General features: G+C 43.8%; 2 protein-coding genes and 2 long non-coding RNA genes across 7 annotated transcripts; 3 read left to right on the forward strand and 1 right to left on the reverse strand.

Annotated features, from left to right (window-relative positions):
* Nucleotides 1–21,993: 21,993 nt before the first annotated feature.
* Nucleotides 21,994–87,339, forward strand: FBXW8 (F-box and WD repeat domain containing 8). Of its 2 annotated transcripts, XM_038373657.2 has the most exons (11): nucleotides 21,994–22,363; nucleotides 26,351–26,455; nucleotides 32,651–32,815; nucleotides 33,482–33,570; nucleotides 49,078–49,235; nucleotides 57,929–58,125; nucleotides 60,846–61,055; nucleotides 75,842–75,969; nucleotides 81,645–81,818; nucleotides 84,674–84,790; nucleotides 85,513–87,339. In XM_038373657.2, exons 1-11 carry the CDS (start codon nucleotides 22,022–22,024, stop codon nucleotides 85,664–85,666), a joined length of 1,839 nt encoding a protein of 612 aa, XP_038229585.1. In that variant the 5' UTR covers nucleotides 21,994–22,021; the 3' UTR covers nucleotides 85,667–87,339. The 2 variants fall into 2 exon arrangements, with proteins under 2 accessions (XP_038229585.1, XP_043353723.1); XM_043497788.1 differs by lacking the exon at nucleotides 81,645–81,818.
* On the forward strand, nucleotides 51,364–53,138 carry LOC122456756. Its single transcript, XR_006275793.1, has 2 exons — nucleotides 51,364–52,288; nucleotides 52,538–53,138. It is a non-coding gene; the product is annotated as an uncharacterized LOC122456756 (long non-coding RNA).
* On the forward strand, nucleotides 82,855–84,261 carry LOC122456755. The gene is made up of 2 exons (XR_006275792.1): nucleotides 82,855–83,929; nucleotides 84,158–84,261. It is a non-coding gene; the product is annotated as an uncharacterized LOC122456755 (long non-coding RNA).
* A 3,804-nt stretch (nucleotides 87,340–91,143) lies between the features above and the next one.
* TESC (tescalcin) lies at nucleotides 91,144–121,100 on the reverse strand. Of its 3 annotated transcripts, none has more exons than XM_038373979.2 (8): nucleotides 120,282–121,100; nucleotides 101,080–101,149; nucleotides 94,734–94,814; nucleotides 93,827–93,966; nucleotides 93,563–93,624; nucleotides 93,366–93,473; nucleotides 92,264–92,311; nucleotides 91,144–91,473 (listed from the first exon to the last, which is right to left on the reverse strand). In XM_038373979.2, exons 1-8 carry the CDS (start codon nucleotides 120,337–120,339, stop codon nucleotides 91,396–91,398), a joined length of 645 nt encoding a protein of 214 aa, XP_038229907.1. In that variant the 5' UTR covers nucleotides 120,340–121,100; the 3' UTR covers nucleotides 91,144–91,395. The 3 variants fall into 3 exon arrangements, with proteins under 3 accessions (XP_038229907.1, XP_043353725.1, XP_043353724.1); XM_043497790.1 differs by lacking the exon at nucleotides 120,282–121,100 and adding an exon at nucleotides 98,567–98,670; XM_043497789.1 differs by lacking the exon at nucleotides 91,144–91,473 and adding an exon at nucleotides 91,480–91,933 and having other exon boundaries at nucleotides 120,282–121,038.
* Between the last annotated feature and the right edge of the window lie 21,953 nt (nucleotides 121,101–143,053).

The raw sequence follows: 143,053 nt of genomic DNA on the forward strand, positions 1-143,053 counted from the left end.
CCATCCATGGCTTCTGCTGTCAGACTAAAGTATCTAAAGCAACCGTGAACAAAGCTAGAAGAACTAAGTCCAAATTAGAAAAGGAGTACTTGTGGCACCTTAGAGACTAACTAATTTATTCGAGCATAAGCTTTCGTGAGCTACAGCTCACTTCATCGGATGCATTTGGTCAAAGTCCAAATTGAATCAGCCAGGACTAAAACATCAGTCAAATGGTTAGGCCACCCACAGGAAGCAATACAAGTTGCCTGACCTATGATACCTGCGTGTGCGCGCATGCACACACACACACACACACACACATATATGGAGGTGTCTGAACCTTCACCTTTTTTGCAGATCTGCTTATGCTGTTGCAACTTTTTTCTGGTGGGGAAAAGGGGGAAAGGTGTTTAGTGCTCAAGGGAATGGGAGCATGATACTACTGACTTAGGGTATGTCTACACTGCGGTTAGACACCTGCGGCTGGCCTGGGCCAGCTGATTCGAGCTAAGGAGCTCTTGCTAAGGGGTTGTTTAATTGCAGGTGTGAAAACACAGCTCACTTCAATGCTTCTGACCTTGTGAGGGACACAACTTTTACTCCGGCCTGGGGTTCCTACACATACTGTCAATGCACCTCAGCCCTGGCTTGTAGAACTCCTGTCAATTTTATTTCTAGGTTTCTGCTGATCAAAGACTAGCCACTATGCACGGGCTTTTTGTGTGTGTGTGAACAATCACCGTGGATTAGCCTGAGACCACCTCGACCACTTGCACTGTGATTTAAAACACATTTGAACCCAACTCTTCAAAAGTCAAAGGGTGAACTTCATAAGGGTGAGGAAAAAAATCAAGGAAAAAATCTTGGAGGAGATGAGATTCAGAGAAATGTCTATGCAGGATTAAATCAACTGAAGTGGGATCTTTGCCTGAGTAAAATCCAAATAAGGGTGTTAGGATTTTACTGAAGTTTTACAAAAGGACTTTACTTGTGCTCTTGTAGCACTTACAGACCACAACCAAGGATCATTGCCCCACTATGCTAGATGCTGTACAAACATATAGCATGAGACAGCCCATCCCCTGAAGAGGTTACATTCCACAAACATTTTTTCTCTTTCCCCTACACAGCAGAAAACATTCACAAAGTTTTAAAGGTTTTTGAATTCAAAAATTTATTAAGCTCCAAGGGAGAAATTTACCCCGTGCAGACAAAGAATCAGCACAATGCTTGTTCACCACGTAAGCCCTGTTTTGAGGGCTTAAGTGCAACTTAAGTTTTGCATAGGCTTCTTGCTGGCTTTCTACATAGGGGTGAATTTCACCCAAAGAGTAAAGGAGAGCCCCAGAATCCTGGCCTAAATCCCATCTCTCAATAAAACAACTTTGAATATCAAAGGCTGTGTTAAAGCCATTACTTTGTGCATATTGGCTGCATTGCCAGTATCTGACTCATTAATGGAATATGCTTTGAGCCAAATTCTGATCTCATTTGCAGCACAATAAATACAGGGCAACTCAAATTGACTTCAGTTGAGTTACTCCAATTTTGCCACAATAGCACTTAGCAGATTGGAATTTAGACCTTTGAGTATGAAAGGGACTGTATAAAGCCAAACTCCACCCCATATGTAATATTGGCGTGGTTACCAGGAGGGAGTGTCAGCATGTCCTCTCTGTAGAGAGGGTCAAAAAATGTTCATAGCAATTTTTTAAAAATGAAAACTGGCTTTTTTTGAAATTTTGTCAAATGTTTTCAGGTTTTTAATCGGAAAACCAAAATTTTCTTGGGTTTCCAAAAACTGAAATATCTTTTGTTTTCAACAAAAAACCCCAAAATTGTGTGAAAAAAATTATGGAAATTAAAAATTTTCATTTCCTTTGATATTTTTCATAGAAACTAAAATGCATTTTTGACTTGTACCTCCCCGTCTAGCCACTTAGGGATGCTTGAATTCTCTTCAGAACCTAGAGTCATAGAAATGTATGGCTGGAAGTGACCTCAAGAAGGCATCCAGTCCAGCCCCCTGCAGTGAGGCAAGACTGAGTAAACCTAGACCATCCCTGACAGGTGTTTGTCCAACCTGTTCTTAAAAACCTCCAATGACAGAGACTCCACAACCTCCCTTGGAAGCCTGCTCCAGAGTTCAACTATCTTTCTAGTTAGAAAGTGTTTCCTAGCATCTAACTTAAATCTCCCGTGCTGCAGATTAAGCCCATTCTTGTCCTATCTTCAGCGGACATGAAGAACAATTGATCCCTGTCCTCTTTATAACAGCCCTTAACTTAGCTGAAGACTGTTATCGGATCCCGCTAGCCTTCTTTTCTCCAGACTAAACATGCCCAGTTTTTTTAACCTTTCCTCATAGGTCAGTTTTTCTAAACCTTTTCTCATTTTTGTTGCTCTCCTCTGGACACTCTAGTTTGTCCAAACTTTTCTAAAGTGTAGTGCCCAGAACTGGACACAATACTCCAGCTAAGGCCTCACCAGTGCTAAGTGGAGTGGGACAATTTGCAATTTACCTTCCATGTCTTACATACAATGGTCCTATTAATACACCCCAGAACATTAGCCTTTTCCCCAGCTGCATCTCATTGTTGACATTCAACCTGTGATCCACTCTAACCCCAGAGCCTTTTCAGTAGTAGTACCAGCTAGCCAATTATTCCACATTTTGTAGTTGTGCATTTGATTTTTCCTTCCTAAGTGAAGTACTTTGCACTTGTCTTTATTGAATTTAGTTCAGACCAATTCTCCAATTTGTGAAGATTGTTTGGAATTATAATCCTGTGCTCCAAAGTGCTCGCAACACCTTCCAGCTTGATGTCATCCTTAAACTTTATAAGTATACTCTCCACTCCATTATCCAAGTCATTAATGAAAATATTAAATTGTACTGGACCAAGACTGACCCCTTTGAGACCCCACTAGATTCGCCCTCCCAGTTTGACAATGAATCATTGATACCTACTCTTTCAGCCAGCTGTGCACCAACCTTACAGTAATTTCATTTAGACTGCATTTTCTTAGTTTGCTTATGAGAATGTCATGGGACTGTGTCAAAAGTCCTACTAAAATCAAGATGTATCACATCTACCACTTTCCCCATATACGCTAGGCCAATAACCCTGTCAAAGAAGGAAATTAGGTTGGTTTAGTATGATTTGTTCTTGACAACTCCATGCTGGCTATTCCTTGTAACCCTATTATCCTCTAGATGCTTACAAACTGATTGTTTAATAAGTTGTTCCAATATCTTTCTAGGTATCAAGTAAAGCAGACTGACCTGTAATTCCCAGGTCCTCTTTGTTCCCCTTTTTAAAGATAGGTACTATGTTTGGTCTTTTCCAGTCCTCTGGGATCTCAGATGTCCTCCATGAGTTCTTGAAGATAATTGCTAACGGTTCTGAGATTGCTTCAGCTAGTTCCTTAAGTATATTGGGATGAATTCATCAGGCCATGCCAACTTGAATACAGCTAATTTATCTAAATATTCTTTGACCTGTTCTTTCCCATTCCTTCCTCCTTGTTGTTAATACTGTGTTGAGTATTTGGAAACCATTAACCTTTTTAATGAGGGCTGAAACAAAATAGACATTAAACACCTCAGCCTTCTTGATATCATCAGTTATTAGCTCTCCTTCCCCACTCAGTAGATGACCTTTACTTTCCTTCATCTTTCTCTTGTTCCTAATGTATTTGACAAACCTCTTCTTATTGCCTTTTATGTCCCTTGGTAGGTGAAACTCATTTTGTCCCTTAGCCTTTCTGATTTTGTCCCTACTTGTACTTCTCTTTTGTACTCCTTAGCAGTTCATCCACTTTTCGTCGGATTCCTTTTTGATTTTCAGGTCATTGAATTGGTCCCCTTTAATTTCGCATGATAAACAAGAGAGCCAAAGACACAATGAAAAGCATTTAGACTGAGATTTTCAAAGCCAGTGAGATTTTCAAAGGTAGTGGACTGGACAATCAATTCCCATTGATTTTAATGGGATTTGGGCATCCAAACCCCTAGCTGCCTTTGAAAATCTCACTCATAAATCCTTCAGTCTTATCCACAGCATCACTCCACTCTGGGCATTGCTTGGCTAGATGGCGTTTCTATCAGATAGGAAAATTGCTCTGCTGAAGGAGCTAGCCTCATAGTAAAGGGATTCAATCGCTCAGATAGGATGTCCCTCACCCTTATTCAGCACTTCTTTGGCTTGTCTTTATTCAGAGACACAGAATCAAGCCAGAGCTGGGTACTCAGTTCTAGTACTGATGAAGTCATGGAAGAAGTTGACTTTTTACTTATCTTGCAAAGCACTGTGTAAGTGGAGCCCAATTCACTGCTAACATGGAATTACACCTGCTTATACCAGTGATTAATTTTGCATGTAGTCAGTGCTTAATACTGTACATAAAATCATAACTATAAATAATACATGTCAAAGGAAAATATTGTGGCGGTTGGATTGTCTGGGGTAAAGGACGGTGACAGGGGCAGAATGATGCAGAACACCTGGGATTCCAGCCTGATGCAGCAATGAGCTAGTGAGAAACCAAAGGTCTTACTGAGCCCTGGCATAAGGGAGTGAGACTTCCATTGCATTCTATGGGAGATGTATCCCCTTACATCAGGGCTTTTTGAATTTGCTTGTGCTGGAGGTGGAAGGGATAGTTGGGAAAGGAAGATCAAGGAGTAGGGTGGAGGGTGGTGGCAAGAGGAAAGAAGCGTGGATCGTTGGAGAGAGGCTCAGAGGAACAGCTGATCAGGGAGGTTTGGAGATGGCAAGAGGCCAAAGGGGAAAGTTGTTGGGGTGACTCCGAAGTCCCAGAGGACATATCCTGTTTAGCCTTAATCCACCCCTAGAAAGAGGTATTGTGTGGCTGCTCTTTATTTCTTCAACAATAATATGCTTCTTTGCTACTGGCTTATTGGGGGCTTAGTGATGAGGATTTTCTCTTGTGCGGGTTTAGCAGTGAGGGGCTTTGGGGTTTATGAATGGGGAGCATAAGATGGAGGATTTCTCCATCCTTAGTTTTTCAGGAAAATAAGCAGTAAAGTTTTCTTCCTTGTGTCAGACTCAGGAAAGCACATAGAATACACAGGATGTAACAGGTTGAATATTTGGTTTGTTGTTCATGATACAAAACTGTAGCCTAGTGCTGCATCAGCCAGCCTTGTCCCAAATGCAGTACTACCTCTGGTCCTTACTCTTTTTTGGACTTCTGCTCAGCTCAGTGTGATATCTCCAAAAATCCTATCAACTCCATTTTAATACAACTAATTAACTACACTGAGACGTTTGACAGAGCAGCTCTGCGTGAACCTAGTGGCAGACAGTGGGGGAAATTATTGGCAACTCAATGAGCATAGAACCAGGCTGGTGTTGCTGGCAGGAAGAGAGAGGGTTTAATTTAATACACTGCCACTTCTAGACTAATAGAGCAAAATACAAATGACACTGCATGCCAAATTGGCACATGCAAACTACACTTCATGCCCTGGCTGGGTGTTGCAAGGTGATGTCAGATTATATATTACAAAGCTGCCACTTTCAGAGCACTTTTCATTCAAGAATCCCAAAGTGTCCAACAGACATTACAAACTGGTTCCACCCCTTGGGCCCAGTCCTGCTTCCATTGAAGATACTTGGGCCTAGATTTGTAGAAGTATTTAGGTGTTGCTCCGCTCAGTGCTGCAAGGTCTAAGTGATTTAGATGGTTAAGTGCCATTTTCAAAAGTGACTTAGGCACTTAGCATCCCAAGTCCCATTGAGACTTAGGACCCTAAATGCCTAAATCTTGCAATGCTGAGTGAGCCAATGCCTAAATACCCTTTAAAACTGATTCCTGGGAGAAATGGGAACAGGCCCCCAATACAGAGAGATCAGTTCCTAGTCTAAATTGCTTTATAACATTGCTGTGCATTATTAAACAGCTACCATGTTCCACTACAGGGATAGCTACACATCCTAGGATATAGATAGATACACACACATACACTTACTAGTGTGTAGCAAGAGAGTGAAGAATACCATGCCCATTTGAAACTCTAGTGGGGAATTTAGAGAGGCAGTAAGCAATTAGCCAAGCTGGAATTTGCCCTTGTTCTGACTACTGTTCCACTTCTCTAACCACTAGACCATAGACTAATAGTGACTCAGCTAGGGATTGGGCTGAGCAGTATTAAGTGGTGCAAGCTAATTCCCCTATTCTTATTAAGTGTGCTATGAAGTCCCTAATAAACATGAGTGGTCTGAACCTGGAGTTTACATCTTACTGTACAAGGCGTTTATCACTGCAGTGTTTCTCTGTAGATGTATGGGGGGAGGAGCAAATACATATTTTGTTCAAAACCAAACATTCTACACAGCTCATAAAGTACTACTCATCACATATCTCTTCTATTCTAAGGTCTAGAGCCATGCTCATCACTGCAACATCATAGAAGCATTGAAATCTAGGACTGGAAAGGAATTTGAGAGGTCATCTAGCCCAGTCCCCTGCACTAAAGCAGGACTAAGTATTATTTAGGCTGTCCCGGACAGGTGTTTATCTAACCTGTTCTTATAAACCTCCAATAATGGAGATTCCACAACATTTCTAGGTAATTTGTTTCAGTGCTTAAATACCCTTACAGTTAGGGCATCTTTCCTAATGTCTAACCTAAATCTCCATTGCTGCAATTTAAGCCCACTACTTCTTGTCCTGTCCCGTGTGGTTAAAGAGAACCCCTTCTCTTTATAACAACCTTTTACATATCTGAAGACTGTTATCATGCGTCCCCCCACCCCAAATCTTCTCTTCTCCAGACTAAACAAACTCATTTTTTTCTATCTTACTTTTAATCATTCTTGTTGCTCTCCTCTGGACTCTCTCCTGTTTGTCCACATCTTTCCCCAAGTGTGGTGCCCAGAACTGGATACCAGTTGAGGCCTTATCAGTGCTGAGTAGAGTGGAAGAATTACTTCTCATGTCGTGCTTACAACACTCCTGCTAATATGTCGAAGAATGATGTTAGGGTTTTTTGCAACAATATTACATTGTTTACTCATATTTAGTTTGTGATATGCTATAACCCCCAGATGCATTTCTGCAGTACTCCTTCCTAGCCATTCATTTCCCACTTTGTATTTGTATAATTGATTATTCCTTCCTACATGGAATACTTTGCATTTGTCCTTATTGAATTTCATCCTATTTATTTCAGACCATTTCTCGAGTTTGTCAACATCATTTTGAATTCTAATCCTGTCCTCCAAAGCACTTGCAACCCCTCCCAGCTAGGTTCTTCTCTGCAAACTTTATAAGTGTACTCTCTATGCCATTATCCAAACTATTTATGAATATATTGAATAGAATCGGATCCAGGACAGATCTCTGCAAGACCCCACTCGATATGCCCTTCCGCTTGACTGTGAACCACTGATAATTAGTCTCTGAGTACACTTTTCCAACCAGTTGTGCGCCCACCTTGTAGTAGGTTTGTCTCTGGTCTATATTTCCCTAGTTTATTAATGAGCAGGGTCATGTGAGGCAGTATCCATGTAGCTCTGAGATACATTTTTTCAGATATTGCATATAGCATATATTAGTGTAAGCAAAATGGTTTTCAACCAAAACTGAGAAAGAAAGAAAGAAAGAAAGAAAGAAAGAAAGAAAGAAAGAAAGAAAGAAAGAAAGAAAGAAAGAAAGAAAGAAAGACATGGAAGGTATGACAATAAAAGACAGTATACTAAAAAAAGGTATAAATTAAACCCTGAAAGTGAGCTGCTGGTGGTATATTTAATTATCCCTGTGTGTGGATGTGTTTGTGTCCACAGCTCATCACATGTGACTTGGAAGCTCACCAGGGAAGTTGGATGGCTCCCCTGTACGTGTGGCATCCAGGAGATTGTGTTATTAGCCAGGATGGCTCCTCACATCTGGACTCTCAACATCATCCCTGTTTTTATTTCAAAGCACAAAGAAAAGTCTTTTTTTCTAAGACCCACATTTGTATTTTTGTCCTTGAAGCCAGGGAAAGCTGTAGTGGGGAGTCCTGGGTTCAACTGCACCCACTGAAATCATGAAACCAAGGGTGGAAAATACCCCATTAGGGGAGGGAGGAGCGAGCTGCATTCACTCCTTTGAATGAGAACCTCATGTGGCTCCATAGTCCAGGCTCTGTGTCACACTGATGCTGCTCCCAGTCACATGGCTGTGCAATGATATCAGAATTGTGTGCGGCTATCAAACCCCAAAGGGCAAAATCTGCCAGAAGGTGCACTGGGGGATGGGGATGGGGATGAGGGACGGGGAGCAGGAGGGGCAATACCCCTGTGTGTCCCAGTCTCCAGGTAGCAGGGAGGCAGGGGCAGTATAGTTATACACTGAGGTTACCCACTTTTCATTTGGGCAATATGAAGTTTAGGTTAGGTTATTTTACCCACCTCTTTTTTTAACACCACTGTCAGGGCACTGGGCTCATGGCTGGGCCTCTCCCCACTATGAGTAGCTGGGTCCATATGTTGAGTGGAACAGCCTTCCCCATTGGGGTCTGGGGTCTGTCTCGCCATGGTGAGTAATCAGGACTGGCCCTAGAACAGCTGCACGGAGCGGACTGGGCTCTCACTGGAACACACATTCCCTCCCCTGGGTGCTCACTGTGTCATGCTTTCTTTGTATTTATTGTTCTGTTTTGTGTCATGCTGCGATTATACTAGAGTTTAGTATGGTGCACCCAATTGAAGCCGGAGGCTATATCTGCCCCTGCTTGCAGCGTAGGAGCACTTTGAGTGAGCACAGAACCTCTGGCCTTGTGAGCCTTAAGGAAGTGGAGAGTATAGAGAGGGAATGTGCACAATGAAGGTGGAGCTTGTATCCACTCAACTGAGAATAATACTTTGCATTTCTATAGCATGTTACCTCAGAGAATCTCAATGCACTTTACAAACAGTTAAGCTTCACAACACCCCATGGGTAGGCAAGTATCATTAGGTCCACTTTATAGATGGGGAAATTGAGGCCAGGATCACACAGGGTCAATGGCAGAGCCTAGTGGGAACAGAGTTCAGGTTGCCCAACTAAGCTATGCAAATATTTGCAATTCACTTCAAACTCAGTTGAACTGAGCCTTGGATCTGAGGTTTGGTGGGATTTGTGGACCTCAGCCTGGTGAGCTTGGACTGAGTGTGTTCACACAGCTGAGAGGCTGGTAAATATTCCCTATGTCCCAGCCAGCATCACCAGCTCCATCCCTTCCTATAGTTGCGTTCTCTACACACTAGTAATTCCCAGCACTTCCACACCCTAAGAAAAGAAGTGAGTTCTTACATCTTGTCAAAAAGGAAGGGGCAAATGAGAGGCTAACGTAAAGGGGCCAGTTGTAATGTTCCCCTTGCAAGTATGAGTTTGTTGAGCTCAAACCTACAAGTGAATATCAGATGGAAATTAATTTCCAAAAACTGTGAACCAAACCACACAGCTTGGTTCATGAATCTCTTCACAGATTGAATCCTGGAGGAGACAGTATCAGTAGTGGTTAGAGAAGGGAAATGGAAGTGAGGAGTAGAGCTGACTACAGTCTCATCCAGCAAACTTAGCTGCATCCAGTCACACACCATCCCAGCACCTCTCTGAGGGACACACTGCCATTGTGTAGAATATAAATTTTCAGTTAAAAAAACATTTTATAGTCCTGTTTGCCAAGAAAACTTTCTGAATGTGACCTGACTGAATCTGCAGACAGACAGAATAGCAGTATATCACTCACATAATCGATAATAATATGACACAAACACACACACAGTGTAAACACACATCTATCTGTCTAAAACCTTACTTTAAAACACTCTAGATGAATAGAGAGGTGTCCCAAGTAATCACATTTTTATTTATTATTTTTCAGACACCTAAAAATGTGCCAGGCACCTTGCAAACAAGTAAAGGTCTGATTCCTGCCTCAAAAATCAGTCTTGGTTTGACATGACACTGTAACGGAGGGTCACACACAAACAAGGGGATTAGGAGAAAGGAGGGAAAGGACAATCATATTTTCTTCTTCTTTGGACTTTCCTTCTGCTGCCTTTCTCTGTGTTGTCATCTCATCCTGTTTTGTCACTAAGGCAAGGCATTGTTTAGGAAAGCATTTAATCACATGCAAGTAACTTGAGGTCAATGGAATGTAAACACATGCATTTAAGTGCTTTCCTGAATATGGATAGAGTTAAATATTTGCTTAACTGTTCTCCTGAAACAAGGCCTTAGGTTTTAAACTCTGATGGGCAAGAAGTAAAATTTCCTCTTTACTGGAATTGTAAAACATCTATCGTATTTATGGTGCTATATAAATAACAATTCTAATACTATTAGCTCTGAGTGAGAATTGTTCCAGTCATCTCAATAGGAAGTTAACTCTGAAGAATAATTATGTGGATTTAAATGGCAAAGTTATTGACTATTTCACTGCTGATCATTTTAGCAGAACCATCCAGAATTTAGATAGTGCAAACTCACTAGTACAAATCAGGGGTTAAGAAACCAGCAGTTTAGCAGAGGGACTGGGAGGAACAGAAACTGGTTTCTTTTGTTTGATGGCGGGGGGGAATGTGGTATTAGTATTTTTAAAAAATAATTAGTTTATTTAATAAAGAAATAGGATATATCGATGAACATAAGAATTACAAAAATCAAGACCAGACTGATGAAGTTGTAGGGCTAGATTCACACAGGGACCCAGGCGTTGTGACTCTGACTTTTAGGTGCCTAGAAAATCCCAGGAACCAGGCTAGGATTCACAAAGTCTGAGTGAGGCGCCTTAGCTCCCTATGCAATGAATGGGGGGAGAGAGGTGCCTAAGAATGCAATCTACAAAAGCAGGCCTACTAGGCAGGGAGCCACTTAAGCTAACCAATGAGAGATGTCAACATCCTGGGATGTTCTAAGGCCCGCTCCTCTCAATGAGATAGGTGCCTAAGTCTGGGCTGCAGGGAGGCACCTATCTCTGCTAGCAATTCAGGAACTGGGAACCCTCTCCTGGAGTCCCGTGGATTAGAAGCCTGTGGTGTTTCTTGTGAGAATGTGCTAGACAGGTGCCTAACTCCACACACAACAAACCAGCCAGAGGAGGAAGAAGCAGTGATTGCGGTGGTACTCACTCTATAACTTTCAGCCCAGTGGTTAGAGCACTCACTTGAGATGCGGGACACACTGGTTCAATTCCCCCCCTCTGCCAGATCGAGAAAGGATTTGAACAGGCTCTCCCACCTCTCAGGAGAGAGCTCTAACCACGGTGCTAGAAGTTGTAAGGGGGGGCACCACCATTCCAGCCTCCTCCTCCAGCCAGGCTGGGAATGAGACCCAATCTGGTAGCCAGCCACTCAGCATGCCTACCTGATCGGGCCCACATGTGAGATGGGTAGCTGAACTCCTGTCTTCCCCCAGTTGGTGAATCACTGTAGGGATTAGGCCGGAGATAAGCATTCAGATGCCTAAAGGGAGGCAGCCGTGTGCTTGCTCAGAGGCAGAAACTAGGTGCCTAGGGAACTTTTATGGAAAAATAAATGAATAAATAAATTAGAAGCGGAGTGAGTTTAGGGTGGGGCTGGAGCTTGTGAATCACAGTGGAGCCTACAACTGGGACTGAGGCTCCTGAACCCCAGACTTAGATGCCCAAATCTGGGGTTTAGATGCCCAAGTACCTTTGTGAATCCCACTGGTAGTCGCTCAAGAAATAGATAAACTGAAGTGCTAGGACTGAGAGAGCTTTCTACACATCTGGCTTAGTCTACAGGGACAATCTATATGTTCTGGAGGGGGTGGGGAAAGAGAATATGGTTATCACAGAACTCTTCAGTGTGACCAACCGAGAAAGCAGCTTTCCACTGAATCCGTTTTAGGCATTTTCCCCAGTGAACACGCCAAAAATATTTCTCCTAAGAAAGCATCAGCCTTTGGGTGGGCATAGGAAGGAGTGGAGGGAAGAAACCTGGCAGCAACTTTCAGGGATTTACAGCCCTGACGCTGGTGGGGCTGGGACCTCTTGTGTACTCAGACTGGACAGGGCTCTGGAATCAGGAGACATCCTACACCCTAACCCCAGCCCCCGATTCCAGGTGGTGGATGTGAGAAACGAGAACCGTTCTAGAGACCACGCAGTCCCACTCCTGCCCTGCATGGCCCGAGGAAGCAGAGAACCTGAACTTGCACACGTGACATTCAGTTAAATTAGAGGTTCTCAAACTGTGGTCCGCAGACCCACCTCCATTCAGGTGTGCACCTGGGCGGCCACACATGAGAGAATGAAGGCCCACCCATCACCTGCATGGCTCCACTCATTAGGTGCCTGGACCCTGCAGTATATGCACATGTAAGGTGAAGCCTTGGGGGGAATGGGGGTAGGTGGCAGGGGGCAGTGAGGTGAGAAGAGGGGTGGGGGGAATTTGAGACATGCAGGACTGCAGCAGTCAGAGAAAGAGGTGACTTTCCTTAGCTCGGGGGCTGCTGCAGTGGGAGAGAGACCCCCCTCCTTCCCAGCCCCAGCTCAGGGGCTGCCACAGCAGGGGAGAGAGGGAGAGACCCCCCTCCTTCACAGCCACCCATGGCATTAGAAAGTAAGACTACTGATATTACAATATGAGTTGTGTGCTTTTATTTGTAGAACAAAAAAACATTAAATTCTTATTAAGGATTTTGTATATAGTGCTTTTATCCAAAGCACTTTACAATAGTTAGCTAGCAGTACAAAGAACATTTGGAAGGATCATTAAGTGGTCTGCCGAGACCCTCAGCAATTTTCAAGTGGTCCACACAAAAAAAGTTTGAGAACCACCGAGTTAAATCATTCCATGAAAACAAGCCCACAAGGTTATTATGGCTTGGCAGGTAAAGTGATCCTGACAGTGGCCGGGGACTAAACCCGCAGGTTTCAGCCCACAGACCTACTCTCGGCTGGGCAGGCAGCAGCGCTGCGTCCCACCCCCGGCTCCAGCTCTGGGCTTGGACCGCCTGGGAGGGCGATGAAGCCGGTGAAGTTTCCTCCCTAGCACAAGGGCCACAGACAGCGAGCTACTAACCTCCTGCTCGCTGCCGTTTTGTCGCTGTGACGGGAGTGGGGGCTTGCTTATCCTGCCCATCTCCAGGGGACTTCAGAGGAGCTGGGGCCACCTGAGGGCGTTGCGCGTGTGGGGCGCGCTTGGAAACGACCCTGGAGCCCTCTCGGTCCCTGATTCTGTTGAACGGACTCTACGCCGTGTCTGGGCTCTTAGCAGCAGCTTTGCCCCACTCACCACCCCCTTTCTAGGCTGTTGCAAAGACTGAAGCAAACTGTGAAAAAAAAAAAAACAGTGTGCAAACACCTTCCGTTTGGCAGAGCAGCTTCAATGAGTGGCCCGTCCCGTCCGCCTAACACGCACCCGCACCCACTTCAGAGTGAGCTGCCCTTTGCTTCCAGGCGTCTGTACCTGCGTTTTCAACCTGCCCTGGAGTTTACAGCTAACATACAACTCCTCACGCTGCATTTCCTGGGGGGAGGGTGGAAGCTTTCAAGCCCTAGACAGCCAAGGGTTTATAAAAAGGGAAGAGAAACTTTCGGACTACTAAAAACAGCAACAAGCTGGGAGTGCCGAGGCTTCTCCTAAAAACAAGGCCACCGCAGCTGGTGGGAAGCTGGATCTCCAAAGAGACCTCACCGAATCGCAGGTTGCCCTTGGGAACTTTCCAAGGCGAAGAGTTAAAGACTTTGAAAGAGGAAAGCGTATAGTGGGTGCATGTTTGGGGGGGGGGGGAGATGGGGACTTGCCGTCCTGGATCTGCGCGTAACAGACCCTTCTGGTTATTTGCTCAGTTACAAGGTTTGCTACATTACAAGCCAACCTCCCGCCCCCTCCACTATCCTACAAGAAAACTGATCAATAACTGATGAGACGCACCTGCGTGGGTCTCCCCGTGGGACCACACAGACCAAGCTGGAGAGTGGCAGAGGAGCAGCTGGATCCCTACCCGGGTGCAAAGGCCTGGGTACCCCAATCCATGCCCACCCCCGCCTTCCAGCTCCTGTCTACCAGCTGCAATTAACAGCGCAGAACGTGCCGTTGACCAAATCTGCTGGATCCCGTTGCTGGCTGCGGATCAGGCGGCCGGTGAGTTTTGCTGCCGTGCCAAGCGCTGACAGAGGGCCCCTTACATCAGCTTCATCAAACACTCCGCTCCGGATCGCGGCGCGCCCGGGACTCATTCCCAGCCCCGCCGGCTCCCAGACTGATAGACCGGGCGGGCTCAGGTTTCCAACCGGATTCTGCCCCGAGGCACGGTGTGGTTTGGGGCCGAGCCTCTGGCCCGATCTGTGCCTCAGGCTCCTCCTTCTGTACAATGGGGCTAAGGACCCTAAGGCGCGTGGAGCTCCGCGGCTAGTGCGTTCCTCTCTTGGCTCCCCTGCGCTGTCAAGCGCCCTGGCATCAGCACCCCCAAGCCAGGCGAGCGGCGCGGGTCTGTCCCGGACTAGACTCCCCCCCCGTCCAGCCCTGTGCGGCAGACGGGGATTGTGAAGGAGAAGCCGGCGGCAGCGGCTGCAGACTTCAGCCTTTGTCTCTGGACGTTTCACACTAAGCCCCCCCCCCCGCCCCCCAATATCTGTTACCGGCCCCGGTTACTTTGCAAAGCGCCCCGGTTGCTGACTGCGCGCGGGCTGGGTCCCTACCTGTTGCGCTTCCCGGTTGCTCTCAGCTCCTGCCCGAGCCCTTGTCCCTACCAGCTCCTCTTGCGGATCAGCCAGACCAGCGCGGCCACCTGCGTGGCGGCGCAGAGCAGACACAGGCAGGCGGCCAAGCTTCTCCCGGCCGCGGCCCGCCGGCTGCTCGCCCTCCGCCCCGCAGTGCGCTCCTGCAGCTCATCCCCGACCCGCTTCAGGCGGGCCGCGACCAGCTGCGCCCCGGAGACGCGCTCCCCGCGCCGGGCGGAGCGGCAGAGGCAAGCGGCGGGGGGCCCCCCGTGCAGCGCGCAGGGGCACATGGCTGCGCTGCGCTGCGCTGCGCTGCGCCCGGCCTGTCCGGCCCAGACCCCGGGAGCGGCCGGCGTGGCGGGAACGGGCGCTGTGCTGTTGTTGTGCGACGAGCGCGATTATTAATTGAAGTGTCACATGGTGAGGAGGGGGTTACATCATCCGGCCCCACCGGGGCTGCGGGCAGGAGACGGGAAAGGTAACTTTTAACTCTTGCCGCGCCGCGCAGCCGGCACAAACCCAGCTGTCCTGCCTCCCACTTCGGCCCAGGCGCCTGGGCAGAGCCGCGGGACAGCCACGGGCAGGTGGCGCGGGGATGTTTTATCCCCCCCCGGCTAGGGGATAATTTATAACCACCCCCGGCTTCGGGTGTTTTATCCCACCCCCCCCCGGCTAGGGGATAGTTTATACCCTCTGGCTTGGGCTGTTTTATTCCCCCCCCCCAGCTAGGGGATGTTTTATAACCCCCCTGGCTTGGGGTGTTTTATCCCGCCCCCCCCCCGGCTAGGGCATAGTTTATACCCTCTGGCTTGGGCTGTTTTATTTCCCCCCCCCAGCTAGGGGATGTTTTATAACCCCTGGCTTGGGGTGTTTTATCCCCCTCCCCGGCTAGGGGATAGTTTATACCCTCTGGCTTGGGCTGTTTTATTCCCCCCCCCCAGCTAGGGGATGTTTTATAACCCCCTGGCTTGGGGTGTTTTATCCCCCCCCCGGCTAGGGCATAGTTTATACCCTCTGGCTTGGGCTGTTTTATTTCCCCCCCCCAGCTAGGGGATGTTTTATAACCCCTGGCTTGGGGTGTTTTATCCCCCTCCCCGGCTAGGGGATAGTTTATACCCTCTGGCTTGGGCTGTTTTATTTCCCCCCCCCCCAGCTAGGGGATGTTTTATAACCCCCTGGCTTGGGGTGTTTTATCCCCCCCCGGCTAGGGGATAGTTTATACCCTCTGGCTTGGGCTGTTTTATTCCCCCCCCCCCAGCTACGGGATGTTTTATAACCCCCCTGGCTTGGGGTGTTTTATCCCGCCCCCCCCGGCTAGGGCATAGTTTATACCCACTGGCTTGGGCTGTTTTATTCCCCCCCCCCCCAGCTAGGGGATGTTTTATAACCCCTCTGGCTTGGGGTGTTTTATCCCACCACCCCCGGCTAGGGGATATTTTATAACCCCCCTTGGGGATATTTTATACCCTCTGGCTTGGGGTGTTTTATTCCTCCCCCCCCTCCGGCTAGGGCGAGGGGTATTTTATAACCTCCCCTGAAGATATTTTATCCCCCCCCCCAGCTTGGGGATATCTTATACCCGTTTTATGGAGGGTCGGGGATTTAAAAAAACCCTTCCTGTGACCTGATCTTTATTTCAGATTTTGCACCCTCTGGTTTCCCTCCCCCCTCCAAGCGCTGACTTTGTGCTTAAATAATAGGTTGTCTCTTGAAATCCCCGCGGCTCCCCGGAAAAGTCACGTTGGGCGGTATATTGTTTAGTTCTGTTCCGGGCTCCGTCTTTATCCTTGCTGGGATGGGAAGGAGAAGCGCAAAGTCCGGTGTTATACGGTGCGGATAAGGAGATGCGGAGGTCCCGCGTATGCCCGTTAGACTCAGAATCCGCGACGGAAACCAAGACGCGGGTGGAGTATTGCGAGCGGGATGAACATACCCCTGCTTTAAGCAGCAAGCAGGTGAGTTTAAACGAAGGAGAAAACGAAGCGTTTCCTCTTTTCTGCTTCTCCTTGAGGATCAGCTGAAGAGACGTGCCAACAAACAAAAACCCGAAATAGTTTCCCCAGAAATTACTGCTCTGAGCGAGAGGGGATTTTAAGGCATCCGAGCTCTAGTTTAAAAAAGAAACATATGTGAAAATCAGCCACAAACGTTGTTATCCTTGATTATGAAGCTTGTGTGTGTGTGTTTGGGGGGGCGAAAGGGGTGTCTCTCGGGATAGGAGCTGGGGATCCGGGAGCTGTTTAAAGAAGAGAGAAACCCGACTCTGTAGCAGGCCAGGTAAACTCTCTCGGACCAAGTCCCACTGGCTTGTGACACTGTGAACAAGTCACTTCTTTCAACACAGAGCAGTGAGCAGAGGCTGGGCTCGATCCATAGAGAGCCACGAGAAAACTTCCGCTGTCCTGGGTGCAGGATCGGGCCCATCAAGGGGGCCTAGAAACAGTTACTGGAGTTTTGTTGTTCTCTTGGGGAGATGGGTGGCCTGCTCCTACCATAGCTCGTACTTTGGGTATTACTCAAACTCTCACCCCCCTGGGTTCACTGTTATCCTAATCCGATCTGCCCCAGAAAACAAGCTCTCACTGGATGGCCAGCTCCTTAAAGGACCGAGGAAGTCTCTGCTTATTCTTGGGCAGCCTTAAAACCGGTGAGTAAGTGGATACTCTTTCCCCCACTGGATACACTCGATTGGGAGGTGTAACTTTTTTTGCTGGTTTTGATCCCGCTGTAAAATGCAGCTCTCTCCCTCACGCCTTCTTCGGAGACATCTCCTCTCGAAAGGGATCTGCTGCATTGCGAGTAGGAATAAAATACCAGGGGCTTTCCTTTACATTACCCCAAAGGGAACAATTTCCCCTACACCTGCCAGTTTGCAATGGGTTGTCTCGGTGGACGCGAATTGGAACCGGGCTAGCCGTGCCCTGTTTTGAAGAAAGCCCCTTAATGTAGCTCCAGCCTTTCTCGGGGACTTTTGAAAGAACAAACTGCTCCATTTCCCTGCAGCCTGAGGGCAGCTCCATCCCTGGTGTAAATCTATTGATTTCAGTGGGATTAGGCTGGGGTGAATTGGTGTTCTGGGCTGTTTCAGATGCAGAAGAATAATTCAGGCTCATCCTTAACTAAAATCACTTCTCAGTAACAATTTCTATTCTCTAGTAAAAGCATCCTCCTGTTACAGTGGCACCTTTATAATCCCAGAGGCTGTCCCCGTGGAAACGCTTCATTTGCGTGGGTTTGTAACTACAAGACACATTTTTTGTAGGCTGAAACTTGCCATAGTAGCTCTCAGCCTGAACATGGGGGCCACCAGGGTAAGTTCAATCGCTTGTGGGAATCCAAATGGCTTCTTCGGGGTTTGTTCATTCTCTTTTAATTGGGTTTTGTAAGAAGCCTAGAAAGGAGCCTGCTGCCGAGAAAAACGCAGCGAGTAATTGCTTAAACTGTCAGTCGAGCAGAATGAAGCAGGAGCCACTGCAGCTGACCAGTGGCAAACAAATGAAGGGAATATTGGAGTCTCCCACTCCACAGAGGGAGAGAATGTTGGTACCACCCCATCTATACTCCCTTTTAACACACAACTTTGCCAACAATTAGTCCTCAGTGAAGATCCATTATTTTACCAATTTAAACAAATATTATAATTTTGCTAAATTAAAAAAAAGATTATTTTGCTTTAAAAGTGAAAGGAAAGTGCACTTATGCTGTAATTTGAAATGGATCCAGAGTCAGATTTACTGAGGATTTTTTGTTGTTGTTTGATTTTGTTTTCACCTGGTTTCAGAGGACATGTGCAATGGCCAGATTTACACTAGTCCTCACAGCTGCAGGTCCTGAAGCAAACAGTAAGTGCCTGGGCCATATTTCAGTGCTAGTTTTCAGTCTGCAACTGAAGAATGTAATCTTTAAAAAGCAAATGAAATATGCAGTATTAATCACAACACAGAGCATTTTTTCCTTCCAAAAAACCCAATTGAAGATGTATTCAAGTTGGAGCTGGGAAGTTCCCAGGGTTCCCAGTGCAGAGTTGAGGCCCAGTGGGATTCTCTGATATTTCCACCCATCCTCAATTGGGTGGTGTGGGAGACATTTCCTGACTATAGGTCCATATCGTGGCCTGCAAAAGGAAAATCTGTTTTAGAGTCAGGGAACTCATTGATCACTCTGTGTCTTGTGTGGTATCTTTCTGACCAGCTGATCAGTTTAAAAATAAACCCTTTATTAAGACTGGAAACTATTGTACAGAAGTCAAGTAATGAAACTTCCTGCTATTCTCTGGCTGCAGCCTAGGACTGCCCTTTCCTGGGCTTCTTTGTTTCTGCTCCCAGCAGAAAGTTTGTCAAAAGAAACTCCAAGACTGCATGAAGAGCATCCAAGGTATTGTGGCATCTCTACACTTCCTGGAGGACCCACTCTAAACCACAGGGTGAAAAACTGTCTCCTCCAAAAACCTGCCGGCGATTTAGAATGCACAAGGAGATCTCAAGGATCTTGGTGAATCTGTGCGGGCCTTTGTGAAGAGTCACGGTGGCTCTGTACTGCTCCCAAGGCCACATCTTCCTTGGCTGAGGTGTCATCAGGGGAGTTCTGGATGTAGTGTTGTAGCAGGCATCTTCTTGCAAGCTGGAACCACGCCCCTCATGGCTAGTAAAATGAAGCAGGGAGGTACCAAATCTGATGCTGGTTGAGATAGTTAATATCAGTTTTCTTCAAAAGAGAATTACTTAGGACCCCGCTCAAGAAAATGTTTCCTGGAGTACAAAACATACACGACTGTGGTCCCATCAGTATGCAGATGACAGCAGCTCTATGTCTATTTTAATCAAACCCAGAGGATGCACTGTCTTTCCCGGGTGCCAGGCCATGACAGGAAGTGGATGAGAGGAAACTAGCTGACACCTCACCCAGGGAAGAGAGAGGTGATTGGGAAAAGCATCTACAGTGTATGCCATAGTTGGTTTCTGCTCCTGTGACTGAAAGGGTTTGCCCATCCCTTGTCAATCAAGTTTGAAGTTGAGGGATATTCCTGGATCCTCCATTGTTTCTGGAGCCTCAGTTCTGCTCAGTGACCGGCGATGCTCTTTTTAATGAGCTAGGGACAACAGCTGAAACTATTTCTCCTTGATGTTGCCCTTGGCAGTTATCCATACCTTTGTGAACTCCTGATTAGATTACTAGACTGTACTCTATGCACTGAAGACTAGTCCTCAAAATCGCTGCTGATGCAAATGGGGAAAAATTCCAATTAAGTCAATGCAGCAGCACCCATTTACACCAGCAGAGAATTTGTCCCCATTAGGGCAATGTGCAGGCTACCCCTGGAGATCATTTGGAAGAAATCTGAGGCCCGCTGCTTAGCAGGAATGCCACAAGGAGCACATTACATCACACTTTCAACTATTGCACGGGGTTCCAAGTGCAATTCAGCACACTAATATTCTATTTAGGTACTTATATAGCCCCAATCACTGAAGTATATCAGTGCTTCCCATGTATGTCAAAATATAATGAGTAACAATCTCTATCTATATTTGTTTACAGTTTTATGTTCACATGTGTAAGAGCGGATGTTGTGCTTGGGCCCCTGTGTGCGAGGGAGAAGAAAGTGCAGAAAAGCTAAGATGAAGAAACCAGGTTTACATTTAGTTCTGAAAGTGGCAAGACTGGTGGTCATTGTTATCTCTGGCAGCAGATAGGTTGTATCTGATTGTCCTCTCTCCTACATTGAGGAGTCTGCCCTGACTGGCCGATGGTTTTATTGTTCTGGTGGGACACAGCTGTCTTAGGATGTCACCATGGTCATTGAGGGAGAGGTGTTTCTCAGGTAGTTGGAGCCAATCCCATGCAGTGCTTTGAATATGAGGACAGAGAGTTTGAGCTGCACTCTATATTCAGTGGGGAACTAATTCAGAGGGCAGAACACTGAGGTAATGTGCTCCCCACATCCTGTGTTGCTAAACATGCAGGCTGCTGTTTGTACCATTTGGAGCTTTTTCAGGATGTGTGGCTTCATTCCTAGAGATAATGAGTTGTAATAATCAAGGCTGGAAATCATGAATACATCCATCACCATGGCCTCATCTGTGTCCAATAGGATGAAGAGCAATGTTTTGGCCAGTTGCATTTGGAGCTGGGTTTTCTTTGCCATCATGGCTATTTGGGCATGTAGCATCCTGAAAGACCCCACAGCTACAGACTGACACATCATCCTGGTGCACTGCTGTCAGCACTGGCTCCTCTTGTAAAAATCAGTATTATAGTTTTCAGAGTAGCAGCCGTGTTAGTCTGTATTCGCAAAAAGAAAAGGAGGACTTGTGGCACCTTAGAGACTAACAAATTTATTAGAGCATAAGCTTTCGTGAGCTACAGCTCACTTCATCGGATGCATCCGATGAAGTGAGCTGTAGCTCACGAAAGCTTATGCTCTAATAAATTTGTTAGTCTTATAGTTGGCTTATTTGAATATAGTGTATGACCCTTTGCCTGGTTATTGCTGAAATATGGGACAAAGAGCCTCTTGTATTAACTTGATACTGGATGGGGGAAATAAGGAACTGACTAAGGGTTGTCTCTTAAGACAAGGGACAGTAGTCAGCCTATTACAAGCAATTATTTATTTATATTTGTATTGTTTTTAGCACAGTAACCTGGCCTGGAATCAGGGTCAAGGCCTCCCGGTGGTGGGCCCAATAGGGAGATAAGAAATGCAGTCCCTACCCCCAAAGAGCTTGCAAGGTAGAGTCCTGATTCTTGCAAGTTGGTATCCTTGGGGCTTCCCAGGCCCACCTGTGGTGGGTCAAATTGCAGGATCAGGGCCGAAGGCTCCCAACCTACAGATCCTGCAAACACCTCCTCACTATACCTTTACTCAGCGGAGCGTGAGTGTACTCCCCGGAGCAAAGTACCCCGGTGTCCGAGAGTCTGCAGGACCAGGGCTATAACAACTCAATAAGGACACCCGGCGGGCGGCTCTTGCAGAATGTGGAACAAGAAACGCGCCGTGAATCCCGCGGGCAGCAGCTGAAGGCAGCCGATAGCCTGATGCCAGCCCCGGGGGGCGATTTGCCTGGCAGGGGCTGGGGCATGTCTTGGCGTTTGTAAGGGGGCTGCAGGGGCCACAGAAACGCGCTGTCAGTTTCCTTGGCGGCCGAGGGGGGAAATCCCGAGCTCCTGGCGGCACCAGCGGCCGCTCCGCGCCTCTCGGGACGAGCCCCTGGTCGCTGCCCTCCGGGCGGGGGCTGGGCGGCCCGGAGGCGGGGGCGGAACCTTTGTGCGGCGGAACGGAGTTGCAGCGGCCGCGGTGTCCTGCCCGGCCTGCAATCCCGCGTGCTCCGCGGCGGGCCCGGCTGCGCCATGGCCGCGGGGCCGAGCGAGCTGGAGCTGTTTCGCCGGCGCTGGCGGGCCGAGCTGGCCGGGGCCCGCCCGGGGAAGAAGCGGCGGCGGGCAGCCGAGCCCGGGGGGAGCCCGAGCTGCCGGGAGCCCGTGTCCGGCTGGAGCAGCTGCGGGGGGGTCCCGCGGGGCGGCGGCGAGGAGCGGCGGGAGGCCGGGTACTTCGCACTGGCCCGGAGCCTGCTGGGCGGGAAGGGCCCCGGGGCCCGCAGCCGCCGCCACCGTCAGCCCCGCCCGGGCCCCCCCGCCGCCGAGCCCGAGGGCGGCGGAGACAACGACCTGCTGGGGCAGCTCATCCGGGACCTGGTACGGGACCCTCCTGCCCGCTCCCCCCGCTTCTCTCCTGGGGTTTCACCGGGGCCTGGTCCCGCCCGGGACTCCCCGTGGGATGCCGGGGCCACTGGCGCCCTCGCTGCTCTGCCTTCTGCCGGAGCGGCCCAGGCTCCTGCCCTCTCATTTCTTCCCCCTCCTGCTGCCAGCCCAGACGCCTAGATCCTCTCGCCTCCAGGCGCTCCCAGGGCTGAGTGTGGGCCAGGCTGGTCCTGGGCAGACACGAGGCTTTTCTCTCTCTTTCGGTGCCAGAAACTTTCGTAAAATGTCAGGCGCTAGCACTTCATTTAAAAGCAGCTTGTGGGTTTGAGTCACCTCAGCTTTGCCCTCCGACTTTGGAAAAGGCCGGCTATGTACTGTACATTTGCCTCCTGTGTACAAAATAGCTCAATTCTGTACCTATCTTCAGAAATTAATAATTCGCAGGAAGTAGAACTATGCAATTCTGTCTTTCCCCTTATTGATTTGGTGTAGCTGGGGTGGGGGTTAGTTTATATCGGTCAAAAAATCTGTCCTTACAGAGGACCCCATAAACAGACTGGACTTGCTGTGTCTGGTGTTGCCTGTTGGCAATTTTGTTGTTGATAGCCTATGAAAGTTTATTTTAAAAAATTAATCTTTAACTTTAAAATATGTTCAGCTTCATGAAAGGGGTAAGGATATGGGATAGGATATGCTTACATGAAAAAAATCACCTGGAGTCACTGTCATGTAGTTGGAGCTGTGTAAGTGGACCCTTGTATCTTTTTTGATGTTCCATTGAGGTTAGTGGGACTGTGCACGAGTGCACTTATAAGATCAAGGCCTTGAATTAGGTCCTGAAATGATAACCCTCCTCACCATAATGTTGGATACATAGTCAGGGGGTGGGGAAAAGGAAGAACAATAACAAGAAATATTCTCTTCTGAACCCCTCGTCACTCCACTCAAAAGGATAAAAGATTACCTTTTGGTACAGAACTGACTTAATATCCCAGATCAAAATTCTGGTCACTTGGGTGTGTTCCTTTAAAACAGACACACCCACACTCTCTCTCTCCCTCCGAATCCTAGAAGCACTTGACAAATGACTAGGATCGATACTAAAACAAAACTGTATATGGCTACCCTCGAGGAATTACTGTTATTTACTTGCCTTTAATAACAACATTTGAAAAAGCATTATATTTGAACCATTTCTCTTTGGTAGGATTAGGAAGACTAGTGTGTAAATACTTTTGATTGTAACTTCTGAGTTTTTAGTTACTCTAAGCCTATTTTACCATGCCTTCGGAATACATGGTCTCCTTATAGCAGCTTTTCTTTAACACCAAAAAGTTTGCTCCTTAGTGTTATGATGACGTTGCAGTTTAACCTTTTTCTGTTAAATAAAATCTAATCTTTTCACTCAAGATAGTGGATGCTTAATTAGTTTGCCTACATTAAGTATCTTGCTAAACTGTATCTCAGTGGAGAAGATTTCCTGTCACCAAGAAACCAATATTAATTGTACAAATGAAGCAGTTAATTTGAAAGGAGTCCTAATTACAGCTCTGAAGAAGTTAAAAGCTATTTTGATAAATCCTTCTTGTGCTCTATCTGCATTAGAGATTTTATTTACAGTGTGGGAGAAATTAGGGAAAAAAGCCTTTGCTTCTTACTAACTTAGCTATGACTAATTATTCTTTAAAAAAATAAAAAGAGCAGATTATACTTCTGACGACTAGGCACAAATTAATCTATTTGCAGAATTAGTGCTCCATTAGCACACAGGAGTGCAAATCCCTCTCAGAGGGGATGGCAATATTAGAGTTTTGGATTCATTCCAGTAGATTTTTAGACGGACCAGTGCTGATTTAACATTACATTGCCCCTTCATGGGTTTTGTTTCATGTGCTATGTTGAGCTCTCTCCTAGTGACAGATTATTTGGGGATTTTGACCATATGTACTGTTGAACATGTACTCTGCTTGGCATCAGATATTAGGAGCTAACAGTTGTGCTATTTGTCACTGTAAAGGTGATTTCCCCCCTGCCCCCCTTGCATTGCAGTAATTAAGTCCCTGTCTGATCTCTGACCCTGATGTTACAATGTGACCATAAATACACACTTTAGACTTACAGTTTTTTTGGCTGTACTCAGTTTGACTTCATTGGGGTGGGAGGTGGGAAGCAGTACTCTAAGTAAGCCCAACAGTACCCATTTTACTATTTTTTTTGTTCTGTATTTCCTTTGTCAGGGCTGCAGAGGGCATGGACTTGAATGAGGAATTGGCAAGGATGGGGATCTAGTATGAAGTGGAGGTGGTGAGGCAAGCTGTGCACTGCAGCCGTACTGTAGAACAGATGTAGCTGAAGAATCAGAATATGCCTAACTTTGGCAGAGATGATGAATAAATGGGATGTATTTTGTTAGTTACATGTCAATAGTTATTTTAAGTGTGAGATGTTATGAAGATGTGTGAGAATCTTGAAGTGTTTGAGATGTAGGCATTATAGGAACTAAAAAAAACCATCAGATCAAAATTTCAGAAGGAGTAGGTTTTCTTGAATGCTACGAATGTGCAAAGTCTGCCATTATAACAACTTGAAACATATCTGGAAATTTCAGTTAGGATCTGCTTGTGTGTTAAGCATGAAGACTGAAGTTGAGAGTGGTGATTGGAAATAAGGCAATTTAATCTTGCTTTAGCCGCAAATCTCAGTGCGACCTTACATGTAGAATTATGCCTTCATAATACAGTAGCTGCAGCATGTAGAGGGATTTCTATTGTTTGCTTATACAGGAAGTAACTGATAAAGAAAAAAAGAGGATTTTTTTAGGTAAAAAGATCTGATTTGTGGTATTTATTCAAATTTAAAAGAATTATTGTTTTAACATTTCTTCTGATAGGAAATGGATACTTTCAGACATGCAGAAAACCATAGAGCAGCAGTTCTCAACCAGGGGTCTGAGTCCCCTCAGGGGGTCACCAGCAGGCTTCAGAGGGTCCGCCAGGCAGGGCTGACATTAGACTCACTGGGGCCCAGGGCAGAAAGCTGAAGCCCCGCTACCTAGGGCTGAAACCGGAGGTTGAGCAACTTAGTGGTGTGGGACGCTAGGCAATTGCCCAGCTTGCTACCCCCTAATGCCGGCCCTGTCTTTTTTATATGCAAAAAAACCAGTTGTAGCACAGGTGGGCCATGGAGTTTTTTATAGCATATTGAGGGTGGGGAGTCGGGCTCAAAAAGAAAAAGGTTGAGAATCCCTGCCATAGAGTATCATCTCATTTTGATCTATTAAGTGAATAAAGATGTTAGGACACTACATTTTTTGCACACTGTAGTTAAAACTCTTTAAGTGAATGAATGTGTAAAGGGTATATGCTTTTAAAGCGCATTCATTTTAGATTTGACAGTGAAGTTTTGAAGGTTGTTTTGTTAGAAACTTAAATATCCTGTCTTCAAGACCTCTCTGTTTTAAAACGAGTGTACATGAATGTCAGCTCTCTGTTATTTCATGGCTTTTATTATTCAACTATAAGCACACAAAAGACTGAAAAGCTCTAATTTCTGAGCATTAGCAAATGACAAGGAAAATGTGTCCTATTGGCCTGCTCACTGAAACCAGTATAATCAAATGAGTATGAAAAGGAAACATTGCTAGGGTAGACTAAGATTTGTGTTTTGTTAATGTTTATAACCCTTTCTTCTGACCAAAAACTCCCAGTGAATCATCTAGATAGCCCTTATTTCTCTCTTGCCTGAGAGAGACAGGATGAGAATAGCTCTGCACCTTCATGCAGGTGTGGCTACCCAACATTCTGGTATAGCAGGGTTGTAGGATGAAAGAGCAGAGGAGGTCGGTCTGATTTTAGTTACAACACCAACATATGATCTCTCCTTGATTTTACTATGAGGATATTACTGCCTTGCCACTAACAATGTGCAATTTATTCATGCATTAGAAAAAGTCTAACAGTTTATTTTCCTTTTTCTTCTCAGAATGAAATAAATGAGGTTCCTTTCTTTGATATCCAGCTGCCTTATGAACTGGCATTAAAAATTTTTCAGTACCTGGGAAGGACAGAGCTGGGCAGATGTGCTCAGGTAAGAGCTATCCAAGATTTGCTTGTCTCATCCCATGTAAGATCAGCATGGGTGCTCACCGTGATGCATTTCCGCTATTACACTGTGCAGTAGCCCTACATGAAATTTTCTTCCACCAGAGACTTAATTTATAATTCTTCACATATTAAGACATACTCCAAAAGCTGAAAATTAAAAGCAGTATTAAATGGACTTGATTCATAGTTTGCTTTAGTGTAGTTAATTGAAATGTCAAAGGTTTGATAACAGCTCTAAAGGGACAGCATGAAAACTTAAGACCAAAAGAAATGTTTGTTTGGATTTTCATTTCCAGTCAATATAGTTGTTATAAACAAATGAGCATTTTCTTGCAATGTTTGAAACACAAACAATGTAACACTGAGAGCCTGGAAATAAAACTGACTTAAAATTTATTTCCTTGTTGAAGCTGATATATAGAAAGTAAACAAACAGGATAGTGAAAAATGGAATCTTAACAATTCTGTCACTTTTAGTAATTAGTAACCTAACCTAGGGTGAAGATATTTGTTTTTTTGTTTTTTTTTTTTTTTAATTTATTCCCCCCCTGCAAATTTACCCTGTTCCTTTGAGGGATTGTAAACAGGTACTGTTACCAGCCTGTTCTCAGAGAGAGCCCATATACTATGTATATAGTAGTTCAAACTCATCTCCTTCCTGAGGTTTGGTTTTATTAACCCAGAAATTAAGAATAATACTACATAAAGTTACCTTGGCTGCCCCTAGGGTTTCCACCCTAAGACTGTTCAGTCCACACCCTTGATTCTCTCTCCAGGGAGCCACTGTTGCCTCCTTTCCAACTAGATTGAATAATGAGCCACCTGCTTCACTGAATCACCAGAACCCACTTAACAAATGCCAGTTATCTTGGGGAATGTTAATAAGGTGGGGTGTTTCAGGCATTCACTCCCAGCCTATTTTATGGACACTGGAATGTTTTTGGGCCCGGCATTTAGGATTTCTGTCCCAATGTCATGTAATCACACAAAATCCAATAAAAACAGCCTTTTGGGGGTGGACTTAAACATCCTCTGAAGTGTTTGCAGCAGCAATAAAGAAGCATTATATTAGTACACAACTACCAAAGAGTAAAACTGGCTAGCTGAATTAAATGCAAATAGTTATCAATTAGCATGAATGATTAAATTAGACATTTAACATTTTTTCAGTTTGAATAATCTATGATGTTACGCAAGTGAGGATAGCTATTGTTTAAAAGTTTTAACTTGACTATGTCCCTTAAAATCAACAAGAAAGTAACATTAGAAGAAAAAGATTTCCTCTTGCAAGCATTTTGCAAGAAAAGTTTCTGAGGCATTACTTTGTACTAATGTGCTCTGTAGAAGGCCATGAAGCTTTCATATCTGCTCCTGCTTCTGTCAGCCATCCTATTAAAAATGGAACTGGGCTGCATTTCAGAGTGGATTGCAAGTAGGCTAGAATAATTTTTCTGCAGCCGTGACCAATTTACTTTGCAGCATAGTAGTACTTGGTAGTGTTAGTTACCAAAAGGGCTACCTTGTTAGTGAATCTTCATTTATTTTATTTATTTTTATTCAAAGCCCATTTTTATGCTTTTTAGTAGCTAGACAGAAGGTAAAGGTGAGATGTGCAAAACGTTCTTGGAAAAAGACGGTGGATGTTACGTAGTGGCTGACAGCTGAGCAAAGGTCCAGTATTTTTCAGGGCTTTCAGAATGAGATGAACATCCAATGCTTTAGTGCAGAACTGGCTGCTTTTAAGTGTTCAGCTGAAAAGCAAAGCAATAAAAATAAATACCATTTTCATTTATCTCTTGGTAATTGTTGTTTTGAAAAAAAAACTCCACCCTTTTCTGTTAAATGGAATGCGCTGCTGCTTTACAGTGTTTCGTAGAAAGGTTTTTCTTTTTTTTTATTAAGGTGCCTTGGGAGTTTAGTGAAATTGGGCCAATTAGTGGAAATGGCATCATGAACTATGCAAGTGCCTTTGGAAAAAATCTGTTTGCTTAATTCTTTATGCCAAATTGGTAACTAACAGTAAAGTAGCCTGGCTGCTGAGTGTCTTTGAGATTTAATCACACCACAGACTGCTTGGGAAAACTTGAATTTTATCCTGATTTCCCCCTCCTCCCCACCCTCCTTTCTTTCCCACAGCTGCTCTTTGATTTCTTAGAATTAATGCTATGAAAGGCAAAGGTCTCTGTATGCTATTTTAGACACCATAAGGTTGTGAGCATCATGTAAATTAATGGTGTCATCGGTTCCTGAACTATTATGGGTTCACTGAGGTTGTGAAGTATCCATATTGGTATATGATGGACAGCCGTTCTTTTCTGGTACCTGGTGGCAGCTGCGTTTTGAGAAATCACAAAACCTGTTTGTTTTTCCTCATATTGGTAGTGGATAGGAATGAGAAGAGTGAGGCACTTGGGAAGCTACACATGTGGCAGAATTTTAAACAGTTTTTTAGAAAGTGTAATATGGAGGGCCTGATTCTGACTTCCCTGCATTTGCAGGATCAGGCATTGTCTGAAAACTGTGGGACAGTGCGTCTTGTCTGTGCTCTATAAAATGCTGTGTGAACTTTTGGTACTATCTAAATGTTTTATTGTTACTAATAAGACAGCGTTAGTCACTTGCATTTTGTGGTGGAAATGCTCCTGTGTGATGTGTATTAAAAGCTGTAGCTAGAATAGCTTTGAGTTTTGTTTGTAAATATGTTGGTGCGTGATTTGATCTAAGTATGTTTATCATTAATGTCATGCTTTTCATCTTCAGTGACTTAGAAACACTAATCAATCTAAGTGTGTATATTTAAGGCTGTCATTGGAGGAACTGACTCTTGTATTTCAAGAATAACAGGTCCTGTAAGACAAGAATTTTCAGTTGCATGGTTCATTCACTGATGGAGTTATTAACCTGAATAATTGAGAACCATCTCAAGTTGTTTAATAATGCTTTGTATGGGATATATAAAAAGCCACATATGGTTTGATGTTGTCTCTTAACTTTTTCACATACAGTTCTGAAGCATGGATGGATGGGACTTACCTCTTTTTTCTTATGTTCAATGAGCTAAACTCAAGCCAGTCAATAGGATGAGAGGAAGTAGAGAAGCAGATGGACAGAGATTTCCTGAACTTGGTGTTTGGAGGGAACTGATAACTCTTTCGCTAATAACAAAAGTAGTCTTGGTGGCTCTTGATGAAATTATTAGCATTTAGGCCAAATTCTGCAATACATTAGAGCCTATACTTTCCCACTGAAGTCCCTAGGATTCATCCTGGGGTGTACATTTATAATGACTTAGTGCAGTTTGGTGGTGGAGGGGAGGAAACTTAGTGAAAGGGACGAATAGGTATTCGTTCAACTGGATTTTGGTCAGTCAGAACAAGAAAATAAAGTCTGGAATCTGATGGAAGGAGTCCTATAGATCTTATTAAAATATGGAAATAGCTTTAAATTAGGTAAAATTTCTAAATTTATGAACACCACTTTCATGCTCGGCTGTATGGAAGTAAGATGTAGTGATGCCTCTGTGTGGATCTGAGGGGAAACAGAATTTTCTCTATGGAGATTGGCAAGAAGTCTGATGTGATGCGATAAAAAGAAAATGGTGACGTTAATGGCAAAAAAAAAAAAAAAAAGTTTCTAGATACAGGGTAAGCCATGCAAAATGTTAGTGTTGATAAGCTTTGGAGATTTACATAGTACAAACTTAGAAAATAATTATGGTCCCAATTTATTTTTTAACAAGAGTTTTGAGTGTTTTGACTGAGCTCTTTGGCTAGCTGTTAGCAAGCAGGTTGTGAGCATGTGTATGTGTATACAAAAAAAGGCCATGTTTTTTTGGCTCCCAAGACCTCACCTGAAATTCTAACTCAAGCTGCGCTAATAAATCTGATTTCAGCCAATAGCTGGTTTTTAATGCTGCAGCTCGCAGTGGTGTTGTGAAGTGAAATGCTTGAGACACTTTTATTAGAGATTTCTTGCAGCTGAGGCTCGCTCAGTGGGGCTTTTACTAGGGATTGTCGTGCCAGTTTTGGTGCATTAAGGAAAGGCTACGTTAGACATCCTTTGGAAATCCATGCTTGTAAACTGGCAAGACTCAATGTAATTTGATTAAAAAAAATCATAAGATAGGATTTCTTTCCCCCCCCTTTGAATGTTTGTTCATGAAAGGTAAAATGATACCATAATTAGTTCTAATATTTTTTACTCTGTTGTTTAAAACCAACTTAAAAACTTGAAACTGGAAATGTCTCAACAAATTTTGCCCATTTTGGCAACACATACATTTTTTTTTTCTTTCTTTCTTCCATATATTGGTAACAGGGCAGAAGTTGGCATGGCTTGGTTTTGTTTACTTCTCTGTTTGTGCACAAGCCTGCCTCATCAATGTCAGCAGAAATGCATTCCAGCTAAAGAGACAGAGAGGTTCGTTTCCGATCCGCAGTGTTTGCCCAGAGTTTTAACTTCTGCAGAACAGCTGCTTTTTTGTCTGTGCCAGCAAAAAATGGTAGCTTTTGTCTTTGTCTAGGCAACAGGGTGTAGATTTGTATTACTTTCAAATAACTGGAATTGAAAGGAGATTTCCCCACTGGATTAGAACATTTTTTTTAAATTTTGGCATCATTTTGATTCTTTTGAGCGACATGACCGTGTCCCTTCAGGGATGGAAATGATGATGGTAATTTAAATCCTTGTTTTTAGTTTTAAGACAGATATAGTCAGGGAAGGCATACTACATGTTTCCTCACTTCTAAGTGAATAACTGTAATCCAGATCACTATCTTGTCCAGTGATGAAAACTAATTCAGTGTATGTGGTCAGTTTGGACTGAGGTCTAGAATCACTAAAGAGAACAGTAGCTGTGCTGGAGGTGGGTACCCAGTCCAAGAAAGAGAAGCTTCACAGCTGCTGACCCTGAACAGCCCTGCAGCCTATGCAGCCATAGAGACTGACCTCTCTTCCCAGGGCTTACTCCCCACTCAGTCATGGTTGCATAACTCTTCAAATGTCATTATATGGCTATTCCTTTTCTAGTTCTCTACCCAAATTGCAGTCTGCTTGTCACAGAGGGGTGTATGTTAAACTCTCTTCCCCTTAGAGAAATTATGTCCCCATCTTGTAATACACTTACAAATTTCTCTAATAGAATTTCAATTTGAAAAGGCTTTTTTTTTTTTTTTTTTTTTTTTTTTTTTTTTTTTTTTTTTTTTTTTAAAGGAGAGACTAAGAAGCAAGTTACAATAAAGCTGCTAGGATTTTGTGGCCACAGCAGAGTTTGTTGATTGATCCTACTTCTCTGCACTTCAGTGCAATCAACACATAGCAGCAGTTAATATTATGGCACATGTTGCAATGATGAAGTTTACCTATTCACGTTTTGCAGTGTAGACCTGGTGACTCCATTTTTGCCACCAAATATGTAGTTAATGTCTCAAACTGCAGTTTGGTGTTTCTGGCTGTTTGATTCTTATGAGCAAAAATATAACTGTATTTCTGTAAAGCATATTTGTTTTCAGTCTGGACATCCTAGTTCTTATCTGGTATATTTGATGATTGGCAGTGCACTGCACTGGTGTGGACTGCACGCCCTAAATTCTGGGTTACTTGGTATATGACATTTAGAAGTGAAATGCAACTTTAGGATTGAAAACAGGCTTATCACTGATCTCGTTGACGATAGCATCTCTCACATGGAGATATTTCCCTGTTCTCTTACATGCAAGAATTGTAGAGCAATCCCTGCTTAAAGTGTTTTTTTTCCTTTGAATCTTTAAAATGGTAATTCTAGGCACATTTCATTGTATTGAAGCAATTCCTTCTGAAATAGACAGCAACTTGAGGCTACTTAAAAAATTTAGTTTAATACTTCATTCTTATTGATGCACACTGTAATACAATATTTTATATCTCTCTGCTGTCACATTTCTAATCAGTCATTGTCAGTAGGGCTTTAGAGGGGTGATGCTGACATCACAATTATCTTTAGCTTATAAATGTGAAAACACACTTGTGAACATGAATTTATGTGGAATCTTTAATGCTACCTACCTCCTCTCTTCCCCCTAGAATTTTAAAAGGGCATGTTGTCACAAAGGTAGGGCAAAATAAGTGCATTGATTTGGATGACAATTGGGCCTGGATATTTACCTGATCTGATATTTATTTCATTTCTGTCTGCTTTTAGGTGAGCAGGACATGGAAAGTACTTGCAGAAGATGAAGTGCTTTGGTACAGATTGTGCCAACAGGAAGGGTACCTGCCTGATGCCAGCATCTCTGATTGTTCCTGCTGGAAACTTGCTCTTCAAGACTGCCATGCCAAAGAGCGCATTTTAAGAACCAATTGGAAGGTAAAATGAAAGGAGTTTTGAAAATATTACTCAGTGGTGACCATGTAGAAACAATATAACACAGCTCAAACCAGTCATTCTACTGCTAGTGAAATGTGAGTCTCTTATTGCAGTCTTTTTCGCCAATAAGAAGGTGAAGGCAGTGCAGGGTTAAATGATCCCTCCTCTCAGCTGTTAGTGGCTTGCTTGTCTGTCTTGCTTTCACTTTGAAAATATGCTCTGACACTGAACCATAGCTCCTGTGCCCTCTATTCATGTTATCATCACTTAAAGACTCGGTCCTTCAGTCTTTGCTCTTGGGACGAGTCCCCACTGAAATCAGTCTATGCATGTGGTTCCGTACCCTTCTCCAGCCCATCCCAGTTCACCTCTTAATTTGATGAGAGAGAGATGCTTTTAGTCTGTAGCAGTCTACAACTGTCTCTTGCATAGTAAAGCAGTGTCGTCATTCTTCTTATTGAGAGAATACATGGGGAAGTAGAGACTCTGAAATGTACAGGAGATGAGCAGATACTGGATGGCTGTTCTTTCCTCTGACCTCCACTAAAATGGGCAGTGTAACTTCTTGACCCATAAAAAAGCATTAGGAAGGTCTGGGCTTCTAGGAGAATCTGGTATTAGATGAACCTATTACAGAAATAAGTGTGTCCCTGTATTTCTGTGCAGAACCGCATCGGTGCTGTGAGCCAGCTGCAGTATGAGTTGGGTAAAGTTTTGTGTGATGTGCATTCTTGTGATGGAGTTGCCATTGCTGGGTAAGTATGAAATTGTTTAATGTTTGTATAGTCTTCCTCATTGTGAGCTCTTGCGTGCTGTATCTGGACTAATTCACAAGCAAATCCAGACTGACATAATAGGGAGAAGTTATGTTTTCCAGCAGCTCTTTTCCAGTTGAGATGAAATGTCACCAAGATGAAAGACTTGTAATTCTCTACTGCAAATCCTCTTAGAAGTGACACTTAAATTAAAAAAGTTGACAGTTAAAAATTTTCCCACCTGAAAGAGTTAGCAAACGGAGATGGGTAAGACTGATTAAGGCTTTGCTTTTGCGTGTTTGTAGCTGCACCAATATAAACACATAGTGTAGATGAGTTGCGCTGGTGTAAAAAGTTACTTGAGGGTAAGCTGCACCAAAAGTCACTTTTTACATCAGTGCATCTTTCCTTGGGAAGTCACTTTTTACACCAGTGCAGTGCATCTGAGCTACACTATTGCTAAAAAAAACCTTCCCTAAAAACCTCAGCCCGCCCACCCCCTCCTCAAAAAAAAAAGAAAGAAAAACAACCACCAAAAAAACCCCCACCCAAACAACCACCAAAAAACAACGTTGGCAAGCTCAAATATGAGACAGAAACAACATGATTTATCAGGAGCTGGGATGTTGAGGGAGGAAAGAACTTACCTTCCTTGTTTGTTATTGCTGTGCCTATTTTGAAATGATCACTGCAAATACTTAGATAAATTGAAAGGTTGTCTAGTTTCATTGTAATTTCTGTATATACCTTTGCATCTTCTGATTAAATACAACTATTTTTATTGCACTAGTACCTGAAATGTGTAAAGTGCAGAACAGACCTATATGAAAATAGTACTGCAGTTTTTGTTACGTCTCAGACACAACTCTTCCTGAATTACAGGAGAGATTCTTGTGTTTCCTACAGGAAAGAGTATTCCAGCGGAACTATTTTTCTTTACTTCTGGAAGCACTTCATTGTTATGATGTAACTTATTTAAGATGCAGACCTAAAGACTTAGTTTTTAGGAATTTCATTAATATTTGATTCTTCCAGCTTTATTGGCACCCGTTTATTCTGCTATGATTATTTATCTGTACAGTACTCTGAAAGTGTTTTTGATTCTTAGAACATCCCAGACTTGCTGGTGAGATTACCCTGACTATCCCAATGGATGTATGATTTTAAATTTACACTGGTTATATTTCACAGGTTTTGTAATTATTGTCCCTTTAGAAGAAGTCACACTAGTAAATAGAAATGATGTCTTAGGAATAGTTAGAGGACACCATCAAACTGTCTTAATCCCGTAGTACATCAACATATGACGTTTTATGGCAACACTTCATGTTAATGGTACAGTTATGTACAGTGGGACTAGAGAAAAATGCCTATAAAATTGACACCCCACATGCCAAATTCCTCAACTGGTTATAATAAAGGTTGCTCCAGATCAGCGGAGTATGGAGGACTCTTACAAGCTTCCCATGCAAGATGAAATATCTTTGAATTGTATGGCTGTGCGTGTGAGCCGAGATCTAAATCATAAGGCAATGAGTGGAAAAGGGATGTTTCGCGAATGCTTTTCAGGTCCCTCTTCTTCTTGGGGTTGTCCTTCTTTTCATGGATTTAAAGCCCTCCCCACCCCAGTTTCTATTTTTATGTTCCCTTTTGTAGCGAATTCCTTAGTTTTTCTTCTTTTCTTAACGTAGTCCTTTTTATTTAATGTCATGATGTCTGTTCCTTTGTAGTCACTTCAACGGTTGTGAGTCTGTCACTAGCAAAGTGGCTGTGTTCTTATTAGCAGGCCCAATATATTCTGTGATCCCACGTGTCATAAATATAAAGGGAAGGGTAAACACCTTTAAATCCCTCCTGGCCAGGGGAAAAAGCCTTTCACCTGTAAAGGATTAAGAAGCTAAGATAACCTTACTGGCACCTGACCAAAATGACCAATGAGGAGACAAGATGCTTTCAAAGCTGGGGGGGAAAAAGGGTTCTCTCTGTCTGTGTGTTTCTTTTGCGGGGACCAGAGCCAGGAATGCAGGTCAGAATTCCTGTAAAGAGTTAATAAGCAATCTAGTTAGATATGTGTTAGGTTCTGTTTTGTTTAAATGGCTGATAAAGTAAGTTGTGCTGAATGGAATGTATATTTCTGTTTTTGTGTCTTTTTGTAACTTAAGGTTTTGCCTAGAGGGATCCTCTGTGTTTTGAATTTGATTACCCTGTTAGGTATTTACCATCCTGATTTTACAGAGGTGATTCTTTTATCTTTTCTTTAATTAAAATTCTTCTTTTAAGAACCTGATTGCTTTTTGTTCATTGTTCTTAAGGTCCAAGGGTTTCGGTCTGTGTTCACCTATGCAAATTGGTGAGGATTTTTATCAAGCCTTCCCCAGGAAAGGGGATGTAGAGCTTGGGGGGATTTTGGGGGGAAAGACGTTTCCAAGTGGGCTTTTTCCCTGTTGTTTTTGTTAGACGCTTGGTGGTGGCAGCAATAAGGTCCAGGGAGAAAGGGTAAAATAGTTTGTACCTTGGGGAAGTTTTAACCTAAGCTGGTAAAAATAAGCTTAGGGGGTTTTTCATGCAGGTCCCCACATCTGTACCCTAGAGTTCAGAGTGGGGAAGGAATCTTGACACCACGGTTGCAGAATTTGTTGTGAACCCACTGCTTTCTGAGCTTCTGTGTTCCAAAGTTTATGCTGTCTTTCTTACTACATGCCTGTTTGGAAGGTTTTCTTCACAACCATAAGCAATAGAAATTGAGTGTAAACTGATGTAGTTATACCGTCCACAAACAGCCTGTTTACTACTTGCACTTCACTTTTATTTGGAATGTAAGCTACCTGAGAACATCCCTTTAAATTGCCACGCACACAAGTGTATTCCAGATATCTAATACAGGGGTGGCCAACCTGAGCCTGAGAAGGAGCCAGAATTTACCAATGAACATTGCCAAAGAGCCACAGTAATATGTCAGCAGCCCCCCATTTGCTGCCCCCAGCACCTCCTGCCCACTGGCAGCCCTGCCAATCAGCACCTCCCCATGCCTCCCACTCTCCACAATCAGCTATTTTGCAGTGTGCAGGAGGCTCTGGTGGGGAGGAGCAAGGGCATGGCAGGCTCAGGAGAGGGGGCGGGAAGGGGTGGAGTGGTGGCAGGACCTGGGGCAGAGCAGGGGGTTGAGCAGTGAGCAGCCCACTGGAAAGTTGGCATCTCTAGCTCCAGCCCCGGAGTCGGTGCCTATGCAAGGAGCCGCATATTAACCTCCAAAGAGCCGTGTGCGGCTCCAGAGCCACAGGTTGGCCACCCCTGAATTCTAATACAATTTTCCGGAAGAGAAGATGCATCTGGCATTCTACCAATGACATTCAAGTTCTGATTCTTTCAAGGTAGCACAAAATTTCATACCATCCTAAAACTGCCCAGCTATTTTTAAGAATTGTTATTTAAAGGAGACTACTGGTATTGCTTTCATAACCTGTAATCATGTTTGTCATTTATACGGTGTGTTCAGCTTCAAGTCTGTGGCATTTTTTCCCAAGTATCTTGTCTTTATGCTCTCGGGCTCTTTTAAAGCAGGGACTCTGTGGAGCTTACAGTTCCCAGTTCCTTCTGTCTGAGTTTTAGGAAGTTTTATTTCAGAAGATCTTTGGCCTGACATATTGATATTTTCAGATTTTATTTTTCTTACTATTTTAATAGCAGTGTTTCTATTTAAATGTTTAGACAGACAAGATGGGTGAGGTAATCTTTATTGGACCAACTTCTGTTCATAAAAGAGGCAAGCTTTCAAGCTTAGACACCATTGTCTTCAGTAATAAAAACAAGACATACCTACAAGAAAGTAGCTGAAACTTACAAGTTGCTAACTATATAAGAAAATATCTTATCCTCACATGATGAACAAAAGTACCTAAATATGCAGCTTTAATTGAAATAGGTGGTTCTTGGATTCCAAACATTAAAAAACCTCAAAAAAAACCTTTATACTATTGTGGTTAATGGCATCACATCTTTCAGATTTATAAGTCATAAAACTATAATGAATCCAGTGATCAATATTTAGTTGTTGCATCCTAGTAGTGAATGAGTAGTTTAATAGCTGATGTTAACAGAAGTCAATTTATTTCTGGGTGTAAATATCAGTAATCTTTTACATTTAATGATTGTGTCTCCAGCCCTGCAAACACTTATGCTTAGCATTACACATGTGAATTGAATGGGACTCATCATGTCCCTAAAGTTCAGCATGTGAGTAACTGTCCACAAGATTGGGACCTTAAAAATTATTTTTTATAATCTTAAAACTAATTTTGTAATTAGTGGCATTTGAATCAATATTTTATTGCTTTGAAAACAGTGGCTCTTAGCATGCTAAATGTTATAGTGTCATTTTGTGGCTCAGCTTCATCACCCCTCTGGAAGAAATAAATACAGACTCTAGATGCTTCACTATACTTTCTCTTATATGGCAGAAAAATGGAATAGTACATCTCTTTAATTTGCCATAGAGGGTTTTTAAATTTGTCTGAAAAGGAATGTGAAAAGGTTATAGACAAACAATTCTAAGAGGGTGACTTACCACTGTTACCCTGAATTGTGTTTTGCAAACTTTATTGTTAACCTGCCTAAACTAGTTCGGGAGTATACAGTCATTTGGAACCAAGTAGGTTGAGACATTGTCTTCCTGCTTCCTGTAAGGAAGCAAAATATGAACACATTGGAACTCTCTCGTATAGGGAAACCCATAATTTATCTTCCTGCCTTCCATATTCTCTACATCCTGCTGCCAATACCCAAACCAGAAGATGACACAATATCAAGGACTGATTTAGCACAGCTTGAGCTGTGGGTTGAAGGAGGCTGCTAAGATTTCTTCTTTCTAAAAGAAACTTGCATTTATGGCTTTATCAGATAATTCAGTCTGGCCTGTGTGTGGAACATCTTGTGTTTATCATTAAAATTTTATCTAGTGGTTACGATGCTTGTTTTCTGGGTCAGACCTTGAATTCCTTTTCATTTGAGACAGTGATGTTTGTGGTTACCTCACTCCCAATCAATGTTGTATACACCAGCCTTTCTACAGTTACTTGTCTCAAAGGATCCACTTAAAGAGACACTGGCCTTTCAGCCACCCCCAGTGTCTCTCTTGAATATAATTGGAGTTTTTGTTAAAATGTAAAGGTCAAAACTGACCTAAGCAGTAGCTTATCTGTAAATGTGTATCTTATAAATTGGCATGGAAAATGTTTCACAATTTCTGAATACATTAGTTTTCAATATATGTTTGACTGTTATGCAGTAAATATCTGTAGCACACCTGAGTTCTGCAGCAGTTCTTTCCTCCATCATTACTGTATTCTAAAAATATCCATCACAATCATCTGAGCTGATGTATACCTGCACAGTAATCTCTGCATTAATCTCCTTTGCTAGTATTGACATATCCTATTGTTCAATCTCCCCTCTATTTTTTCCACCAAATGCATCCGATGAAGTGAGCTGTAGCTCACGAAAGCTTATGCTCTAATAAATTTGTTAGTCTCTAAGGTGCCACAAGTACTCCTTTTCTTTTTGCATATCCTATTGGACATTGTAGTCAGTTGTTACTCCATTTTGCTATCTCAATGAATCCCTGAAGCAAAAAACTCAAAGCCTTACTTGACAAGTTATTTGGAGTTCATTAGATTATGAGCTGTTTCTAGGTAAAGGATCCTGCCAGTATTGCAGAGCACTGCTCTGGTAGTACAACAGCAGTTGTTTTATTGCTGCCTGATAGGCTATATGTGGGATGCTTAGGTGCAGGCATCCTTGAACTGTGTTGCAGGCTCCTTTCAACTTCCATATCTATATTAATACTCACTTTGCTGTGGTGTCTGCCTCCTCTGTCCTCCCCCGTGCGCGCACGCGCAGACACCCCCCCCACATACCCCCCAAAAAAGCCCACCAACAAAGAAAACTTCCTGATCTTCCTCTTATTAAGGATTTTTTTTTTCTCTGTGCAGCATGACACCATGTCTGTGAAAATAGTACTTTCTTTGCCATTGGATTTGCTGTTGTACATATTTTTGAAAACTTTACATGTCAAGTCCATAAACAATGAGACCACTTTTCCAACAACTGGGAAGGGAAGAGATGAGGCTTCTGATGTTTAAATTTCTTTGTGTCGGAGAAGAGATGGTAGAAATGTTTTCTCTTGTGAGGGTTACACATACTTGTGTGTGGAGAGTTAAAGACATTTGAGGACTTCAGTAGCTCAGACATAGGTGAGAGGTTTTTCACAGGAGTGGGTGGGTGAGATTCTGTGGCCTGCATTGTGAAGGAGGTCGGACTAGATGATCATAATGGTCCCTTCTGACCTTAGTATCTATTACTTCACGTTGCGTGGCACAAAGTTTAACCAGGAGTGTGACGTATGGAGTCCCTGCATTACATGCAGCACAGGCTGGGTTAGTGTCCAAAGGCCACCCAACATCCTGGAGTCGTTCTTTATTTTTAGTTATGAGCAACAAACATAAACCTTAACCTGAGTTGGTTATTTCTAAGGTTTGTTCCTGCAGGACATCCTGTCTCACCTCTTAGCTTGTTTGTTGCTGGGAGTGATGGAAAGATGCTCTGTTTTTATCCTCTTATCTGCTCTGCTCTAATTTTTGGTTTTGCTTTAAGGTTCAATAGATGCCTCTCAGAATGTATATTGGTAGCTAGTCGCACCTTAAGTGAAGGGGCAGATATGTTTGAAAACATAACAAAGATGTTTCTCCAAAATATTTAGTCATTAAATTTGAATATACATTAACAAACAAAAGTTTCAAACTCACTAAAATCTCTTCCCCTTTTAATTGCTCATCTTTCACTCTCTACACTTGTGATGTCACCATTTCAGTAATTCTTTTTCAGATGGGGCAGGGTCTGAATGCAACCCCTGCTCCCCCCCGAAAACAAAAACCCCAGAAAGGAGACTTTTAATAGACCAAGAAACCTTTCAAGTCTTTATCACTAATGATAAAGAAACAAAAATGGCCCAGGTTTAATATTGTTTCCTTTTGCGGGTCACCTTTCAAAGGGTTGAAAACAAATGACATCACAAGTTCAGATAGGATTACAAAACATGCAAGGTAGTTCAGGTTACAAGTGTATTCACTTCACTGCCACCTAGTGAAAAAGAGCCTTTCAGGTGAAACTGGCAGGAGAAACCTGAGACTGGCTCTTTGTAGAAGCTCCCACTCACTCCATTTTGCCTGACCATTAAGCTGCTGCTTTACCCAAAGCTTTTATCAGATTCCAAGGAGTGCATGGCTGTTTTGAACGGCAGTGATGTCTAATATTCCCAGATCTGCAACAGTTTACTTAAATTTTCTGCTGGGGCTAGATTAGTTTGTCCTGGTTTTAAAATTGCATTTAATAAAAAGCACATTCATATATTTCATTTTAAAGTTATAATAACCTTATACCTTCTGGGCTGTTACAAATGTTGCCTTTTCAATTAGCACTTTCTCCTCTTAGCTAGCATGTTAAAAATTTGCATATCTTGCTGATGTAAGAACACATTACTTCATATCTTCTTAAGCCAAGCTATCATGTCTCTCTTGTCCCCAACTGAAGTCTGAACAATTATTGTATGTTTCTTACATTGTATTTTTGTCTCCTTTTGAAACTATTATGCGGAAGTACCAACAGCCCTGCTTAGTGATACTGTGGCAGTGAGGTGAATACCAGCTATGGTTTCAGTGGCTTTGCGGCAGTCCAGCACTGTTAATTAAATTGGTTGTCAGGGTACTTTCTTATTCACGCCAAGCAAAGATTATACTGAAGTAGAAAACTCACATCATTTAAAAAAAAATCCTGTTTCTCCTTGGATTTAAGGGAGGAATTATAATCAAATTTGCTGTAAAATATTTTTTATAAAGACAGATTGCTGGCTTTGAACAAGAAATGTCCTGGATGCTATTTAACACTTCTGTTTGTTCCAATTGCCTTGGGATATGAGCTGCATGCACTTAATAAATTGACTGAAAAGTTGTTTAATATCAGTAGCTTTTGTAAATATTTCTGCATGCTCTTTTGAAATGCTATTTTGATACATTCAGTACAGATTCTCAACAAAAGAACTCCGTGCCTACTCCAACAGCATGTCATCGGGTGCTATTAGCCCGTTTTCTAGGGATTGGAGCAAAGTGATGCCCACAATTAATTTGCTGGGTACAAAGTCGCACACACTCTGGTGTCAAAATGGTCCATACTTACCATTTGGCCGTACACTGAGACATCTGTCTTGACTAATAATAAGCCACTCAAAACTAAGTGTGGGATGGAATTGTGGACATTAAAAATGAAAAAGATAATTCAGCTTACCAGTTGCAAGGTTTGTTCCATGTGCTCTTCACCTCTCATCCCCAGATTTGTCTAGTGTTCTTTTAAGTGATGGGACTTACACCATTCCCCTTTTCTGATATTGAGTTTAAATTTCCTTTTCTTATTTTCATCCTATTCTAGTTATACTCTCTTGTGCCCTCCTAAATAATTCCTCCCTGTCTGTCTGTGTGTGTCTCTCTCTCTATACGTATGTATGTAATAAACTATGTTTACAGTGGCAAAATTAGTATCCAAAAATAACTGCTAGTAGAGAAAGCTGGAGCATAGGTAAGGATTGGGTATTGTTATCCCTCTGTCATCTAACCTTCCTTTGTGCAGGGTCAGAAGTCACTAGTACACAGACCCAAGCTATGCCTAAACTACAGCTTCCACTGTTTCTGACAACAATGAAGATTTCAGGGTTTTAACTGTCTAAATATACCCAAGGCCACAAACTGTTTAAAAGAAAAGGAGGACTTGTGGCACCTTAGAGACTAACAAATTTATTTGAGCATAAGCTTTCGTGAGCTACAGCTCACTTCATCGGATGCATGAATGTTGAATGCATCCCAATGAAGTGAGCTGTAACTCACGAAAGCTTATGCTCAAATAAATTTGTTAGTCTCTAAGGTGCCACAAGTCCGCCTTTTCTTTTTTGCGAATACAGACAAACACGGCTGCTACTCAGAAACTGTTTAATCACTCTGTGTGTGTTGCTTTTTGATGGACTCCTCACTTGTCATAATTTTAATGAGGTATTCGAAACTGAATATATAATGTCACCTTGTTATATGGGCCTTGTGGAAAGTAATTGTCTTTAGCATATTAGGCACACACAGACTAAAGTGCTTTCCCAATTTCTCTATCTGTAAAAGGGGTGTAACAGCACTGCCCTACTTCATGGGTCTTGGGGATAAATACATTAAAGACTGAGGCACTCATCTACTACAGTATTGGTGTAATATAAATACTTAAGAAGACATAGGATGATTTGAATGAGCTTGGCTGGGGTTTTTGTGGACTGGATTTGCATGTTTAACTGAGTCTTGTTCTCAAAAAGAAATCCCTCCCCCCCAAAACAAAAACAAAAAAACAAACGCTATGAGAGTACCCACTGACTAGGTGCCTTCATTAACTTCATGAAGGACTGGTTAATTACTGTTAGTAGAATAAAGATGAAAGATTTGAGATGTTCAGTGCAGCATGACAATACAAAGTGCTCATTATTATTTAACTTGCTTGTCAACAGGCATCTGTTTAAACTCGGTGCTATGGCTGTGGATCATTACTTGAGCAAAACTCCCACTGACTTCAGTAAGAGTTGTGACTTAATAAGGATTTCATAATCAGATCTTTTGAGTATTAACAGATGGTCCCTGACTGCCTGAAACGAAGTTGTTGGGTGTTTTTTGCTTTGTTTTGTTTTGTTGATCACCACAGGTATCTGGAAACAGAACAGAGTTTGCCTTCTGGAAATTAAACCTAACTGTGAAGCAAATTTTTTTCCTTTTTCTTGCTACATATTCTTTAGAGGAATTATGAGAATAGTAAATTGATTTGTGAGCCTGCTTATTAGAGATCTGTGGTGTTAAACCATTCGAGGGTAGCTGTGGAATGATGTACTTGTGGTGGCCCAAATCGAGGGTCTATATCAGTATCCTAGAGAAACAGAAAACAAGTGATGACCTATTTGTTTGGACTGAAAATCTGTCCTGCCTGCACTGAGAACATAAAGAAGGAAACAGTTTGCCTGCGCTGTTGCCATGGACTGAATGAACAAATTCACTACTGTTTTGAAAATGCTTCTGCTAACAGTTTTTCTTTTGTGTATTTGTTGCAGTTGTACTTTTCACAAACACTAATTAGACAGCCATCAAAACTGAGGGCCAGAGGCTTACTAACAATGCAACTGTGATAGCAGTGTCTTAATTGGTTGAAGGTAATTGTCATTAGGCAACCATAAAGACATCTGGGGCTCTGGAGAGAGATCAATCTTCCTCCCCCTTCCCCAAATTTGTTCTGGCTGTTGCTATCCAATATAGTTAAGCTTTTTCAGATCTGATTTTGTTTTTGTCCAGTTTCCCAGTTTTTGCCCTTATGAAATTGTCTGCTTCTTTAGTACCACTTCATTAGAACGGTGTCCAACTTCCACACCTCCACTTCCTTCCGCATGTGTTGCATTTCAGTGCCCACTGCTGAGTAAGCATGAATACCAGCTGAAGCAAGCCACAGGTTTTTCCTAGCCACCTGTCTTCCACTTTCACAACTATAAAAGAGAGAAAGGAAACTATTGCTTACCTTCTTGTAAAGCTGCTGCCAGTACAAAGCAGTTAAATTATTGTTTCCATAAGTAAACATGGGGAAAAAAAAACCCTCATTCATGGGGTGTGCATTCAACTTAGACTGTAACACTTTTTGTCTTGGGCTAGTCAGTTGGGGTAGAGTGTTAAAGGTATTTAGGCTTTGCTGCACTGATTGTCACAATGCCTAACTGATTTAGGAGCCTAAATTCTGTTTTCAAAAGAGATTAAATGGAATTTAGACTTCTGAGTGCCTGAATCTTTTGTGAAAATGAGATTAAAATGGATTACCAAACATAATATCAGAATAAATAATATAGTTATGGAAGGTTATGTTCAGTATATTCTACAATAAGGAGAAGTAATAGGAGAGAGGGATTAAGACATTGTTTTTTAGCAGTATTAAGTGGTGAGGTAGGTAAGGGCTCTTCTGGTTAGCAGGAGCTTCAGAAGCAAAGGCTGTCTCATCACCATTGGCAAAGTAGCAGAATGGGACACAGGAAGTGGGTGGTTGTTGAGTCCTAGGTGTGGCTGGGAATTAGCTAGAGAAAAGGTACTTAGAAGTTTCAACAAGACCACAGAGAGAATAAAGCGTGTGAGATCTGAAACTGGATCCTGAAATGCATAGTGTTCAAGGATGGGGAGCAAATACAGAACGTTCTGCCACTCTTTAACATAGGATGCCTTGTAGAGTAAACTATTTTCAACGCAGTAGGTGTTTAAATGGCTCTGTTTCATGGAAAGTGAGTATGAATTTGATACTGAATTCAACAAAATAGCAAGGGCAAAATAAAAAAACGGCTGAATGATACCCATACCATAGAAAATAGCACCTATTTATTGCTCTATTAAAAATAAATTGGAGGGTTTTTTTCCTGGCATAAAGCAATCCAGATGAGTTTTAATTGTCACCCTTGTTGGCAATCTCAGCAGAGAAGCCACCATGTGAACGGGCTTAAGAGTTTCTGTACCTCGTCTGTCTATAAAGGACTTCATTTTGTGGTGCTCTCAGTTTAGCATAAATCATCAGAAGAATATTTGCATGAAAACCCTAAAAATTATTGGGGTGGGAGAATCTTTAATAGATTAATTCCAGCATTCCTATCATCTAGGAGCAGATTATTTACTGTGCAGCATACTGTTCTGCTGAGCTAACCTATGGTAGGCGAAACAGCCACATGAACATGAAACTTTGTCGTGTGCAACAAATCCCTTGATGTAAAAATGAATTGCTTTAAGTAGAAAACCTGCTTTTCTTTTCTTCTAATACTTTAACAATGTTTATGGAGCTAACATTGAGACTGTATTGTCCTTTAGAATAGCATTAAAGGAGCATTGTTTTAAAAACTCCTTTTCACACTGGAATCTCTGCAGTTTCAATGTTAAGGAATCCAACACCAATCAGCTATTTTTATTCTTTCGTGTGGTAGCATGTTTTAAGATAAGCAGAATGCTTATCTTGCATGCTGTATAGAGAAGTTAGGCATAGTGCTTTTAGAAATATCAAAATCTGTTCTTTTTTCCTCCTCTAATTTTGCTTAAACCTTCAGCCTTCCACTCCAGTTTCCTGCACTTACGTTTTACATTCGCACATCTGAATAAGTGCCAACAAGTATGCATTTGTGTAGGGAAAGATGCTACTGTTTTTCCTTCGGTTAAGCATGGAGGTAAATATTCTGCTGCTCGATGCTGTCAGCTCTAGCAATATGTGGTATCTTTTAAAGCTCGAGCTCCTGGAGTGATGTGATTACAGAAGAATCATACCTTTCATTTAAAAAATAAGATAAGTTTTTAGCCCTCATGTTTGGGAGGTGAAAGGGGCTTGGAAACATGAATCCCTAGAGCTCAGACAATAGAACGGAAATTAAAGACAATGCAGACTTCAATACTTTTCAGATCTCATGAGTTGGGGGTCCTGACTTATAATTTTTGAATGCTTGGGGCTGTGAATACTGGCTGCTGCCTGCTTCTCTCATGCAGTGGATGAAGATTTACACACAATTCCAGTGCCTCTTTCTGCGGAGTTAGGATTCTGCTACTGAAAGAAAAACTGTAGCATCTGTCACTTGCTGCTTCTGAGTGGGGAAATTCCATTAGCAGGAGTTTCTGTTAGGAGGCCAGAGGCAAGTTATTCTGGGTGCCTTGATTTTTGGGTGCCCAACTTGAGACCTGTTGTGCTGAGCCACCCACAACTCCAGTTCAAGATCATGAGACCTGCAGATTCTCAGTACCTCTGAAAATCCAGCCCAAGGTGACTAGGTTTGGACAGTCGAGATCAGTGGACAATTTTGAAAGGTTTGGCCTTGGTGTCTTGGGCCATGGAGACAAGATAGTCATTTCACCACCCCTCCACCTCCATTCATGGAGTTGCTGCCTCCATATCTTCAAGGGGTATCTGCTAGAGACTTTCCACCACACACACAGTCTGCCTTGGTCATTTGGCTCCAACTCTTCTGGCAGAAATGGGGGCAGTGGCTCAAGGAGAGGGGGTTGGTGGGGGTTTTGCCAGTTTTTCTCTGGTGGTGGGAGAGAGCTGTTTGAGCCATGGTCTCGGTGGAGACCATCTAGGAGAGGAAGAGAAACCATTGCTTGCTGTTGATTTATATCCCATCACTTGAGATGTGTGGAACTAGAACAATTTCCAGAAAAAGGAAAAGCCATCACTTCATCAGTGCCATAGCCCCAAATGGTCTGTATGATTAAGTTAGAACTTTCTAAAAGATTATATTCTAGGCAGGGACTCTTAATGTTACTTACAGATTAATAATAGTAGAAAAATATTTTTTACAATAGCACATAGAGCCTTCAATTGAGATGGGTGCTCCATTCCGCTTGGTGCTGTACAAACACATAATTAAGTCATAGTTTCTGTCCCAAAGAGCTCATAAACAGACAGGGTGGGAGAAAGGAAACTATTCTAATCCCATTTTGCAGATGTGGAACTGAGGCACTGAGAGATTAAATGAGTTGCCCAAGGTCACTCAGTAAATCTGTGGAGCGGCTGGGAATTTCCCGGATCTCACAAGCCTTAGGCCATGTCTACACTTAAATGCTTACAGTGGCACAGCTGTATCGATGCTGTTGTAAGAGCGCTTGTGTAGCCGTGTTATGCTGACGGGAGAGTGCTCTCCCGTTGACATAATCAAATCAGCTCAACAAGGGGCAGTAGCTATGTCGGTGGGAGATGCTCTCCCACTGACATAGCGCTGTGCACACAAGCACTTTTCCTGGCAAAATTTATGTTGCTCATTGTGTGTTTTTTTTCACACCCTGGAGATATAAAAGATTTGTTGACATAAGTGCTAGTGTAGACATGTCCAGTGCCTTAACCACAAGACCATCCTTCCTCTCATTTATCATTAGTAGTAGTATTTATTTTTATTACTTATATAGCAGAAAAAGCGTGTTATGCACTTTATAAACAAGGAGAAGCCAAATCCTCTGCCCTGAAGAGCTTTCAATCTCATGAAAAATTTTATTCTAAAAGAAACTCCTCTGCAAAAAATTAGGGTGGATGTCAATATTGATGAGAAAAGGGATTGTCTTTTATTTGTAAAACACTGTCTGGATCTAAGCACTATAGAAAAAGAGATAAAGAAACTGTTTTTAGAGTTTTCACTGTTGCAGTCCTACTGTGATTCCATATTAAACACTAAAGTGCACCATTCCTTTATTTTTTCCATTCCAGATTGAGTTCGCTACTTTGTCCAGTAGTAAGGAAGCTGGTACATGGCATAGTCATCTTACATTAAAGAAAAGGAGTACTTGTGGCACCTTAGAGACTAACAAATTTATTTGAGCATAAGCTTTTGTGAGCTACAGCTCACTTCAACCGATGCATTCCTTTTCTTTTTTGTGAATACAGACTAACACGGCTGCTACTCTGAAACCTCATCTTACATTCTTTCTGCAGACTGTTCCACTCTGCATACAGCATCCATTACTCTCTTTCCCCACCCCTGTAGTTGTATGGTTAGTATCTTAGAACACACCCTATATAGTCAGGTTCTGTGCCACTCTCAGTTTTGTGGCCTTAATTCATCTATTAGGTGTGGCTGGTGTAATCTGAGAGGCCTGTTTAGTTTTTTTTGTATTCTTAAATGGAGTAAAACTAGAGATTGTCACGTGTTTCAGCAAGTGAGCTTTCTGTGATAAGGCAGCACTGCCTGGATTCTAAAGGCAGGACTTAATTGTATGAACAAATCAATTAGCCTTCAGGGACTTTACTCAGGCAACTTTGATGCATGGATGAGGCACTGGAAAGCTTGTGCCTACAAAAAGCATTAGTTTTCAGCGTCTATCCTTTGTGTGTGTGTGTGTGTGTGTGTGTGTGTGTGTGTGTGTGTGTGTGTGTGTGAAAATACTGCTGTTGGTTAAAAATTTCTGTACATGGCTTTTGCAGTGAAGACAGGATTTAAGGACAAAAGAGGGTTGATTCATAAGCTACCATACAGGTTTTGCCATCTATAGTGTGATATAATGAGCACTGATTCATTTGTTCCCCCCCCGTGCTCATCTCCACTTACACCCCTTCTGGAAAGTTAATGTATGTTGTTGCCATATTTCACTAACTACAATCGGAATCACTTTAATAGATTTATTTCTAGACTATTTGAAAGTCTTAATGGACCTGATTCTGCATTGGACAGTGGTGTAAATTAGGAATGATTCCATTGAAATGAGTGGAATTATGTCAGCATAAAACCAGAGTAAGTGAGAGGAGAATTAGACTCAGTATCTAAGTTGTCTTAGTAATGTTGCCATGCAGTGGACTTAAACAGAATGAGTCCCATTCCTGTGGGATTTGCTTTTAAGGCTCTTTTCTCAAATCTTTTCAAATATTTTTGGAATGAATAACATCCTGCTCTTCCAGATATACATCAGGAGATGTGAGGTTGTGGGACACCCGCACCTGGGACTACACGGCCCCCATCCTGGAACCAGTGCATGGCTCTGCTGATCCTGGACCCCAGCCGCATGTCTCCTTTGTGAGGATAAACAGCTCTCTGGCTGTAGCGGCTTATGAGGATGGTAAGTAAGCACAACTCTCCTCCCTATTTTTTTTTTTTTTTTAAACAAAAGCTTTACAAAAATGAAGCAGCTGTGCTCAGCTTTTTGTGTCTCTCTAATCCTCTGTATCCACACACGCTTGCTTTTATGTGAAAAAGTTGGCCAATAACCATAAATGCATTAGGAGGCATTGGAACATAGCACCCATTAAAACTGATGTGTAATTCCTACCGGAACTGCTGCACAGGGGTTGACTGCCAGGTGGTGATCCAACCAAGCTGTCTTAAGCAAATAAATTGTTTGCTGTAAAATATTCTTCCTACAGCCTTGTTTTTCTTAGGGCACCCTGAGGCATGTTTATGGGAATATGGCTAAACTTTCAGTGCCTGGTTAATCAGAATTCTGCATCTTCACTCTGAATTCCCTGGATAGAATATACATAGGGTATATGTAAAGAATATTTCCTTTACTGATACCTTAATTTTTACTGCTGTTGGGTTACAATATGTGGCTAAGAGGGAAAGTTTCTTTTTGTAAGCAACACCAGTTGCTTATTTTATCATGTACACTTATTTATCAAATAAAAAAATATTGCCTAATAGTTTGTTTAATGGGAATATATTATAATCCTAATAATCTATTCCTATTTAGGATATATCAGATGTGTACGAGTGATGTGGAGTTGAGGCAAAGAGTGACTAGACCAGAGACACATGGTAGCAGGTCATGGGGAAAAAAGCAGGCTTGGATAAGTAATTGGGATTCTGCTGTAGGAGTATTCCAAGCAAAGTTAACCACCATGTATCCTCCATTCTCCGTGTAACTTGTCACGTGATTTGACATCAAAAAGACCTATTCCTCTCATCTTGTCAGAACCAAAACCTGTTAAAGTTACAGAGCTTTACAATATTAGTGCTGATTTTGATGCACTGTAATGTCACCAGCTGGCAGATGGGAACAAAAATTAAGTATGACAGCCAAATCAAATATATATTTTTTTAAATTAAACAAACAAACCCTCTGATAGAAATAAAGTATTTTGATTATAGTATTTGTTGCAGTGTGAACTCTATCATTGTTTGTTGTCACCAGAAACTGTTAATGGAATATTTCCTCACAGCAGCCATCCTGTTGTGATTAACATCTATAAATTCACCTTGGTTATTTAAGTCACTGGATATTCTAGCACAAGGTGGTTTGATCTCTGGCTTTCTATCCAGTTTGTGCAAGAAGTGAAGAGAGCAGAGTTCTCTGGTTTTATATTAGTTCGTGTTTTAGTCTTTCCAGTGACTACAGGTCTAATTATCTGTTTGTCTCATGGTCCTTGTGTTGAACTGTATGTTACAATGTGAGAATAAATAACTGTCATGAGTAAACCTGTATGTCTTAACTCTGCTGGGCATATTGTTTAACGGATTTTGTGACAGGTCAGTGATTATTCTGATTTGAGAGCCTCAATCAGAATAGCTTAGTTTCCATATGCACTAGCATATTTTATTGTTTTGCAGTTGTTTACTAACATGAATGACAAAGCATATATTTATAGTTTAGTGAAGAGAATTATTTTTTTATCTAAATGACAGAAACTTCCTAAAGTAGTGTGTGCCTGTTGTACTTTTCCAGCTCTCTCTCTCCCTTTTGTTTTGTAAGTTTGACTAATATAGAGAAACCAAACACCATTGTGCTGGAGGTGTTGTTGTCAGGCAAAGGATCTATGGCTAGCAGACTCCTTGAGATAACATCAGTTTCTCCCAGTTCAACAGAGTTCAAGCAGTAATGTCCCCGATATCTGATTGCATGGAAGAACTAACAGGCAGATTCTGCTTATTTAGCATCTGCTGATAGCACTATGTGGTATAGTTCAGCAGTTGCGAATAGTTCCTAAGGCATAAGAAATATAGCAAGCAAAGGGCTCATCTTGTATAGAGGCTGTCAGTCATGTGTGCCTGCACGCTATGGTATACTCTTGCATAATGACAGGTTTCAGAGTAGCAGCCGTGTTAGTCTGTATTCGCAAAAAGAAAAGGAGTACTTGTGGCACCTTAGAGACTAACAAATTTATTAGAGCATAATAAATAATTATAATTTTTAATTATTTGTTAGTCTCTAAGGTGCCACAAGTACTCCTTTTCTTTTTATGGTATACTCTGACTCTGACTTCACTGAAGAAAAGTTGAATTGTGAGTCCTGGTGACTGCACCCCCGGGGTATTCCATGGGAGTCAACCACAGAGGAACCAGATGCAAGGAGCAGTAGATAGAAAAACTGTACTGGGAGAAAATGTAAGTTCTATGCCCTGTGCCCCATAGGCATACTATATGTACATCTGGGGCAATGAGATTTGGCAACTTGATCCACAGTTGTGGTTTTTGAATTCCAACCCACTGGCCTCGTATTTCTTCTGCCTTGTTTCCTATTGTCAGCACTGGCAGTCCTCCAGTTTGATTTTACCACTAATTGTGTTGCACGTTACCGTACTGAAATGAATCAAATCAAAATGCTTTTCCTGGAGCATTAGATAAAGCAGGCGAGGGTTCTGGGTAATGAGCAGATGCTGCTAATGCAGGGACAGTAGAGGCCTTGCCAGGACTCCATCTGCTCCATGCTTGCCTGACTTTGGGCGTAAGCCAAAGCTTTTGGGGAACTGAAGTCTACTTTAACTGCGCCCTCTTCCCCCAGATTCTCATAGTTTGACTTGGAAACTTCCTATGGTGTAAAATGAGAACATCCTTTTTGTACTACCTTTAAGACTTAAGCTGTCATGTTTGTCTGTGGATATAGAGGGGAAATAATGTTGCCCCCATTTATGTTAATATTTTGAAACCTAATCAGCAGTAGCTAATATTACTTGTCATAGGTTGGTATAGAACAAACAAAAGTGATTTCTGCAGTGATCAGAATGCACTTGCTTATATGCATGCTCTGTTGTTAGGAATTGAGGCAGCACTGCTTTTGAATGGCAAACCTGATATCTCAGTAGGGAAGATGGTGAGTGAGAGGCTCTCGGAGCCATTCCCTCCTCTACCTAGCACCCTGTATTTATAATATCAGAAATGGAGTGTTCTGGTGAACAGGTCTATGTGTCAGAGTAGCAGCCGTGTTAGTCTGTATTCGCAAAAAGAAAAGGAGTACTTGTGGCACCTTAGAGACTAACAAATTTATTAGAGCATAAGCTTTCGTGAGCTACAGCTCACTGCATCGGATGCATTTGGGTTTTTTTTCCACCAAATGCATCCGATGAAGTGAGCTGTAGCTCACGAAAGCTTATGCTCTAATACATTTGTTAGTCTCTAAGGTGCCACAAGTACTCCTTTTCTTTTTAGGTCTATGTGTAGCAAACTTCTAAGTTCCAAAACATGCCACAAAACAGGTACAACACCAAATAGTGTAGCTTGCAGACGCTTTAAGGAAGAAGAGTGCCTTGGTCAATCTTGCTGTGAATTTACTCTACCTCTTCATTGGTAAAAGGTAGGCAAAGTGAACTTGGATTTTACACTTTAAAAATAAGACACACATTTTGATGATTTGGAATTAACTGTAATTTCAAGTTTTCTCTGCTGAACATCTGAAACAAGTTGGCCAAGGGTCACTTCTGTTTTGCAGTTGCCAAGTAAAGGGGCAAGTATTATTATAACCATTTTACAAATGGGAAAAAGGAGATAAGGAACAGTTTATTAACTCCAGCAAGTCACGGAGCTGGGAACAGAACCCAAGTTTTCTTACTTCTAGTTCTATGCTTGCTTCACTGAGCCATGATGTGAAGCTCAACTTTCCAATTCTATTCAATGTTAATTTCTCGCCCTCAGGTCATCTGAATGGTATCTGATTTTGCTGTTTATCACTTCAGACTTCAAGTGGGTTTTTTTTTTCCCAAAAGTCTAGGATTCAAGATAACAAGTTTGAGACTTCAGGCCAGTTCTATTTTTTTTAAAAAAAACATGTTTCATTAATGGTTTATTTCATTAGTATAATTTCAGGCAATATCATACTTGTAGATAGTATAGCTAGTATACCAGATGATAATGTGAGTTTTCAGTTGTTTATTTTCCTGTTTTCCCCTATTGAAAATAAATACAGTATTTAAAAATGAGAAGTTTTACATTAAATTAACTTGGATCAGGATAGGAAAGGTGGGGGTTGCTCTCCTAAACAGAATAGATGAAAATTAACAGGAACAATTGCATTCACAACCTCTCCCTCCGCTCCACCCCTCCCCCAAAAAAACCCAAAAAACCCCAACAAACAAAAAACCCCCACCATTTTGTAAATCACATTGGCTCCGGCAGCGTTGCTTTGAAGCTGAAGTGGGGGAATAAGATCCCCACCACCACAGTGTCCAGGTTCCCTGTTCTAACATGGAATCATATGGATGATTTTCTTGCTTTGATCCTTGCAGATAATGTACATTTAGACTGGCCTACATCTCTGTCTACAAGGTTACCAGCAACCACTAGCAGTATTGTCTTAATGAGGAAGAGCTGATTAAGTGAACCCCCAGCATGGTCATCAGCAGTATTTCAACCTGGTACCATCAGATTTAAATCACAGTCCATTTCCACTTAAACTAATGTGTTAACTATTAGCTGGTAGCAGTAGTAGGCAGTTACACCCTATTTTGATTAGCTACTAACAAGGAGATGCGACACGCACTGGTAGAGGCTTAGTTTACACTACAAAATTTTGCTGGCATAGCTATATCAGCTATGACTGTGAAAAAAATCACACTCTCTAGCCAGCATAGCTATTATGCCAACAAAGCCCCTTGTGAAGATAAAACTGTGCCAACAGCAGAGAGCTTTTGTAAGCTTAACTAATGTCATTTGGGGAGGTGGTGTAGCTATGTCGGCAGAACTTCTGTCAGCTTATGCTTCATCTCCACTAGGGGGCTCTGCTGGCATAGACAAAGCCCACACTGGTAGACAGTTGCAATGTAACACTTAAAAATGTAGCTAATCATTTTGCATGTCTGCTTATGCAGACCTACCATGTCATGAAATTAGAACATCGATATGAAAACAGTTCAGGTTAGTATGCTGGTAAAGCATCGTTCTTGGCACCAGAGACAAATATATGTGAAACTAAATATAAAACTAGTTGCGTGAGAAGCTTCCATTGCTAATGGGGAGCATCTCACTCAAATTCTTACTCTAAATAAGCATGTAAAGGCCTCAGTCTGAATCAGGGCTGCATTGTGTGAGGCCCTGAACAAACAGAATAAAGACAGTCTGTGCCCCAAATAGCTTACAGTCTGAGGCATAATGCAGCAAGTGGATGTTAATACTAAGTGATCGTCAGGAAGTGCAAGTGCAGTGATTGTAATATCACAAATCAATAGCTGCACTATCTTGCTCGTAACTGACTCCTCGCACTTAGACAATCCAATTGAACATCTTTCTGGCTTAAGGAGACAGGAAAGTAAGTGCGCAGTAGTTAGTCAGTCTGAGAATACTGCACTGTCACAGCTTCAATGGAGCAGAGTTAAGGTTGTGATGTGACTCTGGCTTGTTGTGGAAGTGCCATTCTTACAATTTTGTGTGTTTCTAACATTTGATGGATTTTTATTTTTTAAACTATAATGTTCTTGGAAGTTAATATGTGCTCAAACACTGCTATATGCTTGCAACCTTAACTTCACCTTAGCAAAGCTTTTTGTGTGGGAATGAAATATTGGCCACCGTTGGAGGCAGGAAGACAGACTGGGTAGATCAATGATCTCGTCCACCCTGGCAAATCCTATGCTTTTAGTGTGTGTGTGTGTGTGTGTGTGTGTGTGTGTGTGTGTGTGTGTGTGTAAAATATTTCTTTACAACGTGTGTTATCTCAACAGAGATAATTTCAGCTATAAAAATGGCTTTTCCCCATTTTGTCCCATCAAATACAATGTGAGTGAATAAAGCAAAGACTCACTTGCCCATTAATTAAGAAATTCTCTGGTGCTTTGGAGTGGAAGGACCTGCACTCACATTTCTTTGCTTCATAGCAACACCGCTTATATAATCCATACCTGTCGGTGCCCCTGAGGGAGGCGTTTTCTAACTGTTCCCTGGAACCAAGCAAGCTCTATACTCGTTTCTCAGACATCACACGCTGTTTTGTGCACATGATATTCAATTGACTCATAATGAAAGAAAATACCAGTCAGCTCTTGCTCTCTGTATTATTCTGCATTCGTCCTCCAAGCTGCTGCCTCCATCATCTTCTGTTCTTGGTTTGACAGTTTTAAACAAACCTGGAATCCTGTATCTTCACAAAACCTTCATTCTCTGATCTTGCCAGTGATGTCTGCACAGCCCCTTGTGCTGAAACTGGTATTCTGTACATTTTATTTTTCTGACTTGGAATGTAAGTGTCTTGGGACAGGGACTTTGTCTTTTATTTACCAAATATCAAATATTTGGTAAAATGCTATGTACATTGATGATTAGTTACATGAGATTGTTTTTATACTATGTATGTTTAATTGCAGCTCATAATCAGAGCTCCTTTTCTGGTTTTAATGGATACCATGTGCCATAAGCTTTTTAATGAAATGGTTTTTGCTTCTCAAACTCTGAGACCAAAACACTGAATCCCAGAGTTCTCCATTTTATTCATGGGCTAGAACAGGCTTCTGTGTGATGGGCTTATTTCATGCTGTCTTGCAGAAACCCCAAAGTTTAAGGCAAAACATAATTTCTTTTGTGAAGAGAGAAGCAATTCACTTTGTTTCTGTTTTTATACTCTTCTCTGACCAGTATTTCAGTGCTCTTGTTTTTAGAGTGCCAAAAGTGGAGTAGGTGTTCAGCAGAAAAATATGAACACAGGGCCCTGCCTAGATAAGTTTACAAACGAAACAGATTAGATCTAATTAAAGGGCCAGTTCGGGTACTCAGAAATACGTACCTCTTCCTTTCTTAAAAACTCAGCTACTCACAATATTGGCATACTCAGTAGCTGATCTAAAGTGCCTGAGATCAGACTTGAGCCCTGTTGTGCCAGTTTGGAGATGTGGACCTGCTGTCCACTATAAAGTGAGGTAACAAAAAATCACAAAAGCCTTAAGTCTCTATGAGGCACAAGCTACAGTCTCCAAAGTAAACAATAGTCTACACCATCCATTTAAACCTGTTAACTTGTTTTAAGCATGGGTGTGTGTGTGGCATGTGCTAACGTTCTATTTTTCAAAACCAGTTCAGCAGTTATTTACCTTTCAAGCAATTAACATAATTACCATTCAGCTAAGAAGTAATTTTGGAAAGTTCTGCTCCGAGTCCTTACGACTCCACCGGGACTGTTTTAGTTGGGACTTATTTTTTTAATGGAAGCCTAATTGCAGTTTTGGCTTTGTGCACACAAACAGAGGCAGCTAACTATTTAGGCAAATAGCAGATTAATTTAAATATGCATGCCTAATAAAACAAAAATGGTCTCCATTATGGTTCTCATTCCCATGACGAGGATTATAAATATTCTTCGGGAGTGCCATTAGACAGAGGCCTTAAGGGTTGTCTGCATTATTTTATAGTGGTAGCACTTTCAAGATACCAAATAATCTTTACAAAAGCAAACATAAATCAATTTAAACTCATTTAGATACCATTTCCACTATGAGCAGTTTCATTACCACACTCTCGCTTTGCTCCTTTGGGATGCAGGGAAGGCGTTTGCAAACTGGCATGGGTGCCTGTCCACAGCTGCTTGTCAGAGCTTTTATGCCTCCTTTTGAAGTAGTAGCAACCATTAATCATTTCATCATTAATGGTCATGCTCAAGTAGAGGGAAGGCTTCTCCAGCTCTGATCCTGTCTGTCAGACTGAAGAATTGCTGCTCCGTTTCAATGCAGGGGTAGCTTGGGAGTGAGCTCTAACTCACTTTCTGTGTTCAGCACTGCTGATCTGTAGTACACTAATAACTCCAGTTTACTCTTGTAAATTGAAATTAAAGCGCTTGACTTTATGTACTTTAATTTTAAGTGGAATTCTTTTGATTTATACTGCAAACCAGTGCAATTGCCAGCCTGTTTCCCACTGATCTGTACCACTGAAAGGAGCAACATTCCATTTCCCTAGCCTGGGATACTGTGCTTGTTAGCTTTCAAAAAATGACAGTTTTCCACATTTCCCCCATTCTCTGAAACATCAAGATTTGGGATTTAAGTGTTTGGTTGCAAGCTATATGTAACTGCCCTGCTAGGATAAGACTCTCAATTCCACTTTTAGAAGGGCACTGAAATCTCCCATCCTGTCCCCTTGTGCACAATCCAAAACTATTCAAAGACACTTTGAGTGAGAGAATGTGAGAGGGAGGTCATTTGAAGCATTTAATCTGGCTTCTCCTTGATAGTTCCTTGCCATTTAAGTGAGGGTAAGTGTACAGTAGATAAGTCTTATATTCGCAACTCTTCTTTGGAACTCCTTGTGTTCTGGCAAATGGTCTGTTCCATCCCTAGGGCATTGAGAGGAGCAGAGTTAAGGCACATACCAGTGTTCTCTGAAAGTCACAATGTAAGACTTGCTCAGGGAAAGAACAATTATTACCCACACTAGAGCCCACTTTGCACTACTTTGCAGTGTGTTGGAGCTCTAATGGCCGTAGGGAGTGAGTCTTGAAGGTGCTCTAGAACCTGCCTCCTTTGTATCAACCCATTTCACTAATACACAGAAACTGCCATCCTCAAGCTACTTTTGTTTATTAAATAGGGTAACAGAATCATTTGTTTTGCCTTTTATATGCAGGGACTGTTAATGTTTGGAGTCTCATGATAGGGCGTGAACCTATCCATCATTACCAGCACAATCAAAGGATACAGGCTTTGGCCCTTGGCTTGGAGGGTGCAGCCATAACAACTGCATCTGGCTTCCAGGTCAAGGTGGAAAGCCCTGATGACAGGGGATACTGGAAAACTACTGCACAGTTTGAAATCCAGAAATTGGTGAGTATTTTCCGGCTGGTCAGTTTGGTTCCAGGTGTTCCAGATCTCCTAATTCTTCCTGGCCAAGAGGGATCTTACAATGACCTTAAAAGGATGTTGCATGAACTATAAAAAGAAAAGGAGTACTTGTGGCACCTTAGAGACTAACAAATTTATTAGAGCATAAGCTTTCGTGAGCTACAGCTCACTTCATCGGATGAAGTGAGCTGTAGCTCACGAACGCTTATGCTCTAATAAATTTGTTAGTCTCTAAGGTGCCACAAGTACTCCTTTTCTTTTTGCGAATACAGACTAACACGGCTGCTACTCTGAAACCTGCATGAACTATGTGAACTATTAGCAGCTAGCTGGTATTGCAGTGAGTTAATGCATGTCTTTCATCCCTGAAGAGCCAGGATGAAATCCTGGCCTAAACCACAAGTGAAAATGAAGCTGAGCCCATATGGTGTGGGAGGTTTTGTTGTTTTTTAATTATTTTTTGTCAACATTAAACTAAGTTGGCTCATTTGTAGATCAAGGTTTTCTCACATAGAATTTCAGATCAACACTAGCTGATTAGTTCTGAGGCAGGATATCACAAGCTAGCTAATGCTGTCACTTGTGAAGCTGTAACCGGTTACACAGCTTCTTTAGATTACACCTTCTGTCTATGGAGTTCTGAGGCTATTTTATCTTTTTTTAAAAATCCAAAGTTTATTATGGGCCAAGTCTGTTAAATGGTGTGAGGGAGGAAATGAGCGTATTAAAGTATAAATCTTCTGATTTCTGATCAGTACAAGAAAACTGACTGCACAGCGAGTGTCTGTAAAGTTCTGATTAAACAAACCCTAATACTACTTCCCCATCTTCTTAATGGAAACATCCTTAGAATACTTAAAAACAGAACAAAGAAGCCAAAAATTTTGACACGTTTTCTAGTAAAATATTAAAACAACAAAGAAAGAACTCCATTGGAATTGGGTCACCCTGTCATGTAGTTATGAAGTGCTCCATCATGTTTCTTTCTTTGGCTATACAGAAAGATATCCATCTTCAGTATTCTTTCCCCTTCCTCTGTATGTAATACCAATTTCTGATATTTGAAAGAAACACTGAAGACATTGTCAGTTGTCTCTAATGTTGGATTAGAAACCATGGCATGCCATTATCTATTTCAGGGATTGTTGACCCTTTCCATACTGGAAATCCCAGCAACCCCTCTCTCATTTACCAGTATAAGAAAAGCAGAATGACCATGATTTCCCCCCACCCCACACACACACCTGAGTGTGACCCCCAGGTTGAGAACCCTTCATCAGTTTCACCAGCACATTATTTTACCCTGGCAACATTTCTGTGGTCTTAGTGGTTCTAGCAGGGTACTGAAAATCAGGGCTCCTGGCTCTTCCATTGACTTACTGTGACCTTGTGCAGATCACCTGATGTAACCTCGTGGTGCTTCAGTTTTCCCATCTGTAAAATGACTCTATTAATATGTGGTAATAGTTCTTCAGGTGCCCAGGACTGAGAGTCAGCTCCTTGCCTCCAGCAGGAAAGAGACTTGCTTGTGCTTAACTGGGTAACTCCCTGACACCTCCAGTCTGTTAGCCACCCAAAGAATCTCCTCTGGGCTCTGCCAGCCCTGACTTTGCCTTGCAGATTAATAATTGGTGCAACACAGTTCCCGAGGCTCTTTGAATCATTTCCCTGTAGTATCCAGCCCCTTATCCACTGAACACTGACAGAAATACCAGGTCAGCTGTCCCCAGAGGAACAGTGTACTTACCAGACTGTTTGGTTCAACTCAGGATCAACTCCTGTATAACATCACAGTACTGAGAGAGATTTATAATGAAACCAATCGTAAGTTTATTATCAAAGGTTAAGATTTAAGCAATAGTGAATAAGGATAATGGAAGCGGAAAGGTAACACATAAAACAAAATCATAACACTGATCTTAGAGACTAAATTTAACTTTAACAGGCTAATCATCTGTCTCAAGAAACTTCTCTCACCCTAAATGTCCTTTGCAACCTTTCAGCTGACCTTGGTTAAGAGCCTGTTTTCATGAATGTAAAAATGCTGTCCATTTAATTCGCCAGGTGCAGGAAAAAAAAGTATCTTTTTTCCTTCTTCTTATGTTCCCCAAAGTTCTTTGTCTGACCCCAGAGACAGGGCAACCCCTTGTGGTTCAGTCTTCAGTCTCGTCTCCCAGTTGATTTCCTATCCCCCGTTGACTTCACATGTAAATGGGGCTTCCATTGTAGTAGCTTACAATGGTTAATTTACGTTTTGACAGATATGTGTTTTACATACTGTCTAGAAGAAACCTGTGAACCCATTTCCTGTTGGCACGAGTGGGCTTTTGTGTCACATGTGTACCTATTTCCTAGACCTATTATGAGATTTAATGAATAATTCTTTAATGAATAATTTTTCTTTTTTAATAAATGTGCACATCCTGAGAGCCTTAGATGAAAGGTGTTATGTGTAGTAGTATTCTGTTGTAGGAGTCAAACTTCTAAAATTCAAAGAGACCAAAAGTCAAACACCAGTTTAAAAAAAAAAAACTTGGTTCCAAGAAGGTGGTTTTAGATACTAGCCACCTATGGAGCTGTGTGTTAATTTGTGTATTAAAGAGCCCTGTTTAGCGTATGGCCATGCTGTGTATTTCTGATGACAATGTAAGGGAATTTTCAACTGAAGTGTAAAAAACTAAGAAATGTCTGTGCTGTTGTAGGTCAACTTTCTCCACCTGGTTCCAGATGTAGTTGGGAGTCCAGTGACTATAGCAGCTGCTGAAGATATGGTCTACCTCCTGAAAGCAGAAGAGCCGGGCAAAGTTCTCCATTCTGTATATGGCCAGCCTGTCACATGTCTAGATGTATCTGCCAGTGAGGCAGCCTTTGGAGTAAAGGGCTTTGGCTGGCTGTTGAATGAGACCAACAAGGTATTTAAGTAACAAGCCTTTTGAGTCATATCACAGTAAATTTCTTTGTCACTTCCCAGGGATACTCAGGGTTATCTACCTCACCTTAGCGTGAAACAGTCTGGTGTGGTTCAACTTGCTGAAACCAGTGGTCTCTGGCTCCACAAGCACTGACTTGCAGGTTTCCGCAGATCTCACCCTCATTGTACAGGCTATTGCTAGGTACCCACTAACCCCCGTGTCCTCAGAGCACTCCCTGCAGTCTCCAGCCCATCACTGCACATTCATAGTAATTACCAGGTAAGCTGCCCCCAACAAGACAGTGGACTCACAGCTTGACTGGCACAGCTTCGATCAGGTCCTTTATAACAGCACTGTAATCTACTTGCAGTGAAAATAAATGCTTTTTATTAACAAAGATTAAGATTTAAGAGATACTGAGACAGAATAATGAGTGGCAGCAGAACTGGTATTGTCATGCTGTGTGGTGTGGCTCATGACTACGAGTGCCTGCCTCAGGGCACACAGTCAGAAAACAAGGCAGATACCCCAAACTGGTGGTATGTTCTGTAATTAGATTTCATTAATCTAGTGACAAATGTGAACTCCTGGATCACTATACCAGTTTTACCATGGAGTCACAGACAGTCCACCTTAGACTCTCTATTCTATCTTGCCACCCAAACAAACTGACTTTGTGATAAAAGGTAACTTAAACCAAAAATCACACTACATCAGGTTAATCCCAGTCCCAAGAGACCAGTCACTCATCCATGTCAAGTTGCATGCTAGATCTTGCACCAAAGACAAGACTAGTAGCCAATTCTGTTGAAAACTAACTAAAGGTTTATTAGCTAAGAAAAGGAAATGAGAGTTATTAAGAGGTTAAAGCAGGTAAAATATATGCACTGGTTAGTCACAGTTTGTAATTCCAAATGGTGGCAATGATGCAATAAACTGCCAGTTTCCCCAACGTTTTTTCAGTGTACCCAGATTGTCTCTGGGAATCTTCGCTTTGCATCTGGTACACACTTTAAAAACCTTTCCTATTTATAAAGTAGATTTTCTCCTAAGAATTCAGTCTTTGAGAGCTACTGGTTTTCAGTCAATACCAGGATCTAAGTTTTCAGGAATATTCTCCACCCTACAGAGGGTTTCCTCAGTAAATGGATATCAAAATGGCTTTTGCTTCTCCTTATATTTCCCCAAACTCATAGTTTTGACCCCAGAGTCAGGATGGCCCCCTGTTGTTTGTTCTCCGGTATGCTGGCTCCAAGTTGTCATATCCTTGTGTTGACCTGAAATGCAAATATAGGTTTCATTGTGTTTGGCTTATAGTGCTTTATCTACATATGAACCTTGGCAGACATATAAACATACATCCCTTTGTCTGGCAAAATCAGTTCTTCCCTCTGGTGGGAAATCATATCTTGATAGAAACTATAAGGACACATTTTCAGTATATAGATAGAACTTTTAAATATAATCAATACATACATTTCACAATTATATTAATGATCAGCATGATCCTGGCTTTCATTTAAGATCTTGCATGACAGTCTTTATAGATAAATACTATGACAGCAGTGTGTTAGGTGTAGTGAGTTTATCAGGCTTGGTAGGAATTGCTGCTACAGAATATTGAACCTTTGCCAGTTGGCACTGAGTGGTTCTTAGGGTCAGAACTTCAAATGGGAAAACTCAGGTGTCTTTGTACAGTTAACAAAGGCCAAAGGCATTCTTTTTTTTATTTTTTTTTCCTGTGTGGATGGAGTGGGAGGTCAATTTCTTAACACACTGCTCTGAGGCTTACATGAACTTTCAAAAAAAGAAAAGGAGTACTTGTGGCACCTTAGAGACTAACAAATTTATTAGAGCATAAGCTTTCGTGAGCTACAGCTCACTTCATCGGATGCATTTGGTGGAAAAAACAGAGGAGAGATTTATATACACACACACAGAGAACATGAAACAATGGGTTTATCATACACACTGTAAGGAGAGTGATCACTTAAGATAAACCATCACCAGCAGCAGGGGGGGGAAGGAGGAAAACCTTTCATGGTGACAAGCAAGGTAGGCTAATTCCAGCAGTTAACAAGAATATCAGAGGAACAGTGGGGGGTGGGGTGGGAGGGAGAAATACCATGGGGAAATAGTTTTACTTTGTGTAATGACTCATCCATTCCCAGTCTCTATTCAAGCCTAAGTTAATTGTATCCAGTTTGCAAATTAATTCCAATTCAGCAGTCTCTCGTTGGAGTCTGTTTTTGAAGCTTTTTTGTTGAAGTATAGCCACTCTTAGGTCTGTGATCGAGTGACCAGAGAGATTGAAGTGTTCTCCAACTGGTTTTTGAATGTTATAACTCTTGACGTCTGATTTGTGTCCATTCATTCTTTTACGTAGAGACTGTCCAGTTTGGCCAATGTACATGGCAGAGGGGCATTGCTGGCACATGATGGCATATATCACATTGGTAGATGCGCAGGTGAACGAGCCTCTGATAGTGTGGCTGATGTGATTAGGCCCTATGATGGTATCCCCTGAATAGATATGTGGACAGAGTTGGCAACGGGCTTTGTTGCAAGGATAGGTTCCTGGGTTAGTGGTTCTGTTGTGTGGTGTGTGGTTGCTGGTGAGTATTTGCTTCAGATTGGGGGGCTGTCTGTAAGCAAGGACTGGTCTGTCTCCCAAGATCTGTGAGAGTGATGGCTCGTCCTTCAGGATAGGTTGTAGATCCTTGATGATGCGTTGGAGAGGTTTTAGTTGGGGGCTGAAGGTGATGGCTAGTGGCGTTCTGTTGTTTTCTTTGTTGGGCCTGTCCTGTAGTAGGTGACTTCTGGGAACTCTTCTGGCTCTGTCAATCTGTTTCTTCACTTCAGCAGGTGGGTATTGTAGTTGTAGGAATGCATGATAGAGATCTTGTAGGTGTTTGTCTCTGTCTGAGGGGTTGGAGCAAATGCGGTTATATCGTAGCGCTTGGCTGTAGAGAATGGATCGAGTGGTATGATCTGGATGAAAGCTAGAGGCATGTAGGTAGGAATAGCGGTCAGTAGGTTTCCGATACAGGGTGGTGTTTATGTGACCATCGCTTATTAGCACCGTAGTGTCCAGGAAGTGGATCTCTTGTGTGGACTGGTCCAGGCTGAGGTTGATGGTGGGATGGAAATTGTTGAAATCATGGTGGAATTCCTCAAGAGCTGCTTTTCCATGGGTCCAGATGATGAAGATGTCATCAATGTAGCGCAAGTAGAGTAGGGGCATTAGGGGACGAGAGCTGAGGAAGCGTTGTTCTAAGTCAGCCATAAAAATGTTGGCATACTGTGGGGCCATGCGGGTACCCATCGCAGTGCCGCTGATTTGAAGGTATACATTGTCACCAAATGTGAAATAGTTATGGGTCAGGACAAAGTCACAAAGTTCAGCCACCAGGTTAGCCGTGACAGTATCGGGGATACTGTTCCTGACGGCTTGTAGTCCATCTTTGTGTGCAATGTTGGTGTAGAGGGCTTCTACATCCATAGTGGCTAGGATGGTGTTTTTAGGAAGATCACCAATGGACTGTAGTTTCCTCAGGAAATCGGTGGTGTCTCGAAGATAGCTGGGAGTGCTGGTAACGAAGGGCCTGAGGAGGGAGTCTACATAGCCAGACAATCCTGCTGTCAGGGTGCCAATGCCTGAGATGATGGGGCGTCCAGGATTTCCAGGTTTATGGATCTTGGGTAGCAGATAGAATACCCCAGGTCGGGGCTCCAGGGGTGTGTCTGTGCGGATTTGTTCTTGTGCTTTTTCAGGGAGTTTCTTGAGCAAATGCTGTAGTTTCTTTTGGTAACTCTCAGTGGGATCAGAGGGTAATGGCTTGTAGAAAGTGGTGTTGGAGAGCTGCTTAGTAGCCTCTTGTTCATACTCCGACCTATTCATGATGATGACAGCACCTCCTTTGTCAGCCTTTTTGATTATGATGTCAGAGTTGTTTCTGAGGCTGTGGATGGCACTGTGTTCTGCATGGCTGAGGTTATGGGGTAAGCGATGCTGCTTTTCCACAATTTCAGCTCGTGCATGTCGGCAGAAGCAGTCTATGTAGAAATCCTAGCTGCTGTTTCGACCTTCAGGAGGAGTCCACCCAGAATCCTTCTTTTTGTAGTGTTGGCAGGAAGGTCTCTGTGGGTTAATATGTTGGTCAGAGGTGTGTTGGAAATATTCCTTGAGTCTGAGACGTCGAAAATAGGATTCTAGGTCACCACAGAACTATTTGTTTCAGTGACTTTGGTAATTTAAGCCCTGTCTACACTACAGCTTATATTGGCATAATTTATGTCGCTCGGGGTGTGAATAAATCACCCTCCTGAGCGATGTAAGTTACACCGGCATAAGCACCAGTTTGGACAGCACTACGTTGGCGGGAGAGCTTCTCCTGCCCACATAGCTACCGCCGCTTGCGGAGGTGGTTTTATTATGTCAACAGGAGAGCTCTCTCCTGTAGGCATAGAACATTGGTGCAGCTGCAGCAGTGTATGTGTAGACATGCCCTTAGTCAAAAGGCTCATGCTAGCTTCTGTAAGTATTATATTTGCTACTCCCCAGCTGCAAGAGGGAGATCTGTATCTTCTACTGCTTCAGTCCTCTAGGTGGAATTGTTTTCTTTTCAAAAATAAACCTACCTGAGGCATTCTAAGTAATGAGTCAAACCCTGCTTGTGCAATCCTTCGAGAATTCTATTCTTTTTCAAGTCAGTATTTGAGCGAAGTTACTTCCAAGCCTATAAGAATGGTGAGATGTTGCTTTAGGGGATGGATAAATAATCTTCATGTGTCTGAAGCCCTCTATAATGCATTCTGCTACCTTCATAAGCATCTTTTGGCAATGGCAGAGTTGAGAAGCTGCAGTTTCTGTTTTTTCAACTGTACTGCATCTATGCTTAAAAAGCTGATGGCTCAGGCAAGCTCTACAGCTTTTAAAATTGAGATTTAACAGGGAAAGCTTTTAATTTTTCAGTGAGATTGACATATATCATTAGCTACATCATAAACTATTGATTTTTTTTTTTCTTGACCTAGTGTCTAGATTAGTCCACTGGACATACGCACCACAGAAACTTTGTGTTGCAGTGTGGGCATAATATGTCAAATATTTTACAGTAAAATTTAAACTTTCACTTGGAAAAAAGCTTCTAGTTCTTCTGGTGGTCATTTTTTTTTTTTTTTTTCCAAACGTGAATCAGAATAGGACTGTCTTCCAGAGTCTGCAGACAAACTGAAACAGTAGCTCTGAATAGTGTGAATTGCCTCATTCATCTCAATGGAGTGTTAATTCTGAAACTGCACAAAGACCAATTAAATGTTTTAAATTATTTTACTGCTGATGTCTTTATTGGAAACATCCAGCTACTGTGTGTGTTCATTGTGGTTGAATATCACAGAAGGTAGATTGAAAAGACCTATGAGGTATTAATTCCATCTCGCTGGCAGTGTGCAGATTATTCCTTATATAGCCTAAATGTCTAGGGCTTTTCCCAGTACCGTTTTAAATGACTCGGGCAATGGGGTTTCTGTCACTTCCCCTGGGATGTTGTTCCTTAGTTAATAGATCTCATTGTTAAGAAATCTTTCCTGGTTCTTTTTCCTGTCCAAATTTTCCACAGATTAATTTTATCCCATTACTCCTTCTCAGGTTTGTAGTGAGCTAGTAGGAAAGGGGAAAAAGAGAACAGCAACTCCTGGGGAAAGGTAAGGTGGGGCATGGAGCAAAGGGGTTGTTGCTGGGGTGGGAACTGTGGCAAGTGGTGCACAAGTGCAGTTCTATCACTTTTCCCCATTTGACAACCAAATAGAATGGGGCAGCTTTCTTTCTGTCTAGTTCCACTGTTGATGTAAATCTGCATCTAATCTCCCCTTAAAATTCCCTTTTCACACATAAAACACTGAAAGAGCCATAAATACCTCTAGGGGTGAGAGATGCTATGAGGCTATACTGTCTTTATTAATTCCTTTGCATCCTAATCCAATATTTTTCCCCCACAGAGGTGGGAGGTTAGAAGATAGAATTGCCTCATTCAAGACAATTACATCGGCTATCGCCTTTGTGCCTCATAAAGGAATAGAGAAATCCACTTAAAGTCCTTAGCATCATTCTGTGGAGTTGGACATATTTCCTAATTTAGTTCTGAAGTATTTGGCATTTGATGGCAGATTGTATTAAGAGTGCATCAGCGCGCATCCTAATCAGGGCAATGTGACTGAAGTAGTCCAGACGGCTGGGGTATGCTTGACAAGGACGCTTGCTTGGCATTGCTACACCAGCTGACATCACGCCGGAAATTAATTACTAATGTCTATTATGATAATTATTCCCCACACACAGACGTGAAGGGACTTTGCATTGGTTGATTACTTGAGTCACAAGTCGATGGTCTGTCTCTAGAAGAGCTTTAGATCTCAGAAACATGTTGACAGTGAATTCCAGAGCTGCTTTCTAATATCTACATCATTCCAGTATAAAAGCTGCACACCATTTTATTTCATGGGCAGTGTGCTCTAGATTATTAGCTGGTGGCAATTTTTGCAGGAGTATTTTTGGCCACTAATCGCTCAATGTTAATTTTTTCTTTAATATTGAACCTTTTGGCAGTGACAGGCCAATGCAGAATGTACTGCTTTCCAGAAATACTGTATCCTTGAAATATCTAGACACTGCAAGAGTGCTCCACAGTCCATGGAATTCAGAGGTGTGAGGAATGGTTTTAAGCATAATGGGTCAAATTCATCCCTAGTGTAACTCCATGAAAGTCAGTAGATTTAAACCGGGGTGGCTTTGGTTCTGTGCATGTGAGGGGGAGGGGCATTCTTTAAAAAGATTTTTGACCAAAATTCTCTTCCTTTCTTATTTGATTAGCTTTCAGTGTCTCTTCTGGTGTCAATTTCTCTAGGCCTTTGGTCACCAGGTCTTCTAGGGTGAACAAGTCCTGAAGTTCTAATGTTTTTATTAAAAAAGGTAGAAAAAATGCTTTGTTTGCCTAAAACCTCTTAGGTCTTCTTTATCCATCCTTAAAAAGCAAAGAAACACAAGCCCATTGTTTTTTCTTTACATGTCAACTTTAAAATCAGTAATATCTAAAATCTTTAATATCTTTAAAATCACTAATAAACTGGCCAGTTTTTAATCCCCCGTTTCTGCTCCTTTTCAGTGATGGCATTGGAGCTGGCATCCTGAGGTCTGCTTGCCAGCTTTGTAAAGCTACTGTTTTAGCTTTTACTATACATTTACTTTTGCCATTGGCTACCTAAGTGCTCCATGCAGTTTCAGTTGCATAAGGTCCCTTTCTTCACTACCTGTGCGTATTGACATGTTGTTAAACAGCTGCTGTTTCACCCTGGAAGTGATTGCATTTCAATCATGGATGAAAGGTCCTGCAAGTGAATCCACATGAGCACAGATGTCTGCCGAAGTGAATCCAGTTGCAAGAGCTGGGCCTTATATTGTAAAGTGTTGGGGTAACTTTTGGGATGAAAAGCACTATTAAAATATTGTTCTTTTTTGTTATTTAGTATTGATTCCTATGTATAATTGTCTCTCCTTCCTTTTCAAGGTACTGCCTTCTAAACCTTGTAATTGTCTTTCTAATTCAAACCTTTAGTAACATCCTAGTACTGCTTAGATGAATGACTTAAGTCAGGAAAACCTCAGTGTGTAAACACATGCAATATAGTAATTAACCAGTATCTTGCCCAAGAATAATTGAATCTGCCTCCATGATTTTCCATTGAAAACTTGTAAGTTGTTTATTAAATTGAAAGAGCCATTCATTTTTGCAAGTTTTTATAAAAATTATGCAAAATATATTTACTATGTTTCCTAATGAAAACGACAAACCGCTTTTTATATCCCTGCATTGAGACTTGGCACAATGCTTAGACAAGTATCTCAAGTTTTGAAAACGTTGCCCTTAGGATGCATCATGAATATTTAAGGAGATTATCTGGAAAGCCAGGCAAATAATTCATTCCATTTTGAGGGCCAACTTGCCTTCATATTACCCATCCTAATTTTACCGGGCAGGAGGGGGGATAAAATAGTGTTTTGTTTTTTTTTTCTATAGGGTAGATGGTTTAGTGGGCAAACCATATCCTTTTACCTCTGGCTCCTTTGTACATCAGTCTTCAGCCACAAGTTAAATGAGTTTTGCTGACCTCATTCCAGTCTCGAGCAGACATCTGTCCACATCACAGAACCATCAAGTTTGGCACAATGCTGGATGATTGGCAGTCCCTGCTCAGGAAGGGTCCAGTACTGGAACAGCAGGGGTTGCAGGTGCATTGGCAGAGTTGTGTTGCTGAAGCTCGTACACTGCCTGCCTGCACAATGTCTGGCTCTACTTAGTGCTACCAGCTTTGACTCTATTCAAATAAAAACTTAGAAGAAAAAATAAACGTACATTTAATTGTTTATAGCTTCATAGGTAATTTATATGGCAGGCCATAAGTATTTGGAGGATTCTGTAAAGAGCATTGTGCAAGAGACATGACTCTTGCACTGCTGGGAATGCTGCAGACTTTTTAGATGAATCCAAACAATGCTTTCATGGATTCTCTGAGCTGGCCCTTTGAGCACTACTTAGGGCTGGGGAGCACAGCTAAGTGCACCTGAGATAAAAGTTTCTGTTTGCCAGTGTGAAGTCACCTTTGGGATGGCAGGAAGTCAATTTTCCACATGCTCACAGACATGGTTGTGTTACTACTTCTGCACAATGACTTATATCTGGCAAAGGCTTGCAAAATAGTCTCTCTGGCTGATTGTCAAAAATTACATCATATTGGAGTAAACTGCTTTTAAATCAAACATCCATTATTCATGTATATTAACCACTTTTTTTTTTAACTGGCTGTTTTGTGTATGATTTACTCCTTTTATCTCTGGCTCTCTTTCTGATTCCCCCCACCCCCTCATCTGCTCTTCTTAAATCTTAGCTCATCTCTAAATTTATGGAGCCAGTACACTTGTCTCTGTGTACGAGTATCAGTATGCTGACCTCGCATTTGTTAATAGTCAAATTTCCTATGTTGCTATACTGTGTGTTGTGTTTACAGTAGCCACTGTAACAGTTTGGTACATTTACACCAGCAAACTGTCCCCCTAAGGCTTGTAAACTTTTTATACTTTTTCCCACATGCTTCTTAGAAATAAAATTCAGAACTTGCAGTAGCGACCACCAAGAGCTAAGCTTAACTTGATGATGAGATCTGAGTCAAGCATATGTGATATAGCTGTGTCCACTGTTGTAGATGGCATATGGTTGAATGTCTCTTGACCCATGGATTTAAAAAAAAAAAATCCTCATAAGTTCTGTTCTTTTCTTAAAGGAAGCTATGACTGACTGGCAATTCCATGAACCTCCTTATTGCTGAGAGAATATTGGTGTATGCAGGCAATGTGTGTAGTGTAATCCAGTGGATAGGCCACAGAATTGAGAATAAAATTATGTACATTCTATTCCCAACTCTGGCACTGAGTCCTTTTGTAACTTTGGGCAAGTCGTGTAATTTTTCTCTGTTCCTCATTTTCCCACTCTGTAAAATAGGGTAATGTCATGTGTCTTGTGTAAAGCACTTTGAGACCTTAGCACAGCTCTGTAAGTGCTAAGGATCATTATTCTTAGATATGTCCATTCAAATGAATGGAAAGTTAAGATGTTCCAGGAACATGTGTGCCCAGTATGTTGTTCCGTAGTGAAGAGACCAATGATTTCAGTACATTGTTGACCATTATTATACCTTTTCCTTATTATTCTTTATTGATGGTTACATAATGCCTCTTATATGTATAAAGATCATTTCCCCACTGCTGAAAGGAATCCACTTCTTGGGGGTGTTACTGACAACAAAATATGGCAGCTTAGGGCAAGAAGAAAAAACATAACTCCCTACAGAGCAAATCCAGCTATTTCACAATGCAATTGCCTGAGTTGGCCATTAGCCAGGACACTGGGGTGAATACCCCTGCTCTTGTGAAAAGTACTGCAGTCTCTTTGATAACAAGTGCTTGAGGACTCTGTTTTATGTTCCATCCAAAAAATGGCATCTCCAGCAGCATAGTATCCCTAGCCCCATGCTGGGATGTTGGATGTGCATGGAAGAGTTCCATCAACACCATTTTCTTCAGCACCTGGGTTGGGTTTTTTTTTGTTTGTTTTGTTTTTTTTTTTTTTTTTTTTTTTTTGGAAGTGTCTCATCCAAAGTATTTATGCCGTGCTGGACCTTACTAAGCTATAAGATCTAACAAAGCTCACAGCAGAAGTTGGTCTGGCTACAGAAGCTGTAATTTTTTCGTCTGTTAATTTGGTATTCTCTCTGTTAGGTTCTTGGACTGCATTTTTTTAAAATTTCCACACACCTGCTGATTTAAAGTTTCCTAACTACAGTAAGTTTTCCATTCTCTTTTTCTCCCACCCCTCTTCATTCCTTCTAATAAGTCTGTGAGCCTGTTTCTCAGCACATCTCTCTGAGAACAAAAAGAAAAGGAGTACTTGTGGCACCTTGGAGACTAACAAATTTATTAGAGCATAAGCTTTCTTATGAAGTGAGCTGTAGCTCACGAAAGCTTATGCTCTAATAAATTTGTTAGTCTCTAAGGTGCCACAAGTACTCCTTTTCTTTTTCGAATACAGACTAACACGGCTGCTACTCTGAAATCTCTGAGAACAGTAGCCACAGGCTGAGACTCGCCCAGCTCGTGCAACAAAGAGGGAAATTAGTCTAATGCACCACTTTAACAAAAGGGAGAGTAGGAGCATGAATAATTAATATCACTAGTCTGTGGCAGTCAGATAAAATGAAGTCCCATTTGCTCAGCCTTATTAAAAGAGAGAGAGCGCGCGGGGGAGAGATGGTAAAGGTCGTTAAGGGACTTGTAACATGGAAAGAATCGCCTCTGAGATGTATAATGTGTTTTCTAATCTCTGTGGTCTTTAACTAAATGTAATGGTAAAGGTACTCTTTGGATATTTCTGCCTTGCTGAATTATTAAACATTCTGGAAGATCACTTGACCCTCATCTAGTAACTTAGACTTTTTTGCATATGAAAACTGTTAGTAGGTAAAGATTTTGATTTTTGTGATTTTTTTTAGATCATTATATATATGTTATATACATTGTGTGTACACACATACCACACACACACACACATATACACACACACACACACACACACACACACACACACACACACACACACCTGTCTATCCATCTGCTTTGATATAATTCCATTCACCCATTTTGCCCCAAGAGGGCTGTTGGAAGAAGGGGGTATCTCAGTAGAGTATTACCTTAGGGTACCCCATTTCACACCCAGATGCTCTAGGTTCACTTATCTTTACCAGATTTGCACCCATTAGGTCACTAGCCTTGTGTTTCCATTATAGTATTATAAGTGTCTTTAAAAGGCTGATCCATTTGCAGTGTGCATTAGAAGATTATAAACCTCCTAGAGACCTTATGCTTTGTTTGCCCTTTAACATGGAGACCCTTATTTTAACTCCCAAGTGACCAGATATTTTCATTCTTTATCCTTGGCCTTTATAAAGAAAATCCTAGTTACTTTAGGGTATTACAGCAGAGTTCACCAGAAGTGTTAACAGCAATTTCAGAATTGTGTTGTCATTTCATTTATAGCCTCCCTATTTTTAAGGAGTTTTAATTCTGGTATCAAATCGTATTCTGGTTTGAAGCTGGGTAGACAGAGAAACAGTAAAAGCAAAAGGGATGGGTTTAAAAAAAATTAAATCTTACGTTGCGCAAGGAAAAGGTGAAAATATGTGCTAATAACACTGAAGAGCATCTTTTTGCAGACGAAGAGCCAGTAGGGCAGAAAAACATATATATGTAACATTAACAAATCCCTAAAAAAAGAGGGGAGCTAGAGAGTGGAAAGAGACGTAGACGTTACCTGTTGTTAATGTCAATAGATATGGAAAGTCAGGTGGATCAGCAAGGTTTTTTTAATAGTATTGTTTGGTTACAGATAAAAAGGTTAAAGCGTTTGGCAATCTGTAAACAACCCGAGTGTAAATAAGTGAATATGTTAATTTAAAAATGCCTTTTTCCCACTTACTACAGAACTGGAAAATGTTTTTGATTTTGAAAATGAAACTTGGCAAGCAGTTAGGACAATAATTGTGTTCAGTGTTTGCTAAGAAAAGTCCAAGATATTTAAATGCCTGCACATTAACAGGTTTTTGTAGAGGGCATTCCTGTTCATAATGATACATATCTGAAAACTGTGTTCCAGTTTTATGTTGACAGGGTAGATTGGAGCTAAGATCTATTAGGTGAATTAATAGTCTATAGACACTCAAAGTAGCAGCTGCAGGGAGTTTCTCAAGAACAACAAGAGGCACTGCCTTATCTCCAGGGGTTAAGTGTGCAACCAGAAAGAGATGGTCTAGATTCTCTGGAACTACAGGACTCTTGACAGGGTCAACTCAGTCACTAATCTTTCTCAAGGTAGATAAACTGAATTCAGTGGAGATTATTGCCTTTCAAATGAGACCTTCAAAACAGAAGTCTGGTCTGCCAAGCATGGCCATTAGTTTCTTCCGCAATTTTAATACAAAAAATGGTTTGCCATGGTTTCTTGGCCAAAATGTCATCTTCTCTGCTGTTGTGTGCAGTGTGCTGATTGGTTGCTATGCTTTACTTCAGAAAGGGGTGTGTTTCAGTGGTGATATATGTGAAGTTTGAATTGTTGTAGCCATGTTGGTCCCAGGGCTTGAGAGACAAGGTGCATGATATTATCTCATCCCCATGTCTCTCTATTATCTATGAAACAGTTTGTTTATAACTCCCTTTTCACAGGTTCAGATTTTCAAATTAATTCATCTTTTTGGGATGATATTTTCCATGCTAGGTTTTTGTCTAAGAGTGAATTACTTTAAAAAGTTTGAGTAAAATTTCTTCAGGTGCATTTGAGTTCTGTGATGATGGAAAAAATACACACTAAAAATGGCTTAATTCTGAGATATGGCATCTCAGTAATATGTTGATGGAAGCTAACAGAGGAACTTAGATAGCCGTCACTAAGGAGATTGTCCAGGACCAAGATGGGGGCGGGGAAGGAGAAGAACTGGTTGGATAATGATAAACATTACAAACTATTGAAGAAAAATCACTTACGGATTCTTACTGGGTTGCTGCTAATATTTTTTAGTAGAGCGTGATGAAACCCTGTCCTTTTTACGGATACATGCAGCAAAGTTCACCCTACAAACCCTTTGCCTTCTCCTCAGGGGCAGGAGAAATGTAGAAAAACTGCAGTCTTTCTGCAATTTTTGCTGCATTCCTCACATTTTCTAAACTTTAATTGTTTAAAAAAACCATTCTGTTGCCAAGAGACAGCCGTCACAAAAGATGTGCTACTGCTGTACTTCAACCTTGCAGAAAACTATCTTGAGGCAAAATTAGGAGCTCTTATTGGTTGGGTGTGAACTTGACAGTTTAGTGAAAGCTGTCCAAATGCTTATCTGCATTAAGCACAGGTAACTTTTTTCCTACTTTCCTTTTTTAAAGCTGTTAATACAACATCAAGTTTGCTCAGTTAAAATTCAAAAGTCAGACAATGCAGGTATTAAGGATCCTACAGCAGAGCTAACTTGGCTATGTTGCACATATTGTGTATTTCATTATTGTTATAAGCCATGATGTAACATTTATTAAGCAACACAGGCTATAACAAGAAAAAATGGTTGAAAATACTACACATGTACCACATGGTCATGTTAATGTTGCTATAGAAACCTTTATTTTTCCTTTTGCTTGACATTATGCAACCTCAATATTAGATTGACAGAGATTTTTGCATTTAAAGAGGGACAAACTTGAAATCTAGTTAATTTCACAAAATGACTTAAATGCATGTTTAGGCCCTACACCCGTTGCTGAGCCTCCTTGCCAATTTTTATAATTTGACAATCAAATTTTCCTATTTTTGAACATACTTTGTCTCCTGTTGCTATGTGAAAGTCCTGCACAAACAGCTGAAGCTGACTGGGCAGGAGAAACAGTCAAGTTGATTATAAACATAGTGCTTTCAAATGCAGAAAGTACACAAACAGGAAAAATATATTTTTTTTCTAATCTTTGTAACAGTGATCTTGTGAAATTAATTGTAATAGTAGGTTTAAAAAAAAATCAGACAGAATTGTGATTTAAGTTGAATGATCCTTTAATCTGTCTAGTTGACCATCTCTGCAAGGGTCTTCTGCAGTGCTCATTGCTGTCGGAGCTAAGCAAATTATGTTCCTTTATTTTTCTGCTTTACCATAGTTTGTAGAATCTTTCTCTTGCTGTTCTTCCTTTGATACCCTTTTAAAAGCAGATTCGCTTAGCTTCCAGTACTATTTCAAATACAATCCAAAGTCTGTTCATGAGATTTGCTTTTCAATATGGACTTCAATATGACCTGAGCAAACACAGTGTAGCTTACTTTGAACTCCCAAAGTTTGTACCTATCCCACCATGGTTGCCCAGAGCTAGTGTTCAGGCTACATATCCCTAATTCATGACAGTCTATTACAGTGCCAGTCTGGTTGCTTGCCACCCCTGTATGCGTTTTATTGCTGCTGTCCTCAGTAGTTGAAGTCTCTGTGTCCTGATTTACACACTAGAAGGTTGAGAAGTAGGCCTGTAAACCATCTCTTTAATAAAATCTGAGTGGTAATGACCATGATCTGGTTTATACTACAGCAAAATGCACTCAACATGGCCCTGTTATGTTTCACCTTGTGTGTTTTTGTTTTTTTCCCCCTCCTTCTGCCAGATACTCCTCTACAACCTGGAAACAGGTCAGTGTCTAACAAAGCTAGGCAGCTCGTTGGGTGACTTCACGTGTGTCAACCTCCAGAATAGTCCTCCGTGGATGCTTGTTACGGGCAATAAAGACAGGAGGTATGTACAAGCAAGCGCAACATTTTAACTAGAACTAGAGTTCACTTTCCATCCCTCGTTCCCTGCTGGCCAATAACTGGATCTGCGAGAATTAGGTTCTCCCCCATATACTGTAAGTACAGCCTGCATGAACTTCAGGAACAAAGTATTAGGTAATAGTTGGATGTGGCTCCCATTTTGCTTTGTTTCTGAAAGCATCATGGGAAGACTTTCTTTTTAAACCATTTGGTGGACGCAGTTGGTGTACAGCCCAGCGAGACCACTTGGAATATCTTCCATTCCCTCTCTTCTCCCCCAATCACCCACAAAATTAGTTTGGCATTTAAAAGCTCACTTTCTGATATTAAAAAAAATAACCTAAGGGATGAATCATGCAGGACGAGATGGGTCCGCCTGCCAAATGATGTCAAGAGTGTATTTCGGAACACTGCAGAGTCCCTCAGGTGACAGAAAAGAGACTTTCATGTGAACAGATTCCAGCTTCTATTTAGCTGATTAACAGCCTTCTCTTTAACTCCTTGGCTTGGTGAGTCGGATTTTCCCTGCATGATATCCGGTGCCAGAAACGGACGCACTGGGAACAGTCAGTGTGAAAGGATTAAAGTGCTTAAAAAGACGCTTTGAGTCCAATTTTTAGGTTTTCTTTTTTGGCTGGCTATCTGCAGGGTCACTTCACTGCACCAAAGAGATGTGGGATGGCGAGAGGCCAGTGTCTAATGGCTCCCCACTCCTTCCCTCCTCCCCTCAGTGCTGGGCATGGGGCTGCAGGTGGTAGTCTGGTTCGGTGGTGGGTATCAGATTGTGAGGCGGATACTTTCCATAGCCAAATCCCAGACCTCTGTCCTGCCAGTGCAGCAGCTTGCAAAAATGATTATTTTGTCAAACAATTTTTTTCTTTTCAGCAAAGAGGCAATGTAAGCAAACTGCCTACTTTGTCAGCGAAGAAAATAGAAGAAGCAGCTTAAGTTTGATGCATGTAACTGAATTCTTGGGAATTTTTTCTTAAATTAGCAGATATGAATTTCTTCTTTGTGGGCTAGGGTCCTGTGAATCGCAACAAATCTGCTTGTAGTTTTATTCTCTTGTATAATGTTGTGTCAGTGATGCAGGGGGAGACAGAAGAGCATGGGGCAAATTTGATGGGCCACATATCCATGTCAGGAATTGAAAGTAACTCCCTTTATATGAGAATAAATGATGAAGCCCTCTCCTTTCAGAATATGAATATGAAAAACTTTTTGATTCTGAATTTTACAACTGGAGGAGGAAGCCTGGCTAGAGCTAAACTAACAGGAAAGCAGAAATCCAGTGTTTCAGCAGTTAAATAGGGCCTCTGAAAAGAGACTCTCCGCCACCCAAAACAAAGTCAAATTACTCATGCAGGTTTGTTTGAAGGGTATTAACAGCAGTGTAATGTTTTCTCAGCTGGACCCCCATCTGTATCAAGTGAACCTAGTATCCCCGGATTCCTATTGTAGAACAAGTATTCCCAATGAGGGATTCACAATATGAATGTTAAGTAATAATGGCCAATGAGGGAGCCTAGTGCTGGAGTTAAAATGGACATTCTCAGGATTTCTGGGCCCAAAATTTGACCTCATTGTTATGCGATAGTGGAAGTCCTGTATTCAACATCATCTGTTAAACCAAAACCAAAACCCCCTAACTCCCTTCCATTGAGGAAAGGAGTGATTCTTTTGGGAGCAATCATAGAGCTCAGTCTAGGTGCACTTCATAGCAAATAAAAAGAATCAAATGCCATCAGAAGAATGAGGAGTGCACACTGTGACACACTCCACAGCAGCTACCTTGCTTTCCTTGAAAGTACCCAAGATGATGGATAGCATCGGAAAACTACATATCAGGGGAAGCTGACACCTGCTAGTGCTGGAAAGCCATCTGAGGAGATACTGGTTTACATCTACCCCTAAACCTGGCTAGGCTTATTTCTGGAGCAATCAAATATCAGAGACAAAGGCTTAATCCTGACTCATTTGGACTAGTATAGAATTGAGGCATTCCCACTGAGCATAGCTGTCATGGCAGAGCATGGAGGGAAATGGCAGTTTCTGCAATAGCTGAGGCTCCAATTATTTGGAGCCCTATCTCAGGTTTGTAAAATGCCTTTTCTTTTTAAAATAAACGTAAACAACTCGTGTTCTTTTTAATTTTCTGAGTGTATGCAGGATGGAAATGTGCCTGAAAGCTGGATCCTTGCTGATGTATCAACTGGGATGCAGTCAGTTTCATTTCCAGCTGTGCTTACTAATAGAAGAAACCTTAATTATCATACAGGGCACTTGCAGCCAAAGATGGCAAGAGTGCTGTGAATGACAGAGTTTCAGAAATATTATATCCTTACCCAACGTTCTAATGCACACCATACCCTCTTTGTCACTGTTGAAGTGGGAGAAAGCTAGGAGCTGTTTTCACTCTGTCTCTAAGTGTTCTGATGAGTTGTGCCACAGGTGTTGCTACAGAACCATCCTCAGCGTACTCTCATCTCTGTTCCAGCATGTTTTCTTGCCTGTCAGATGGATGCTACCCTGTTGGAGTCTTTGGACGGTTCTGTCTTCTTTTGTTTCAGTTGTTGGAATAGAGTTATTTGCAAGCTCCTATGGTGTGGTTTTCATTAGAACGGGGGGGGGCACTTCTTGGAACAGCACAAGGATCAAACCATGAATATTGAACATAGTACAATTTGGACTTCAGTCTGCTTGATTGTTCTATTCCTGACATTTATCATATTCAGAGGGTCATCTTGCAGCTTCTTTTCAACTCTGGAATCAATGATTTTCCTTTATTTTCATTTCCATTCACTATATTTTTTTTGTTTCCTGAAGCTCTACATTTTTTTTTTAATCCTTGAAATACTAAGTTTTAAAAAACGTACACCCCGTTTTCTACTGTATGCTGGATTTTAATATGGCATGATGATTTCTTAGACACATCAGGCAGTGATATAGGTTTGTATTCAGCTGAGCTCTGAGACAGATTTGAATTGGTTTCAGAGTAGCAGCTGTGTTAGTCTGTATCCGCAAAAAGAAAAGGAGTACCTGTGGCACCTTAGAGACTAACAAATTTATTTGAGCATAAGCTTTCGTGAGCTACAGCTCACTTCATCGGATGCATGTGATGCATGGACATGCATCCGATGAAGTGAGTTGTAGCTCACGAAAGCTTATGCTCAAATAAATTTATTTGAATTGGTGTAAGTAATCCTTACCCGACTCAGACACCCATTCTTACTGTCTCCTTAAATAAGGAAAGAAGTGGCTGATAAACTCAGTTCTTTATCTCAAAATGAGACTTGATAGAGATTTCTCCCTCTCTAACTAGTGCTTTTCCCTTGGATGGGTTTGAAGCTTTTCTCTCTCCTACTCATTTGGATGTTCCAGTCATTATGTATCTAGGTCCTGATTCAGGAGAGCATCCTTATTCAAGAATGCACCTAAGCATTGCTTAAATTTCCTGAATTGGGGCCCTAGTATTGTAATAGAATTTTCCTCCCAGTCATACATGATGGTATCCAAACAAAAATCAATAAATGATGCTAAAACTGAAGAAAAAGAGCTCTATTTGAAGACCACTAGGATTTTAATGATCCCTTATTAACAAGAAGCTTTAGCCAACAAATTGACTTGTAAAAAAATATTATATTCAGTGTTGTTGTAGCCATGTTGGTCCTAGGATATTAGAGAGACAAGGTGGATGAGATAAAATAAAAGATCCAAAAAAAGATATTAACTCACCCACTTTGTCTCTTGTAAATAAAATATTGAATTTAGTGGGCCTGATTCTGATCTCATTTATACCATTATAAAATAGGAGGAACTCCATGGAAATGAGACTATTTACATCTATGTAAAATCGATGTAAGATCAGAATTGGCCCCAGGCAAAAATAAAAGTGTGGGGGGGGGAGAAAAATTATAGTATAGATACTACCTATCAGACATTCTCCAGCATTTAAAGCTCTTGTAGTAATAGTGTGGGACAGGATACTGAAATTGCAAAGAAGGCAAAACCTGGAGTGAAATATTGTATGCAAACCTTTTTTGCTAATGCTGAAGGGAATGGAAACTTTATGGAATGATGGCCACGGATATGCCTTAGATAATCAAAATACTCCATGTTTTCTAATTGATCCAGCAGTTGCAATCTCAGGTGTTCATCAAAAGCTCTGCTGCTCTGAATGTTGTTTGATCTCTGATGTGCTAAATTGAGGGGATGGCTTATTTGGGTGCTCAGTACTTTCTGAAAATCAGGACTTTTTAAGGTGTCTCATATTGGGCACCCAACATCACTAGTCATTTTTGAAAATCTAGGCCAAAGATACATAAGAAGGCAGCTGTTTGGATGCTTGCGGATGGCTTTGTTTCAGAGTTGCGTGTTAATCTAAGATCCCCTTGATTTTTCTCTTGGATGGTGTAACATTTGGTTCCTTGTCCTTTAGCTGCATCTTTGCTATTGTCCTGGGCTTTTTATGGACAGTGCTTAGATACAAAGGAGACAGGTGTCATAGCAATACCCCAAATAGATTGTCATTTATGACTCACTGCATTGCTAGCAGTTCATGAGGCAAACAGATTATCTTCTGGACCAAAATTCTCCTTATATTTCATTGTAATATTCACTTTACATAGTACATGCAAAGAAACCAAGTTCCTAAAAGCTGGAAAGAGCCCTGATGAAAAATCTTTCAACTGACAGTGGATATTGCACTGGGAAAATCCAGTGGTGCAAGAAGACCTACAGAAGATCTGCTGCTGATTCCATCAGTCATGTGTATGGCTATGTGCTGGTACAGTGACACTGAACTGGAGTAATTTTAAACGCTACGTAGAAAAGAATTTCATGTTTGATGCTTCCTTTGCTATGAGAGGGGTATTTGAAATGCCAGAGGAATTGTGAGGCAAGGATTAGCAATTTTTGTAGCCCAAGTTGGGAATGCATTGATTAGTGTTTAGTATTATATTAATTACTAATCCTTATAGGACAAATCTCCATTCTCAACAGTAGTATGTAATCTGTATTATAGTAATGGAAAAGTATGGCACATGTCTAACATATTACATAGTTTTGAATGAAGAAATCCTAACAGTCCCATGGAATCACACCTTGGGATAGATAGCAAAAGTCCTTTTGGAAAACAGATATAGTATTGGGCCTTAGAACTTAGGTTAATATATCTGTGGTACTCCGGGGGTATAAAAAATCTACATCCCTGAGTGACCCAGCTATGCCGACCTAACCCTAACCCCTAACCTTAGGTGCAGATGCAGCTAAGATGATAGAAGAATGCTTCTGTTGACCTAGTTACTGTTGCTCAGGAGGTTCCTATCGTGATGCAAAAATTCCTTTTGTTGCTATAGTCTGTATCTGCACTATGGGGTTACCATGGCATAGCTATGGTATATAGTGCCCATAGTATAGACATGGCCTTAGATACCCAATAGAGCGATTGGATTAGCTGGCAGTTTTTAGCTGCTGATTTTATTGCATTTCTGCCTTTGCCAGTGAATTACAGGCTCTTTAAAAGTATTCTGGTGTGTTATAAGTGTAATGCAACTGTAATCAATGTGCTAACATAATCCAAACAGTGTTTGCATTATCAGGAGCTGCAGACCGGAGTGTAACAGCTGCCCTCTCTGTTCTTGATTTCCATTTGTTCAGGGTCAGGGTATACGACCTCCGCAGAAGCAAATCTTTGTGCTCCCTCTATGCCCACCATTTAGGAGTGTCTGCCGTGCAGATGGATGACTGGAAAATTGTCAGTGGAGGAGAGGAGGGTCTGGTCTGCGTGTGGGATCAGCGAATGGGCACCAAGCTATGGGAAATGCACGCCAGGTAACTTCATCTGCTCGAGGGGCTTTACTGCCATGACATTTCCAGATCCAGTGGACAGGCTGAGCTGGCATATTTTCACTTTGGTCCTGAACATCCTATGCCTAAAGTTTCTGAGGACAGCATGATAGTTCTGTTAGTTTTCAGTCTCTAATGGAATCCGTGGTCTGCTCAGTTGGACTCTTAGATTAAAGAGAATTCCAAATGGTTAATTGTGCGTGTGTGTGTGTGCGTTCGCTACAATTTTCATGCGGGTTGTTGCTCATTTAATTTAAAGGAGCACTGATAAAACACAAACTTTTAATAGACCAAGGTCCTTTAAATAGGTTACTTCTAACACATCATTACTGCAATGAAGGTAATTTTTATAAATCTGATTTATTTTTCATGGTTTATTTTTTGCATTTCTCTCAGATTAGACAAGAAATTGTAAATTTCACATGCTTCTCCTCCATAAAACCAGTGTTGCTATGTATTGGCTTGAAACTACTCTAAAAGGGAAATGTTTTTGTTAGGGTTGGTCCTGGGAAAATTTCTTATACTGGTGTGTGGTGTTGAATTCTGGGAAAATTTCTTTTGTCTTGGCTTTTGTCAAATCTCACTTTACAAACCCTGACTTTTGGGCAGTTTTGGTTTACCAGTCTTTTGTCTGTTTTACTCTTCTGTTAACTGTTTGTACATCACCTCCTATGCCGTGGAGTGGTCAAAAGGGAAGGCTTGGTTTTAAAAAAAAATTATTAGACCAAAGAGATTATTCCACCTTCAGGCGTGCACACACTCCCTCTAACATATTCACATCCCTTTAAAAAGCAATAATCAGAGGGCCAAAAATGATGCATCTGCACCAGCAGACTGACATACCCATAACTAGAAAAGGAGTACTTGTGGCACCTTAGAGACTAACAAATTTATTAGAGCATAAGCTTTCGTGAGCTACAGCTCACTATATGCTCTAATAAATTTGTTAGTCTCTAAGGTGCCACAAGTACTCCTTTTCTTTTTGCGAATACAGACTAACACGGCTGCTACTCTGATACCCATAACTATTTATGCTGACAGTACACAATGTTTTAATGTGCTGGAAATGAAGACAGACCCCTTAGTTGCATGCACCAAATCTTGACGACTTCCTTAGGCAGTTCTTATTCAGGCAGAATTCCCATTTGATTAAAATTCTGCCCAAGCAAAGACCTCAGGATTTAGCCTTTTGTAAGTTTGAGAGTGATACGCTGCTATTATAAAATGAACAGATATATCCTAAATTTAATGACCCTTTCCCAAGGCTGAGGTGGATGAGACAAGGTATTTACTGTCTGGAGAGTTCAAGTCAGGTCATTGATGAAAACCAGGTGGTCCCCTTCTCTTTTGACCCCGTGAGTTAAGTTCTTTGTGATGCAGCTGATGCATTAGGGACATTATTGCATTGATTATCTTCCAGTGCAACACTTAATGAGTATGTCAGGGAAGAGGGCGATTTGTATCTGATGGGCCTTTGGGATGGAGGAGGAAACACAGCATTTGACTGAAGTCATTAGATTTAGCAGTTATAAAATTAATAATCTGTGGATGAGCCAGAAATGATAACCTAAATGAATAGTGCCAGGAGGCCCTTACTGAAAGGAAAGGCATTATTGGGTGTCTGTGTCCGTAACCCACAGTCACAGAGGGGTAAGCGGGAGGAAAAAACAAGCAGGGGAAATGATTTGTTGGTTTGGGAGATGACAGGAGACATAACAGGGCCAGTGAGATAAGCTATTTTATCATCCTCTGGGATTGTCTCAAATTGAAAGAGTCCTGCCTTGATACAAGGATTCTGAGGTTGATATTTAAACTGTTCACAAGTGAAGGGAACGATGGAAGGACCACTCAGCTTTGTATCACACAGTGGCTGTCTGAAGCAATCACAACTCATGATTCCGACTGAGGTGTCACAAGGTGGTGGTTGTGCATGCAGTTAACTTTTTTGTCTTCATATGTGGATGAGTGCATTCACAGAGAAGATAAGCATATGTGCCGCGTCCCAGCGTTGCCTGCGATATGCTCTCAATTCCAGCTGTGTTCTAGCAATACACCACTAGATGGCGCTAAAAGCTTCAGTTTCATGCTTTAAATAGGTTTCAGAGTAGCAGCCGGATTAGTCTGTATTCGCAAAAAGAAAAGGAGGACTTGTGGCACCTTAGAGACTAACAAATTTATTAGAGCATAAGCTTTCGTGAGCTACAGCTCACTTCATTGGATGCATTTGGTGGAAAAAGTGCTGTAGCTCACGAAAGTTTATGCTCTAATAAATTTGTTAGTCTCTAAGGTGCCACAAGTACTCCTTTTCTTTATGCTTTAAATAGATGCAGTAGTACTTCAAAGTTGGGAACACCAGAGTTACGAACTGACCAGCCAATCGCACACCTTCTTTGGAACCGAAAGTACACAATCATGCAGCAGCAAAGACACCCCCCCCCCCCAAAAAAAAGCAGCAAGTACAGTACAGTATTGTGTTAAACATAAACTAATTAAAAAAAGGAAAGGAGCATTTTTTTTTCTGCATAGTGAAGTTTCAAAGCTGTATTAAGTCAACGTTCAGTTATAAACTTTTGAAAGAACCACCATAATGTTCTGTTCTGAGTTACGAACGCTTCAGAGTTATGAACACCTCCCAAGGTGTTTTTAGCTCTGAGGCTTTACTGTACGGCCTTGAAGAAATCAAAGTCTCATTTCTTAGCCTGTGGCTAAAGACAGGGTGCTGAGTTAGGTTTATCGTTGGCTAACTTGATATAACAATTTGTGTGTTCCTATTAGGTCATTAGGTGTCTGATACATGCGTAAGTGGATTCTCCCACTCAGTTCTGCTATTTATTTTCCAGACACCCAGTCCGTCATATTTGGTTCAATACTCACAGCCTCATTACAGCAAACATCCCAGATGAGAAGAACCCCCGTGGTGCCAGCATCATGGATGATGACCTGACAGCTCACCGTAGGTGAGTGAACAGTCTCTGGAGGGCAGAAGTTTCTGCATCTGAACACTCAGTGTTAAAGAGGAGTGGAGACACTTATGAAAATATATCAGTTAAAAAACACCCCATACCGAACCAGCAACAAGCTAGATGTGCAGAGTTTAAAAGCAGATAAATCTTCCAAGCTGTTGGGAAACAGTGTGCTCTCTGTTTGCCTCTGAACTCAAGAGTCTGTTTCCTCCTCAATAGGTGAACACACAAACCCTTGAATCAGCACAGGGAATGCAGCTCCTTGTCTTGCTTTAAATGTTAGTGAGGGCATTAGCTCCCAAAGGGAAAATGCTGAAGCATAAACTAAGGTCCTGGCATTTGCATATCAGTTCAGTTTTCCCTTTCTGATTCCAAGTATCCAGCTGTAATATACTGACTTTCCCTGTCCCTGACTCAGATTAGATCATTTTAGGGCAGGTAACTGTTATATCTATATATTGCTAAAGTAAGAGAATCAAATTTCATCTTCAGGGCTTACAGCGAACACTGCAGGGGTCAGGAAAGGATTTCCTTCTATCTACAATACTGCACAAATGTTCATGGTGTACTGAGGCCTCATTTGCTTTCTTGAAGCAACAGGTGTTGGCTGCTTCTGGAAGCAGGGTACCAGACTTGTTGCAGTTGGTAAAGATTTGACCTTGCTTGTAACACAATTAGAAATGGCATCTTGTCCTCCTTGTTTGTTTTTTGTCCAGGCATCGAGGAATCATCTATGCCTATGAATTTTCAGTGGACCAGTTGGCTCGAGAGAGTGTCCTTCCTATTTGCCGCTCTTCCTATGATGAAGTGACGGGTTACAACTATAACATTGGCCTTGCTGTCCCCTACGACAACATTTTGGTAACTTAGGAATAGTTTTTCCTTGGTTTTCTGTGGTCCAGTCCCCTGCCAACCAACATGGAGCAGAAAGGAAACTGGGAAACGAGGTGATTACTAAAGATTGCATTGACTTGTTCCGACACATTTAGTGGGCTGGGCTCTTTCTGAAAACTGAAGGCATATGCAAGAGCAGATTCTGAAGCTGTCCCCAAATGTATCACTCAAACATATTGATGATCCAAAATGACCTTTGAATCTTTGCTCTGGTCAGTGGAGATTGAAAAATGCGTGGGAGACTTAAACCTGGGGAAATGGTCCATTCCCACTGCTCACAGGAAGAGTGTTGGTGACCTCACTCTCGTGGCAGATCGATGTGCCATGGTGGGGGAAAGGAGAGCCCTGAGTGGCAAAGTGAAAGAGAATTGATGCTTTCTCAACAGGATAAGGGCACAGAGGAGCTCAAGCATACACAGATGCTTGGCTGTCCTGAGAGAAAACAAGAACTGGGAAAAGGCCTGCTGCAGAGCCACAAGCTTGGGATCTCTTTTCTGCGTAACAAGCTGCCAGTTCTTGTCTCCCTGTGTGTGCTGCAGGCAGGGCATGTCCTGCAATCTGCAATAGAACGAAGCACAATGCGCTCTTCATAGGAGGCAGCTTGCTCTCATCCAGGCTGGAGCAGCTTGGAAACTAAGCTGGCCATGCACCTCAGAATTATTCTTTTAAATACGTTTTAATTTTTAAAAATCTCCAAATCTGTACATTTAAAGGTTCATAACTGTTTGTTATTGTAAGGACTTTCCTCCTTACATATTTTAGGGAGGGCTAATCCCTGTGCACTGAGGTGAAAGGCTGTCATTCCCCTGGTCTCTGCTGTGCAGTGCCTTGTAACTGAACTGCAAATTCTACTGTATCTGAAGTTGTTTTGATTCCAGGTTGTCTCTAATAATTCTATGAAAACATGATATTTGAGACTCATCGTGCCCATTTAGCAAAGTAGAGAGGACATAGCTGCCAAACTAGGTGATTACACAGGTTCTGTCTTGCATCCTCTGGGCATGATTAACTCGTGTTGGCTTCTTTGAATTGTACATGGCTGCGTCTGACCCTTGATAAGAAGAATAGAACTATGGCCTTGTCTACAGACAGAGGCTGCATTGATTTAACTAAAATTGGTTTAAAAACTGATTTGGCTAAGCTGGTGCCAAGTCCTGCATGGCCCTAACTTCCATCAGTGTAAAACTGGTGGTTATTGGTGTAGTTTGCACCTGTACCTTTCTCAGTGCAAGCTAAACCAACTTAAATCAGGTTTAAAATTGATTCAATGTGTCTACATGTTTTCACTGGCTTAACAAAATGGGTTTAAAATCACACCTTTAGTTAAATCTGCACAACTTTATGTATAGAGCAGGCTTAGCAAGTCTGTTTGTGAAATGGTTCTTTTTAGGCTGTCTCTTCCCATAAAAATTAGCCACCCTGGATACTGAAATAGTCCCAGGGGAGTCTCTCCTGCTTGAGAAAAGAAATCATTTACAATTATTTATTGTATTTGGCTTTTGATGTTTTCCATGACCCTCAATAAACTTCTGTGTGTTATTTGGTTGTAACAACCCTGTTACTTTTCTCTACCACGCTGCGCTAGTGAAAGTGTGTAAGAAAAACTCCGTCAAGCTGACCACATAATAAAATACAGTTTACATTTTCAAGAAGCCCTTGGTATTTCTGATATCTGCAGCGTAACTTAAGAATCCCTTCCACTTCAGAGAGGCCAGCTCCCTTCCTTCTGCTCTGTGGTTTACAGCCTGGGCATCTGGTTTCGTTCAGGTTGTAGCAGAAACCTATTGAAGAACATTTCTGCTATAACTAGGCTATTCATTAAATGGTCTAAGATGCCCCTGTCTTTATTCTGACATGAACAGGTGCGTGTGGCCAGATCACCTACCTCTTTATTTGCCTCTGTCCCCCATAGAATACGTGTGACCTGTTGCTGTGCCTTTACGTGTAAACTTTTGCTCACTCTTACACCATGCTCTGACTCGCTTCACTACTCATTAATCATGCCTCCTTGCCCCTAGGCAACTTTGTTCCTCCTTTGGTTGATAACTGAAGCATTTGGCACATTGTCCCAACCTGTTTCACAGCTTCTCCCTGGAATCCATCTTGACGTCTTCGCGTTCCTCCCCAGCCTTATCTAATTTGGTTTTTGTCTCACTTTATTATTCCTTAATAGACTGCGGGGGTTGCTGTGAAAGAGATGCTCTGCATAGGAATTGTGAGTGTGTCCAGTGAAGAATCCCCACTGTCTGATGAAATAGCCTGGTGCCGTGCTCTGGCACCAGTTCACGTAGGACCAAACATGGGCTTAGTCCATTATTGGGGGTTTGCTCTGCAATGGGCCCTTAATGCTGCTCCTGTTTTGCTGTTGTACATTGGGTGTCCTGGAGGGCTATCCCTTTAACCGGACTGATCCTATCCCTGTCATTCACTTAGCAGACAGCAGAGTCAGACTGATCTTTGTTAATTCCAGCTGTACTATGTACCCAAATGCAAACTAAGATATTGCCGGTGTTAAAAAGTAGCCATGACAGGATATGAGTAATTAGCGTCTTTGCCTGAAAGGGAATGTCCTGCTCTGCTTTTCTGAGTACAGTGCTATAAATGGACCTTATGCTGTACAGATGAAATATGGTTTATTTTCACTAAGATCTGTTAGATGCAAACAGCCTACCTGTTTTCCACCTGAGCAGGTGTTCAAAGAACTCGTGGTCCTGCAGCAATAACAGGTAACCAGCTGGCCTTTACCAGGGCTAGGAACAAAAGTGCACTTTTCTAGCGCATGAACCTGGCTGGATGGGGAGTGTGAATCCCAGCACTGGTGCCTGGCAGGGACTTTCTGGAGCAGGAGCAGTACTTGAGGGGAGAGGGATCTCATCACTGCCTCTTCCAGAGGCAAAAACTCTATCCTCTCTGCTGGCTCCCTACTCACGCCTGGGACAAAGACAGGTAGATAATGAGGGATGCATTGTTCTTTGTATCAGGGTGGCCTTTTGAAGGGGTGTTAAATGCAGGGAGCAGTAACAGGGATTGCACAATTTCCCAGAGAGCTGCCCAGACACGAGATCTGGAGGGGGTGGGGCGGCATTGGGATAGCAGGTAACACTACTGCTAGACCTGGTAGCAAAGATTGATCCTGATCTTTTTGCTGGGCTGCCCAGTCCTTGAATGGTCTCTTCGTGACTAGGGTTGTGGCCTTGTTGCAAAGTAGAGTCACAGGGCTATGTTTCCCGAAGGATCAGGCTAGTTGTGATTAGGTGGGCCACAGCATGGGGGTAGTTATGGGGTAATGTAAATCAGTGAAGGGAGAAAGACTGGGCTGAGGGATCTTCAGGCATCTTTCTGTCACCATCCCCGAGGGCAGTGAGGGTCACTTGGTCCTGAGGCCCTGGAATTGGGCCGTGTTGTAAGGAAGCAGGAGAGTGCTTAATGCCACAGGAGGAGAGGTGTTGCTCTCATGGAAGAGTCTCCAGCGGATGCCAGGGCCGAGCTTCTGAATATACCCTAAGCTGAGTTCTGGTTCTCAGCCCCAGCCGGAAGGAAGGAAAGGGGTGGGGGTTGGGACTGCACAGCCTTGCATGCGCTTGGGATAGGTGGTATGAGGACACAGGCTTGTGGTACACAACCCTCGTGGAGACATCTCCTGAAAGAATGTGGATCTACGCAGCCATGCCTTGAATATTCCGCATCTCCCCCTTGCATCACGGTTGGTCTGTTTGGGGTCTCTGTTGCCAGGAAAAGCTCTAATAATTCCACAGTCCCTGTATACTCCAAGGGCTCCCTTACGTCAGTGTGAGTGCTTGGCACCTGCCTTGTGCTATGGGGAGGGCTGCCCCTGGGCTCCCAGCATGAAGGGGGGAACGATAATATTCAAACACTCCCCAGAGCTTGTTTAAAATCCAGCATGCCAGCGGAGTGTCTCCTGTTGCCGTAGTGCCAGTGGGGACAGTGTGAAACTTGTGTTGCTTGGGGAGGGTGGGGGGCACTTTTTCACACCTCTGAGCGATGTAACATAGCAACTTAAGCTTAAGTGTAGACCTGCCCATAGAAACATGTGCCACCCCCCACCACGGCTGCTCCCGCACTAAGAACGCGCTCTCAAGTATCTTCAGGGTTCCCAGCACACACTTGCTCACTTTAATTTAAGGGCAAATCTCTGCTAGGCAACCAAACATAACTGGGCCCTAAGGTGCTTGCTTAAGGCATATCCATGCACTAAACCATCTCTTGTGTACACCCACACACACACTGCTGACATAATGGTTTTATCCGCACGCAAGGGAGCTGTCCTGCCCTGCCCAGCCCAGCGGTGGCCCAAAAACATTTTGGCGTAGGCCCCTTGAATTCCGTTTGTGCCACATCTTTTGTAGAAAAACCTCCTTTCAAAAAAACCAATCTAGAGTTTCTGAAACAGGAAAAATAGGGGCAAAAATACTACCATAGGCTGCCTTGGTGACAGAAGTCCAAAGGAAGAACTATATATATTAATACCAGCCAAGAAGAAGGTCTCAGTTTGCTTTTCTATACATAATATGAGGTTTAGATCTGCCAGGCCTAGAAATAAGTGAACATCTCAGTGGATATTGGATCTTAACCCCTTTCACTAGTAGGAAGTTTCCATTTCTGGGACCCGGGGTTGGCAAGATTTTAAATATTTCACTGTTCCATTGCCTATCTGCAGCCGTAAACATTTAGAGATGGAAATATACAAATGAGAAGAAAAGGAAACCTTTTTAGGGCAGGTGATTTTGTTTTTTAAATTGAGGTTATCATTTGTATTATGGTAGCACCTAGAAATGCCAACTAAGATATGAGCCACCTACTAGGCTAGATGCCATATAAATATTTTGTGAGAGATACTGCTCGCCCCCAAGAGCTTACCATGCAAACAGGGGAGTGGTTGCTTTAAACTGCTCAGCTGAAGGGAATGCCAGAAGCCCATTGGTTAGTGGGCAGAGGGTAGGTGAGTCAGAGGGGCATGATAAATTCTGTGTGTGTGTGTATTACAGTGGGGTGGGGGGTATATGAGTCATAAGTTGAACGTGGGAGACCTGCCCATCTGTACATTAGATCTGAAGGGTAACAAAGGTCCAATCTAACCATTTTCCTGTTACATTAAGCTTGGGTCCCCCCCCCCCCTTTTTTTTTGACTGCTGTTGTCAAAGATCCTGACAGGAGCAGTGTGAAAATTGCAAACAGAGGAAAAACCACTCACCACCCCCCAGCCGCATGCTTGAGCATATCCTTGGCTGCAAGAAGGCAGGAGAGAGTGATTTATTGCACTTGCAATGTGCGTGGAAACAGCAGCAGTTGCTTTCTAGTTGAGGATAACAGCTGCCTGTTATCCCCCCAAGAGCATCGCCACCTTGTCGCTCTGCAACAGGAGGCTCTAGACAAGCTGCACTCCCAGGTTTCAGGTCACCTTGAAGGGGGAAAAACATTCCTTGGGCAGAGAGTAAAAAACAAAACTCTATTTTATTATACAAAGGAGTCAGCATTTAAGCCCCAGACATTTCTACACAGCACAACGCAGCTCTTGTGGGAACACAGGGACCTCATAGGATTTAATCACACATACTGGTAGCAAAACGACAGACATCTGGTACCCAAAGCATGGACCTGCCATTGGAGATCACTGGCCTGGCTCCTCTGCTCAAGGCTCCGCTCCCCTCTCCCTGCAGGCCAGTGGCTCTGTGGACTGGCAGAGGTCAGTGGCAATGTGCAATAGGCTCCATGTTTAGAAAGCGGACGTGCATCTTGGTGTCGATATCAATCCCCTGCCACATCTGGAATTGGAACAGGCAGGGTTAAATGCGATGGACGTCAGGGGCTTGGTCATTTCCCAGCAATGGCCTTGCCTGGGGGCTCCTAAGATGCAGGAGCCCTTGTCATTCCTTCTACCCTGAGCTGGTCTGTTTAACACCCACGCTGAATGGCCAAGGATGGTGCCAGCGCTGGTAATGGCTGAACGCTGCTACCACCTGGCAGCTCTGCGTGAAGCAAGTTCAGTGTCTCTGTCCAATTCATCTGGGGCCAGGGTCCACATCACAAACCATGGTCCCATCTGGCACCCCTAGCTGATGGCTTCTGTCAAGATCAAAGGGGCCTTGGAGACCGAATGCCTCTCAGAAGTGAGCCCTTCAGAACAACATTGAGCACACTGGCAGGAGACAGCGCATGGGAAACCTGCCCAACCCACTGCCTGTGCTGCACTCCTGGAAGCTGTTACCACGTTCCTGGCAGTGTCTGGAGGGAAGAAAAGCCTGGGGCAGTTGTGGCTTTGCTACTAATAAAGGGAGGACAGGTGGCAGTGGGTAAATGAGGCCCCAACCTTTGCAATAGCCCTGGGAGCCAGCCCAGCATGGGAACCAGCACATTAGCTTAAGAGGATTAGGTGCTGCGCACAGGTACCTTCACCGTCACTGCAACCCCAAAACGGATTGGGTAGCAAGGACTGCACAAGACCGGCTTGGGGAATGAATTCTCCTGCTGAACTCAGCCCGAGAGCTCCTCCCACCCTAACAAGGCTCCCCGTTTAAAAAAGTTAGTCTGAGCAACACAAAAGTCTTTGCTAACCTTAAGAAAGTCTTCAAACGTGATTCCCTCGTACACCTGGTCTGGCTCCTAGGGTTTGGGAAGAGAGACTGAATTAACTCCACTCCAGCTCTGTTAATAGCGCTGAAAAGATTGGAAAGAGATAGGGTGGTCTGGGCAGGGGTCGGGGAGTAGGAGACCTGCCTCTTCCTCTCCTCATGCCTCCGTTTCAACACCCGTAAAATGCGGGTAATACCTAGCTACCTCTCACAGTGTTAGGGTGCAAAGGATTATTATTAGATAAGACCAGGAAAAAAAAAATCCCAAGTGCAACCAGTTTGTTGTTGGCATGGGCTGCTCTATTTGTGAGGTGAGACGAGGCTCCAAGACAAACAGAGCTAAAGGAAAAGAACACAGCTGAAACCATTGCCGGCGTTCTGCTCTGTCCCAAAACAATCAGCTGTCTGGGCACTGAGGCTGCTGGGACAATCAGACCATCATTGGCACAAAGGATGCCCCGGCAAACAAGCAACTTAATACGGACTGCCACTGCAGCACCATGCTCCAAGGCAGCCACCGTCACCTGCTTCGCAGCCCCAGCAACAAGTCCCAGTCAGCAGCAACAGCTGCCCATTTGATGCAGGCCAAAGGAACAGGCACCAAATGCTGCCTCATCAGGACAGTGAAAGGGGACGAATAATTTGTTGTTCCTTTGGTGTTCAGGCCTCTGGACCTCTTAGCAAAGGAAGGCTTGAGAGTTCCAGCCTTCAAGGCACCAAGGCTGCAATGGGACGTAAGCACAAGCTAAATGGGGCCTAAGTGGAGACATGTCTATACCCCAGTGGGGTTTGTCTGATGAATTTTGTGTGCACCCGTTTTGCTGATGTGACCAGCTGCAATTGGGATCCGGCAGACAGCAAGAGAGGGGATAGTGACGGCGTCATGTGGCGCACTGCCTATGGTCCCGGAGTGCTCAGCCCAAAAGCAGCGCAGTGCATGGGAGCAGAGTGCATGACACAGACCAGACGGGCCCTGCGCAGCGTGCTCGCCCATGGAGCAGCACCCGATTACTCTGCAGGGCCTGGCATCCAGCTACATATGGTGCAATATCTACACATCATTATACCACCCAAAGGGTTCCCACCATTTGTCCCACACAGATGCTGGCAGCCTCCATCATGGCACCATCCGCAATTGACCTCGCTGACTCCTTCTCCAGGTGGGGGTTCCTAGACAGCAGCTCTTCCACCACCTAGCGGGGAGCAAGGCGGACTGGTGTTAGGGGTGGCAGTGGTTTTGGGAAAGGCTTTGGGAGAGGGGAAGGCTAGAACAATACGTTACTTTTCTGTATTCCAGCAGGGAGATCTTTCCATCGTTGTCCGAATCGTACATGTGAAAGAGAACTAGGAAACAAGGCACAGGCGAGCGACAGGCTCAGTCATGGAATCCAATGGCTGATGGCCAAATCATAATCATGCACCCCAAAACCCAGAGGCTTACTGCAAATGTAAGGAAATAGTGAAAGAGCTGGAGGAGTGGGGTGTCTGTGCAGCCCACCCTCAAAAACTGGGGAGCCCTGGGCCGGGGACTCTTGGAAAGTCTCACATTTCAGTTTCTCCTTCCGGAAGTGATCCAGCTGCTCTTCATCCATGTTCATCTCAATAGGCCTGAAATAGGACATGATGGTCAGGAAGTCCTCAAAGTTGATCTCATCAGCTAACCCATTCGGCGCCTGCCGTAGGTTCCTGCAGAGGCCCGAGATGAAGAAGACAAGGTGAGAAATGACAGATCGGATGGTGACGAAGCTACTGGCAGCGAGCATTCAGCCAGCACGTGTCGTTCCATCACAAATCAGAGATGAGAGATGCGGCCTATTAGATCTTCTCCAGCCATGCCACCCTGGTCAGTGCAGGATTGCTCCCTGCGCTCTGTTTTTTAGTGCTTTGCCCAGTCTAACATTACATGTGTGTGACACAGAGGCCCCCGGGTGCTTCACCACTCTGGGTTAGCCACTTGTCAGACCTGACCTACCCACTTTGCTTAACTGTACCCTGCCTGCCCAGTAACCCTGGGTGCTTCTGCGTTGTGCAGCTTTGGCTAGCATCTTGGCACTGGCAATCGGCTCACAGCACAGTGACCTCACCCCAGCTTCCCCCAGTCCGGATACTCCTGACAGGGTGATACCAACAGCCCCGAGTCTCCCCAAAAGCCTCTCCCCTGCAGTGCTCAGCCCCCCCTCACTGCAGCACTTGCAAAACTTTCTCAAGTTCGCTGCTCCCATAAAGCGACAGAACACAGCACTCGCCGCTTAGTTTGGCTGAGGGTTTTGCCCTCCAGTTGACAACCCTAGATTGAAATGATACCAAGTAGAAGGAAATGAGACAGAGGTTACAAATGAACAAAAGCCACTCAGCTTTGCTTGAGGGCCTGTTATAGTTTAAACTCAGTGAAAGAGGATACGCACACAGTTTCATCAAATCTCTCGGCTAGCTGCCAGGGCTGCTCGTCTTACCTCTTGTCGAAAAAGGCACGGACAATTTTTGACCTAATTGGATTGAACTCCAGGTCGGGGATCCTGTCAAAACTCTCCTTGCTGTAAAGAAAACAGAGACAGCAACAAAGGGTGGATGAAGCTGAGCTGAAGGGAAAACAGGGACTTCAGTTACTGCTTTAAGACACCCGGGCTTGGGGCACAAAAGTGGCTCTTGTCCCATGATGAGCTCAAGACCGTTTGGTCACAGATTACTACACACTAGCCATTTTCCAAAGCACAAAAGCTTCATCAGATTCATCCCTGCCACGGGCCCGGCTTCATTACATTGATTAACCAGCAGTGCACAGGGACGTAGGAGACCACCACACAGGGACAATGCAACCCCCAAAACTGAGAGAGGCCCATACCAATCACGGACAGCTGTGTGCTAACAGGGACTGCCAAACCTGCCCGTCCTGTGAAGCTGCTTTGAGCTGTGCCTTCAATTAAAAAAAATTTAAAAAGCTCCCTTCTCAGAAGTTCTCTCACTGCTGGAGGATCTATTATTTTAGCCCTTCTGGTAACAGAGCATTTACTCAGCGCATGCCAAGCATTGCCCACACATCGTAGCGTACCATTCAGATTACTCAGCTCATCGTGGATCTGTCCTGCAGTGCGAGCAGAAAGAGTTTAGCACCGAGCAGCATCCCACCTAGCAGAGCTGCAGATCCTTCCACCCCACAAGGCATTAATAGCCAGTCTATTTGTAGACCATTCAGGAAAGGACAGGAGGAAATAGTGTCTTCCTGTGTGTCACTTTCATTGATGCTGCATTTCGCAGTTCTTGTTCTGTTGCGGCTCACGTTATATTGCTTTCTCCATTTGGCTGCTTTCCCAATCGCTCAGCTTTTGTTTTGGCTCTTCTCTAGCACTACACTCCCTGGTAATAGCACGGGCCATACAAAGGGTGTCTATCAGTACTACGTGTTATGGAAGTAGGGCTAGCTCAGCATTGCTAGGTCATGCTATTTGCTAATTTTTTTTATAAAGCCACATCTCCTGGAGTCATGTGATCATATAGAAAGGCTTTTAAAAAGATTCTAACCCTCGTTGCAGAAAAAAACTTGAAAACCTGAACCCTAAAAACACCAATTCCAGAAAGCAAATTAAAAGAATTAATATGTACTTTTTCCTTAAGCTCATGATTTTGAGGGGCCTGACTCGTAACTTTTAGTGCTCTGAGTTGGTGGTTGTGGGGTGATTCTGCCAACTCCATCACCTCCTGCCTGAATCTGCAAGTATGCACCATTGGCAGGGAGTAACAGCCTTTCCTCTGCTGTTTCCCTTTGTGCATCATCCCTAGCGATAGCACCTGCAATTTTCTTACCTGCTATAACAAGTGCTCACTGTTACTACACAGTTGGAGATCTGCATGCTGTGAGAATCACACAGCGCGATGGGGCAGAGGGAGGGTTGGCTATTTATGGAGACAGGGAGCTCTCTGAATCAGTCCCTATCTGCCTGAGAAACAGACCTTTAATCTAAATGTTTTCTTTGTGCTACTGGGGGAATGGAATTAGCTTTGCAAAATTTATCACCTCCTCCCAGCTTTCCACTGGGCACCGGACATGGAACATGTTTTCGGCAGCTTAGCTTTCAGTAGGAAGGACTTGAATTAAATCACTTAGAACAGGATAACTTGGACACCTCTTGGCAGTCACTGCTACTAAAGGAAAACAAGGGTGCAAACCCCAGCTGGGGCTGGTGAGACAGGTGCAAACCTGCCCGCACAAACTGTCTCAAGAAAGGAACGAATAAGTGGCAAGGCGCTGGGTGCAAGCGGGGGGCTGGGGCAGGGGATCAGGTCTCTCACGTGACAGAAATGGAGACTGAGTTGGACACTATATGTGGTCGGGGCAGTGAGGACGAGTTCTTGTATAGTAGGTTACTAGAGTCTCCTGTAGACTGTGTTGTACTGGCAGGTGGTGGAATGGTTGTTCTAGGCCTCCAATTAAATTCAACGGCGCTGTGCAACAAGGGGAGCCAATGGCTCCCAGCTCAGCACACCCCTGGAAGGGCAGTCACAGAAGGGTGGTCTAGCGTCAGGCTCCAGGCCCAAGTGACACAGCTGCTTGGCCAGGCTGGGGCCTAGAGATCAAAAGGTCACTGCACAGTGAAAAGCCTTGAGGGAGAAGAAGTTGGGGTGAGGGGAAGAGGGAAGATCATCAGTTGCCAGAGGCTCTCCAGGGAGGTGTAAGGGAGATGCTCTGAGGAAGAGTCTCTAGGGAGCTAGGTTTCAGAGTAGCAGCCATGTTAGTCTGTATCCGTAAAAAGAAAAGGAGGACTTGTGGCACCGTAGAGACTAACAAATTTATTAGACACCCAGTTGGTTAGGCAGCATAGCATCGGTTTGTGGGATAGCTTCTCTCGGACACCCTGGTGGTCTGAATAAAGGATACTTGGCTCTAAGGAGGCAGTTTGTCACTTCCCAGAGGGAACAGGACTGCGGGCTCTGAGCCTCACACTTGGCAGCAGGAGACTGCAACCCAGGGCCCATATAGAGCGGGAGAGTCACATTATCCCACCTGGAGCCAGATGGCGGCTCATGGCTTGAGACCCGGGTGGGGCTGCACTCGACAAAACTCCGAGGGGCCAGAGGGGCAGCTCACCCGGATACTGTGACATCCCGCTCTCATCACTAATCCACCTTCTTGCCGCTTCTCAGTGCTTGTCTTGGGGGTCTCCTGGTGAGCCCAGCATGGCGTCGTCATGGCTAGCTGGAAGGGCTCAGACTGCGGTGGGGAATCCAGCTGGGATACGTGATGAGTTTCAGGTACTGGACTTGGCCGGGAACTCCATTCAACCAACAAGGGACTGGAGGACTTCAACCAGAGAGCCCTGGGACGCTCAGGTGTAGGTTACAGTTTTGAAGCTATGGGGGACAGTGGGTTTTTTCCCCCATGTCCTGGCTAACACGTAGCATTGAATCCTCCTCCACTTTCACCCTTACCAAAGTGTCAGGAGTAAACATCCCTGTTCCTAGCTGGTAGCTTCCAATTCCCCACTGATATCCATGTGCCTACGGCCACCATGCCCCGAGGGTAGCATGTTTCTTCTGGAAGGGATGCACCACACTGGCCGGTGCTCCCCATCTTGTACCATCAATTTCAAAAATGCCGCTAGTGGCCAGGGCAGGGAATGGGGCTGCTAGCGAAGCCCTCAGCCATCCTAGAGCTCGGACACTTAGAGCTTTGGGGCAGGGCTCCAAGATCGTTCCCATCTCAAGGGCCTGATCCTCTCACTGCCTTGCATCCTCTGGAGTCATTTACATCTGGGCAAGGGGGGTGGGAGCTAGACAAGCAGGATATCAGAACCCTCCATTCTGTTGCCCTGGTGATAGCAATTAATACCCACTTCCCACAGGTGCCGGTGGTGCCCCCAGCTGGGAGGCAGCAGGGAAGCAGGCCATGTGTCTGGCTGGAGGTAGGGGAGGGCCTCTCTGCAGACTCCATGCTTCCTTATTCTCCCCCTTGGGAAGTATTTCTGGAGGCTCCATAACTCCCTTCCTCCCACACATCATTTACGGAAGCGACTTCTCATCTCCTTTCAGCCATGCAGGGGAATATGCCTCTTCCTTTGTAGGGTCTCCCCTCTGGCATTCGCAAAAAAAAAAAAAAAAAAGGAGTACTTGTGGCACCTTAGAGACTAACAAATTTATTTGAGCATAAGCTTTTGTGAGATACAGCTGAAACCTCTGGCATTCTGCAGCCTCAAATGCTAGTGAAAGCTGATCGCACATACAAATCCCCACCCATATTCGGCAGACCATGTTCTCAGGGGCACCAGGAGTTCCTCTGTGCTGCTTCATTTACAAAATAATCTCAGGGTTATGGTGCCTGAAACAGTAATGAATGGCCAAGAATTGCCAGGCAGCCATTGATTGTTCTAAGCCTCCTCTCCTCACCAAGTTCTGGCCCTGCATGAACGGGAGCAATTACAGTGATCCAGGAAGAATGGGGTCTTTTCAGGTTTAACAGAGTGAGGCCAGTTCCTTTTATGCCACTACATCTTTTCTCCATACTGTGACTTAGTCTCTTCCGCCTTCTTGCGGTATTTTGCATTTTGTTTGATAAGTGGCTGCACTCAGAGATAAACATCTGGGTGTATGTAAAACAAGCTTCCTCAGAAAAACCCCCATTGCCTGCTAGAGCCAAATCTTATTAACAACAGGAACAGGCAATTTATGAGCACGAAATATCCCCATCGGATAAGGTCACTTACAGGAGTTAGAGAACCTGTTACAACAACAGGAAATGGAGACCAGATTTCTCATGGTCCCCTTTCCCGGTTCTTTTTCTGCCCTCTCTGATACTCACTGCTTTGACATTCCTTGTACTGCCATAGGGCACATGCGAGGAAAGAGTGTCATCGTAACTCTGTGTTTTTAGAATTTGGCTCCAATGTCTACCAGCCAGCCTCAAAGAACTCCACGCAACATTCAGACAGAGGTTTCTGATACCAAAGCACGTGCACACAAACCCATTGTTTTTGTTCAAAATTTCCTATCAACGTATTTCACTTTTTTGATGAGAAACAAAACTGAAAAACAAGAACATCTTGCTATTCAAAAAACAAACAAACAAAAATGTTTTCCAAAACCATTGGGACTTTTGGTAAAAAAAAAAAAAAAAAAAAAATTGGTTTTGTAAAACTGAACATTTTAGTTTCCAGGGTTTTTTTAATATGAATTTTAGACAAAAACGTTATTTTGTGCTGGGGAAACTAGGACTGTTGATTAATTGCAGTTAACTCGCAATTAACTCAAAAAAATTAATCATGATTAATCACAGTTTTAATCATACTCTTAACAGAATACCAGTTGAAATGTATTAAATATTTTTGGATATTTTTCTACATTTTCAAATATACCAATTTCAATTACAACACAACACAAAGTGTACAGTGCTCACTTTATTATTTTTATTACAAATATTTGCACTGTAAAAATGATAAACAAAAGAAATAGTAATTTTCAATTCACCTGATGCAAGTACTGTAGTGTAATCTCTTTATCATGAAAGAGCAACTTACAAATTTAGATTTTTTTTTGGTTATATAACTGCACTCAAAAACATAACAATGTAAAACTTTAGAGCCTACAAGTCCACTCAGTCCTACTTCTTGTTCTGCCAATCACTAAGAGAAACAAGTCCTCTGGAATGGTGGTTGAAGCATGAAGGGACATATGAATCTTTCGCACATCTGGCATTTAAATATCTTGCAATGCCGGCTACAACAGTGCCATGCAAACACCTGTTTTCACTTTCAAATGACATTGTAAACAAGAAGCGGTCAGCATTATCTTCTGCAAATGTAAACAAACTTGTTTGAGCGATTGGCTGAACAAGAAGTAGGACTGAGTGGACTTGCAGGCTCTAAATTGTTACATTGTTTTGTTTTTGAGTGCAGTTATGTAACCAAAAAAAAAATCTACATTTGTAAGTTGCACTTTCATGATAAAGAGATTACACTCCAGTACTTGTATCAGGTGAACTGAAAAATAATATTTCTTTTTTTACAATGCAAATATTTTAAAAATAAATATAAAATGAGCACTGTGCACTTTGTAGTCTGTGTTGCAATCAAAATCAAAATATTTGAAAATGCAGAAAACATCCAAAAATATTTAAATTAATGGTATGCTATTGTTTAACAGCATGCTTAACTGTGTGATTAATCTCAATAAATTTTTTTAATTGTGTGATTAATTGTAATTAATTTTTTTTAAGCGCTTGACAGCCCTGGTTTCAACATAATTTTTTGTAACCTATTCTAGTACTTTAGCAGTTGAGCTGAGGAATGCAGCCACCTCTGGAAACAGGGCTGATGTTTAACAGCATATAACGACAATACACAGCAGTCTAGGAAAGAAAGTAAAGACAAAGGAACCATTGGCAGCTGAAACTACAAGCAGATTTTAGTTTACTCTCCAGATTGGGATTCAAGCACCGACTTGTGAAAAATGCCATGGGAACCTTAGTGACCAGAAAAAGGTCAGGACCTTTGTTTGAAACTCTGATTCCAAGAAAGGGATGCCCCTTCCCGCAGCCTAGCAGCCCCTGGCATTATATTGTGGTAACCATTCCCTTCGGAGTCAGGGATGGTCTCTTCCTGGCATAACAGATTACGCTCACTTTCTCCCTCTCTGGGCAGTTTCAAGAACCAGTCACCTGTAATGCATGGTATTGATATAATCCAGGTAGTGCTCTACAGGGCTCTGTAATCCCAGACGCAGACAGAGCAAGAGCACATGTGCACAGTAAAGGAATGAGTTGATAAACAACAACCCAGCCAAACAAAGGATACAGAAATAAAAGCCCCCTACCGGATGGTTGGCTGGTCCCCACTTATCTGCCTGAATCTCCGGTGAAGGTGCTCAATTTGTTCCAGAGTGACTGGGAAGAGAGAGGAGAAAGATCATTTGCAACTAACCTCTCCTGACACAGCAGATGAGCAATAGCTGAAACCTTCTAACCAGATGAGGTCTCAGCATAGGGCTCCCACGCTCTGCCGGACCTTCCCTAGGGGAAGCAGCACTGCACTGGAAGAGGATCACAGGGACTGGAAAAAGGGGTCTCATTCCTCCTGTGGCTGCTGCCCATCCATCCCTGCTAAACATTCCCAGGACTTCTGAAAAGCACCATACTTTTTGCCTTCAGAGAAAGCTCCCTCTAGAGAGGAGACACCTGGCTGCCCTGGAAAGTCTCCATCGCTTCACACACCTTGAGCACTGTGCGAGGGTCAGTATATGTTTACTCCCTGGTAAAAGGCATGTGGCCCTTAGTAAACAAACGTGTTAAGTGGGGTTCTCTCTCCCCTTGGCTCCCAACCAAGCGTCTTGTCTCAATGAGCAGAGTCCCAATTCCTTCCCTGTGCCTCTCTGCTGCATGCACTCCCAACAGGGGACATTTTTGTGGCACCGTTTGCAGCACATCCTTGCAGAGAAGCTGGCAGTTTGTGGCACAGGGCTGTGGCTGCAGGAAACTGTGTTAACCAGGGGTTTGTATCTGGGGACTCGCCAATGATCAGCCCAGTAGAAAGCTTGGCTGGTCAAGGGAAATCTTACTCCAGGGGACAGCACAGCTAGTGTGTCCCCATCAGTAAAAGTGAAAATCTCTTTGTGCATTGGGGCTTCATGAGCGGTGCCTAGCATAGGCAGTGCTGTTGTAACCGTGTCAGTCCCAGGATATTAGAGAGATGAGGTGGGGGTGATAATAGCTGGCAAATAATGGACATAGATACACTTAGGCCTGGTCTACACCAGACACTTAGGCTGATCCTGCTACATCACTGATGCACTCAATTAAACCAAACTAAGCCCTGGCATAGACACTGCAGGGGCGACGGAAGAATTCTTCTGGCCAGCTAGCGACCACCTCTCAACGGGGCGGATTTACTACTGCAATGGAAAAGCCCCTTCCCCCCCTGTGGCAGGCGTCTACATTACAGTGCTAGAGTAGCGAAGCTGTAAGTGAGCCGTTTCAGCGCTTCTTGACAAGGGTCAAAGGTCCAAGCAGCTCTTCGGAAAGTTGCATGTTGGTGCAACGGAGTAGTGGGGATGAGAAGCTTCCTTAAGAGGAGACATTGGACTCGGCTAAATAATTCAGCTCTGGTACAGCTCCAGTAACTTCCTTGAAAAAATCTGACCCATTAGGGCTACTTTATTTGGAAAGCAGCAGAGGGGATGCATGGCAAAGATATCAAATGGTGTTGGTGGATACGGCAGCATGGACTTGTGGTTAGAATGCAGGACTGGTTTCAGGAGACCTAGCTTCTATTTCCAGCACTGCCACGGGCTCCCTCTGTGGCCTTATGCATGTCACTTAACCTCTCTGCAGCTCTGTTTCCCCCTCCATAAATCAGGTAAGAATCATTACCTGCTTATCACAGAAGGGTCTGTGGGGACTGACTGTTTAGTGTTTGTAAACTGCTTTGAACATGAGAAGTACTACATGAGCCAAATACTCACGGTAAGGGAAAAGGCCCAGAACAATGCTGGCTATACCACATCTGCTATAGCTGTATTGCTTCAGAGGGGTAGCCGTGTTAGTCTGGATCTGTAAAAGCGGCAGACAGTCCTGTGGCACCTTATAGACTAACAGACATATTGAAGCATGAGCTTTCATCGGTGAATACCCACTTCGTCGGATGCATCCGACGAAGTGGGTATTCACTCATGAAAGCTCATGCTCCAATACATCTGTTAGTCTATAAGGTGCCCCAGGACTCTTTGCTGCTTTTATAGCTGTATTGTAGCGCGTAGAATTGTCGGTGTAGAATTATTATTTATTGAAAGCTGCCCACAGTATGAGATGGTCCCTGCCCCAAGGAATTTATAATATACAGTCCTGATCTTGCAATCTGAGCCACTCAAGCAAATTCTTAATGCCCTGGTGGCCCATTAGCAAAAGCTAAAGTTAGCTTGCAGTAAGATTTTAACCCCAGACAATACAGTTGAGATACAAAGTGCTGAGGTGAGAATCTGGTCTCTAAGTGATACAGAGTTGCCTTTTCCTCCCTCCCCCCAGTCATGTAGCTTATATTTGGGGAATTACCACTAAGAGGTGTCAGTGACATAAGTGCACTGTTGTTGATTTAAAATAAAACATTAAAAAATAAATTAAGGCAGCCAATCAGGTCTTCCTGTTTACTCCAAGACTAGGAGGGGACTCTATGAAATTCAAAAGCAATATATTTGAGAGAGAAAAGGGAAAGTTTTTGGACTAAGATTTTCAGAAGTAACTATAAATTTTGGATGCCAATTTATAGATTCATAGATACTAAGGTCAGAAGGGACCATTCTGATCATCTAGTCCGACCTCCTGCACAATGCAGGCCACAGAATCTCACCCACCCACTCCTACGAAAAACCTCACCTATGTCTGAGCTATTGAAGTCCTCAAATCATGGTTTAAAGACTTCAAGGAACAGAGAAGCCTCCCTCAAGTCACCCATGCCCCATGCTACAGAGGAAGGCGAAAAACCTCCAGGGCTTCTTCCAATCTGCCCTGGAGGAAAATTCCCTCCCGACCCCAAATATGGCGATCAACTAAACCCTGAGCATATGGGCAAGATTCACCAGCCAGATACTACAGAAAAATTCTTTTTTGGGTAACTCAGATCCCATCCATCTAATATCCCATCTCAGGGGATTAGTCCTATTTACCCTGAATATTTAAAGATCAATTACTTACCAAAATCCCATTATCCCATCATACCATCTCCTCCATAAATTTATAGAGTAGAATCTTAATTTGAGACACCTTAAATGGACCTGATCTTCAGAAAGCACTGAGCAGCTCCCTTGTCTGGAAATCAGGCCCCTGCACTGTAACATGGCCCCCAAACATGGAGGTATCCAAAGAGACTGGTCACTTTTGAAAATCTTTGCATAGACCAGGGGTGGGCAAACTTTTTGGCCTGAGGGCCACATCGGGTTTCCAAAACTGTATGGAGGGCCAGTTAGGGGAGGCTGTGTCTCCCCAGACAGCCAGGCATGGCTCAGCTCCCACCTCCTATCTGACCCTCCCATCCCACCCCCACACTTCTTGCCCCCTGACAGCTCCCCCGGGACCCCTGCCCCATCCAGCCACCCCTTCTCCCTGTCCTCTGACCGCCCCCGGAACCCCTGCCCCTGACTGCCCCCCGTTGACCCATCCAACCCCCCCTTCCTGACTGCCCCCCGGGACCCCTACCCACATTCAACCCCCTGTTCCCCGCCTTCTGACTGCCCCAACCCCTATCCACGCCCCCGCCCCCTGACCACCACCCCAAACTCCCCTGCCCTCTATCCAACCCCCACTGCTCCCTGCCCCCTTACCGTGCTGCCTGGAGCACCAGTGGCTGGCGGCGCTACGGCCGCGCCGCCCAGAGCACTGGGTCAGGCTGCGGCTCTGCAACTGCTATTCCCAGCCACCCAGAGCATTGCGTTGGTGGTGTGGCGAGCTGAGGCTGCAGGAGAGGGGGGACAGTGGGGGAGGGGCCAGGGGTAGCCTCCCAAGCCAGGAGCTCAGGACAGGAGGGACGTAGTTTGCCCACGTCTGGCCTAGACACTCCATCAGCCTAGAAGGTGTAATTATGCTACCTAGGATAAAATTAAGAGCCATCGATTCTCCTGCTTCAAATCATGATGGTGATCACCAACTGGACTCAATTCCCCCTTCCTCCCCTACCCCTGGAATAATAATGGGCATTGTAGTGGCATATTATACATTCTGAAGTATCTGCCACTAGCTACTGGCTAATATCTACCAAGCTAGACAGACTACTGCTCTGCTGCAGTGTGGCAAAGTTTATGTCCCCATGGTGGAGAAAGACAGTGTAGTGGCACATGAAGACTATTTGGGTACAATAGTTCAGTTGTCCCACGCGTTAATACTTATGGGTACATGCTGTAACTGCACTGGCTGTGCACGGGTGCTGGCTGGGGGCAGCTCATGCAGGGAGAACAGAAACTCTGATGTTTACCCCTAACTATAGAGAGCTTACAAGTAACGATACTATCTTACGCAGAAACTCAGTGCCCGGGAGTGAACACCCTTCCAGTCATTGGCATACAGAACCATTCATCTGTGAACCTCAAGGAGATTTACAAGCACTGATTAAGCCTTGTATACCACACAGGAAGTGGGAATTATCCCCACTTTATCGATGGGGAAGCTGAGATAAGAGCTGGATGGTGACTTGCACAACATCACACTTCAAGTCTGACAGAGCCCTGGACAGACTCCAGACTCCCACTCCAATGCTCTAAGCTCTAGGCATGGCTCTCCTCCCACTGCAAGAGGAACTAGCCCTAATATCAACCTGCAATAAACTGTGGCAAGACCAGTCACTGATTTGTTGGCTCCTTAATCTCTTGGTGGAAATTATTTTCTTTTCACTGGTACCTCGCCAGAAACTCATGTTCATACTTACAGGACTCAAATCAGTCACGGGCTGGTACTTTTCAGACTTGCATAAATATTGACTATAGCAATTATCAGCAGTGGGAAAAGCAGCCTTTGGCTTTGTTTGCGCAAGATATTAGCTCATGTCCATGTGCCAGCTGAGCATCGCGTTCTCTCTGACCCAGGCCCAGAGATGGGAGACATGGCATATTGGATCACATGGGATATGATGGAATACAAGCTTTCGCTAATGGACCTTTCGCAGCAGGGCAGGTAATTCACAAGCACATTAAAAAATCATTGGCAGATCTATGATTTTACTACAGTTGCCAGAAGGTAACAGATCTGTACTGATATTTTTCTAACTTTTAAGTAACCGGCTTTGCTCCATTTTTGTTGTTGTTTTACAGCCTTGAACAGGAAACCTCCCCAGTTCGCTTGCCTAAATATTTTACAGGTATTGGGAAGCTCTCTATGCTGTTTGCTGCAGCTTCTGTCTCTCCATGTGCCTATTGATGAACTGTTTTGTAACTTGGTGCAATGAGACTCATAGACATTAAGGTCAGATGGGAATATCATGATCATCTAGTCTGACCTCCTGCACATTGCAGGCCACAGAACCTCCCCCACCCACTCCTGTAGTAGGCCCATAACCTCTGGCTGAGTTACTGAAGGCCTCAAATCACGATTTAAAGACTCCAAGTTACAGAGAATCCACCATTTACACTAGTTTGAACCTACAAGTGACCCATGCCCCATTTTGCAGAGGAAGGTGAAACCCTCCCAGGATCTCTGCCAATCTGACCTGGGTGAAAATTCCTTCTCAACCCCCAAATATGGTGATCATTTCGACCCTGAGCATGTGGGCAAAAACCACCAGCCAGACACCAGGGAAAGAATTCTCTGTAGTAACTCAGAGCCCTTCCCCTTCTAGTGGCCCATCACCAGCCATTGGAGATATTTGCTGCTAGCAGTTGCAGATCAGCTACATGCCATTGTAGGCAGTCTCATTATACTATCCCCTCCATAAACTTACCAAGCTCAGTCTTGAAGCCAGTTAGGTTTGTTGCCCCCACTGCTCCCCTTGGAAGGCTGATGCTTCCCTCAGTGACTCACAGTAGATATCCTTACATCTGCTGCAGCAACAGCCTGCTGTTGGGGATGGGACAATTTCACTCTTTCCAGCTGTGGAAGATGTCACGATCACACACCCTAAGGCTAGCCATGGCTAGACCAGATCCACATCATCCCAATGGCTGACCTGAAAAGGATCCGATGTCATGAAACATGATGAAAGGCATGAGGCTAAGAATGGAATGGCCACTAGCCACAGTTTAAAGCTCAGCCAAGCGTCAACAATGCAGCAAATCTCATCTTTAGGAAAAACGTGTCTGAGCAAGAAGCCTAAAGTCCACTTCAGGGCGCATTCAGGTTCTTCTCTGAGTGACTGTATTCAAACATCAATTCCAGCTGGATATAGACATCAGAGCTAGGCTTTGCCTCTCACCCAGGCTACACTCAGAACCCACATCCAGGTGAGCACAGCCATCCAGCTCCTGTTCTCTGACTGCTTGAGGCTTCATGAGTGAGTCAATACCAGGTGGGCACAGAAATCCAGTGCTCGGCATTTCTTTTTCCATCCCAAGTGTCTCAAGACTTCCCTTTTCTCGTGCTCACACACACAGATGTAAATTCCATCAGCTAATGCTTTTCACTTTCACCAGGAACAGTTGCACCTGGATTTTCCAGTCTGCCTGCAATGAAGTCTGGCAATGTCCCATGTGTGAGTGGTTCAATCTATCATGCAATGGGGAAGGACCTTTGTTTAAAAAGCTACTATTACAATAAAAGTTCTTACACGCCCAGAATGTCAGCCTCTGAATCCCCTGTAACTGCTAACATGTCTCCTTGCCCTTGTCACTGACTCCCGATTAGCCAAACAAATTTGGTGGGGTTGGCCAAGCTGTTTGGATGCTCAGGATCCTGCTGTATTTCGACTCTCTAGTTGCTTAAAGTGGGACTCAACCTATTACTCTTACGTCTCCACTATAGCCATGTAGTGCTTTTAAAATCCTGCTTTGGTTTATGCTTTGCTGTTTTACTTCTGTTCATGGTTTTCACATAAATGGAAACTTTTTCTACACATTGCTTCCAAATCTTAGCGTCAGCTGTTGACCTTTCACATTGCCACTTGATGACATCACCATTGCCATGGAAACAATGGGGCCAAGGAAGTCTTACACATCTGGAACTTGGTTTTAAATCAAAGTCTTATAAACCTCAGGGAATGCACAAGCAGTAACAAAAATCCCATTTGGCAGCAAAATGGTACCTCTTCCTCTCCCAGCCATCAGAGTGTTCAGAGAGAGTCTATGATTAGCATGGAAGACTTGGAAATAGCAATCCTGGGTTCTATTCCCCGTTGTGTCAGTGAATTTGGGCAAGTCACCACTTCTCTGTAATGTAGCTTTCCACATACGTAAAATGGAGGTAGCACCCCCGCAGAGGGTTATGGAGCAATTTGAGATTCACAGCTGGAGGGCACAGATAGAGTGCTACTATAGTGTACTAGGGACCACTAGTGATCATCAGTTAGCCATGTTACGTGCTAGTGAAGAGCTTGCACTGCTCTGTGGAGGGGGGAGGAGCTCTGTGTGCTGCAGCATGGTCTCACCTCTCCCATCCAGGTGATTCACCTGCCCATGGTACAAAACAAAAGGGGGGGGTCTCTCTCAAAGCCAGGTCTTCCTCCCATGCCACCACTGGCAGCACAAGACTGGGCACAGCTCTCCTCTCGAACAGGCAGGTGATCCGTTGCGATCGGACTTTGTGTTCAAAAGAATCTCAGTCCTTTTCCATAAAGCAGCACCACCTGCACAAGGGAAAGAACTCCCCAGGAGAGACGTGCAGGGTCAACACTTCCTGCTCATGTCCCTTAGAAATAACGTTAGTCTCTGATGTCCCAGGCCCTTGCCCACGTGCAGGCTTCCAGGCTCTAGAGAAAGGCACTGGATTCATTGGGCTCTTTTCCAGGCTGCTGGTCTCTGTGCTGTTTGAGTCAGAGCCCCCCACTCCTGGCATCAGAGAGATTCTGAATACTGCTGCCATTTTGTTGGGGTCCCTTAAACAGCTGTGTCAGCGCCATGCACAACAATCACCTAGCCTACAACAAAGCCACCTCCCAGCTCCCCACCTCCAACACGAAAGGATCTTCACTGACTGAAGTCAGGCTGGAGTAGGTGCCCTGGCATCTGTGTCCCTTCTGATGGGGGGCGAGGCTGAGCTCCAATGGAACTTCTAGTGGCTCCAGGTCCACAGGTACCACTGGGGCCCAAGGCCACCCACCAAGTGAGGAATTAGGGCCAGTGTTTTAAAGGTATTTAGGTGCCTGAAGACACAGGTAGGCATCTAGGTGCTTTGGAAATCCCACAAGACATCTTCAGGCACCCAGACACCTTTAAACCACAGGCCTTTGGCTCTGAATACCAGCAGAGCTGCAGGGTCCCAATTCACTCCTGACAGAAACAGGCACAGCTCAGTGTGAAGCGAATACAGTAGAGTTGTGTCTGCCTGTTTACACTGTGCTGGCTTTGTCCCTAGGCATTATTTGAATTCCAGCGGCACCCAGGCTCAGCGCAATACAAACACGTCCCTGTCCCGGAGAGATGACATTCTAGGTCTAGCTGTAGTCGTGGGAATCCACTTCCCAGCAGGGTTCTCAGACCTCGGGTTATACTGGGGCTGGGTCAAACCTATTTGTCTTTGGCGTCTAACTTAACTTTCACAAACTGCCCCCTCTCCACCCTGTCTGCTCACGCACACATGTAAACAGCCAGGGAAGGAAAAATAATCCAGGGTGATGACCCTTTTAGAGAGGCCAAGATTTGTTTTACTCAGACTTAAACACACTTCTGCGTCAATCCATACAGTCTGTGTTGCACCAGCTACCACCTCAACTTATTTATCTCAGCAGATAAGCCTCCCTTCAGAGCTCTCTCCTCCCTTCCTGCCTCCTGCTGCTCCTAGCTGGAGCCCTCTCCCTAGCCAACAGCAGCTGCAGGGACACTACAGATGATCGAGAGAAGGCAGGCCCTGCAAGGCAGTAACACTGCTCCAGGAGTAGGTGCTATACAGGATTTAAGGCAATGCAGATAACCTGCCTCTCGCTGTCTCACACAGCTTGCACTCTGAAGGGAGTCAGTTTCTGATCATACACAGCTCCTGAGTGACCCAGGAAAGCAGTACGCTCTTGCTTGAACTTGGGTCTCCCACAGACAAGCACAGAGTCTACCCCAGATGATGGGGGCTGGCTATGTGGTACTTTAAATGTGGCTCAGCCCTGGAAAGTGACTCTAATAACAATGATAATACCCAGCTCTTATACAGAGTTTTCCATCAGTCAATCTCAAAGAGTTTTACAAAGGAGGTCAGTATGATCAACACTGTTTTACAGTTAGGAAACTGAGGCACAGAAGGGCGAGGTGACTTGCCCAAGGTCACCCAGCAGGCCAGTAGCAGAGCCAGGAATAGCACCCAGGTCCAGCAATCTATCCAGTAGGCCACACCCTCTCTTCTTAACAACTAGCATCTTCTGGTTCCCTAGCCAATATTCACTGACATCAGATCAAACCTGCTCTGTTTGCAAGCAAACAGCTGAGGGGGTTTTTGTTTTCTTCTTAGCTGCCAGCCCAAACTTCACCTTGCAGGGCTTCATTAGCAGGCTGAGGGTTTGTGCAGGTGTCACTGGACCTAATCTGATCAGCAGCTTGACTTTCACCTAGCTTGTCTATCAGAGCCCAGGCTGAGTTCACCAGGCCTGTAGTCAGAAAAACATCTGGTTACTTGCAAACTGAGTAGACTTGATCTGGATTCATTGAGCCACAGTGAATATGAAATTCCACCTTGCCATTTACACAGAGGCCAAGATCAACGGTATGTAGGCACCTAACTCCCACTGAAATCAACAGGAATTTGGTGCCTAAATACCTTTGAAGATCTGGGCCAGAGCCCCATTTTTTTTTGGCAGGGGTGGAAAGAAGCCCATTTCAGTCCATTCCTGGCTACCGGGTTTGGGACAGAAGTTACTCACCAGCTGATGGTTATGGGCTCCTGGCTTTCCAGACAGGACTGTTCACAGCAAAGGAGCACAGTTATGCCAAAGGCTCCAATCTGCACTCCAGTCTGATCTCAGCCCTGCTGTGTTACAGAGGCTCAGGATATATGATTCTGCTCTGGAAACAGCATCAGAAATGGTACCAGAACTTTGATGGAGTTGGTTTCTCTTATCCAAACACTGCAGAAATAATTGGGGTTATGTTGGGTCAAGTGTCTTCAGTGGAGGTATCCCAGAACAAAGACCGAGGGGGACTAGATAACAATTAAAAGTGACCAGGCTGGATTGCTTTTTATTATAACTGTACGCCATATGAAAATGCAGATCTTCAACTTGAACTTGTCCCCTTCCCAACTCCCTAACCTCCCTCCCATTTTAGAACACTACTTCCTCTGCAGCAGAGACTTATAGACCTTGTTCTGGAACAAGATGTGGCTGGAGAAGTTTGATACTAACGAGCCAGGCACCCATCTAGTATAGTGACTTGACTGAAGTGCCTAGATGCCACAATGATGGCCAGTTTAGAAAGGCCACAGCGATAAAATGGGGCCTTGTAGCAGAGTGCCTGATACCAAAGGTGCATTGTAAATCTGGGGGCTTGAGTTCTGATCTAGCTGAATAAGTCGGTTCCTGGGCGCCATCATGTGACACCCCCTTGCCTCCCACTGGCTCTCCAAGCTCCCCTGACTGCTTGGATGTGCACTGTACAGGAGGGGAACCTAAGCTGTATCATTTCATTATTTTTATGCATGTGAGAGAGAGGAATCCAGGCTGAGGATGAGGGCAGTTTTATTGTTGCCTAAGTGAACGTTAGTACCAGTGAAAGGTGCTGGATTGACAGTTTATCCCAGAAGCACAGCTACACAAACACAGGGACATCGCAGGTTTCTTCTCTCCGCTCTGCTGCCAATGTGTCTGTTGTGACAGCTAGTTTGGTCCTATGAACACCTGTGCGCTGGAAACAGGCTTGAGATAATCAACTCATTTCACAAAAGCCACCAAACAGACAGCTGGTGATGTATCTCCCCACCTGGGCAGGGTAAGCATTTAACTTCTCAGGTGGTTAATTTGATATTTTGGCTCACGTGGCCAGCATGAGTCACAGTCTCATAAGCACACAACACTGTATATCCTTAAATGATCAGATTTCTCCTCCAGCCAAAGCCAGGTTGTAAATGCAGCCTCACTCCCTTTCTGTGTGGAAAGCTGAGATGTCTAGTGCGTTGCCATAGTTCTACACTGCACAGCACTGACCGTGTAGGCCTTGCAGCCCTGCCCTAAAGGAGCGGAGGCAAAAGGAGGGTGTTTTTGCCTTTAAAGATGGGGCTTGTAAACAAATGCTAGTTTGTGTTCCTGTCACCAGCTCCTTAAGAGCTTGATCCTTCGGCCTTTGAAGTCTACAGCAAAACTCCTTGTAGATTACAAGAGAAAAAAATGTCTGGGCCCAAAGGTATTGTGGGTGAAGTAAACTCTTTTGTTGGGCAGTGATATTAATGCGTGCTCTCTGTCCTATTCAGACCTCTGATTTGGAGGGTGAAGGGCTGAGCAGACTATCAGGGACAGTCACATGCCAGTTCATGGGAGTCTGAGTCATCTGGAACATCCCCCAGCTGAAGCAGGATGGTTCCCTAGGGCATTTAGAGAAGTGCTTCTCTAGTCCAGTTGCAAACAGCTCCAATGATGTGGCTTTCACCCCTTCCCTTGGGAGACTCTTGTGGTCTGACAGCTGCATCATTAGGAAATACTTCCAGGTATCATCCTAAAATGGTCTTGTTTGAATTGAGGCCTCCGCCCCCCCCCCCCCCCGTGTAATCTCTCCCACACCTTGGCATTCACACCCTTAAATACTTCTGGACAATTGTCACATTCACCCCACAGTTGTCAGTAATTTACTCTCTCCTCAACTCCATCCTTCCAGCCCCAGATAAATGGAAATGATAAGCTCTGTGATGTGGTCTGTTCTTTCTAATGACGGGTTAATTCATCAATGCACAAGCCTCTGTAGACACCAAGCAGGTACCCAATGCGTGGCTGAGAGCAGCATGTCCAACAGTTCCATCTACAAAACCAGTCTCTCTCCTCCCTGGGAACTGGAGCCCAAACAGGCAGTGTTGTATTAGCTGCTGTATTTAGCCTGTCTGTGACTGACTTCCACTGAGGCTAAGGAGTGATAGGACAATACCTCCAGCTACCCTCTGCTCAGACACACAAGCATCTCAGTTTGCAAGTGAATTGTTTTTAAAAAAAACAACAACATAGGATTTGGGAGCCTTTAAACACCTCCCTGTTCTCCTCTCCCTCCCCTTCTCTACCCATGACCCTGCCTCACTGAGAATGGACTAAGGCAGCAGGAGGCCCCCCCCCCGCCCATGAACACATGACACTGCGGGGCTCGCATGTGTGTGCTGGCCATGTCCCTACGCACATCACAGCAATCCCCTACCGGGCAGAGGAAAGCTAGATGCCACCTCCTTTAGTCTCGGTGCTGCTACAATATCACCTGGAAGAGCAACAGGAGCTCCCTAGACCCGTATCTTGGGTTCAGCACTCTGCCTGCACAATCACAGGTTTCAGAGTAGCAGCCGTGTTAGTCTGTATTCGCAAAAAGAAAAGGAGTACCGGTGGCACCTTAGAGACCGGTACTCCTTTTCTTTCTGCCTGCACAGTGAACCTGACCTCGGCTTCCATTGCAATCAATAGGAATTTGGGCACTGACCATAATGAGAGCCCAAGTTGGCCCTTGGAGAACTCAGATCACCCTACCCCCATGAGGTAGTTAGTTGTGCTGCCTCTCAGCCACTAGCTCAACCTTAGCAATGACATTTCTAAGTTCTTCCCAGTAGCAACCATTTCAGGGTCTGTGTTCGTCTTGAGCCCACAGGGAGGGGCAGATCGACCTCTATAAAAACTCCACAAGAGACCATGCTTTGCAATATTTCTCTTCTGTCTCCAGTACTACGTCCGGCCCTGTTCCATTGTGAACTGTATCAAGATGGAATCCGACCCATTGACCCTTTTCCAATAATTTGTTATGACTTTTTTTAAATTACTGATTTAAAATGAAATATTCCCTCATTCCGCAAATATCCCTTCCTGCTTTGGTGCGACTGAGGCTTGAATCAGACGTGCACGCAGACAGTGAGGAAAACCATAGGCTCCAGCCTCTCTCTCTCTCTCAAATGTTAATCTAATAGATGAAGAGGGGAAGAGTTATCAACCAGGCCACCATACCCACTGGTCTGCAAACACAGACACTTCAAATGCAGCCAAATTAGCCCTTCATTAAAGCCCATCACTACATGAGAATGCTCAAACACAATGAGCATGCTCAGATTCACAGCAGAATGCAGTCTACGCAGGAGACTCAATATAGGATCTCACTGGAATGAGGCTGGGAACTTTTGATTTTAAAGGCATGTAATGGATGCGTCTGGCATTCCAGAGTCACTCACTGTAGCCCAACAAGAGGCTCTGATAAGGTAGGAGCCAATGTACATACCCCAATCCTCTTAGGGTCACGTGACTGCAATAGCAAAGGAGTTAGCTGTAAATAACTCCATATCAGACTGGCCTGACACAAGCTGCCTTTAGTTTTTTAAAATAAAGGCTGGCTCTTTGCATTGTTATTTGGTTTAGAGCAACCTCTAGGGGCCTCAGTCAAGATCAGGGGTCCATTGTGCTAGGCACGGTACAGATGCACCATATTAGCCAACCCCTGCCCCATTCTAGAGAGATGGGACAGACAGAGTGAGAGGGGAAAGAGAAGCAAAGAGGGGAGAGGTGATTTACCCAAGGTCATGCAGCAGTTCTGTGGCAGAGTCAGGAATAGAAACTAGGTCTCCCAGTGCCCAAGCCACTAGACCATGCTTCCTGTCCCTTTTGTCTGTTTACAGCCCTTACTTGTTGCGGTATAAAGCAGACATGACAACAAGCTCTTCAGGGCAAGTGCATTGTCTTCATTTGTCCCTGTGAAGCACCAACCACACTTCAGCATGCTCAGATATCAGTCAATGCCTACAGTTACTCCTGGGCTTGCTGCAACCTCTCCCCTTATCGAGCATAGGTCCGAATGTGACATTGCACTCTATATGATTTTATAAAAAGATGCTAATGAATGTGAATATAATGTAACTGGAATATGCTTCATGCAAAAGGTCTCTTGTAAGGTATCATTACAAAGCTTATGAAAGCTTATGCTCTAATAAATTTGTTAGTCTCTAAGGTGCCACAAGTACTCCTTTTCTTTTTGCGAATACAGACTAACACGGCTGCTACTCTGAAACCAAACATTACAAAGATTGTAATCTACTGAGTGTGGTCATCCTATTTGTATAAATGTATCACTCTTGTATCTGAAACTAGAAATACGAAATATAACTCTGAGGTCCTATTGTAGTTATGCAAAGTGTGGGCCATTAATGGTGGTTTAGAATCTTAATGGCTCCCATTAACCAGGACAATTACATGTAGATGGCTCTGTCTTCCTGTGGTCTGGCAAGTGGGTAATGAAGTCTTACAGTGACATGTGATCATGTCACCTGAACTGGAATCCATCTTCAGCCTGGTCCTTTTCCAATCAGAAGGAGGGTTGGGAACCCAGAGGGACAAAGGATTCCCACCTTATGCAAAAGATATATAAGTGGGTGGAACAGAACAAAAGGGGCGGCCATCATGAGAAATCCCCTAGCTATCAGCTGAGCTGGAACAAGGGCTGTACCAGGGGAAAGGATTGGGCCCAGACTAGGAAGGCATCCAGTCTGTGAAAGAAACTTATTGAAACATCTCGGAGGGTGAGATTTTATCTGTATTCAGTTTTATTACTGTACTAGACTTAGACTTGCATGTTTTATTTTATTTCGCTTGGTAATTCACTTTGTTCTGTCTGTTACTACTTGGAACCACTTAAATCCTACCTTCTGTATTTAATAAAAATCACTTTTTACTTATTAATTAACCCAGAGTATGTATTAATACTGGGGGGAGGGGGGAGCCGGGACAGCTGAGCATATCTCTCTATCAGTGTTATAGAGGGCAAACAATTTATGAATTTACCCTGTATAAGCTTTATACAGGGTAAAACCTATTTATTTGGGGTTTGGATTCCATTGGGAGTTGGTCATCTGAGTGTTAAAGACAGGAACATGTCTTAAGCTGCTTTCAGTTTAAGCTTACAGCTGTTAGGGGACAGGGTTCAGATCTGGGTCTGGGTTTGCAGCAAGCTAGCAGGTCTGCCTCAAACCAGGCCCTGAAGTCCCAAGATGGGAGGGCAGGGAAAGCAGGGGCAGAAATAGTCTTGGCACATCAGTTGGCAGCCCCAAGGGGGTTTCTGTGATCCAACCCATCACACCCATCTATTCACATGACCAGACTAGGCATGCAAGAGCCTTCTCCTCTGCAGCTCCTTACACTTGGAACAGCTGCCCTGCTTCTCTCTACCACATTGATTCTCCTTCTCATTGCAAATCTCAGCTGGCCAGAATAATCTTTTCTCCCTTGTCTGGACCATTGCATCCCCTATGTCATTACGTATTATTCAACTTTGTCATTGTATTAACTCCATAAAGCATCTTACGATGCAATTTGTATGAAAGACACTTTGCAAAATGAAGTAGTATGGAAGATTTACAAATGAGTAGATCCAAACATCAACCTCTTAGAAATAGATTGATAGGGAACACATTTCTGATGCTGAAACTAATTAATTGCTGCTTAACTTCTGGTTGCAGTAGCATTTACAATCTTTCATCCAAAGTATTTGAACATTGCACTTGAATGCACTTTCAGAGGGTTAATGTTGTTTAGGTTTCTGTTTGTGTTGAAGCTCATCTTTGTGTGTGTGCGCTCGTGTGTGTGTTTGCATGCATAATTAAGCCCTAGGGCATAGCAAGTCTTATTAACATTGTGACAAGACCTCTATAAAGGCTGTGAGGATAGTTTTATGGTGAGTATTTCTCATCTCATCTCAATACATTATTTATATTATGGTAGCATCTAGGAATCCTAGTCGTGGACCACGACCCCATTGTGCTAGGCGCTGTACAAACTGCCCCACACATGGTCTATCTTTGAAATTATACATTGAAAAACATTATAACTCAAGAACAAAACCAAAGGACAGCTTAGCAAAGCCAAGAACTCATCTATGAGTGTTTCCAATTGTGGGCAACTTGTTTCAGAACAGAGTAGTGATTCCTTTTGTAACATCTATGTGAAATTGATGCTGTGCTGCTCTTATTAACTCACACTTGGACCCAGAAGGATTACAAAGGAAGGAAAATAACCTCATACACTCCCCAGCTCTACTTTACAGAATGAATCAGACCAACAAACATAGATGGTAACCTGCTGCTTGCAATCAGTTCCTTTATTACACCTAGCCATGCAGCCTCGCTTTCTTGCTGGCAGCTTTAGTCAACTGCAGCATGGATGAGCGAAGCAGCTTTCAACTGCCAAGGGAGAAAACTGCAGTGAGATCAAAACCCCGCACAAATCACTCACTTAAAACAAAAACCAAAATGAAAAAGCCTTTCCTGGCAAAGGGCTGCCCCAGCAGAACACCCCCAGAAATGGATCAACAGGAGACTGCATGATTTCAGGAAGAAAACATCACATAGCTCTAGTCTCAGGTGCTTCCCAGCTATAAAGGGCAAGTTCATTTCTTGGACATAAGCTCCCTGCCACAACAGGTAGTTTGGAAGCACTGATGTATTTTCTTTTGTCGATGCACCAAATCAGAGTAAAATTTATTCATCTCCTAACCAGGTCCCTCTTATGCAACTGGTTATCTTCCTAGCTATAAGTTGTAAATTTAATAGCGTAACCATCTAGGTGAGAATCTGGAGAATCGTCCGTTTAAATTATTCCATGTTCATTTGATTAATTAATTGTCCAAGTGTAGTTTTATTTAATTTGTTGTTTCTGCCTTGATTGCAACAGACAGGCTAATTTTTTGTAAATAAAATGCTTCGTCACATGGTGAGTTATTACCATTTCTTGGATGTGGTGTGTGTTTTATTTCTATTTAAGGACATTTTGTAATAAAAAAATTCTAATAAGGTCTAAGAGCACAAGTAGTGAACTAAGGGCAAAACTGCAACTTTTAAAAGTTCAGAGTAGCACAGAAACACAAAAAGCATCTGAATCTAGAGAACATCTATTATGTTAACTTTCCCCAAATGTATTCATTACAAAATGCATGTATGTGCTTTTATATATTAATATTAAACATACACACTTTTTAAAATGAAACATGCTCAAACCAAGACTCCAGATCTCAACATTGCAGTGTTCAGAATCTGAATCCAGATCCAAATGTCACAGTTTGTCCCTCTATAAAAAGGTCCAAAATGGAACTCCTGAGTTTTGGGTGAGGGGGATGAAACTGAGAACTGAATTTTGAATCTCCCAAATGCAGATTGTTTAGATCTGGTTTAGGATCAGATCAAGAGCTAGCACATATGTGCTACCCCATGAATTGTCTTTTGGGATTGTTATATTAAACTTATGAATAGTTTGTGTAATTGTGTTTTACTCGATGGGCAAAGATTACCACAGTTCCTACAGGAATCAAAAACAGTGGGGGGTGATTACCCCGAGATTGAACAACCCCATGAGTGATACCCCCACGCAAGGCTCAGGCTGGGTTTTCCAAAGACTAGGAAACAAAGAAAAGGCTTTTGGTGTATTGGGATGGGCTTGAACTGACTGGTAGTCTTCCTTTTGACTCAACAAACTGACAGGATCTTAGGGGACCTCCACCCTTGTTTAAGAAAGACTGACCCCCTACCCTTGTGTTGGAATTAGGAAAAACTTACCAAAGCTCACACCCAAGTATGTAGGAACTTTTGTTGTTTTTAATATATTTTCTCTATTCTTTGGGAAAAAGCTTTACAAATTCCTAGAGCAGATCTTTTACAAAAACATCCTGTCTTGCTTTAAACATTGTCAGTGATGGAGACTCCGCTACAACACAAGATAAATTGTTCCAATGGTTAATTACTCTCATCATTAAAATGTGCACCTTATTTACAGTCTGAATTTGTCTGGCTTCAACTTCCAGCCATTGGCTTGAGTTATACCTTCCTCTGCTAGACTGAAGAGTCCATTGTTAGATATTTATTCCCGTGTAGATAGATACAGACTGTAATCAAGTCGTCACTTAACCTTCTCTTTGTTAAGCTAAACAGATTGAGCTCTTTGAGTCTATCGCTGTAAGGCAGGTTTTCTACTCCTTTAATCATTCTCATGGCTCTTCTCTGAACCCTCTCCAATTTATCAAACATCCTTCTTGAATTGTGGGCATCAGAACCAGACCCAGGATTCCAGCAGTGGTCTCATCAGTGCCAGACATAGATGTAAAATAACCTCTCAGCTCCTATTCAAGATTCCTCTCTTTATGCATCCCAGGATGGCATTAGCTCTTTTAGCCATATCTTTGCAGTGAGGAGTTCATGTTCAGCTGATTATCTACCACAACCCCTAACTCTTTTTCAGAGTCCCTGCTCTCCAAGATAGAGGTCCCCATCATATCAGTGTGGCCTACATGTTTTGTTCCTAGATGTACACAGTTACATGTTGCCATACTAAAATGTATACTGTTTGCTTGTGCACAGCTCACCAAGCGATCCCTGAACCAGTGACCTGTCCTCTTCATTTTTTTAACACTCCCCCAATTTTTGTGGCATCTACAAACTTTATCAGTGATGATTTTAGGTTTTCTTCCGGGTCGTTGATAAAAACCGTTAAACAGCATGGGGCCAAGAACCACTTCCTGAAGGACCCCATGTTCCAGTGTTCCCACCATTAACATGGCAAAGGAGAGTGATGCAGAAGTTACACATTCCCACATTCCGCTTCTGTCTTCAAATGTGTTTCCCTGGCTATCAGAACAATGGAACAATCAATGTGTGTCTATAGCAGCTTCCATTTACTCATCACCTAAGGAGTTCAGCGCAGTTTACGAACATTAATTATCAGAGTTTCAGCACTCCTGGGAGGTTGGTACTATCTCCATTCTATAGCCAAGGATGTCAAGGCACAGAGAGGTTGAAGGACCAGCAGTTGTCATTAAAACACTGCAGGATTGTACATTTAATTTCTCAGCTCTTAGCACTCCTAGTGAATCCATCCGTCACACAATCAGCGGCTAGATAGACTCAAAACTAACTCACCCCTTAAAAGAGCTGTGTAGCAAGCAAGAGCAGAGAAAACATGATTTGTGTTTTGAGTTCACTTACACAACCTTCCTGCCCCAACCAGCACTGTCATCTTGCTGTCATCACTTGTCTAGTTTCAAAAGCCACTGCAAATTGCAACAACATAGAGCAACCTAAAGTCCCGAGTCACTTATGCCGTTAAACCACATTCTTCACAAGTTCCACGCTTAGTGAACCTTGCCGGAACAGCTGTTTATTGGAGCTGCATTAGACGAGAAAGAGACCTTGCCAGATCCACTTTAAAGAATTAGCAATGATTAAAAACAATACACTGGAAATAAAGAAGCTAAAAACACAGAGCAGTACTCACAGCCAGTCTTGTCAGCAAGTTCTTGAATCTCTTCTGGCATAGAATGGGAGGAACCCATCCCTTTAAATGTATAAAGTAATAAAATGAACCAGCTTAAGCAAAATCCAGTTAATCCAAGCTAGAGTCAGGGGCAGAGATGACTATTAAAGAGCGGTGGTGGTGGGAGGAAGTTGTTTGCCCAAAACAAATAAAATAATAAACATTCAAAGCGAGCAGAGCAGGAAGCAGCCCTGTTTTAAGGTGCTGGCTAACAGCAGTGCCAGCCGGACGAACGTACAGTGCATCAGTTTAAATCTTGAGGAAGTGTGAGGCACTAATTATAATACAGGGCTACATACATAGAGAGAGATCCAGGCTTCCTCAGGGTCCAAGAGCCTGCCAAGTTTGCGAGATACCTGGTTTAGGACCGCAGGGTGCTCATCTGTTGTTAACACACTATATCACTTGGGAATAGAAATCCACACTACAGCCTATTATTTCTGCATTGATAGCTGCAGTAGCAGAAACTATAGTAACAAGAAAAGTTTATTACTCTGCCTTCACCCTTGTGGCAAGGCACTATTGCAGGGAGGCTGTGGAATGCTCACACTGATTACTGCTACGTTGCACTTATATCACATCCAATGACCTCAAAGCAGTTAAATTACACAAGCCTCACCGCACTCCAATGGGACAGGTGTATTGTTCCTATTTCCCTTTTACACAGGGGTAAACTGAGGCACAGAGTCCCTAGTAGTCAGATTTACCTCTCCGTTGTGGTTCTAACCACAAGGCAACCTTTCTTCAGGCAAAGAAGCTTTCCTGTTCTGAAGTCAGTCGTTCCTAAGGATTAAAAAGCTGCATTTCACCAACATGGATCCAAACTTCTCCGTTTGCAAGAGAAGGAGAGGAAAAAGGTTTTGCCCTCTTAGTACTTATCACTGTTTCTCTTCTCCCCCCCCCCCCGCCCCGCTCCTTAATAAATATGTCATGGTGGGTGTAGATGTTGTCAAGATTTGAATAGGAAGGGAACCATTCTTGGCCACCAGGGCAATAGCCACACTAGAGGGAATTCTTAAACTACCATTGTCAAGTTTCAGTGTTAACAGCTGTGATAATCTGTCTTTGCACAGCCTGACACAGCACATATTAATTCTGTCAGAGATCATGAGCACTCTATAAATCTGTGTCAAATGGCAAATTCCATTTTTTTAACATGAGCTTTCTCTGTGGTCTTTTGACCTCCATGTTGGACGGGAATTCGCAGGGGGCAGTGACACAGGGCTCACAATGGAAGGCTGTTAAAACTTGTTTGGTCTTCTATCCTCATGGATGCACCTTTGGACAAAGAGTTGGCTACTGCCGAGAGAAACCAGGCTGGTCAATAAGCAGGGATCATGTAGTGGGGCACTTCGATCAGGAGGCTGATTGGGGGTCACCTAAGAGGACTGGAGGTTATTTTAAAAAAAGGTTCCCACTGGGCCACTGGCCATTTTGGAGAGTGAGAAAAGAGACCAGAAGCCTGAAAACAGAAGAGAGAGATGACACCATGTGCAGAAGGTGAGGAAGGATACTGATGTCCTTAGAAGATACTGACCTGAAGAATGTCCAGAGTGGTGAGGAAACTGAGGCAGGGAAGGGTGTGTAGATGTTTTATTGTTTTGTCTGGACCTATATCTCTCTTGTGCTTTCTAAAGTAAAAATAATGATTTAGAATTCCTTCTGCAAAACCTGTGTACTATGTGCTTCAACTATTTCGTGTCCTGGGAAAGGTAAACTGTAATCCAGAGCGCCCACAAGGTTGGAGCTCAGGGGAAGGGGATATTTAAGCAACTGGAGTGTCGTGGTCAGCACTGATTCTAGGGGCTGCAGCAGCTGGACTGTGGGGTTGTAGTTGTCAGAAAGGGGGTGCTAGACAGACGAGCCATATCCCAAGAGAGTGTGTGTTGAGACCAGAGGCAGGGCTTGGGCTCCGCTCAGCCTCTGAAAGGTTAGAAGACTATAGGCCCAGCTTGTGAGACCCAAACACAATAGCTTGGTGAGCATCCAGCCAGAATATGACAATACCCCAGAGAGATAAACAAGAGGCAGTTTACCCTGCTCAGAGCTATTGGTTCAGGCTGCCTTAAGATGACAGCATAGCATTGGTTTGCATGCCGTTTGTGTTTTCACACTTCTCTTTACAGCTGTGACCCTGTAGAAACTCCTTTTTTTCTTTAAATGAATGTAACCCTTCTGCCTGTCAGAGTTGGCAGCAACAAGGGCCGGGTTCAGTATCTAGGGGTTCCATTCCAATGACACAATGCATAACCAGCTCGAGCCCCCACCCAGTGACCTGGGACAAATATATACCACCCCTGCTGGGAGCCTCCAAGAGGCAATACTTCCCCTCTCGCAAGCATATAGTCTGAGTGTAGCAGAAAGCCTTTTAATAACAGAGAGAAACAATGTGGCATTATGTTGGGGAAACACCAACAGGATTCATAACACAACCCATGAGCAAAAAATACCCACCCCAAGCAAATTGGGGCATGTCGTTTCCCTTTGGTTCTTGAGTCCAGCAACCCAAAATCACCCAAAGTCCCAAAAGTCCAACAACCCAAAAGTCTCTGTCCCTGGTCAGGGCAGCCCCAGAGTTCGAAAGTTTATCTGCAGAGTTTTACCTCCCAACCTGGGTGGTGATGGGGAGGGGAAGGGGTTAAGGGGCACCTTATGTGGTCCAAAGCTGATTGCCCCACCTCTCCATAGGGCTCTGCTCTGCCAGCTGCCCCCATGAGCTGCTCCAGGCATCCGACAAACTGCTCTGCTCCACCAGCCACTCTGCTCTGCTCACCGTCCCACAAACTGCTCCACCATATATCTTCAGGCTCCCCCACTACACAACACTCAGTGATTTCAGCTCTTAGTAAGTTTAGCTCTTTTGTGATTTCAGCTTGAAGTAAGGGAGCCTCAGTGCTGATGCACCATTAGCCCAAAGTGAATTCAGCTCAGCAGCCTGTAACTAGACTCCTAATGGAATCAAAATTAGCTCTAAGAAAAGGAGGACTTGTGGCATCTTAGAAACTAACACATTTATTTGAGCATAAACTTTCGTGAGCTACAGCTCACTTCATCGGATGCATTTGGTGGAAAATACAGTGGGGAGATTTATATACACACACAGAGAACATGAAACAATGGGTTTTATCAGACACACTGTAAGGAGAGTGATCACTTAAGATGAGCCTTCACCAGCAGCAGGGGCGGGAGGGAGGAAAACCTTTCATGGTGACAAGCAAGGTAGGCTATTTCCAGCAGTTAACAAGAACATCTGAGGAACAGTGGAGGGTGGGGTGGGGTGGGGAAATAACATGGGGAAATAGTTTTACTTTATGTAATGACTCATCCACTCCCAGTCTCTATTCAAGCCCAAGTTAATTGTATCCAGTTTGCAAATTAATTCCAATTCAGCAGTCTCTCGTTGGAGTCTGTTTTTGAAGTTTTTTTGTTGAAGGATAGCCACCCTCAGGTCTGTAATCGAGTGACCGGAGAGATTGAAGTGTTCTCCAATTGGTTTTTGAATGTTATAATTCTTGACGTCTGATTTGTGTCCATTCATTCTTTTATGTAGAGACTGTCCAGTATGACCAATGTACATGGCAGAGGAGCATTGCTGGCACATGATGGCATATATCACATTAATAGATGTGCAGGTGAACGAGCCTCTGATAGCGTGGCTGATGTGATTAGGCCCTATGATGGTGTCCCCTGAATAAATATGTGGACAGAGCTGGCAACAGGCTTTGTTGCAAAGATAGGTTCCTGGGTTAGTAGTTCTGTTGTATGGTTGCTGGTGAGTATTTGCTTCAGGTTGGGGGGGTGTCTATAAGCTCTGATACTCCACAGTAGAAAAAGGAGAAAGTGCAATTAGCACATAAGGCCCTCACCAGGGAGCAATACCACCAAATACTAATACCTGTCCCCAACCTCTCTCCTTTCACTGGGTTTTGGAACCCATGGCCTTGCCTAGCAAGTGCTGCTTAGTTGATGGTGAGTCCCTCCATCATAACAAAAGGCCGAGTATAGTTCCACTGTCCTTGATTCACATAATCAGGATAATAACAGTTTATTCCTGCCCCAATAACAGGGAAACTGGGGCTCCTACAGCAGCCAAAGTGACCATCTTGGCAGGGTGGGTGTGCCTATGCAAATGAGATCAGCCCCTGAAGTTCTTTTCCACAACCTGTGACTTGCCACCAGATGTCAGGGTAGAGCTCGTCCTGACTCTGCTTACATGAAAACTGAGATTCTGAAGCATAAGACAACAGTTACCAGGAAAAAGGTACCAAGTTCCCACAAACTGGCCCACTTCAACCCCAGGCTGGAAAATTTGGAGGGAAAAAAGACTTGAGGCCTGATTCTCCTTTACGCTAAGGCTCCTTTGCATAGCTGTAAAGGGACCGTCGCAGCACTAGGCATTCTCAGCGTAAATGAGAATCAGCTCCTTTGTCGTTTGCTGAACGATTATACGTAAGGAGATGAGACGTGGCCAGATTCAGGGTGCCGTTCTATTGTACTCCTCACTCTGGGTGATCTCAAGGCCTATGTATCTGCACTTGAAAACCACAGAAATTAAAGAGAAGAGCCATGAGATAAAGGAAGATTAAGCCACCCAAGTCACACATGTGTCTCAGCAGTTGCTATGCTCCTCTAAGACGATCCCATTGATTGGTTGGACTTTTGCCTGTGTGTAGTCTATTAGACTGGGTTTCTTTCAGTGGGAGCCTTAAGCTCTGGGCTGCTCTGTTATATGAAGAATCTTTTGCATTGATATTTAATTGCATAAACAAGTAGAACTGAAACAATCCATGAAAACTACCCTCTCCACTAACTCTAGTGTCATTGGACTACCTCAGAGTTTATAACCCATCATTGGTTTAACCCTCCCCACCCCCCCCATTCTAAAATTTGCCAAGTCACCCAGCATACATTTTTTTAAAAGGCCGAGTCCACTTGGGGATTACACTGCAGCTTAGCCTCCTTTCACATGGAGACTTTGGCTATGCTCCGAACAAAGTGCGAGAAATGGGAATAGAGAGATGACGACCAGTTTGACTTAAGGCAAAAGGCACCTGTGCAAAATGATTAATGTGGATAAAATGAGGCACCATGGCACCGGGGAAATGTATTGCATAGAAAAAGACCAGGACCAGTACTAATTCCAGCTGTGACATTAAATGCCACCTATGTCCTTCGATAAATCACAATCATGCTGGACTAAATTCAATGGAGTCAATGGAGCTACAAGAGCAATTGATTTGGCTCCCATGGTGTCTCAGCTACAGCTGTAGAATCAAAACACGACTCTTTGCCGACCTCAGATGGGTTAGATGGGAGTCGTTACTCAATGTTGGGAATGCACTTCCAAGTGCTTCACTTATGTGAATGCCTGACTCAGACTGGGGTGGGGGGTGGGGGCGGGATTCCTTATTAAGCCATGACCTCACAGCATTGTTTTCATGTTTATTCAATGTACCTTTTTTCCATCAGCTGGCGTACCGTTAAACAGTTCTCCCTGCTCACATGCGAGGTCATGTTGGTGTTTCTTCCTGTACCGAGAACAAACCCAACCCCGGCTTAGAGAAAGAGATAAGGGCTGCAGCAGCAATGCCACCATTGCACTTAAATAGCCCAATAGCTCATCTAAAAATACAAAAAGAACAGGAGGACTTGTGGCACCTTAGGGTATGTCTACACTACGAAATTAGGTCGAATTTATAGAAGTCGGTTTTGTAGAAAGCGTTTTTATACAATAGAGTGTGTGTGTCCCCACACAAATGCTCTAAGTGCACGTAGTCGGCGGACTGTGTCCACAGTACCAAGGCAACAGTAGATTTCCAGAGCTTTGCACTGTGGGTAGCTATCCCACAGTTCCCGCAGTCTCCACCACACATTTGAATTCTGGGTAGAAATCTCAGTGCCTGATGGGGCTAAAACATTGTCGCGGGTGGTTCTGGATACATATCGTCAGGCCCCCGTTCCCTCCCTCCCTCTGTAAAAGCAAGGGCAGACAATCGTTTTGTGCCTTTTTTCTTGAGTTACCTGTGCAGACGCCATACCATGGCAAGCATGGAGCCTGCTCAGCTAACTGTCACCGTATGTTTCCTGGGTGCTGGCGGACATGGTACTGCATTGCTACACAGCAGCAGTTTATGCCTTTTGGTAGCAGATGGTGCAGTATGACTGGTAGCCGTCATTGACGTAGTCCTGGGTGCTCTTTTAACCGGGAACCTGGGCAAACATGGGAGTGACTCAGCCAGGTCATTTCCCTTGTTTTGTCTCATGGCGATTGAGTCCTACCGGCAGTGCACTGTCTTTTAATCTGCAGCCAGCAGAAGATGATGGCCAGTAGTCATACTGCACCGTCTTCTGCCGAGTACCCAGGAGGTGACGATGGCTAGCGGTCATATTGCACAGTCTGCTGCCAGCAAGATGTATAAAGATAGATGAAGTGGCTCAAAACAAGAAATAGACCAGATTTGTTTTGTATTCGTTTTCTCCTCACTCCCTCTGTGAAATCAACGGCCTGCTAAACCCAGTTTTGAGTTCTATCCTTGAGGTTTTGCCCCTCCCTCCATCAGGGCAACAGCAGACAATCGTTCCTCACCTTTTTTCTGTGCAGACGCCAAACCACGGCAAGCATGGAGCCGGCTCAGATAACTTTGGCAATTAGGAGCACATTAAACACCAGAAGCATTATCCAGCAGTATATGCTGCACCAGAACCTGGCAAAGCGAAACCGGGCGAGTAGGCGACGTCAGCGCAGTTACGAGAGTGATGAGGACATGGACACAGACTTCTCTCAAAGCACAGGCCCTGCCAATGTGAGCATCATGGTTCTAATGGGGCAGGTTCATGCGGTGGAACGCTGATTCTGGGCTCGGGAAACAAGCACAGACTGGTGGGACCGCATAGTGTTGCAGGTCTGGGACGATTCCCAGTGGCTGCAAAACTATCTCATGCATAATGGCACTTTCATGGAACTTTGTGACTTGCTTTCCTATGCCCTGAAGCGCAAGAATATCAAGATGAGAGCAGCCCTCACAGTTGAGAAGCGAGTGGCAATAGCCCTGTGGAAGCTTGCAACGCCAGACAGCTACTGGTCAGTCGGGAATCAATTTGGAGTGGGCAAATCTACTGTGGGGGCTGCTGTGATGCAAGTAGCCAACGCAATCAAAGATCTGCTGATATCAAGGGTAGTGACCCTGGGAAATGTGCAGGTCATAGTGGATGGCTTTGCTGCAATGGGATTCCCTAACTGTGGTGGGGCCATAGACGAAACCCATATCCCTATCTTGGCACCGGAGCACCAAACTGGAGAGTACATAAACCGCAAGGGGTACTTTTCAATAGTGCTGCAAGCACTGGTGGATCGCAAGGGCCATTTCACCAACATCAACGTGGGATGGCCGGGAAAGGTACATGACGCTCGCATCTTCAGGAACTCTGACTCTGTTTCAAAAGCTGCAGGAAGGGACTTTCTTCCCAGACCAGAAAATAACCGTTGGGGATGTTGAAATGCCTATAGTTATCCTTGGGGACCCAGCCTACCCCTTAATGCCATGGCTCATGAAGCCATACACAGGCAGCTTGGAGAGTAGTCAGGAGCTGTTCAACTACAGGCTGAGCAAGTGCAGAATGGTGGTAGAATGTGCATTTGGATATTTAAAAGTGTGCTGGTGCAGTTTACTGACTCGGTTAGATCTCAGCAAAACCAATATTCCCACTGTTATTACTGCTTGCTGTGCGCTCCCCAATATCTGTGAGAGTAAGGGGGAGACGTTTATGGCGGGGTGGGAGGTTGAGGCAAATCGCCTGGCTGCTGGTAACACACAGCCAGACACCAGGGCGGTTAGGAGAGCACAGGAGGGTGCGGTGCGCATCAGAAAAGCTTTGAAAACCAGTTTCATGACTGGGCAGGCTACGGTATGAAAGTTCTGTTTGTTTCTCCCTGATGAAACCCCCCGCCCCTTGGTTCACTCTACTTCCCTGTAAGCTAACCACCCTCCCCAGCTCCCTTCGATCACCACTTGCAGAGGCAATAAAGTCATTGTTGCTTCACATTCATGCATTCTTTATTAATTCATCACGCAAATAGGGGGATAATTACCAAGGTAGCCCAGGAGGGTTGGTGGAGGAGGGAAGGACAAGGCCACACAGCACTTTAAAAGTTTAAAACTTATTGAATGCCAGCCTTCTGTTACTTGGGCAATCCTCTGGGGTGGAGTGGCTGGGTGGCCGGAGGACCCCCCACCGTGTTCTTGGGCGTCTGGGTGAGGAGGCTATGGAAGTTGGGGAGGAGGGCTGTTGGTTACACAGGGGCTGTAGCGGTGGTCTGTGCTCCCGCTACCTTTCCTGCAGCTCAACCATACGTTGGAGCATAGTAGTTTGATCCTCCAGCAGCCTCCTCTCATCACGCTGCTGCCACCTTTCAGCTTCAGCCCGCCACTTACTCTCTTCAGCCCACCACCTCTCCTCCCGGTCATTTTGTGCTTTCCTGAACTCTGACATTATCTGCCTCCACGCATTCGTCTGTGCTCTGTCAGTGTGGGAGGACAGTATGAGCTCAGAGAACATTTCATCGTGAGTGCGGTTTTTTCGCCTTCTAATCTTCTCTAGCCTCTGGGAAGGAGAAGATCCTGTGATCCTTGAAACACATGCAGCTGGTGGAGGAAAAAAAAGAGGGACAGTGGTATTTGAAAAGACACATTCTATAGAACAATGGGTACACTCTTTCACAGTAAACCTTGCTGTTACCATTACATACATAACACATGTGCTTTCGTTACAAGGTCGCATTTTGCCTTCCCCCACCACGTGGCTAACAGCAGGGAACATTTCTGTTCAGCCATAGGCAAACAGCCCAGCAGGAACGGGCACCTCTGAATGTCCCCTTAAGAAAAGCACCCTATTTCAACCAGGTGACTATGACTGATATCACTCCCTGAGGATAACACAGCGAGATAAAGAACGGATGTTGTTTGAACGCCAGCAAACATACACTGCAATGCTTTGTTCTACAATGATTCCCGAGTACGTGCTACTGGCCTGGAGTGGTAAAGTGTCCTACTATGGTGGATGGAATAAGGCTGCCCTCCCCAGAAACCTTTTGCAAAGGCTTTGGGAGTATATCCAGGAGAGCCACGAATGCCAGGGCAAATTAATCATTAAACATGCTGGCTTTTAAACCTTGTATAGTATTTTAAAAGGTACACTCACCAGAGGTCCCTTCTCTGCCTGGTGGGCCTGGGAGGCAGCCTTGGGTGGGTTCGGGAGGTACTGGCTCCAGGTCCAGGGTGAGAATCAGTTCCTGGCTGTCGGGAAAACCGGTTTCTCCGCTTGTTTGCTGTGAGCTATCTACAACCTCGTCATCATCATCTTTCTCGTCCCCAAAACCTGCTTCCGTGTTGCCTCCATCTCCATTGAAGGAGTCAAACACGGCTGGGGTAGTGGTGGCTGAACCCCCTAAAATGGCATGCAGCTCATCATAGAAGCAGCATGTTTGGGGCTCTGACCCGGAGCGGCCTTTGGCCTCTCTGGTTTTCTGGTCGGCTTGCCTCAGCTCCTTAAGTTTCACGTGGCACTGCTTGGGGTCCCTGTTATGGCCTCTGTCCTTCATGCACTGGGAGATTTTCACAAATGTTTTGGCATTTCGAAAACTGGAACGTAGTTCTGATAGCACGGATTCCTCTCCCCATACAGCGATCAGATCCCGTACCTCCCGTTTGGTCCATGCTAGAGCTCTTTTGCGATTTTAGGACTCCATCACCGTCACCTCTGCTGATGAGCTCTGTATGGTCACCTGCAGTTTGCCACGCTGGCCAAACAGGAAATTGAAATTCAAAAGTTCGCGAGCCTTTTCCTATCTACCTGGCCAGTGCATCTGAGTTGAGAGTGCTGTCCAGAGTGCTCTGGGATAGCTCCCGGAGGCCAATACCATCTAATTGTGTCCACAGTACCCCAAATTTGTCCCAGCAAAACCAATTTCAGGGCTAATCCCCTTGTTGGGGGTGGAGTAAGAAAATCGATTTTAAGAGCCCTTTAAGTCGAAAAAAAGGGCTTCATCATGTGGACGGGTGCAGGGTTACATCGATTTAACGTTGCTAAATTTGACCTCAACGCCTAGTGTAGACCAGGGCTTAGAGCCTAACAAATTTATTTGAGCATAAGCTTTCGTGAGCTACAGCTCACTTCTTCAGATGTATATAATGGAACATATAGAACATTCCATTCTATGCGGCCACTGAAGTGGGCTATAGCCCACGAAAGCTTATGCTCAAATAAATTTTATTAGTCGCTAAGGTGCCACAAGTACTCCTGTTCTTTTTGCAGATACAGACTAACACGGCTGCTACTCTGAAATCTAAAAATACAAGCAGTTAGCTGCCTCATGCCTAATAGGGTTTTTGTCTAAGACAACCTGCTTTGTATTACAAAGACCTTAATTCAATAAGCAGCTTTGTTCTGCTTTCTTACAGCACCTAGTTACAATAACCTCTTTAATGTCGGCTTGCTGGGTATTTTTGAGAGAGAGAGAGTCATGCCTGTGATGCTGACAGACCAGGTGCCAGCTCAGGCCACTGTCCCCTGGTGTCACCTGAACATTGACAGACACATAGCTGAAGTCAGTGTGGCTCACCTCTGTCAGTATTGTGTAAAAAAAACAAAAACAAACTGAATTAGAATGTATTTAGACTTTGTGGAATGCTTGTAAATTGCAGCCTGCATTAATCTCATGTATAACATCTATAGTCCATATAGTAAGGTAATATTTGAGTTACTCCAGAGGGAATTCTTCGCCAAAAAACTAAAAATTCTGCGCACAATATTTTAAAACTCTGCAAAATTTTGCAAATTTTATTTGTCAAATAAAGGAGGCTCCAGCACGGCATTGGGAAGCACAGGCCATTAGCTGCACAGAGGTGGGAGATCACTGTGCAGCCAACCCCCCTCTCCCCGGGACATGAACTCAGCAGTGAGGCTGCACCCAACCCTGACACAACACAAGGCCTGGGTCTGCCCCAGAAACATCCCAGGGCTCTGCCCCTCTGTGCCAGGTGTGGGAAGGCTCAGCAAGGCAGGATCCAAGTGTGGAGGGGCTTAGTGTGGGAGTATCCAGATGTGGGTTGAGAGGGTTCTGTGTGTGTGTGTGGGATCTGGATGCACAGAAACTTGTTGCGGGGGTTCTGGGTGCAATGGTAATGAGACTCTGTAGGGGGGTTCAGGTGAAGGTGGTTGGGGCTCAGCAGGGGAGTCTAGGGTCTAGGTGTGGGGGCGATAGAGCTCGGCAGGAGGTCTGTGTGTGGGGGGCTCAGTCAGGTGGGGATCCAGGTGCAGCTGGTTGAGGCTTGGGGTGGCTTGCCAGGTGGTCCAGGTGCAGGGGGAGTGGGGCTCATGGTGGGGAGGTCTGGGTGCGGGGCGGGGTGAGGTTCTGGGTATGAGGGGGTCTGGATGCACAAGGGTTGGGCGGATGGGGGAGCAGCTTCCTGTACAGTGTTCCCTCCCGCTGCGACTAAGAAGCGATGGGAGCAGGAAGCGCACGCTGGGTGAGGCGGAGTTTGCAGAACTTCCTACAGCCGGTGTAGAAATCTGGGGGTGGGTCATATAGAGCTTGCTTATCATAGAAATATCTATTACTCTGGAAACTTAAGATTGTGTGTTCACGTGCTATAACCTTGTCATCTTTCCTATTTCCTTTTCCTATTAATAAATCTGTAGATAGTTTATTATAGGATTGGCTATAAGTGTTGGCTTTAGTGTGAGATCCAAGGTATAACTGACCTGGGGTAAGTGACCGGTCCATTGGGATGGGGAGTAACCTGAATATTGCTGGGATTCCTGCTGCAAGGGGTCATCTGTCACAAAGGCAAGGGCTTACCTGGGTGGCAAGACAGAATTCAGCGTACCCAAGGGGACTGTCTATGACTCCATAGCTGTAATAGTGGCTGAGAAATTTACACTTGGTAATTGGTTGGTGAGATCTACATATAGAACTCACAACCAATTTGGGGTTTGTACCCTGATTCTTATCACTATACCACTCACACTCTTGAACCACTGCAGGACAGCTTGACACTGACAAAACTTGAAAACAAGAATATCTGGAATCAGATTCTAGGTTTGAAAGGCGCTTTCATTTATGGAATCGCGGGACACCAAAAATTAATCAGAAAGGGGGAAAAAAATGTCCAGAAACCTGTTTCTTTAAAAGAATGTGTGAATGTAGTTGGAGGAGAAGAGAGAATTTTCCCTTCTTCCAATGACTATGGCCAACTTCACTATGCAATCTAAAATGGTGGTGACCTAAGGGCAAAAAAGAGATTATGATGCTTCTTGGTTTGTGTGACTGGGAGCTGGGATGGCTGGTTAATTAGGCCAGTGAGGTTTGCTATACCATAGAATCATAGAATATCAGGGTTGGAAGGGACCTCAGGACCTCAGCTAGTCCAACCCCCTGCTCAAAGCAGGACCAATCCCCAACTAAATCATCACAGCCAGGGCTTTGTCAAGCCTGACCTTAAACTTCTAAGGAAGGAGATTCCACCACCTCCCTAGGTAACGCATTCCAGTGTTTCACCATCCTCCTAGTGAAAAAGTTTTTCCTAATATCCAACCTAAACCTCCCCCACTGCAACTTGAGACCATTACTCCTTGTTCTGGCATCTGCTACCACTGAAAACAGTCTAGATCCACTCTCTTTGGAACCCTCTTTCAGGTAGTTGAAAGCAGCTATCAAATCCCCCCTCATTCTTCTCTTCCGCAGACTAAACAATCCCAATTCCCTCAGCCTCTCCTCATAAGTCATGTGTTCTACTCCCCTAATCATTTTTGTTGCCCTCCGCTGGACTCTTTCCAATTTTTCCACATCCTTCTTGTAGTGTGGGGCCCAAAACTGGACACAGTACTGCAGATGAGGCCTCACCAATGTCGAATAGAGGGGAAGGATCACATCCCTCGATCTACTGGCAATGCCCCTACTTATACATCCCAAAATGCCATTGGCATTCTTGGCAACAAGGACACACTATTGACTCATATCCAGCTTCTCGTCCACTGTAACCCCAGGTCCTTTTCTGCAGAACTGCTGCCGAGCCATTTGGTCCCTAGTCTGTAGCGGTGCATGGGATTCTTCTGTCCTAAGTGCAGAACTCTGCACTTGTCCTTGTTGAACCTCATCAGCTTTCTTTTGGCCCAATCCTCTCATTTGTCTAGGGCCCTCTGGATCCTATCCCTACCCTCCAGCGTATCTACCTCTCCTCCCAGTTTAGTGTCATCTGAAAACTTGCTGAGGGTGCAATCCACACCATCCTCCAGATCATTTATGAAGTTATTGAACAAAACCGGCACGAGGACCGACCCTTGGGACACTCCACTTGATACCGGCTGCCAACTAGACATGGAGCCATTGATCACTACCCGTTGAGCCGGATAATCTAGCCGACTTTCTATCCACCTTATATACCAGATCAGACCAGGATCCTGACATGGGAAAATGTGGGAAATTTCTGTACTTTTATTAAAATTGTACGACTCAGTTCCCCCACTTGCTGTTGGATTGCTACCTACTCCGTCTCAGAGAGTTAACTTCTTTCCAGCAACCCCTGGTGAGGAGCCATGGAGCCATGCCTGAATTCTGCCTTTGAATGAAGCAGATATTAAGTACTATCACCAACAAGCAAATAGGCCCCCAGGACCTGGCAGAACAATGAACAAGCTGCAATCGAGGTGAAACCAGCTGGCTCCAGCTCTTCAGAGGAGGAGTGGAAAATCCCCAGCAGGGGAACACAGTCTGTGACTCTGCACAGTAGAACAGCCCTTGATGGGGAAACATCTGGAGCAGGTTGAATAAGGCAGAGGAGGGACCTTTCTGGCTGCCTGACCAGCAGAGCTGAAGGATGCTGACTACAGGAGTCGCAGAGGAGACTCCACGCTCCAAAGGAGAATGGGGAGAGAAAGATTCCTGGACTCCTTGGAGGACTCTGACCAAACACCAAAGAACGTGTCAAAAAGATGAAGCAACTGAGGCAGGGACTTGCCTGCAAGTGTTTCTTACTTTGCATGGATTGGTGCATCTTCTGCTGTCTGAAGTGCAGAGTGATTGTGGAATTAGTCCCTCCATAAAGTCTGTGGGTATTTGCTTCAACTATGAGGTGTCATTGAAGGGATAAACTGTAAACCAGAGTGCTCAGAAGAATGGAGCTCTGGGAAAGTCTGTGTTTAAGCTACTGGGGGCGTCTTGGGGGTCAGCACTAGTCAGGGGTAGAGGCAGCTAGGCTGTGGGGCCCCCACTTTCAAGAGAGAGGTACCAGACAGTCTGTGCCCAGGAAGCATGCCAGTGAGGCCAGAGACAGTGCCTGAAGCCTGCCCAGGCAAAGGGGAGCTTACAAACACAAGGCCCAGCATATGGGTCCAAACACAGCAGTGTGGGGCATGTCCAACAAGGCGGAGCTTGACCAGGACTGCGACACCCTCTCTGTCCAGTATCCTGCTGCCTTTTCTAGTGTCCAATATGCGAAGGAAAGCTGGAGGATCCACAGGGCGTGGTAGGCCTCTGACTGTTATGCCCTGAAGATGAGATTTGATTTCTGAATCTTTGTCTGCATAACACCCCATTATTAACAACAAAATTTGCCACATCTTTTTGAAACCCAGGTTGCTTATGATAGCAAAAAACCTGCAAGCAAACACCAGAAAGGATCAATTATATAGGTACATATTGACACCTCTCTGCAAAGCAACTTCCATTGCTGAAGTACGACAGTTTTCTTTGAAAAAAAACCCCAACAACCTTGTCTAAGCAGCAGCATTTAGAGGTTGCTTGTCTGCTGGTGTTTAGACACGACAGCAGTGTAAAAGTACAATGCGGTCTCACTTGACTGTCAAGCATAAGCAATTCTACATCCTTTTTCAGCACAGTCAGGCAACCCGGACGTCACATGAAACGCTTGTTTCTTCTTTTTGGTTGCTCCCTTATCTCGTCCCTTTGCCTGCTCGCTGCCTTGTGTCTCATCAAGAGCTGACCTCTTAGTTGGCAGCTCTAATGTGTAAAAATTAGCTGCGACTGAGCAGACATCTTGTACTAAGGAAACAGCGGAAAGGACAGGAAGAGGCTGTAGATCAATAAAACATTTATAGTAGCATGGTGCATAGAAGTCAAGGCCTTGTTGTAGTAGGCGCTGTACAGATAGAGAGAGATTACCAGCTTGTCAGGTAAGAAACTAAGTGATGAAAAAATGAAAGGCATTCCCTAGATGATGATCATGGTTCCCTGAAACAGACCCAGATCCCTGCCAGAGTCAGAGCAATCAGAATTCCCCTGAGACGTAGAAGGGGCAGGGGTGGTTTGTGGGGAGGGGAGACTGCTGCTGAGGCTATTTGGTGGTCTCTGTGAAAGGTGTTGGTAATGTAAATCCATTTCCCAGTAGCCTGGCACCAGTGTCTTGTCAACAGTTGGCACCATTGTTGATTGTCTTGGTGGCCTAAGTCATTCAGTCTTTTGGGGACATCCTCAGGTCCTAGCTGAGGTACTTGGGCAGGCTTGATCCAGCACATGGGGAAGTCAAGCTCTGAGTATGCTACACCTGCTCTGTGGATGAGAGAGAGGGCTTCTGTCTCCAAGGTTGTGAATCTGGCAACATTCCCCAGCTCTAAATACAGCCAATGAGAAGAATAAAACTTTAAATAATGACGCACAAATATTTACTGCCCACTCTGCCCCATACACACAAACCAGCTGCCTTTTAACAGGGCTGGGGGGGATTGCTTTTTTCTGGTGAGGACACATTCTCTAGACTGCTCTGCCCACGTCAGGATCTCAACCAGTTTACTTGGAGGTACGTAACTCAGCTTTGTCAGTGCTCCAGGGGATTGTGCTTTACCACATCCATTCATCCATCTTCTTTCACTGCTAAGTAAAAAATAGATTATATATATATATATATATATATATACACATACACACACAGAGTGATCGCTCCCTCCAACCCCCAGTAGAACATCGCACAACTCCCACCATCCGGAGAAAGACTGCGACTTCTGTGGGAAAAAAATTTAGCTACTATGTAACCACTAAGATCACTGTCATGCGATTAGAAGGGAAAAAAAAGTATTATTAAAGGTGTGCATTTGATGATAGCACTTTGTGTCTAGTCAGCTTCAGGATGTCCTGCTCTGAGCAGATTCTCCAGGTGTTTGTGGGGGTCTCACAAACAGCAGAGAAACACATTTGAAAAAAAGGGGGTAGGGAGGGAAGGAGAAAGCGACTGTGAAACTGGACACTAGACACTGCTTCCCCAGGCCTTGCCCCTTTTCCAGGGCCCACCCAGAAAGAGGCACTACCTACCTCTTCGCCTGCCTTTGACTGAGTTCTCCTGCCCCTCCATGAAGTGTAATCTGCCCTGACCCTTTCACATCTGTGGTCACTAGTTGTAATTACAGCATCAGATCAGGATAAGTTGTGGGATAGCTGCTAGGTCACAGGCAAGGCTGAGTCCAACTTCCCTTAAAGGGTCAGTCACCCTGTGACATACCCTCTTTTCAGCTGAGCATAATACTAGATGGGGCCCAATCCAACACCTCCCCCCAATCCAGTGTAATTTGGTGGGCTGATTAAACACTCAAACTGCTGTAAACCCTTTATTTGCCAATATGGGGGCATATCCACTATCAGAGTGAGGAACAGCAAAACAGTCCATTCATTGAAGACCATGGCTGAGTTTTTATAAGAGCCCAAGGGAGTTAGGCACCCAATGCCCCTTTAGTGCCCAATATTGGCATTGATTGCCCTTAGGCTCTATGGAAAAACCCACCCTATAGTGGTGGAAAATTGCACAAACATCCTTGAGAGCACATTTGCGCAATCAGTCCTCTGCCTGGCAAAGGTACGCAGAGATGCCCTCTAAGTCACTGCTCATACGGCTGACTGATTAGACTTTCACGCAGCCTTGGGCTCTAAGCTACATTCTCTGTGGCTCACACCTCTTGCCCCACTGACCCCGTGTGCCCCACTTTAGGCCCTGTCTCACTGTGATCTCAGTAAGCTGGTGAACCAAACTAAAGACTGATCACTTCCCTTAGAGTAACTGTGGTTCTTTGAGATCGTGCGCCCCTTTGGATCTCACTTCTGGGGTGTGGGCTCCATCCTTGCATGCACGAGTGGAGAATGGGGAAATGTTTGTAAGAGTTCTAGGACCACCACGTGGCTCAGTTTACTCACTCACTTTATATTACTACCAGGGGGTGTGAAGGGGGTAATTTCCCCCTGGGTCCAGGGGAAATGAAGCATAGTTGAATGTCTGGTACACTGCTTTGGCTGGAATCACCTTAGATGAATAGGAGTGACTGGGAGACACAATGGAAGCCCCAATAACCAAACCTTCACTTTTAAGGCTGGGATTCAAGCCAAGGTGACCATGTGACCACAGCCAGGCTGCATTTGAAGATAGAGACCAGGGGTGAACAGACTAGTTCGCTGCTGCCTACAGCAGCTGGACACAGGATCAGTAGGACAGACAAAGATGAATCCCTGTGGGAAAAGCAGGGCGAAGTATTCTGTTACTAGGGACTCTGACTTAAGCTTTATGAGACTGCTCTAACCAAGAGGCTTACATACTGTACTGCAGGCTTGTTTTGAAAGGGCTGCCCTGCATCAGGCAGGTATCTACCAGTTGTCTTGCTACCTGAACGGGCCAAGTCTCTACCAGGCATCTGAACTCATTGGGACTGGCAGTAGAGACACAGTGAGAAACAAGTGCTGCTGGAGCTCAAAGGCCTACTCTGAATCAGAGCCCCCGGACTCACCCTTGCAAAGAGGCTAACCCTAGGTAGCGGTTCTCAAACTGTCGGTCAGGACCTCACGGGGGGGTCACAACCCCATTTTAATTGGGTCTCCAGAGCTGGTGTTAGACTTGCTGGGGCCGGGGCCGGGGCAGGGATCTGGGCCTGAAGCCCAAGACCAAGCCCCACTACCCAGGGTCAAAGCTGAAGCCCAAGAGCTTCAGCCCTGGGTGGCGGGGCCCAGGGTTACAGGCCTCCCACCTAGGGATGAAGCCCTTGGGCTTTGGCTTATGCCCCCCCACCCAGAGCAGTGGGGCTTTGCCCCCTCTTCCCCCCCAGGGCAACTGGGCTAGGGCAGGCTTCGATCCTGAGGTCATGTAATAATTTTTGTTGGCAGAAAGGGGTTGCGGGGCAATGAAATTTGAGAACCCCTGGACTAGGGCATGTCAAATAATAGGAAACTGTACAAAGCCTGGGGCATTAAAACCCCCTGCTAATCCATAGAATCATAGGACTGGAAGGGACCTCGAGAGGTCATTTAGTCCAGTCCCCTGCACTCGTGGCAGCCCTAAATATTATCTAGACCATTCCTGACAGGTGTTTGTCCAACCTGCTCTGAAAAATCTCCAACAATGGAGATTCCACCACTGCCCTAGGCAATTTATTCCAGTGCTGAACCACCCTGACAGGAAGTTTTTCCTAATGTACAACCTAAACCTCCCTTGCTGCAAATTAAGCTCATTGCGTCTTGTCCTAGCCTCAGAGGTTAAGGAGAACATTTTTTCTCCCTCCTTGTAACAACTTTTTATGTACTTGAAAACTGTTATGTCCCCTCTCGATCTTCTGTTCTCCAGACTAAACAAACCCCATTTTTCCAATCTTCCCTCCTAGATCAGGTTTTCTAGACTTTTAATCATTTTTGTTGCTCTTCTCTGGACTCTCTCCAATTTGTCCACATCCTTTCTGAAGTGTGGCATCCGGAACTGGACACAATACTCCAGTTGAGGCCTAAGCAGTGCAGAGTAGAGCGGAAGAATTACTTCTCGTGTCTTGCTTATAACACTCCTGCTAATACATCCCAGAATGATGTTTGCTTTTTTTTTTTGCAACAGCGTCACACGATTGACTCTCATTTAGCTTGTGATCCACTATAAGCCTGAGATCCCTTTCTGCAGTACTCCTTCCTAGGCAGTCATTTCCCTTTTTTGTATGAGTGCAACTGATTGTTCCTTTCTAAATGGAATACTTGGAACTTGTCCTTACTGAATTTCGTCCTGTGTACTTCAGGCTATTTCTCCAGATCATTTTGAATTTTAATCCTCTCATCCAAAGCACTTGCAATCCCTCCCAGTTTGGAATGACAGCATGCACACCAAAAGTGGGCTCAAAGGAGGACTAGTTGTTTCATAACACTTGTGGGAAGCAAGTTTGGTTTTATTCTGAATTAAGAATACAATATACTAGATCAGATTCTTGGGCAAATGGCTAATCTGAGAGCAATTCAAAGTCCATCCCGTCTCCCTCCTGTTTCTGATACAGCTGAGAAATAACTCTTAGGGGTGAGTGCAAATGTGATTAGAGCAGGAATGGGAGACAGAATTAGGGGAAGGGACACCTGGGATTGTTAGAAAAGAAAACACTCCTGGCCTGTGTGTCATGGCAAAGGAACAATGCACTTAAATACCGCTCATGCACTGCTGAACGTTTAGAGACAAAAATACCACACAGCTGGGAAGACATCATCATGCGCAGGTCTGCGGCACTGGAGCACTTGGCTTTAAAGGGAAATGCAGGATTAAAGCATAAAGTTAACACAGTGCCCTCCTGCACAGGAGACCCAGTAAGGGCTGGAAGATGACAGGGGCTGTGTATGTCAATTGATAAGTGAATCTGACAGGCCTTAAAGGGAACCCTGTTCAAATGACGAGTGGACACCCCCAGCCCTCCCACCCGCTAGTGTGCAAGAGTGGCGGTTGATCGGTCTGTCCACCTCCCAGACATTTCTGGAATACAAGTGCCGCTCTCAGACGCTAAACAGAGTGCACGGATCCCAATCCTGAATGCAGCGCTTGCTGTTCAGCATCAACACGTCCACCCACAATGGTTGCCAGGAAGAGAGGCCAAAAGAATTGGTTGTAAAGGCAGCATAATCAATGCTAAGTAAGTGACTGAAAGGAAGATAGGGAAATTTCTGTACATGGTAGATAAAATAATTCCACCAACCTGTGTAAAAGCATTTAAAGTTACAAAGCAACATAGGTATGGCTCTGTGAGTTACCATCAAGACATGTATCAGCGAGAGATGCATCAAAGAACCTAAACCTGTCAGCCATCAGCTACCATGCAGCCACATTGTTAAAGAAGGAAATTGTACTCTTCGGTAGATTTCATGGAGTCATCTGGCTCTTTGTCCTTCCCTGGCACAGGAGCCTGTTCTAAAGATATGCCACCAATAGACCTCCACCATTCTGGTTACAATGGGAAAGCGCTCTCAAAATGAAGGGTATTACATTGTGCCTACTAGTGGTCAGATACTGGATCAATCTGACCTCCCTTAGGAAGTTTGTTCTACAGCCGGGTCAGAAGAGCAGATGGTCCCGCATTGAGACATGATTGCTGATATCATTTGGGGGTTGCCTACATTAGGGATTTTTACACCAGTGCAAACCCCCAACCTTAGATGTGTTACACCAGTGTAAAGCAGGACTTGTACTGGTACAAGTTACTCTGCTTGCAAACACTTCATCCAAGTACAAGGTGTCTATATTGGGAACTTGCACGGTTGTAGCTATGTCAGTGCAAAACTCCATAAAAGTGACAAGTCCTAAGAGCCAGAAGAGGGATCTGGAACACAAGAGATAAGCATTCCATGGCAGCTATTCACAGTAGGAAGGCTAGCTGCCACATTCTGGACAACTGGAACGTTACTTCCACCACGCAGTGAATTACAGTCATGCAGTCCAAAAGGGACAAATGCAAATCATTGTGACTAGCTCTGTTTGGGAAGGAGTGGGATGAAAAAAGGCATCAAAACTATTCATAAAGCACTCACTGATCTCCACTAATGTATTTGCTCCTCTGCCCTGAGATTTTTTTCAAACAATTTTAATTTACATTTGTTAAGCAAATCGTCCATCTACTTACCTGTAGGAAAAAGCAGCAATAGGAAGAGTGCATGGTCCCTCCTCCACAGCTTAAGTGTCTTGCACCTGATGCAAATGATTTTTATAAATGAATATTAGCATAGTTCAGCTCCATAAAGGCTATTTCAGAAAAGTATGGTTGCAAATTCAAGAAAGGTAAATGCAACAAATTGGAGAAATCAGCAAGGATGGCGTTAAGAGTTTTGGAGAGCCATAAGCAATAGTCAAAAGCATGGCTTTCCCATTCCTACCTTAGGTCCCGGTGCTAGAAGAGGGAACTGGGTTTTGTGTACAATTGTAGCAGGTTGGGTGAGGGAGGAAAGAACTCAAAACACAGCATCAAGACAAAATTGCTGAGGATTCTACAAGGAATCTAGAAGCAAGAGAGCCCTGTGTAGTTACTAGATTTTCTGGTAGTTAAAGCCAGCCATGGACACTAGTAAGCTGCTTTGTTTTTAGAGTCTAAAGCATGTGCTTTAGAAAACTGAACTTCATGTTAAAATGGAACTCCTGTCCACGTTGTAGAAAAACCCCATTTTATATACCTAATCAGACATACCAGAGAATGTAAAAAGAAGCATATCAGATGGTTTCTTCTATTTCTGAAAGCCCTGGGGGCATATCTTACCTATGGCATTCTTTACCCTTAAAAACGTTCCTAACAGCCCTTTGTGATCTGTTTTAAAACCCCACAAGCCTCTTGGTTTGTAACATGATAGATGGTCTGCTTTAGAAGAAAAACAAATAGCCAAATTTTTAATCAATTATTTATTTTATTGGCAAAAAGAAAAGGAGGACTTGTGGCATTTCAAAGACTAACAAATTTATTAAGCTTTCGTGAGCTACAGCTCACTTCATAGGATGCATTCAGTGGAAAATATACTGTATTTTCCACTGAATGCATCTGATGAAGTGAGCTGTAGCCCACAAAAGCTTATGCTCAAATAAATTTGTTAATCTCTAAGGTGCCACAAGTCCTCCTTTTCTTTTTGCGAATACAGACTAACACGGCTGCTACTCTGAAACCTTATTTTATTGGGATTTTCCAAGTCATAAGGGCCATAGCACGTGAGAGGAAAAGTTGTCTGCACATCTAATAAAAAAAATTCAGGAGAAATACAAATTGGGAAAAATCAGAGCATCTAGAGAATCACACGAATCATTAGGTATTGAACATTCCCTATCCGTTATGAGAGGTATGTAATGCTACATTTCAGTGTTGTACAAGTGAAACATTGGCAAGAATCAAGGCCATTGCAGGCAAGTCTCAACATCCCCCAGATCCACTCGCCATCATCCTCATGTACCATGAAGTAAAAGTTACATAGCAATTTGAGTACTAGCATCCAGAACTGAGGTGTCCAGTGCCCTGTCCCATCAGATAAATCAATACAAGAGTAAATCAGAGAATTCAGCACCAAGCATTTTAGTTTCTCAAGAGGAAGTTGGAAAAAAGATAAAAGCCCTTTATTTTCACAAAGAGTTAGGTCTCTAAGTGTCTTGGGAGTAAGGGAAAGAATAGGACCTTGTACAACAGACTTTACACTTACCCCAAAGAGTAGTAGAAACAGATGATCAGTTCTACCTGTGCCTGGAGCTCAGAGCTTTCATAACTTGAGCAGTTACATACTAAAGACAGTGAACCTAAATGGGCAGAACAGTACTTCCACACAGCTTACCCAATATGGCTTGAAGATGACCCAATCACATCTATCACCCACCAGCTGAAGATAATTAATCATGAACCTAATATACATTGCTTCCCCTAGCTCTCCTTATCCTTCCATTCCTTTCTCCTCTCCATACTTTAATTGTATTATCTTCCATTGCCAAAAG

Source organism: Dermochelys coriacea, chromosome 15, assembly GCF_009764565.3.
Source record: "Dermochelys coriacea isolate rDerCor1 chromosome 15, rDerCor1.pri.v4, whole genome shotgun sequence".
NCBI lineage: Eukaryota > Metazoa > Chordata > Testudines > Dermochelyidae > Dermochelys > Dermochelys coriacea.

Bases quoted from the DNA above. Each gene is read 5' to 3' on its own strand.
- FBXW8 (XM_038373657.2), top strand. From the start codon at position 22,022: ATGGCCGCGGGGCCGAGCGAGCTGGAGCTGTTTCGCCGGCGCTGGCGG. The intron at 61,056-75,841 runs GTATTTAAGTAA...TCCTTCTGCCAG, and splicing joins TGTTGAATGAGACCAACAAG to ATACTCCTCTACAACCTGGA. The intron at 81,819-84,673 runs GTAACTTCATCT...TTTATTTTCCAG, and splicing joins CTATGGGAAATGCACGCCAG to ACACCCAGTCCGTCATATTT.
- TESC (XM_038373979.2), bottom strand. From the start codon at position 120,339: ATGGGTTCCTCCCATTCTATGCCAGAAGAGATTCAAGAACTTGCTGAC. The intron at 93,967-94,733 runs GTAAGACGAGCA...GGGCCTCTGCAG, and splicing joins CGTGCCTTTTTCGACAAGAG to GAACCTACGGCAGGCGCCGA. The intron at 93,625-93,826 runs GTGAGACTTTCC...CTTGTTTCCTAG, and splicing joins CCGGAAGGAGAAACTGAAAT to TTCTCTTTCACATGTACGAT.